At 40.4% G+C, this 144,179-nt stretch overlaps 3 protein-coding genes across 5 annotated transcripts; 2 read left to right on the top strand and 1 right to left on the bottom strand.

Moving 5' to 3' along the window:
- Window positions 1–365: 365 nt before the first annotated feature.
- On the bottom strand, window positions 366–27,949 carry LOC132828857 (thimet oligopeptidase-like). The gene is made up of 12 exons (XM_060846021.1): window positions 27,617–27,949; window positions 20,430–20,578; window positions 15,607–15,708; window positions 14,799–14,901; window positions 13,492–13,652; window positions 11,899–12,034; window positions 10,747–11,113; window positions 7,464–7,665; window positions 6,332–6,518; window positions 5,996–6,124; window positions 5,500–5,636; window positions 366–3,841 (listed from the first exon to the last, which is right to left on the bottom strand). The coding sequence occupies exons 1-12, from the start codon at window positions 27,840–27,842 to the stop codon at window positions 3,677–3,679; spliced, it is 2,064 nt and encodes a 687-aa protein (XP_060702004.1). The 5' UTR covers window positions 27,843–27,949; the 3' UTR covers window positions 366–3,676.
- An 8,076-nt stretch (window positions 27,950–36,025) lies between these two features.
- On the top strand, window positions 36,026–84,320 carry LOC132828980 (small glutamine-rich tetratricopeptide repeat-containing protein alpha-like). 3 transcript variants are annotated; one of them, XM_060846223.1, is made up of 13 exons: window positions 36,048–36,107; window positions 36,590–36,638; window positions 55,952–56,092; window positions 56,717–56,820; window positions 60,480–60,564; window positions 61,924–62,023; window positions 63,988–64,092; window positions 70,268–70,406; window positions 75,416–75,478; window positions 76,276–76,313; window positions 76,421–76,516; window positions 78,178–78,300; window positions 82,238–84,320. In XM_060846223.1, the coding sequence occupies exons 3-12, from the start codon at window positions 55,993–55,995 to the stop codon at window positions 78,287–78,289; spliced, it is 942 nt and encodes a 313-aa protein (XP_060702206.1). In that variant the 5' UTR covers window positions 36,048–36,107; window positions 36,590–36,638; window positions 55,952–55,992; the 3' UTR covers window positions 78,290–78,300; window positions 82,238–84,320. The 3 variants fall into 3 exon arrangements, with proteins under 3 accessions (XP_060702207.1, XP_060702206.1, XP_060702208.1); XM_060846225.1 differs by having other exon boundaries at window positions 78,178–78,318; XM_060846224.1 differs by lacking the exon at window positions 36,590–36,638 and having other exon boundaries at window positions 36,026–36,107.
- Window positions 84,321–105,310: 20,990 nt separating this feature from the next.
- On the top strand, window positions 105,311–124,594 carry LOC132829061 (zinc transporter ZIP3-like). Its single transcript, XM_060846352.1, has 3 exons — window positions 105,311–105,527; window positions 113,239–113,631; window positions 117,625–124,594. The coding sequence occupies exons 2-3, from the start codon at window positions 113,425–113,427 to the stop codon at window positions 118,363–118,365; spliced, it is 948 nt and encodes a 315-aa protein (XP_060702335.1). The 5' UTR covers window positions 105,311–105,527; window positions 113,239–113,424; the 3' UTR covers window positions 118,366–124,594.
- The last annotated feature ends 19,585 nt before the right edge of the window (window positions 124,595–144,179 follow it).

Raw genomic sequence — 144,179 nt, 5'->3', positions numbered from 1 at the left:
GGACTGGAGCAGGGAGAGAAATGTAATCACGGTTCCTTTTCCTAAGTACTAGTCAAAATGTCCTACTGGAAAGCTTGCATGTCATATATCAAAAAGAAGAAAGTTCAGCTGCGATGTTACCTGTAGATTCCATGCTGTCTATAACTCAGTGACAGTGGTCTGAATTCACAGGAGAGATGAATGGTTTATCGTGCAAAAGATGTTAAAGGGAAGAGAGCACCCATGGAAAGCAATGTGTTGAGAAAAAGAGAGAGAAAGGGAGAGAAGAAGAGAGAAATAGAAAAGGCTTCACTTAGCAGGTTAGGCAGCAGAAACCAATCTTAAACAGCTCCATCACATCTGAAGTAATTAAAAACACAATTAAATTAATCTCAAATTTAAGTTTTATTGCCAAGTTCTAAAAGTTTTATTTCTGGTAGGATTATCTATACATCAACATCTTAAAGTAACATTCATTTAAGGTGTAATCCAAAAAATAGCTTAATACAGCCCCACCTGAATCAGCAAGATTATAAATGCATTTATTGAATGGTGGTGTTCCAGTGATACACTGTTCCTGGTAGGAGGCAATATTGCTATTGTTCTTCAAACACAAACCATGCAAAAACTGTAGAGTACATAACTACATGGTTTGTGGAGCCTGAGTATGAGTGTGAGGTGCAGCAAAACATTGATGCTCCCATCAGGAGCAATTTTATGGTGAAAATAGGTAGACGTCGGCCTCTATGTGCACACCCAACTGGCAGTGTATTAAAGCATCCTTTGTATCAAACTTTGTATGATTAAAAAAACTTGCATCACATACTCCAGTTAAGTCTAGTGTAAATCGGAGGTTTTGAAAGCCAGGATCATCACTCGCTAAATATCCCTCATGACTACTACTCAGAGTGGTCTTCATTTTATATTTCGAATGTGCCTTATCTGTTAATATAATTATTTCTAGTAATGCTTTACTGTACTCCCAATTGTTTTCTTGCTATTAGTTAGGCAACCAAACAACTAGAAATACATCAAAAATGCCAACTTGTTATAGGATAATGTAATAATGGAAAGAGTTGAATAATGGATGAGAATGGTGTGTTCGGGTGTTGGGGGAAGGGCAGGCAGGATGGAATGGAAAAGACTGAAGCCACATCAGCAGTTTTGCCTTGTGATTAGAAAAAAATGTTTCTGACCTAATGTCCCACTGAAAATACAGATATCACATGGATATTGAGAGATTTTGACCTGTGACAAAGGATTAAGTAAGTCATTGTACCTTTGTTTTAGTTGTTTTTTATAGAGGAACAATTGAATGCCACATACAGTAAAATCTTGTCATTAATTTACTGCATTGATATTGTTCACTAGACAAGTTAAGCAGCATCTCCCTGACTAAAAGATGGCAAAGCGACAGTGATTACCAAAACAAATGTTTTTTTACTGACCATAGATTATAAATACTGTTTAAAACAGAAAACCTTTTCCACAATGATCACAGTTCTTCATAATGTAGTCTACACTCATTACACTGCAGAAGGCCATATACACCCCACTTCATTTGGGCTCCAGCTGCTCAGTTTATGCTCTACGGTTCAATGTGCAGTGCATTTAACTGTGCAACATGGTTACAGCTAACATTTAATGCTGCTCCCTTGAGAGAAAATATCAAGGAGGAAAAGGCTATTCCAATATGCACCTGCTTAGAGGAAATACGTTCAGCAACTGACCAATCTGCAATTAGGGACTCATCAGGTCTGGATGTATGGTCTCGAACATTTAACTCATCTTGTAACACAGTGGGAGATATTTTAATAGAAGTGATAGAGGTCCTGTCTGCCAACTGAAGGATGCCAAGAGACCTACATCACCTCTCTAAGGGAAAGTCTGTCAACTGACAGCCACCTGAGGGTTTAATTGGATAGTGGCAGGCTTTCTGTCAAAGCCTTTATCCCTGGGCAGATGTTACTCTCACAGAGTTGACAGGCAAAGATCCAGCAGTTCTTTTAAAGGGAAATAGTAGTCACTGTTGGTGGTACGACACCTTCCTGAGACCTAAGAGAGGGGCACATGGTTGGTTTTCAGCATTTCCCCAATCAACGCCTCCCAATGTTGAGTCCCTTGATCAGGCAGTGAATATCTTTGAATGTATCTAAGGAGTTGACAAGCACCGTGCTTGGTAAGCTCCCACATTCCCTACTGTGTTAACATCAGCTGCAGCAGAGATGAGGCCTTTAAGTCAGCATTAATTACTCAGTTAAGGATCTTAATTGGTGACGGGAAGACAGTTTACAGACCTTCACACCACATAATTAAATCGGAGTGGAGGAGGAAGTTGAAGGGGATCACCACCCACCACACGCCGGGCTGATTAAATGCCCCAACCAAAGTCACCCAAGAAGGTCATTTACAGCCAGTACACTGGAACAGATGCAAGTTATACTCCAAAAAATCCACTACTTAGGACTGCAAACTTAGGCAAAAAGTGAGGGAATATTCTCCCAAATAAAATACCATTACCTCTGATTATGCAAATAAACTTTCCTATGCTCAAAGTATAAATATTGCAAACCCATATCACATATAGTTAGCTAGACCACACCCATTTTGCCAACAACTGTTCTGGGACCAAAGTAATAAGAATATACCGCATTATTAAATTCAATTCCATTTCTTCACTATTTGTTGTCTTTATTTTTATGCTCAGATGCAATTCCACAGACAGCAGAAGCTTTCCTCCCATTACCAGGCATCAGATTTTCTAATAAGGTTATTGAATAACATTCAGGAGTTAGGATGCAAATAGATTTTCCTAAACTTCTCCAACTCCTTTTAAACCAGGTGTGAAAGCTAAACACAATGTTTCCAGTTGTGATCAACTATTTAGATAGCGACTGAGCATGTTCCTGGTTTTTGTGGCCATGTACTACATGGAACAAACCATTAGGAAACTTTATCCATAATTTCAAATCATCAGAGTCATATAATTAAATCACATTCCATGAACATTCACTGCATTTTTTAGAAAAGTTATGGAGCAACACTTAGAGAATAGTGTAGTAAGCAAAGAGTTTTGCCCTGTTTATTATTAGTAATGACAATGTTTACATTCTAATCTTAGCCTAATAATTTGTTCAAATTACAATTAATGCTCCTGTATTTTTTTTAAAGTTTTATAAAGGAAAATACTTATTACTAACACAGTGGGGAAATTCTTTCAGTTATCTCTTTTAAATTTTGCAGTTTCTCGTGAGAATGAATTTTGGTGCCTTTTGCTTAACAAGTGAAGCACAGCCATTTAGTTCAGATGTTACTATTCTGGAAGGCATCACAAACCTAAGATTGTCCACATGCAATTCTCTCTCACACAGATATCCAGCAGAAGGAAATACTTCCAACTCCAGTTGTTACAGTAAATGGTTGACTTGTGTGAAAAAGAATTCGGTTCTCACACCTTTGTTCCTCTACAATTACCCAAAGATTACAATTTTTAAAAATCTGAATTTATTTTTTTTTGTTTAAAGCAAGGTTTTTGCCACAGTATGGGAGCTCTGGTAACCTAGTAATCCCTTTCAGTTGTTGAGCAAATTACAATTTGGAAATAATCCTTTTGGAAAGCAGGTGATGAAAGGAGAGATTCCTGTGCCACAGTGGAAAGACAGCAGCTGTCAAATAGTGCACACTGAAATAAACTATCTCAACAGGCAGAAGGGGCGGAGTGTCTGTCCTGATCCACACTCAACCCTTTGCTCAGAAGGAAAGCTTCCTGCTTTGGTTCACGCCCCAAGAAACTTTTCAGCATATCTTCGGCATCCAAAGAACCACCTGGTTTAAGAATAAAGTTCCGGTAATCCAAGCCAACCTAGAGAAAAAGAAGCGCAAAATGAGCAGATTCTGTGGTTCTTTTCAAAGCGAACAGGATCTACTTTCATTTGAGTTACAGTAGATTATAATTATTAACAATGATTATATTATAGTTTTATTCCCAACGAGCAAGCTTATAACTGGAGTGAAATTAGGATAATTTTAATGTTGTATCAGGTAGCTGTAAATTGTGAGGAACACTAGCTAATTCCTGTTATGCCACTGCCTCAGGCTGCCAGTAGACCTCTGAGCGCAAAAGGGCTTAGTTGAGCAAAATAACAGATGCACTTAGGGGGAAGGTAGAAAAATATTTGGGAAAAATTATTGGGAGAATACGCTGATAAGGTTAGATGAATTAAAATGAGAGAAGGTGGTATGGAGCATAACCACCAGCAAGAACCTACTAGGACGAATATATATTTCCTTTGCTAAGCATTCTTTGTTGTGTATTAATTTATATTGTTAGGAATACCTTTCTCATAACATTAAAAATAATTATAGTGGTTTACAAGATCCGACAGGTTATAAGTACATAACAAGTAAGCACAGGCCAGTTAATAGCCGATTTTCTCCCTCACTAACACTTTCTTGTACCATCCCCAAACATTTGTGCCTTTTTAACATGTCTTGAAATACAACACAATTGTATCACCATGTGATGCAAACCACAATTGTGTAAAGCAACTTCCTGATAGGGGCGGGGTGGTGGAGGAAGGGTGGAGGAGGAGGAAAACCTTGCAACACTTTGGTTTCCTTGTGTTCAGATTGGAACCTGGCAGTATACTGTACGTTGGCATGGAAACCAAACTGATTGGCTTTGATATGTAGTTGTGCTCATGTACTGCTATCAGTCCAATGTAGGTCGCAACAGGACATAGGAAAGAGAAAATTAGAATAACGTTCAAATTTCTGAGCAGAGAAGAGTATCAGCCTTTTTCTAAACTTAGAAGTGTGCATAGGTAAACATTCCAACAGGGACTCAGTAATGAAAATAATCAATTTAACATGGTCACTAGAAGTAAGAAGAGAGATTGAGAAATATTTCTTCAGGTAGAGAACTGTTGAAACATGAACTGCTCCTTTATCACAGAAAGCAATTCCACTGGAATCCACTATATTTTTTCCAAGGGAAAGCTGTTAAAATATTTGAGGTAAAGAAAAATAGAGGGCTATGGGGAGAGATATGGTAGGGAGATTGTTTTGGATTGCTCCTGCAAGAGGCCAACACAATTAGGAGCGCCGAGTAATTTTCTTCTATGCTGCAAGCCTGTACAGTCCTACACCCTCCTTCCCAAAGTAAGTCACTTCAGACTCTCAGAATTCATACAGACCAGAAGGCGGCCATTTGGCCTGTCGTGCCTGCACCAAGCTATCTGGAGAATCTAGAGTGAGCACCAAACTCCTGCGTATTGAACAATTATTTACATAGAAACAAGATTCTCTTTCATGCTTCAAATGAACCCTGCCTCCACCACATTTCCAGACAGTGCATGGAATCAATCTAATCTGCCTGAAAAGAAACAACAAAAAAAAGGTTTATTGTTTCTGATCAGCATTTAGTAACCAATTTTGTAAATCTGGGAGGAACAATTCAGTTACAAGTTTAGATACCGGTAAATTTACAACCACGATTCCGAGTTAAAAATCCATCAGTACCTTTGAGCTCATGACCCCTTCTTGGCGAAATCGGGTGTAGAACATGTCCATTGAATAAACCTCACTCCAGAGATAACCATAATACTGGGCATCATATCCCCCTGCCAGATGCCCAAATGTGGCTGGCATATTAGTTCCTGAAAAATATACACAGTTACAATATTATTTCATATACCCAAATTCTTTTAAAAAAAAGTGTATTAACTGCCTTGTTTTTGTGTTATATTTCCATTAGATTTGAACAGATGTGCATTACGTTACAGAATGGGTACACCCAAGTATTGCTTCATGATGTTCTTTATTTCATTGAATCATAGTGACACTTTGTTAAATTAGGTGGTTCAATAATAAGAAGAAATAGCAGTTCACTTGATAGTTGGGCTAAAAATGCTAGCATCTACACAATAGAGATAAGCAGGATTCTGGTTTTGACAAGGTCTATGTCAAGGTACCGCATTTCAAAGCGGCAGCAGACAAAGTGAAAAGTTTTGGTTACCTGGTGATGCTGGAACTCCCATTATCTCTTTACATAACCTGGCATACTCTTCCTTAGCATCCACATTTGTGCTCATGTGCAGCGACTGGTCAACCTTTGCCAAAACTATCTGTCGCAAATTAAAGAGCCCTATTCAACAAGGATAGGGAGAAAAATTATTTGCTTTTTAACAACAGCATCATTACAAATATTGGTAAATCTGTTAGCCATATCTGCAAAGATTAAAAGTAACTTAATATGGATAAAAAGAAACAAAGTCTGTGAGCTCTTAAATTTTTCTCACATATTACTTTGCTGTAAGATTATACAGATGTGAAAAACAGTGTCGATATTTACCGGTATTAGCCAGCCTGGATTTAAGGAGTTTGTCCAGCAGATCTTCTGGAATCATCTTCCCATCTTTGTAGTGTTTGGACATTCGGAGTAATGGTTCCTTCTCCCAAACCCAGTTCTCCAACATCTGAGATGGAGCCTCCACAAAATCTCGCTCAACATGTGTTCCACTGAACATAGCAAACTCGGCCTGTCAGACAATAATACGATTACTGCCTGAACTCACTTCAAGGAACACAGGATGTTGCTTAAATTGTATAGAGAACAATTTATCATACAATTCACTAAATATAATCAAGGTGCTGAATTCAAACACAAGGCACAACCAAAGGCCGAACATCTCAACTAAGTCCTCCTCAGCTAAGATACAAAACGATGTAGAATATTAAAATGAGTATGTTCAAGTGGCACTCAACCACTGATTCTATCAACAAACACATCGATCTGGACCCAATATACTGCAGCGGACAGCAACTGACAACCGGAAGCGGCAGAGAGAAGCCACTATAAATGCCGAAGGAAACATGACAGAAGCGCTTCACAGGAGGCTCCCAAGCACTGAGGATGTCACCTAGAAAGGGGACGAAACGTTTGCAACAAAAACTCCCAGCTCGGCGAACAGAACCACAACAACGAGCACCCGAGCTACAAATCTTCTCCCAAACTTTGAATATGTTCAAGATCCACAAGAGCTACTTATTACTTGATCTTGTCTACAGCGAAGTCTGACAATTCAGGAAGCAAAATAAAAGGATACGTTATTTGCCCATTCAAGCTTTAAGAAGAACAATGAAGGCAAGTTGGTAAAACTGTATAAATGAAGAATATCAGTCAGCATTCCCAGTCCAAAATGGCCTACCACTGACCATTGCTAAAAAGTGAACTAATGATCATTGTTCAGGAGATCAGATTCAAATATGGCTGCGTGTTCCAAAATTAAATAGCCTGGTGATATTGTCTAGCTCACATGAGCAATGGCAACTTGTCCAATGGATTTGAGGACTGCAGCACACCAAGAAATGGAACTTTGAGAAGAAATGGCAGAGGTGGCAGGGAAAGAAAACCCTTAAGATTTCACATCATTGAGACCAACAATAGAAATGATAATGACAGAGTTAAGGCAGTAATTTCTTACTTGAGAGCAGATCTGATGCATCACATGACCAAACTCATGGAAATAGGTTTCAACCTCATCATGTTGAAGTAATGATGGAGCACTGGGAGTTGGCTTGGTGAAGTTTGCAACCATAGCAGCCACCGTGAACTGCCTGGTGTTATCAGGTAGTAAACATCCTGGCTGAAGCCCAAAACAAGCAGCATGTCCATACTTTCCCTCCCTGTAAAACAAAATATTTTGCAATGATCATACTTTAACTTTGTTTTCAAGAGTGGGTGTGAATTGAATTTTATTTTTGTATCACATTCACCTTTCTGTTGAACTAAAGCTTAAAAATTTACTGTCACATCTCAAACCTCTCCACTCTCTACTTTTTAAGAAAATGATAAAAGAGAAAGAGGAGATGTACATCTTTTCACAAACTCTTGCCTTTGAGCGCCATGAATATTTTCTCTTCCCCCGTCCCACCAATCTTCTACCTTGATACAATTATTTGGCCATGATATCACGGATCCCTCTTACTCCTTTTCAGCTCTCTTTCCACATTTTTCTTGTAATTCTTAATGTGTTCCAAGCTAAGCTTATGCACCATTTCCTATTCTGATTCATAATGATAAGTTTCTGGTTCTAAATAAAACTCTTCACTTTTCTTCATCTTGTAATTTTGGAACAGTTGATAAGGTGTAGGATATTAAGCATACAAGTTCCAATCTTATGATCTGCTCAGACATGTTTATCTCGAGATATCTTAATTCAAAAAACAAATTTACTTGTATTCTATGGTTTTAACAAACAAATTTTGTAAAGTGTCAATCTTATACCTTTCTGAATAATAGTGTTGCAGGTTTGGAAAGAAAAAGCTCAGCTCAATAGCACTGGAGTACAATATCCAGCTATTGAGGTTCAATTTACATTGCAAAAATCCTTGACGGTGCATAAAAATTGGACAGGATACCCTGAGATTACCATTTTATAAATAATTACTAGACAAGTTTATCAGTTACATAAAAAATACTTTCTCTTTCCTGTTACAACACAACTTAGCAAGCCACTGTCATCACAGCCATATATATCCATATGTACCCACACAGATTTATAGTTGAGTTTTTACTTTAGGGCTTATTCCACCCAAAATGTATTGTCGCTGAGTCTTGAGAAGATTTGTAGCTCAGGTTGAGGTATGTAGGTTTGCTCACTGCTGGAAGGTTCGTTTTCAGATGTTTCATCATCATACTGGGTAACATCATCAGTGAGCCTTCAGATGAAGCACTGGTGGTATGGCCCGCTTTCTATTTATGTGTTTAGGTTTCCTTGTGTTGGTGATGTCATTCCTGTGGTGATGTAATGTCCTGTTCTTTTTCTCAGGGGTGGTAAATGGGATCCAAGTCAATGTGTTTGTTGATACAGTTCCAGTTGGAATGCCATGCTTCTCGGAATTTTCATGTTTGTCTCTGTTTGGCATGTCCTAGGATGTATGTGTTGTCCCAGTTGAAGTGGTGTCTACATGAACATCAGCTATCCACAAAAAGACATGACCCACTCTCACGTGTATCCTTACATATAGATGAGGAAGGACACCACTTCGACTGAGACAACACATCCATCCTAGGTCAAGTCAAACAGAGACACATACGTGAATTCCTAGAAGCATGGCATTACAACTGGAACTGTATCAACAAACACATTGATTTGGATCCCATTTACCATCCCCTGAGAAAAAGAACAGGAAATGGCATTCCAACCTAAGGAAACCTAAGCACACAAATAGAAAGCGGACCATGCCACCAGTGCTTTATCCGGAGGTTCAGATGATGTTATCTAATATGGTGAGGAAATGTCTGAAAATGAATTTTCGAGCTCAGCGAGCAAACCTACATCAAGTATTGTCGCTAACTTAAAAAAAAATCATCTTAGAATCATAAACCTCAGAGAAAGCTATTCGGCCCAATAAACTCTACTTTTTTTTTGAAAGAGATATCTAATTAGTTCCACCTCCTGTTCTTTCTCTATAGCCAAGCAATTCTCTTATTTGTCACATGAAATCAGCAGCACACACACCCTACCCCCCTACTTTACTCAAGTGGCCATGTCTTTCATCCATAGAACTAGAGTGTGTTGCCTGCCCCTCTTCCACAGCTACATTTGAGCCAGTGTGTCTCTGGAAAATGAGCATGCGGTGTCTACCAACTCCCTAGAGTTGTTCAGGGACAGATGGATACTGAATGGAGTGGAGTGTTTTATTTCCTCCTCCAACTCTTAATTTAATCCCTGCCCTCCCCTTCTCTTTTTTGATCACACAACATTGCTCTTTGAGAAGGGTATTGCTAGTCACTGGCCACTCGGTGTTTCCTTTGTTCCTGGTAGTGGAAATTGAATAAAGATCTGTCCACCTGTTCACTGTCTCACTCTTGCACACACACACAACATGGGTGCTAAGAGAAAGAAAAAAAATATATATGTGGAATATAAGCACTACCACTCTTAAGCAGTAGTGTGGGGGAAAATTAAAAAAGAAAAAAAAAAGAACTCAAGTATGTAGATTAGATTAGATTACTTACAGTGTGGAAACAGGCCCTTTGGCCCTACAAGTCCACACTGACCCGCCGAAGCACAACCCACCCATACCCCTTACCTAACACTACGGGCAATTTAGCGTGGCCAATTCACCTGACCCGCACATCTTTGGACTGTGGGAGGAAACTGGAGCACCCGGAGGAAACCCACGCAGACACGGGGAGAACGTGCAAACTCCACACAGTCAGTCGCCTGAGTCAGGAAATGAACCTGGGTCTCAGGCGCTGTGAGGCAGCAGTGCTAACCACTGTGCCACCGTGCCGCCCATGTACTGGCTGGTTATTTCACAGTTTGTTCACAGCACAATCTGATCTATAGCTCACCTAATCCAGGCTGATATTTTAGCACTACCATTGCGAGAATGGTCTTTGTACAGACATGGCTTAAACATCCCTTCTGTTTCAGTCGTTCAGTTGAACGTTAGAGATCTCCAAGCACTACACAGAAGTTCTCCAGACTTCCACTGACATCTACATAAAAACATTCTAATAAAAATTACTGAATACTAGTCAGGAACCCAACTTCTTTTCTCTCCTCCCTAATCTAAGAGAGACACTAACTGTGCCATTTCACCTACTGACCTGGATGATATCAACCAGAACAGGAGCAGAGACCAAATTGTATCGATCAATTTCACAAAGGACAATGCCTTTCACCTGAGCAAGATATTTTAACATTGTAGAACTAGGTTTTGAACAATTCTATCCTTCGAAGATTAAGAAATCACCTTGGATATAAATCTAAATAAAATTGTCCCATCAACTCTCCAGTTGTACTGTCTTTCACTGAATACAGTTTTACATCCTCATGCCACACAGGCACATTCTCAATTAGTTGAAACGTTAATCCCAGTAGATCTTGGTAGATTCCCAGCAAGCCAGAAGTTACAACATCCATCGGAAAATATTCCTTCAGCAGATTCTGATCCACCGAGTACTTCAACTCCTCCACCTGGTTCATGTAGTAGCGCAGATCCCAGGCATTTATAATATTATCAAATTCCAGCCCTCGCTTCTCACACTCTTCCTTCTTCAGCTCTAATATCACTTCCCTCTCCTCGTCACCAAGTGGTTTCAACTTCTGTGCTAATTCATCTGTAAAATCAATTTGAAAATGTTTACATGTCATGATATTGTTCTCAACTAGGTGTAGATCTTCTCTGAATGAGGCTCCCTCATTCAGAGACTGTTACATTGGACACCAGTCAGGAATGTTGGTGTGGAGCAGATGGAGGTGATGCTTCAGAAGGACCTGCTGGAAAAGAAATGAAAAAGGAAACCAAATAAACTGAAGTTGAAAAACCACATCCTTTCAGACGCAGCTTGCAGTGGCCCCACGAAGGACAGCTGGAAAGCCAGTTAACTCAGATTATGATGGACTAAACTCTATTAAAATGGCAGCAAATGCAAAGGGGAAGTAAATAAATCCCTATGATTTTTTTGGGACTAACCCGTTTTTATCAGATAAATGGATACTTTTCTTTCCAAGTTCAAATTAGAATCTAAAAGAGTACAGATTATATGCACGTGATTTAATTTCAGGACAAAGCACAATCTAACAATTTGATCATTACCCAACATGTGCCTACACATAATCCTAATTTCTAAGAGCATCAATCTACATCCTTTTTTTGTTACAACATAGCAAGTTTGTTTTAAAAAGTATCAAGGCTGCTGATTTGTGGGCAGTTTTATGGCACTGTTTTGGATTAATTAAAAATGGAACCAGACTGTGCATGTTAATTTGTTGAAGACACCTAACAGAATGCAGAAGGTTTCGATACATTTGACATCAGTCCTGTCTGATGCTAAACATAAAGAATGGTGGTTTAACAAGCTTTACCTAAAATAAGCATATGTTTGCAAATGAAATTCATTACCTAGAAAGACATCGACACTTTTGCTATTCTTAGCCATGTTCATTTCAAGTACAAAATCCGAATGGGTCTTAAACTCCAGGATACCAGCCTTCTTTGTACGAAGTTCCACCAATTCTTTAAGGATTTTTGTATTCTCCTAGTCAAGCAAGAGAAAATTAGTTTAACTTTGTTTCCAACAATAAGAAATATTTCTAAACTGCCTAATAGTCTTCCACGGACTAACAGAGATATCTGCACACTTGAAGTACTACCTTATATATTGAAACCACTTGCAGAATTTCCAGTGAATAACTGCATCACATAATGTGAAGACAGTAAAATCCCACACTCAATCCCTCTCTCTCTCTCATTTGAAGCAATCAAGGTAACCTTAGTTGGAGCTATGAAGAGGACAAAACAAAATCAGCCCAGTTTTCTGCTTCTAATCACAGTCCAACGATTCATACTGGAAAAGTACACTATGTTGAGGAGCAGGCTTAGCTGTAATGTTCAAATGTGAGTTATAATGTTTATCTTATGAGGAGAAAGTCAATAAATGATCTGAACTAGTTCATAACATCCAGGAAAGAAGTTTGTCTAAATATGGAACATATTATTGCAATACAACACTTAATTATCGTAGTTGTGGGTATGTTCACCGAGCTGCAAAGTTGAATAGCAGACGTTTTGCCCCCTATTAAGTGCTTTGGAGCCTCCTGTGAAGCGTTGCTGTACTGTGTCTTGTGGAATTTATTTGGTTCCATTCCTGCTGCTCCCGGTTACCAATTCCGCTTGATCATTGTAGTGGCCAGTATATTGGATCTCGGTCTATATGCTTGTTGGTGGAGTCTGTATAGGAGAGCCATGCTTCTAGAAATTCTTCGGCTGCCCTCTGTTTGGCTTGTTCTACGATCATTTGTATTGTCCCTGTTGAATTTGTGGTTCTTGTCATCTAGAAGCATGACACTCATCCACAGAGTCCATCAACAAGCACAGAAACCTAGACCTAGTATACTGGCCACTACAGTGAATATCTGGAAGCAGCAGGACCGGAACCAAATAAATCCCAGAAGACAGTACAGGAGGACTTCACAGGAGGCTCCAAAGCATTGGAGATGTCACCTTGACAGGGGATGAAACATCTGAAAATCAACTTCCCAGATCGGCTAACATACTAACAACTAGAACAACCGGCATCTGAGCTACAAATCTTTAAGCAAACCTTGACCACTTAATTATTTAAAAGAAAGAGAGATGTGTATTTACTTGGTAAACAATGGATATAAAAGAATAATATGGAAATACAATGAATTTGAAGTAAAAAATACAGCAAAAAAAGACTAAAAGTAAATCTGGTCAACATCTTTATTAAAAGAATAGTGACAGTGACAGAGTGGAACTTGGTTGAGCAGACGAGCTCTGATGCATTTAAAAGGCGAGAGCTGGACAAGTTCAAGGTGGAGAAAGGATCAAAAAGATATACTGAGTGAAATTATTTAAATAGAATGGTAGGAGCCTTGTGTGGGTCATAAACACCACCAGAGACAGTTGGATCAAACAGAATTTACAGTAATATAAATGGCATGTAAAAGACAAATGACCAGCTTAACATACCTCCATACAGCGGGAATTAAAGGCATGCTCCATCTTCTTCCTGGTTTCTGGGACATAACATTTCTTCATCAAGGGAAAATAGTGGGGATACTTTAGAGTCACCTTTAGCTTCCCAGTGTCTGTTTTCTCCAGGCTATTGATAAAGTCATCAGGGAGACCGCCTAGTGGTGCAATATATTAACATAATCAACAGCAATTAACAGCAAACATTCAGATTACTCACATCACATTTACTTTCACCGAATACAAATTGGGGTGCATCTGTTTGCTAGCAAATGCAGCTAGTAATTCACTCAGAGAAGCTATAAATGTTTCTAGCTCAATTCCTGCATGCTCTGAGTTATCTGAACTCAATCATGCCTGCAATTGGTCTCAATATCCCCATAGGAAAACAATGGGATTAAAAACACCATGAAAATAACCAAAATCCATACAATTCTGCCTAGAAGAATGCTGTTGGCCAAATGAGGACAGAAGGGGTTCTGTTGTTATTCCCACATTAAGACAGTCTGCCAAAACGCTACCTTTCTCTCACCCATGCAGAGGTGGCTAAAACCTTCAAGAATCCAAAGTACCATAATTTCATTAAAGCACAATTCCTTCAAGCATGAAGGGAAAAAAAAATCAGAATAAAGAAATGGAATAACAAACAGTTTGGAAGTACAAATTGACATGCAGACCCAAGGATACTTTGGGTTTTTAAGGAAGATACAAACATACACATTTTTGATGCCTTTCTAGGCAATGATAAGATTTAAGTGTTTGAGAAAACCTTTGTTGTGAAATCTTTTCCAATGGTGAGAATCACCAGGGAGTGTAATTCGTTGTGTTCAAATTGTATTTGCAGAGTACATTGAACTATATGGTACCAGCATGTAATAAGCAATAAAAGAAAAGCTTGCATTTAGATAGCACCCTATCCATCCACAAAGTCCCAAACCACATCAATCAACTTAATACTTTTTATGGCTGAGGGATAAACGTTTAAATGAACACCTCAAAAACCTCAGTTCTTTGAATAATTCCATGCTTTTTTTTTAATATCTGCCATCTGGTCTTCAGATTAAAAGTTTATCCAAAAAGGAGTGTAATGGGACCTTGGAGTCACTACCAGGTTGGACTCCAAGCTAAGTCTGCCCAAGGGCCAATGAAACCTTTATGGTGATTGTTTATTTGCTGTGAAGTACAACCTAAGTAAAGGGCAATAATCCATACTTAAAACTATTTGATGGCACAAATGAACAGTTTCATTTCTATATGTGGGGCTCAAATCATACTTTTCATTGATAAAGTAACATATTTCTTACCCAATTCATCCTGTGTGAACTCCAGAAAGGTTGTATTCTCGTTCAGGTTCTTGCTGAAGTCGATACACAAAGTGCTGATTCTCTTCTTAATGGCTTTGATCTCCTAAAGCATAGAATAAATGAGTAGTGAGCCCCTCAATAACTCCTAATTTACTGAATGTACAAAGGGGATAATTATGTATTTCCAGTATAATGAGTTTCTTTGGACAGATTGTTAGATGCCATAGAAATATCAATAGCAACCTAACTAATCATTTATACATTAGGATAAAAAAATTGAAAAGTGTGGATTTCATAAAAGATATAGTGGATAAATCCGTCTGGTGATACTTGGGGCACATGATCCAGAAGGTCCCAAATCCCATATTTTCCATGTTTTGTACTCAGTCAAATTGTCTTGGCTGGTACTGGACATTATATTACTGTAATAAGGAGAATTGATTGATTGATTGATTGAGAGATACTCATCTGATCCTCCTTGCCCACAAGACATCCTCCAAAAAGCACTCAACTATCACAGCCACCTGCTCCCAAACCCATTTCACTGTCATTTTCCCAAGCCCTGAGAAACTCAGACAGCAGGTGCCCAGTTTAAATCAGGCTCTGAACTCCATTCATTTAATATTATAATGAGGAATCCAGTCATTTCAAGGCATGAGACACGCACACTATTGTGGATTGTGATGTTTTAAGTTTTAACATCCCACATGGTAGACATGAGGAGCTTAATATCAAATCCATTGTGTATTGCAAGCATTCTGCTTTGGTTGGGTCTCACCTACAAAATGTGGTTTTTATCATGACTTACATCTTGCTTTTCTCTCGGCAGGTGGAGTCCATTTCTTTTCCCTAGTTTCAGTAATCTTTCCATGTAGCGTATGGCCTCTGGCTGTAGACCTTCAACTTGACCCTGAAAGTACAAGCCCTCAGATTGAAGCAGAAGCAAGACTTCTCTCAAATAGATTTCCTTTCCTTCTAATTAAAATATAGAAGAAACATTCTTGTGTAAAAAAAATTCTTATGCCATGCAAAACATTTTTAGTTCCTAATTTTGATTTGTCAACAAGAAAAGTTGTTAAAAAGTTTAAATATTCGAGATCCAAGATGGTGGCGACTCAGCAAGTCTGAGTTTACAGTGCTCTTCCCAAAACCTGGGTAAAGTGAGTTACTCACCCCCACCACACTTACCAAACCACCCAAAAAAATTTTCTAACCTTAACTAGCTGCTTACTATTATATTTAAGCAGTTTAATATTAAGTGGATAATGAGTAAACCAAAGGGATCCCGCAGCTCTCAGAAAACAAAGACCCCTCCCCCACCCTCCTCTCCTCCTCCGGCTGCAGCTGATGTAAAAACAGGCCTTGAAGAGATGATTGCCAGGCTGGAAACGACACTCGTCAATTTCATCGCAGAATCCAGACAGAGATGGAACGCATTCGAAGAAAAGTTACAAAAGCACAGCCAGGCTCTCGAGGAATTACAGTGCCGAGTGGAGGGGGCGGAGCTAAAGGCCACGACCTCCGAGGCTGCAGCACAAACAGCTGCAGAACAGGTGCGAGCTCTGGAGCAGAGAGTCCGGGCCTTTGAAATCTACATGGATGACCTGGATAATAGAAATCGGAGAAAGAATATCCGTCTTCTGGGCCTCCCTGAACAAGAAGAGAAGGGACAGTTAGTAGTATTTCTGGAGCGATGGTTGCCCCAGCTTTTAAACCTGGGGGCTGAAACTGACCGGGTAAGGGTGGAGTGGGCCTACCGGGTCGCAGTACGCGGATCTGGCCCAAACCAGCGCCCACGCCCGGTCCTGTTCCGGCTGCAGAGTTATAGGGAGAGGCAGATACTCCTGGACGCCTCCAGAAAGCTTGGAAAGGATCCTAAAGCTATGATTCATGAAGGATCCAAGATTATGTTATTTCAGGACTTCTCCCCGGCTTTGGCACGAAGGAGGAAGGCGTTTGATGAGGTGAAGAAATGTCTACGGAACTTAAATATTCAATACACCTTACGCTACCCAGCGACGTTATGCTTTAACCACGAAGGATCCGAGTATAATTTTAGATCACCAGAAGAGGCTAAGGAACTTTTAGACTCGTTTAAATAAATCGTAAGAGACAATTTATGTTGGCTTGCCTCTTCCACACTCCGTGGGGAGAAATGGATACTTTACTCTACTTTACTTTTGCTTCTGGGAGCAGGGTTGTCTTCCCTTGCTATTTTATGTTATTATACTTAACTGTAATTTGTTGGAGTTGTAATTTTATAGTTATGGGTGTTTGTATGTGGCATTGATGCTATCAGATATACTCAGGTATGGGTGGGGAGGGGTGGGGGTGGGGCGCTCACTGTTAACTCTAGCTCGGTATTATATCTAAATCCTATTAAGGAGCGCCCGGGTCAAGGGTGGGACACTGTTTGGGAGAGGATATGGTGGACCTTTAGAAAGGAAGTAAGGCCCCCTGAGAATAAGGGGGAGGATCTCCATTCAAACATGTTTTTTTTTGTTCTTATTGTTTGGAAATAGTTTCCTTTTTATTATACTGTTATGAGTGTATTAGAGAACTTTTTTCTTGTTTGAAGGATGTAAGTGACTCAACTATACACTCTGGATAATTGTGGATTAGATTAGTAGTTAACTGAGTTTCATTGTTTTTCTTTCTTCTTTAGTATCATTCCTTTGAATTTTGATGATTATATATTTAAGATCTATTTTTATATTAATGTTTGTGCTTGAAAGTTCTGTTTATTTTTGTAAATTTGTCAAAATATTAAATTTCTAATAAAAATATCTTAAAAAAAAGGTTTAAATATTCAATTCAATTTGCAGACTGGATCTCCATTTATTGTCTTATCTAAAGATTTCCATCTCCAATATTCGACATTCCTGCTGTTCCACATAGAAATACCAGTTTAAAACTTAATGTTGCAGCAAATCCCAGAATCTGCTAATGTAAAAGCAAATTTTGTTTATAATTCTTTAAAGACAATAAGAACTAGGAGCAGGAGCAGGTAATTGAGCCCCTCAAGCCTGTTCTGCCAATTTCATCTCAGCCTCAATTCCATTTTCTTGACGGCTCTCCACAAACCTTCCACTTATCACTAATTCATAAGATTTTAATTTTGTGAAACAATCTCCTGGTTGGGGAGGTTGGTCCTTATCAAAAGTCTTCTGAAAATCCAAGTTAACTACATCCATTAGCTCCCCTTTATCAATTGAATTGAATTGAATTTATTGTCATGTGTACCGAGCACAATGAAAAGCTTTGTCTTGCGAGCTACACAGGCTGATTAGATTAGATTACTTAGTGTGGAAACAGGCCCTTCGACCCTACAAGTCCACACCGACCCGCCGAAGCGCACCCACCCATACCCCTACATTTACCCCTTACCTAACACTACGGGCAATTTAGCATAGCCAATTCACCCGACCCGCACATCTTTGGACTGTGGGAGGAAACCGGAGCACCCGGATCACATAGTTAAGTAGCATAGATAAGTAAATAATAGGTGAACAGCAGCAAAAACAAAAACACCAGGTAAGGCGAATGTTAAGAGTTTGTGAGTCCATTCAGTATTCCAACAACAGTAAGGTAGGAACTGTTTTGAAATTGGCTGGTCTGTGTTTTCAGGCTTCTGTAAAGATGTAGAAAAACCATTACCAGGGTGGGATGGATCCTTGAGAATGCTGGCGACCTTTCCTTGACAGCAGGCCTGGTAGATGGATTCTATAGATGGGAGATTGACCTTTGTGATTGTCCAGGCTGAGTTCACCATTCTCTGTAACCACCTCCAATCTTGAATGGTACAGTTGCCATACCAGGTAGTGATACACCCAGACAGAATGCTCTCGATGGTGCACGTATAAAAGTTGGCAAGAGTATTTGCTGTCATGCCAAATCTCCTCAGCTGCCTGAGGAAGAAGAGACGATGCTAGGCCTTTGTAACCAGTGTGTCCACATGAAGACTCTAAGAAACCTTATTGTAGATGACCACTCGTAGGAGCTCGACACTCTCCAGTCGTTCCACCTCTATACTGTTGATGTGTAAGGGGGAGCATGAGTAACGTCCCATCAAAAATCAATAATGAGTTCCTTGGGTTTGCCTGCATTGAGAGCTAGGTTGTTCTCAGTGCACCATTTTTCCCAGATCATCCACCTCCCGTCTGCAGTCTGTTTTAATCGCCATCTGAGATTTGACCAGCTATCATGGTGTCATCAGTGAACTTGTAAATGGCATTAATCTCATATTTGGTGACTCAGTAATGAGTACAGTAGGGGGCTGAGTACACACCCCTGTGGGGCTCCAGCGTTGAGTGTTAATGAAATATTGTCCCCATTCTTCACTGATTGTGGCCTGTGGGTAAGGAAACTGAGAATCCAGTTGCAGAGAGTGGGGCTTAGACCAAGATCACTAAGTTTAGTAATCAGTCTCAAGCGGAGTGTATGTCCATAAGTATGTATGTAAATTGCGTTCATAACTAACTCAAAAAGAAACTCTAACAGTTTTGTCAAACATTCACAAACTCATGCAAGACTGACTGATCTAAGCTTCCCTGGTTTCTCTTCCTAAACCACTGCAACGATGGTAGCCACCCGAAAGCTGTTAGGAAGAGAGTTCCAGGATTTTGACCCAGTAACACTGAAGGAATAGTGATATACAGGGGAACCTCAATTATCCTAATACCAATTAGCCGAAAATCGGATTATCCAAAGGAGATCTCGAGGTCCCAACAGAAAGATTATATCAAAGATGTATGTCTGACACTGATCGCATCTTTGTTTACAGTGATTAAACATGCTGCCAAGAACAATCCTGGACTGATGGGAGCGCAGGCAATGTCTCCAAATGACTGACCTCCCAACCTCTCTTCCCACACTTTCCCTGGAGTTCCACAAAGGAGTGTACTCTAAACTGCCCCCTTCCCCAGATAATTTCTCTAACAATGTCCTGTATAGGGCAAAGGTGGAACCTGTCAAAACACGCGTGTGCGCGCTACTTGGAGACTCACCCCCCAGAAGGCAGTAGCAGCAGCAGCAGTCTTGTTGGTGTCCAGTCCGGCTGCCCCAGCGAGGAGGCGGGGGCAGAAGGGGGTGGGGTGGGCAGTGTAGGACAGGTGGTGGGCGGTGTTGAGGGCTAGCGAGGGCCCACGCGCGCTGTGCTGCTGCTAATCTCCTGAATGGGGAGCACACTTAATAGAAAACTCTGAGCCCCAGAGGAAAGGCATTGAATCGATTAACCAAATAATCAATTATCCGAATGAAATAGTGCCCGCTCATCTCGTTCGGATAATCGAGGTTCCCCAGTAGTTCCAAGTTAGGGTTGTCTGTTGCTTGGTGTGAAACAAAAGTAGTGCTTATCCCCTATACCCCATGCCCTTTCCTTCGAAGGCAGAGATTCTGCGTTTGGTAGGTGCTTTTGAACACGCATCAGATATCCGGATTGTCTTTTTTCTCTTCAGCCGGAGAAGCTGAGATTAAATCAAAGCAATGCCATTGCAAGTGGTGTTCTGCCCATAAACTTTAAAACTAATACTCGAGACTGCATCAGAAGGAATCCTGAAAGATAAAAATAATGTAAAGAATGTTGCTGCTTCCCACAGCAGCTGTTTCCTCTTTGTTCAATTAAATTCTCACCTGAAGAGCAACAATCCTCTTGTAAACATCTTCTCTCATACTCATCTCTACATCAAATTCGGATAGCTGTTTGTCTGCCTCTGTGCTTGCAGCCCGAACTTCTTTGCAAGGAGAGACATGCTGAGGGAAATCTAGAATATTCCGTTGCACTGAAATATCAAAACAAGAAGTCTCAGTATCTAAAGTAACATGTTTAGCATATCAAGTCATGACGTTGATAAGGGTGATATGTTATTGGTAGTAGTTATAGATGAAAATGTGCTTTACTGATGAGAATCAAGAATGCTTAGTTGTGTATAAGAACAATTCTGATTATTAAAACAAAAGGGGCAATATAAGACTGGTACTGCACAGCATGAAGGACGCTTTGACTTTGCTTGCTCTTGTATTTCAGGTTTCTGCTGTGATTTGAAGTAGCCAATTAATATTGTGGTGAAAGCTTATCAATTTGTAACCATGCCCAACTTTGTTTGCTCAGGTTATCTTCTGAAAACCTCTTCTTTGCTTTTGCTGCCTTTCGAGGACGCCTCTCGGATTACTTCAATTCACTTTCAAAAGGTCTTCCACATTTAACCTCTGCAAGGTTGAGGTCAATTCAAAGCTCTCTATCCATCTCCTAAAGATCACCAAGTCCTGCTCCAACATCATTCCATGACTTTAACTCCTCCCGGTCTCTGTAATCTCCTTTATCGTCTATAATCCTCAGATTCTGGTCTCTTAAGCATTCCTGATTTAAAACATTCCACCATCGGCAGACATGCAATTCCTTCTCTCTACCTCTATTTCTTCCTTTACGATAATCCTTATAACATACCTCTTTAACCAACCTTTGCACATCTGACTTAATATCCTGTTATGCAGCTCTAAATGAAATTTTGTTGCTTTACACCCCTGCTAAAACCTTACTTTTTTATGATAAAGACACAATATAAATAATAATTGTTGTCATACATTCCATGGCTTACCTTGTTTTTATATGTTCTTCAACACCGTGAAAGGCATCATAATGTAATATACCATTAAAGTCAAACATCTTTGATGAATCTAATGGTTCCTACATCTTATGGTCTAATTCACATACACACCTTCCAGCAGGCCTTACTGAATGCCAACTGTAAATCTTTCTTACAAACATAGTTCATCACAATTTTATAAAAGAGGATAAACATTGAAAGGAATTTATGGTAAAAGAAATAGTATGTCAATTTACAGCACACATTGCTAATACATGAAATATTATTTCCTAAATAACTGTGCATGTTCACAAAATGTTCACAATGTATTTAGTTGACTAAACAGTTCATAATTTTTGTATGACCTCTAAGTTCCACTGTGCCATTGTGAAAAATAACATAGCCTCAGAATTATTAGTTGAACAAAGCCATGGAGAAAGCAAGGTAAAGCCTGCTGTCAGCAACTATCCCCACAGAATACTGCTGAATGTTTGGCTTATTGTTCACAAATGCTTTTCCACAATATGTAACTCTCCAGCCAGTGCTTTCTGGATACTATGTTGGTCAATTTGAAGGGACCACCATAGGAACTCCTTAATATCACATGACAATGAAACATAAAAGAGTTAATTTGCTCTGCTGACTTGCAAGAAATTGAATGCCCCGGGAATAGGGTGGTGTTGCCTTTTTCCTATAGGTGGAGTGTGGGAGGTTTATATTCCCATCCCTTGTCATTCAGAGATTACTTACATTTGATTTCTGAATAGGGGATGAGAAACAAAGGAACATTACAGCTGGAATTTGACTACTCCCCTATAGTTAGAAAAAAAATGATTTGCAATGGATTTCACCATTAGGGGATGATTCACATTACATTGTTTCTGGAGATGAGGTGATCACTGCATTGTATCCTGAGTGGCATGTGACTAGGAGTGAGTGACTGGGGGTTGTCTTGTTGGCATTACTAAATGTGATGTAAAGATTTTGTATAAAGGAAGGACTGTTTCCTTTGTTCAGACAGAGCTTTTGGCACAAACCCCGTAAGCCCTACGAGGTGTGTTAAAGGTTCCTCCAGAGAGACAGTGAGAGAGAGAAACCTGGATATGACTCACAACCATGGCGAAGAGTGTTCAGGGTTGTTCCAAAGCTTGTATTGTACCATGTTTAATAAAATTTGGTTGTTGCTCACAGACATTGGTGTTTGCAGTTGCATCAAGTGTGTAAAAACCTCAGGAAATAAAAAAACTTAACAGTCAGTTCAGAAAAAAATATGACAATTTCCTCATTCCTCCATTCAATGTTTTTGAATTTTATTCAGGCCTTCAGAAAAGTAAAGATTTCCATTCACAATATTCATGGATCAGTCTCTACAATTAGAACAAAAGGACAGGTTGAACATAAAGAGGGATTAACTGTGGTCAATTAACACTGGACAGACTGAACACCAATACCATTGCCCAAATGGTGTCACAGTGGTTGAATTCTTTTAACTGCCAGCAAGTGTGAGAAAGCTATGAAACATTAGGAACAATTGCAGATAGGCCTAATCCTATCAGAACAAAAGTCCTTAGTAGAGGGGCACTGACTTCAACTGCTGTTTCAATTCGATTATGCCTTTGTTCCTATTGACAACTATTCTAATAAACTCCAATACTGCCGCTTTTAATTTGGCCTCTATAAACTTGAGGTCATCCAAACTTCTGTTGCCCATGCCTTGAGGACTTTATGCTTTAAATTAGCAGTGGCTCTTAAATAAGCATTGCCTCAATTTTAAAATTCCCATCCTTGATTTAAAATCCCCCTATGGTGTTGCCATTCCCAATTTCAGCGAGTTCCTCAAACTGTACAATCCTCAGAGATCTCTGCATTCCTCTAGTTCCAGCCTCTTACACATTCTGGAGAAAACGAGGACTGCAGATGGTGGAGATCAGAGTTGAAGAGTGTGGTGCTGGAAAAGCATAGCCGGTAAGGCAGCATCCGAACAGCAGGAGAGTTGATGTTCCTTCATTAGGAATTCTGACAAAGAGTTTATGCTCGAAATGGTGATTCTCCTGCTCCTTGAATGCTGCCTGACCAGTTGTGCTTTTCTAGCACCACACTCATCGACTCTTACACATCTCCAAATTTAATAGCTGCATCATTAGTAGCCATATTTTCAGTTGCCATGGCTCTAAGATCTGGAATACCCGCCCTCAATTCCTCCACCTCTTACCCATTTTCAAGTGCTCCTTAAAAACTACCCGTGTGACAAAGTGTTTGGTCACCTGCCCTAATATCTCCTTATCTGGTTCGGTGTCAAATGTTGGTTTATGACTTGCATTTTGGATAGATTTTGTAAGTTAGAAATGCTGTAAAGATAGAAATAGTTGTCACTGGTTGTGATCAGAAACTACCAATTTATCCATTCAATAAGATTCCAGAGGACAGAGACTAACCTTTCAAAACAAGGGAGATGGGTATAAAGTATGACCTAGTTGACCTAAAGTGGGTGGTAGGATAATCAGGAAAAATATAACTGTCACTTGGAAAAGGAGGTTTTGAATATATTACAGTCATTGGAGATCAGAGTCAAGTGTGGCACTAGGAAAGCACAGCCAGTCAGGCAGCATCCAAGGAGCAGGACAGTTGACATTTCAAGCATAAGCTCTTCATCAGGAATGTGTGTATGCGTGAGTGTGGGGAAGGTAACTAGGAATATGATTGATAGATGAAGGTCAGGGGTGATTGTGATAGTTTGGAGCAAAGGGTGGAGCAGATGGGGGTGTGGGGAGGGTGGGGGGGGGGGGGAAAGATGGATAGGTAAGACAATTCAAGAGGGTGGTGCTGAATTGAGCGGTTGAATCTGTGATAAGGCAGGGAGATGAAGAAACTGTGAATTTGACATTGACTCCTTGTGGTTGGATGGTCCATACAGTACAATTTGTGCCTTACATATAGGATTGATTTATCAATGAAGACAGTTGAGGTACTAAAGTTGACACAGTGGAGATTTTTTTAAAAAAAAACAACCTGTTTAGACATGTTATGACACACCTCTGGAGCAGGTGGAAACAGAACCCAGGTGTTCTGACTCAGGCATAGGGACTCCAACCCCGAGCCACAAGAGTACTCAATGATATTGTGTACTGCATATGGACTTACCAAATGCATTTTAAACATTTCACATAATAGGCTTAAGTTTTGCTAGCCAGCTTATCAAATTTGAAGGGGCAGTTACAGACCGAATGCAAAAATTACCTAAAAAGCAGAAAATAATGAACAACTGTTTTTTTCTGATTTAATGGAATTATACTGTGGTAAATCCTACATATCTTAAATGCATCAGTTCTTTGTAAGATAATAATGATCTTTTTTGGGTATAAGTTGCACAATTTCAAAATGCGCAGGTGGTAAACAGTGAGGAACAGTAACAGACTTCAGGAGGACAAGCAAACTAGTGAAATGGGATAAAGGCTTATAAATCACTTGCTTAGACCCCAGCTGGACTACAGATCAACTCTGGACACAATGCAAATAGTAATGTGATCTGTAGTTGCAGCAGCAAGGATTTACTCAAGCAGCAAAAGGGATGAGACGCTTCAAGATTGGGAAACAGGATTTGTTCTCATCAGAGTAGCAATTCGGGGGAAATGTATAAGAAATGTTCAAAATGATAAAGGATTTTGATACAGTAGATATGGAGTTGTCTTTCTAGCTGCAGTTAAGGTTCCATATAACCAGGATTTAAAATAATTAGCATTACAATCAGGGGACAAAAGGAGAATTATTTTCATCTGTATGATGCTCTGTTTTGATGAATTCTGGAAGGGTGGTGGAAGCATATTCAACAGTAGTTTTCAAAAGAGAGAACTTATAAAAGAAAAATATTACAGTTCAGTTGGAGAAGAGCAGAAGGTTATACCCTTTTCCATGCAGTGAAATTCTATTAATTTAAACATTCAAATCGCTGTCCCAGCTGAATTTGTTAACTCAACAGGAAAGGTTTCTTTTTATTGACAATGGAATTTGATATCATTTTATGAGATGTATCAGTCATGGTTGACATCAATTACAAACTTACGAGTCTTTTGAGAATTGTTTTCCCCAAGCATTATCTGAAAAGGAAACTTCATTATCTGAGAAAAATATTCAAGATCACAGGGAAAAGGCAGAAGTGACACTAGATAGAACTGTACCTTTAGAGCCAGTACAAATATGACAATGTGAATGGATATCGCACAGAAGGAGGCCATTCTATATTTCAAGAGTATGAACTGGGATAAATTAAAAAATAACATCACCAATATATATTTAACTTTAATTTTTATCAAGAGAAACCAGTTCAATCTATTTTGAACTTTAACTCTGTAAAGTCCTTAGATGCTTTTCACAAAAGGGCAGACTTAGATGACCTTGTGAACCAAAGTACAATGCAGTAAGCTGGAAATGTGGGTAAACTTAATGAAGGCCTAGCCATCAGATTCTTAAAACTAGCGATATTTAAAGCACAGATCTAGGTCTGTACTGGTCTTCAACGAAACAATCTAAAACTAATCATAATTACTGGACTCATTATCTTGAAACCTCTGCATCTTTCTCAGCTTCAAATACTTAGAGTCAGAGATGTACAGCACAGAAACAGGCCCTTCAGTCCAACTGGTCCATGCAGACCAGGTATCCTAAATGAATCTAGTCCCATTTGCCAGCACTTGGCCCATATCCCCCTAAACCCTTCCTATTCATGTACCCACACATATGCCTTTTAAATGTTTTAAAATGTGCCAGCCTCCACCATTTCTTCTGGGAGCTCATTCCATAAATGCACCACCCTTTGCGTAAAAAAGTTGCCCCTTAGGTCCCTTTTAAATCTTTTTCCTCACACCCTAAACCTATGATGTCTATTTCTGGAAGAAGAAAGTGAGTACTGCAGATGTTGGAGATCAGAGCTTAAAAATGTGTTGCTGGAAAAACGCAGCACGTAAGGCAGCATCAAAGGAACAGGAGAATCGACATTTCGGGCATAAGCCCTTCTTCAGGCATAAACCCTTCCTGAAAAAGGGCTTATGTCTATTTCTGGACTCCACCAACCCAGGGAAAAGACCTCGTCCATTTACCCTATCCATGCCCCTCATGATTTTATAAAGCTCTATCAGTTCATCCCTTAGGAGAGAGTGTATAAAAGGACGCCATTTAGGACTTTCATGCATGCGCTAGCACTTGGGAAGAATTATCTACTCAGTTCCAATCCACTGCAATCTCCCATTTGTTTTGATTTGTTTCATTTTGAAAATTTATCACATTTCCAACAGGGACCACTCCATTCACCTCACAGTTCTCAAGGAGTTTAGACAGCATCCTCCCCAACCACGTTCTCCCTCTTCATACAACAAATTCCAGACAACACCTCACAGATCAGGGGAGGGATGGCTTATCCCTGGCCTCTTTCAGCCCATGGAGGCAAGATGGGTTCTAAATAATGCATGCCATGCAGCATCCATGGAGAGAAAGCAAACTAACGTTTCCAATCTAGATGGTTAAAAATCACATAACACCAGGTTATAGTCCAACAGGTTTAATTGGATTAAACCTGTTGGACTATAACCTGGCTTTGTGTAATTTTTAACTTTGTGCACCCCAGTCCAACACCGGCATCTCCAAACCAATCTAGATGACTCTTCAGAGCGGAAAATGTGTTGCTGGCTAAAGCACAGCCTAACCTGCTGTGCTTTAGCCAGCAACACATTTTCAGCTCTGATCTCCAGCATCTGCAGACCTCACTTTTTACTACTAGATGACTCTTCAGCTTTGATGAAAGAGTCACCTGGTCTCTACAAGTTAGCTTGCTTTCCCGCCATGGATACTGCCTAATCTCCAGCAACTTCTGTTTTCAGTACAGATTTCCGCATCTGCAGTAATTTACTTCTAACTAATGCCTAACTTTAGGAACGCCCTGCTTACAGCGATCTCCAATAATAGACTCTGCCCGTGGAGCAGGAGTCTCCCTGGACCTACTATGGTGATGGAAAGAGCATCCACACTGCCCGGTGGAGAACTGAATTGAATTGATGATCACATGTACGGAGAGGAGCCTTTGCTACTTTTATTCTGCCCATCGGAAGCGGTGTCCTCCATCCTTATAGGGATTGTTTGTCACTGTCCCCAGGGACGGGGGGGGGGGGGGGTGTTGCACACATGGCCATCTTCCACAAACACCAGGCTGCGCCCACAAGGTTCCCCGCCGGCCCCCATCATTACCCGTATATTCGACCTCGATGTCCGCCAGCTCCTTCAGCGTGTTCTGGTAGTTCACCTCGGCCGGATCCAGCGAGCCGACTCGGTCATACACTTGCTTGGTTCGTCGGATCAGGGCCTGGACCTCCTGCTCGATTTGCTCCTTGCTCAGGTCCCAGCGGAGCTGATTGGGGGCCGTGGGCTCCCCTTTGCCGGTGCCGCCGATCAGAGACGTGCCCGTAGGAGACATGGCGCGTTAGTTTCCGCGTGTTTGTGTGTCCGGGGCTCTGGAGCCGCTCGGTGAGTACCCTGAGGGTCGCCGTCTCCTCTCCCGCTCGACACTGACACGCCGCCGGCCTCCGCGATTCAAACTAACGTAAACTGTGACGTATCGCCTTCCCGGCGGTTTCATTGGGCCACGCGCCGCGCGCCCTCCATATCCTCCATTCCGATTGGCTGGAGCGGCGATCCATCAGCCAAAAGGGCGGGATCGATGCTGCCAGAGCTCCCGCCTCTTCTAGCTGCCTTAAACTTACATAGAGACCAAAAAAAAACCAGCAGATGCTGGAATCCAAAATAAACAGACATGAGACTGGAAGAACACAACAGGCCAAGCAGCATCAGGAGGTGGAGAAGTCAACGTTTCGGTGAAACCCTTCTTCAGGAACCTTTTGATTGACTTAGCCTACTTTTCACCCATTGGCTATCTCGGCTGTTCGTCACACGTGATTGACATGTCGTGACAGGCGCCGAAGAGGCCTTTTGGCCCATCAAGTCAGTACCAGCAAGTTTGTAGGGGTAAAAAATGAGGTCTGAAGATGCTGGAGATCACAGCTGAAAATGTGTTGCTGGTTAAAGCACAGCAGGTTAGGCAGCATCCAAGGAACAGGAAATTCGACGTTTCGGGCCAGAGCCCTTCATCAGGAATGAGGAGAGGGTGCCAGGCAGGCTAAGATAAAAGGTAGGGAGGAGGGACTTGGGGGAGGGGCGATGGAGATGTGATAGGTGGAAGGAGGTCAAGGTGAGGGTGATAGGCCGGAGTGAGGTGGGGGGGGAGAGGTCAGGAAGAAGATTGCAGGTTAGGAAGGCGGTGCTGAGTTCGAGGGAATCGACTGAGACAAGGTGGGGGGAGGGGAAATGAGGAAACTGGAGAAATCTGAGTTCATTCCTTGTGGTTGGAGGGTTCCCAGGCGGAAGATGAGGCGCTCCTCCTCCAACCGTCGTGTTGTTATGTTCTGGCGATGGAGGAGTCCAAGGACCTGCATGTCCTCGGTGGAGTGGGAGGGAGAGTTAAAGTGTTGAGCCACGAGGTGGTTGGGTGGTTGGTCCAGGCGTCCCAGAGGTGTTCTCTGAAGCGTTCCGCAAGTAAGCGGCCCGTCTCCCCGATATAGAGGAGGCCACATCGGGTGCAGCGGATGCAATAGATGATGTGTGTGGAGGTACAGGTGAACTTGTGGCGGATATGGAAGGATCCCTTGGGGCCTTGGAGGGAAGTGAGGGAGGAGGTGTGGGCGCAAGTTTTACATTTCCTGCGGTTGCAGGGGAAGGTGCAGGGAGTGGAGGTTGGGTTGGTGGGGTGTGTGGATCTGACGAGGGAGTCACGAAGGGAGTGGTCTTTGCGGAACGCTGATAGGGGAGGGGAGGGAAATATATCCCTGGTGGTGGGGTCCATTTGGAGGTGGCGGAAATGACAGCGGATGATACGTTGTATACGGAGGTTGGTGGGGTGGTAGGTGAGAACCAGTGGGGTTCTGTCTTGGTGGCGGTTGGAGGAGCGGCGGAGACGAAGGAATTGGAAATATGGGATGGAGTTTTTACAGGGGGCAGGGTGGGAGGAGGTGTAGTCCAGGTAGCTGTGGGAGTCAGTCGGTTTATAGTAGATGTCTGTGTTGAGTCGGTCGCCCGAGATAGAAATGGAAAGGTCTAGGAAGGGGAGGGAGGAGTCTGAGACAGTCCAGGTGAATTTGAAGTCGGGATTGAAGATATTAGTAAAGTTGATGAACTGTTCAACCTCCTCGTGGGAGCACGAGGCAGCGCCGATACAGTCATCGATGTAGCGGAGGAAAAGGTGGGGGGTGGTGCCAGTGTAGTTGCGGAAGATGGACTGTTCCACATATCCTACTGCGGAAGATGGACTGTTCCGCAACTACACTGGCACCACCCCCCACCTTTTCCTCCGCTACATCGATGACTGTATCGGCGCTGCCTCGTGCTCCCACGAGGAGGTTGAACAGTTCATCAACTTTACTAACACCTTTCATCCCGACCTCAAATTCACCTGGACCGTCTCAGACTCCTCCCTCCCCTTCCTAGACCTTTCCATTTCTATCTCGGGCGACCGACTCAACACAGACATCTACTATAAACCGACTGACTCCCACAGCTACCTGGACTACACCTCCTCCCACCCTGCCCCCTGTAAAAACTCCATCCCATATTCCCAATTCCTTCGTCTCCGCCGCATCTGCTCCCAGGAGGACCAGTTCCAACACCGCACAGCCCAGATGGCCTCCTTCTTCAAGGACCGCAGATTCCCCCCAGACGTGATCGACGATGCCCTCCACCACATCTCCTCCACTTCCCGCTCCTCCGCCCTTGAGCCCCGCTCCTCCAACCGCCACCAAGACAGAACTCCACTGGTTCTCACCTACCACCCCACCAACCTCCGTATACAACGTATCATCCGCCGTCATTTCCGCCACCTCCAAACGGACCCCACCACCAGGGATATATTTCCCTCCCCTCCCCTATCAGCGTTCCGCAAAGACCACTTCCTTCGTGACTCCCTCGTCAGATCCACACACCCCACCAACCCAACCTCCACTCCCGGCACCTTCCCCTGCAACCGCAGGAAATGTAAAACTTGCGCCCACACCTCCTCCCTCACTTCCCTCCAAGGCCCCAAGGGATCCTTCCATATCCGCCACAAGTTCACCTGTACCTCCACACACATCATCTATTGCATCCGCTGCACCCGATGTGGCCTCCTCTATATTGGGGAGACGGGCCGCTTACTTGCGGAATGCTTCAGAGAACACCTCTGGGACGCCCGGACCAACCAACCCAACCACCTCGTGACTCAACACTTTAACTCTCCCTCCCACTCCACCGAGGACATGCAGGTCTTGGACTCCTCCACCGGCAGAACATAACAACACGACGGCTGGAGGAGGGGCGCCTCATCTTCCGCCTGGGAACCCTCCAACCACAAGGAATGAACTCAGATTTCTCCAGTTTCCTCATTTCCCCTCCCCCCACCTTGTCTCAGTCGGTTCCCTCAACTCAGCACCGCCCTCCTAACCTGCAATCTTCTTCCTGACCTCTCCGCCCCCACCTCACTCCGGCCTATCACCCTCACCTTGACCTCCTTCCACCTATCACATCTCCATCGCCCCTCCCCCAAGTCCCTCCTCCCTACCTTTTACCTTAGCCTGCTTGGCACTCTCCTCATTCCTGATGAAGGGCTCATTCCCGAAACGTCGAATTTCCTATTCCTTGGATGCTGCCTAACCTGCTGTGCTTTAACCAGCAACACATTTTCACCAGCAAGTTTGTACTAAATCTACACTCGTCCCACTTTCCAGCATTAGGTGTGACCTGACCCAAGATTGAATTTTTTTTCTATATCGAGGAGTGATTTTACACGCAACTGAATTTTTTTCCCCATCACCAAATCATCAGTGGTTTTTTTTTTACTTCTTCAGCACCACAAGTAAACCATTCCCTGGGGTGGGGTAGTCCAGAACTAGAAGGCATAGGCTTAGGGGAAGAGGGGAAATATTTAAAACGGATCTAGGGGGAAACTTTTTCAAACAAAGGGTAGTGCGTGAATAGAATGAACTGCCAGAGGAAACATTTTCATGCAAAGGTTAGTATGTTTATGGAATGAGCTACCAGAGGAAGTGATGGAGGCTGGTACAATTACAACATTTAAAAGGCATCTGGATGGGTACATGAAGAGGAAGGGGATAGAGGGATATTGGCCAAATTCTGGCAAATTAGAGTAGATTAATTTAGGATATCTAGTTGGCATGGAAGAGTTGATCTGAAAGATCTGTTTCTGTGCTGTACGTCTCTATGATTTTATGACTATATGTTTCAGGATTCAAGTTTCTAAATAAAAACAAGTGGCCTTTTCCTTCTCCTATTTCTTATCTGGAAATAACTTGCACTTATTCAGTTCCTTTGTTTCTCCCAGACAATTCCTCAGATGGCAGAACTTACTTATGAAGAGAGACTGGATCAATCACGATGACAAACTCTGGCATTCAGAAGAACAAAAGAGGAATCTCATAGAAACCTGTGAAATTCTAAATTCTAAGTAGCCATGCCAGGAGACTGGAAGAACACAGCAAGCCAGGCAGCATCAGGAGCTGTAGAAGTCGACGTTTCAGGACAGGATTCCAGCATCTGCAGTTTTTTTTTGTCTCTATTCAAATTCTAAATTTTAGACAGAGTAAATGCAGGAAGAGTGTCCCCAATGGATAGGGAGTTCAGAACCAAGGTTCAGAGTATAAGGATATTGGATATTCCATTTAAATCTGAGGTGAGGAGAAATTTCTTCACCCAAGAGAGTGCTGAGCCTATCCAATTCTTTATCACAGAAAGTGGTTGAGGCCAAAATATTGAATGTTTTCAAGAACATATAGAAGATATAGTTCTTGAGGCTAAAGAATTCAATTGCTATGGGGAGAATGTGGGAACAGGGTATTGAGTGGGATAATTAGCTATGATTATATTAAATGTCAGAACAGAAGCGCTAAATGGCCTATCCCTGCTCCTAGTTTCTATGTTTTTAATGCAGTAAAATGTTCCAAGACAATCCAGGCAAAGGAAAAGCAAGACCTAGCCACATATTGGGTATAGAACTAAAGGTTTGGGCAGAGAGGTATATTTTAACAAGAATAGTCAACATTAAATCCAGGAGAAACTTCTTCACACAGAATATGTTTTGAAGGTGGAACCCAGAAGAGGGAGGCAACACATAAAGAACAAAACAAATAATATATTATGTTGATGGGGTTAGATAGAGGTGAAAGGAATAAAATAGTTTATTGATAAAGTTAGATGAAGGACACAAGGTGGCTCCTGTGGTTCATAAACATTGCATCAGTCTGTTATACTGAATGAGTTGAGAGTGTGGTACTGGAAAATCACAGCTGGTCAAGCAGCATCCAAGGAGCAGGATAATCAACATTTCAAGCATCAGCCCTTCATCAGGAATGGGGCTTGTGGGCTGAGAGATAAATGAGAGGGGTTGTGGAACAGGGGGCCAGGAGACATAGATAGCTGGGAACGTGATAGGGAGATGAGATTCGGGTGGGAGTGATAGGTTGGAGGGGAGTGGATGTGTGGGAGGGAAGGAAGATGGACAAGTAGGACCAGTCAAGGGAGCGGTGCCGAGTTGGAGGCTGAGGACTGGGAAAAGGTGGGGGAAGGGGAAATGAGAAAACTGGTGAAATCCACATTCATACCATGTGGTTGCAAGGTCCCAAGGCGGAAGATGACTGGCTTGTTTCTGTGCCTTAATTCTGATTTCACAAGTTGACTCCTATACAGAATTACAAAACCTAACAATGTTTACTTATCCTTAAAAATACATCTTTGTGCCTTAGTAAATTTTACTATTTAATATATTTACGATTTAATATAAACAAGAAAATATCAAATATACCAATATCTATATTATTATCCATGATTTAGAGATGCCGGTGTTGGACTGGGGTGTATAAAGTTAAAAATCACACAACACCAGGTTATAGTCCAACAGGTTTAATTGGAAGCACACTAGCTTTCGGAGTGACGCTCCTTCATCAGGTGATAGTGGAGGGCTCGATCGTAACACGGAATTTATAGCAAAAATTTGCAGTGTGATGTAACTGAAATTATACATTGAAAAATTGAATGTCTGTTAAGCCTTTCATCTGTTAGAGTACAGTGATAGTTTCATTTCTTTCATGTGTAAATCACAAAACCTTTTTTTTAAAGTTGCATTCTCGGGTTCGCTGTTAACAATGTTGATAGCTAGACAATATGTTGAAGGTGTTAGCCCCCTGTGCTCTCTGTCTATGACCTGATGTTTTGATTGATTCTCATCTAAAAAGTCAGATAATAGAGTTTTACATAAATTCATGCAGTTTTTGAGCTCAGAGTTCTACATGAATGTGTGTAGGTTTTGAGCAAAGTGCAATGTAACTCTGCAAGTACAAATTCACCCCACAAAATATATGTGTGCATGGTCTTTGTCTGTGTTGTGTGTCTGTTTGAGATGGGGGTTGTGAGTGTGAGAAAGTGTGTGTGTGTGTATGTGTGTAGTGAGTGCAGAGTGTCTGTGAGGGGGTGCATGTGGGAGTGTGTGTGTCTATAAGGGTGTGTGTGGGTGTCAGTGTGTGCGTCTGTATACCTGTGTCCATGTGTATGTGAGAGTGTGTGTGTGTAGTGCAATGGTGATCACCTGTAATGTGACCCAAGGTCCCAGTTGAGGCCCTCCCTATGGGTACCGAACTAAGCTATCAGCCTCTGCTTGGCCACTTTCCTCTGCTTCTGGATTAGTGGTGCTGGAAGAGCACAGCAGTTCAGGCAGCATCCAAGGAGCAGCAAAAGCCCTTCATCAGGAATAAAGGCAAAGAGCCTGAAGCGTGGAGAGATAAGCTAGAGGAGGGTGGGGATGGGGAGAAAGTAGCATAGAGTACAATAGGTGAGTGGGGGAGGGGATGAAGGGATATGTCAGGGAGGAGAGGGTGGAGTGGATGGGTGGAAAAGGACAAGTTATGAGGACAGTGCTGAGCTGGAAGTTTGGAACTAGGGTGAGGTGGGGGAAGGGGAAATGAGGAAACTATTTAAGTCCACATTGATGCCCTGGGGTTGAAGTGTTCTGAGGCGGAAGATGAGGCATTCTTCCTCCAGGCGTCTGGTGGTGAGGGAGCGGCGGTGAAGGAGGCCCAGGACCTCCATGTACTCGGTAGAGTGGGAGGAGGAGTTGAAATGTTGGGCCACAGGGTGGTGTGGTTAATTGGTGCGGGTGTCCCGGAGATGTTCCGTAAAGTGCTCTGCTAGGAGGCGCCCAGTCTCCTCAATGTAGAGGAGACCGCATCGGGAGCAACGGATACAGTAAGTGATATTAGTGGATGTGTAGTTAAAACTTTGATGGATGTGGAAGGCTCTTTTAGGGCCTTGGATAGAGGTGATGGAGGAGGTGTGGGTGCAGGTTTTACAGTTCCTGCGGTGGCAGGGGAAGGTGCCAGGATGGGAGGGTGAGTTGTCCCAAAGTCCACCTTGGAGGATGGTCATCCGAAGGTCCGAGGCTGAATGTCCTGGACCACTGAAGTGTTCCCCAACTGGGAGGGAACCCTCCTGTCTGTTGATTGTTGTGCGGTGCCCATTCATCCGTTTAAGGGACAGGCAGCAGAGGAAAGTGGCCGAGCAGAGGCTGATAACTAAGTTCGGTACCCGTAGGGAGGGCCTCAATCGGGATCTTGGGTTCATGTCACATTATAGGTGATCACCATTGCACTACACACACACACTCTCACATATACACGGACACAGGTACACACAGATGCGCACACAGACACCTACACACACCCTTATAGACACACACACACACTCCCACACTCACACATGCACCCCCTTACAGACTTAAGACACTCTGCACTCACTATACACACACACACACTTTCTCACACTCACAACCCCCATCCCAGACAGACACACGATATAGACAGACAAAGACCCACATGCACACATATATTTTGTGGGGTGAATTTGTACTTGCAGAGTTACATTGCACTTTGCTCAAAAACTGCATGAATTTATGTAAAACTCTGTTATCTGACTTTTTAGATTAGAATCAATCTAAATATCAGGTCATAGACAGAGAATACAGGGGGCTAACACCTTCAACATATTGTCTAGCTATCAACATTGTTAACAGCGAACCCGAGAATGCAACTTTTTAAAAAAGTTTTGTGATTTACACATGAAGGAAGTGAAACTATCACTGTATTCTAACAGATGAACGGCTTAACAGACAATCAATTTTTCAATGTATAATTTCAGTTACATCACACTGCAAATTTTTGCTATCAATTCTGTGTTACATTCGAGCTCTCCACTATCACCTGATGAAGGAGCGTCGCTCCAAAAGCTAGTGTGCTTCCAATTAAACCTGTTGGACTATAACCTGGTGTTGTGTGATTTTTAACTTTATGTTATTATCAACAGCATATCAATCATCAGCCCTGCAGCCACCACGTGGTGCAAGAGCAGAGTTAGTCTCAGCTCCAACGCAGGAGCATGCGCAAAGTGATCGTCATTTGACAGCTGAAGGCAACACGAGGTGGTAGCACATGCCCTCCAGTCTCCGGCTGCCGAGTGGGGATGACGCATGCGTTCTGCGAGTTGACCGTCAACCCGAACAGCATATGCGCTCTGGGGGTCTGACCGTCACATTGGACGGAGCATGTGCAGAGAGTGCTGTGCTGGTGCTGGTGTCTGTATTTAGTATCAGAAAACGGTGAGTTTGAAGGAAATATTTCTCAGTGGCTTTTGTGTTAGTGATGTCTAAACGTTAGCGTGCAATTCCAGGTTTTGTTTTTTTAATTATTGCGGGGAGTTGGTACAATAAGTTGGGTTGTTTTTCTGAAGGCTGTGTAAGTAAGTGAATGGGGAGGCCTCTGGGATATTAGGCCCAAGCTGGAATGTTCTGTCCTTGTGTCACTCTGACTTGGGTTTTGAATGTGACCATTCCGTGTCGTGATCGTTGGCATATTGCTTGCACAGGTCAATGTACACGTCTTCTTCAGCATTGATGCTCCACCCAGGATTTGGGGGAAAATTTTGGTTCAGTAGGTACTAATATAGTAAAAGAACACTTAATTTTCAATTATATATTTAAGTGCTTGTTTGCAGTTTTGCTATTCTCAAATTACATTTGCTGTCTAGAATAGACCATCAATGCTTCAGCATGTAATGTTCCCTTCATGTACAATCCAACAGAGAAAGGACTGAACTGGGCTGTTAAACCTTTCTAATTCAAGTGGATAAGGTATGAGTATTTTGCAAGCTCACTTACAAACAGCACTGCATCTTGTGTATTCTCCTCCCATGTTTTGGAATTATAATTTGGTATAATTTTATAGATTCAATTGTAATGGATAAAGTCTCTTTCCTTTTTAACTAACTTGTTTGTATTCTGCACTGTAGGGGTTCTGTGATAACAAAATTTATTCCTGCTTTGGTGCAGGATTTTAATGTATTGGGTACAAATCCATTGTACATGCATATTTGTTTTGTTTTGTGATTTTTTTTTTCCATATTGGCTTTTCCAAGCCCCCCTTGCAGCATTCCAGACTGGTTTTCTATTCTCTACTTTGTCACATTTATTTTCCACTTTATTATTTAAATGATTACTGGTTTTCCAATCAAGTTATGCCATTAGCCTTACTGAATAGCAGCTGATTTATGTCTTTCTCACTTTACTGTTTTCTTCCCAATGCTCCTGTTCCTCCCACAGTCCAAAGATGTGTAGGTCAGGTGAATTGCCCATAGTGTTAGGTGCATTAGTCAGAGGGAAATGAGTCTGGTGTTTGCTGTTTGGAGGGTTGGTGTGGACTGGTTGGGCCGAAGGGCCTGTTTCCACAGTGTAGGGTATCTAAGCTAATCTATCCTGGGATGCAGTTATAAAGAATTTCATAGAAAATCCTTTCATTGTGGAAACAGGTCCTTCAGCCCAACAAGTCTACACCAGCCTTCTGAAGAGTATCTCACCCAGACCCATTCCTCCAATTTACTCTATATTTACTCCTGACTAATGCACCTAACCTACACATCCCTGAACACTATGGGCAATTTAACACGGCCATTTCACCTAACCTACACCTTTGGACTGTAGGAAGAAACTGGAGCACCTGGAGGAAGCCCATGCAGACATGGAGAATGTCCAAACTCCACACAGTCGCCCAATGCTGGAATCTAACCTGGGTCCCAGGCACTGTGAGGCAACAGTGCTAACCATTGAGCCACTGTGCTTCCCCATGGCTCATTTGAATTAGCCTTTGTTAGGTGCACTCTAATAAATCCAGTGAAATGTTTGTAATGTTGCTGTTTTGGTGCCATCTTAGGTACAGGATGCCTAGGTACAGAATACTTAAATAATTGTTACAGGCTTGAAAGACATAAATAAAAGTTCAACATAAGAATAAAGATGCTTTCTTTTTAAAAAGTACTCTAATTTTAGTCTTTTCACCAAGTCCACGATAGCACTGAGTCCTCAAACTGTCTGGGCAAAGTCTCTAGGCCTTGCTTCTGGCCCTCGAAGGTCTTGCTGCCCCCATGCCAGCCTGTCCTGGGACTTGTCCTGGGATTCACCACTGGGACTTACTGCCCTCATGCCAGTCTGGTCTGGGACTTGCCTCCAGGACTCAATTGAGTTATTATCTTGGAATGGAGAAAGGATTAACCTGATCTCTCAGAATCGTGTCCTGATTCTTCAGTTCAGGAAGAAGAAGAAAAAATAATAGGTGATCATCGCTACTTCATGCAGTTGTATGGTCTCAGTGCAAGCTAGATTTTTTTTCATTTTAGAACTCAACAGATACACAGATTTTAGTAGCTGTGTTTGCACCTGCACTTGAAAGGCTGGTGTAGCTGCTATAATTATTCAAGCTTTGTTTTTGTTTTTCTGTTTGTGTAACAACGTATTCAGAATTGGAAGTGTATTATAGTGCAGAAGGAGGCCATTCAGCTTATTGTGACTGCACCAGCTAGTCACTGAGCTTTATGACTTAGTGCCGTTCTTCTGCTTTTCTCTTGTATGTTTGCGCAGTTTTTTTCAAATAATCATCTAATTTAATCTTAAATGCCTCAATGAATCTGCTTCAACCACATTTCCAGGGAGCCCAAAATACTGTGTAAAAGATTTTCTTCTCCTCACATTTGCCATATTTGTAAGTTATCTTTAAATCTCTGCATTCTTGTTTTGGATTATTTTGAGTAGGGACAGCTTCTTCCTGTATATTCTATCCAGATCCCCTTGTGATCTTTGGATCTACTCTTGGTTGCCTTCAGTCCCAATTTTTTTGAAATCGATGTTCTTAATTGAAGTTTCTTGTCTTTGGAAGCATTTTTGCAAATCTCTTCTAGGCTCCTGCCAATGCATTCACACGCTTCCAATACCGTGATGCCCAGAACTACACAATAGTCCAGCTGAGGTCTAACAGGTGTGTTGAATAAGTTCAGCTTTCCCTCCTTGCTCTTGTATTCTACGTCCCTATTAAAAAATGCACAAGAAACCGTTTAACTGCTCCCATAATTATTTCTATTGCCTTCAGTGATCTAGTCACCTACACATCCAGATTCCTCTGCTCCTGCACCGTTTGTTTTATAATGTCAGTCCATGTTCTTCCTGCAAAAATGCATCAGCTCTCATCTCTCTCTCTGGATTGTACCACATCTACCATCAATCTCCTCACTCTCCAACTTGCCTTTGGCCTTTTGGGAATTCTGCACTGTCCTCTTACAAAATTTAAAAGCTGTAAACTGTATCGTCTGCAAACTTTGGATTAACCCCTGCATGTCAAGCTATAGACCACTAATGCATATCAGGAAAAGCAAGAATCCCAATACCAACCCATTCCACTCGAGACCTTCCTGTGGCCCAAAAAGTATCTATTGTCTAAACTGTTTCCAACTTTCAGCCAACTTTGTATATACATTGTCCCTTTTATTCTATGACCCTTAACTTTCTTCACAACTCAGTAGAACTGTATTAAATATTATTTGAATGTCATGTACATCACAACCCAGCATTACCCTAATCAGCCTTTTCTGTTTCATCTTTCAAAACAACTCCATGTTAGTTAAACATAACTTTTCTCTTAAGAAATCAATGTTGTCATTTCCTATTCAACCTACCATTTTTCATGTGACTTAATTCTATCCCAAATAATTTTCTCAAAGCTTCCTTGCCACCGAAGTTAAACTGACTGGTGATTACTTGGAGAAAGTGAGGACTGCAGATGCTGAAGAGTCAGAGACAAAAAGTGTGGCACTAGAAAAGTGTGTAACAGGTCAGGCAGCTTCCAAGGAGCAGGAGAGTCGACGTTACAGGCACGTTCCTGATAAAGGGCTTATGCCCAAAACATCAACTCCACTGCTCCTCAGACACTGCCTGACCTGCTGTGCTTTTCCAGCACCACACTTTTCGACTCTGGTAATTGTTTGGCCTTTATATCAGGCCACATTGTTCAAGAAAGGTTGTAATGTCTGCAATTTGCCAGTTCTCTGGCTCCTCCCCGGAGTCTCAGGAAGGCTGAAAGGTTATGGCCAGTACCCTTTTATTTTCATTTCCATTTTCTTCAATATCTGTGGATGTGTTTTATCTGGTTCTCATGCCTTGTCAATTTAATATCAATAATTTAATTGACAATTTCTCTTTTTTATCAATTTTGATTTCTGCTAGTGACCGCTTACTCTTGCCACCATAGCTTAAATAATGCTGACCACTTTGGTATGAAAACTCATCGCAATGTTTATGCCTCTTTGATTAACTAAGTTCCACCTGCTATTGTTTTAATGAAGCATTTTTGGATTTGACATTGGCAATTTGACTCCAAGTACAGTTAGCATTATTGATAAACCTAGAATAGTAAACAATTGATCATATATTTTTGCTATATGATTTCCAACTTAATTTAAATTTAAGTACACTTGTCAAACAAAAAAAAGCTGGAAACTTTTTAAGCGGTAAACTAGCAAATACATTGCAGCTTGTCAAGTTCCCTAATTAGACAGCAATGATATTTGCCTCTGGTTTTGTTGACCTGTAGAAATTAGGCTTCATGATATGTAAAAAGCCATACTGGCCTAACCATGGCTCCAGCTAAGAAGAGGTAGTGCACCATGTATTGCATGGTATGCTGCTGTAATTATGAAATCAGACTTTTCAGCTGGGGTGTCTGTATATGGAGGTGCAGAAGCCATTTCCGCTAATGAAATAAGTAATGCCAAAAATAAGTTTGATTGCCATTGTGTTAACTAGTCTTTGTTCGATTAGGAGTGTTCCAGTTTACCTGTGTGAAACATGAGGGAAATCAGTTAAGGCCTCTTGATACCTATTGACCTACTGAACAAAGTGAATGGGTCAGGATAGGATCTGTTAATAGAACTGTACAGCATATTTGAGTTTCTATGCCAGATAGCCTGCCAGTATTCAGTTCCTAAGTGTGAATGTGATGAATGAAGATGTGTGCAGGATGTGCACAGATCATAAGAAATCGCAGGAGTTAGGCCATTCAATCCATTGAGCTGTGCCATTCAATAAGAATTCTTCATGATCTGGTTGAGGCCTTCATTCCACTTTGCAGCATACGTCCACTTGTTCCCCCATAATAATCCCCAAGTCCATTCTTGATTTTTAAAAACCCATCTAACATGATCTTTTGAATGTGTTTGACAATTCTGCAGTAGATCAAGAAAGTACTTCACCACGACCCCTTTCAGGGTAGTTAGAGGTATGTAAAAAGTGCTGGTTCAAACAGCACAGCCCACATCCCTGAATGAATTTTTTCGTTTTGCTCACTTGGGGAAAAGAATTCCAAAAACTTATGGTCCTCAGCAAGTAAATTACTTATTTCCATCTTAAATGGGCTACTCACTTATGTTTAAAACTGTCCCTTCACATCCCTCGCTCGTTCTGCCCACAAGGAAGGTCAAGCCTCGTCAGATTCTTATGTTTCAATATGATCATCCTTCTTTCTTCTAACCTCCACGGAGTAAAAGCCTGACCTACTCATCCTCTGCATTAAGTGATGAGAAACTTACTTTTTGTTTATGGCCATTAACTAATACATTTTCTGAGTACAACCTTCCATTGCAGGTGTTGACCATGGCTTAATGGGTGACAGACTTGCCTTTTGAATCAGGAGCCTATCTGGTCTAACACCCCACTCTCCACTATCGCACACTCGGCTACCTTCCCTGTTTTCCTCCCGCCGCCGCCCCACCATTTATCCTACCACCCCATTAGCTCACAAGCCTCATTTCTGATGAAGGACTCTTAGCCGAAACATCAATTCTCCTGCTCCTCAGATGCTGCCTGACCTCCTGTGCTTTCCAGCATCCCACTCTCGATTCACCTTCCTCTGCCACCACAGGAATTGCAAAACCTGTGCCAACACCTCACCCCTCACCTCCGTCCAAGGCCCCAAAAGGAGCCTTCCACATCCATCAGAGTTTTACATGCACTTCCATACAGATCATTTACTGTATCTGTTGCTCCCTCTACATTGGGGAGACAGGGCACCTACTTGCAGAGTGTTTCAGAGAACATATCCAGGACACCCACAACAATCACTCCACAGCCCTATGGCTGAACACTTCAACTCCCCCTCCCACTCTGCCAAGGACATGCAGGTCGTGGGCTGCCTCCATTGCCACACCCTCACTACCCAACACCTGGAGGAAGAGCGCCTCCTCTTCTGCCTTGGAACCCTCCAACTACACTGCATCAATATGGATTTCACCAGTTTTCTCACTTCCCCTCCCTCCACTTTATCCTAATTCCAACCTTACAACTTAGCACCACCCTAATGAACTGCCCTAACTGTCCATCTTCCTTCCCACCAATCTGCTCCACCCTCCTCTCTAACTATCATCATTACTCCATCTCCTTCTACCTGTCACACTCTCAGCCACCTTCTCCCTCCTCCCATTTATCTCACCACCCCCTCGGCTTACAAGCCTCGTTCCTGATGAAGGGCTTTTGCCTGAAACGTCGATTCTCCTGCTCTTTGGATGCTGCCTGACCTACTGTACTTTTCCAGCACCCCACTCTCAACGCCTGTCTGGTCCAGTGCAGAACAAAAAATCAAAGCAGACATTTTTAGTATCATGCTAGGTTCTGCACTTTTGAAAGTTCCAACTTTTGTTTGAGAGCTGAACTGAGCCCCTGTCTGCCTCGGGTAACTAAATGTAAAATATTCCATGTCACTATTTGAAAGGGAATTGGCATTTATCTGTGGGGGCCATCAACATCACAAACAATCATCTGGTCATTATCACAGTTGTTGTGGAATCCTGCTGTATGCAGATTGGCTACTGCATTTCCTACAATACAAAATTGATACTTCCAATTATTTAATGGAACTGGGGAATCAGATTAGGCTATTCAGCCCTTAGTCTGTTCTGTCATTCAGTGAGATCATGGCTGATTTGTGACCTGACACCACATATCTACCATTGGCCCATAACTCTTAATACCTTTGCTTAACAAAAAAGATATCAGATTTAAAATTAAGTGATCCAGTATCTGTGTCCCCTATTATTTGTGGAAAAGAGTTCTACTGTCCAACATATGGAGAAATGCTTCCTACCATCTCTATTAAATGGTCTGGTCATACATTTTAGACTTTGCTCCTATAGTTCTAAAATGCCCAACCAGTGCAAATTGCTTATCTTTATCTACCTGGTGTTTTCCTGTTAACTTCTTGAAGACTCCCAACCAGATCACCCCAACCTTGTAAATTCTAGAGAAAAGGTCTCACTTGTATAATTTTGCTCATAACTAGTTCCTGAAGCCCAGGTATTCATACTTGTAAACCAATGTTGTACTCCTTCCAAAGCTAATATATTCTTCCTAACGTGTTGTAAGTACTTTTGAGCAGTGTTGTGGTTGTGAACTGCGTGATATAAATGCAAATTTTTCTCTTCTTTTTTTCAATAATATAGAAAACTATTCTTACCCCAAGTTTGTAGTTTGCCACCAGAGATTTTCAGCAGTTAACCATTGTTAATTGCATCATGTTCTTTCCTGACAAGAATTTGGATTGTTTTGTTTTGTTCAGAAAAGTATATTCTTGGGGTATGTTTGATTTAAAATAGCAGGAAAGCTTGAGTATCTTGACATGAAATTGCACTCATGGGTCATTTAAGAATTAATTGTAAGTGTAACATACAAATCTAAAGATATCTTGTTACCTAAATATCAATAAGTGTGACAATTGCTACAGAACTGTACTGTGCTTCAAAAGATCTTTTGTTTGGCTTGATAGAAAGGATAAAGTAGGAGAAAGTGAGGACTGGAGATCAGAGCTTAAAAATGTGTTGCTGGAAAAGCACAGCAGGTCAGGCAGCATCAGAGGAACAGGAGAATCAACATTAGAAGGTCTTATGCCCGAAACGTCGATTCTCCTGTTCTTTGATAAAAAGGATTCCAGATTATTATTCACATTTTGTTATCACCTCCTGTCTTTTTGTTACTTTATCCCAATATGTTTTGTTAATTTATCCCAGTATTTATTACATTCCCTCTTCATTTTGCTTTCTAGCTCAGTAGAAATGGTGGTGGGGGGGGGTGTGGGGGTGTGGAACAAGTTATGATGCAATGAGAAGTGGAGCACTTGACATTCCTTATATTGGGTTTAGTTGCAAAACGTCTGCTTTTAATGTTATTTTTTCCCGATTTTGACAGGGCAACCTTTCAAACCAAAGACTGGGCAATTAATCTCTTCCCAGACATTTGCCCATGTTAGAATAACTAATTGCTAGGAAGTTGCAAAATCTAGTTGATCTGTGTTCTTTTTTTGCCTGAGCTTTCGTAGAGTAAAAACATTTATTGCGCACTCTTCCTGGCCTTTGCTCCATGCCCCATACAGTTTGTGTTTCAATGTTTTGACTGATCTTTCTCCTCAAATGATTTTTTAACACTGTATTTGTTCAGTGATTTTAAAATGATCATTGTCACAATGAATAGTGATTGCAAACTAAAAAAAAGCCTTTCATAACTCACTCATATTGTTGGATTGTTGTTCCATTTCCACCTCAGTTGAAGCAAAACGCTCAGACACAGGCACTATATACTTTTACCTCCTTCAGCTTTATTCCAGGCCCTAGGGGGGAGAGAGAAAGATTGCCTATATGCACAGAGACATGAGTTCTGTCTTTTCTCAAACAGCAGTTTCTTAATGAAATATAGAGTCACTTACAGGGAGGGGCATTCAGATAAGGCAAAATACATATTGATTGGGTGACAGTTACTCTCAGCAAGTGCCAATAGTAGAGATTAAATCATCTGGCATTATACAACAAATAACTAGCTTCACATAATGAATGCTTTTCACTCTGTTAACTGACTTTATATAGTGAATGCTTCTTCATCTTGTTAAATAGCTTTACATAATGAATGCTTTTCCACCTTATTAACTCACAACCCTTGCCTCCAGTGCCTTGTTGCTTACTGCAAGTTCTTGTCTGATCTGAGTCATGCGTAGCTGAACCTTTTGTTTCACAAAACCCAAAACTTATCTCTTTTCCTAACTGTTCATACCTTTTTATAAACATTCTCTGGATAACAAGTAATGGAAGCAAATTGAGCGATGTCCACTTGACAGATCCTGGACAGGACACAAGGACATGAAACTGTTGTCTAAATCTCCGGTCAAATATTTAATTGGAAAAGTGAGACTGCTCAGGTTTCAAAATCCTTTAGTTCACTATTAAAATTCCTTTTCATCTAATAATCTTACTCAATGTGTGTCTCCTTACATCTGTCACAAATTGTAAGTAGTTGAAGCAAACTCTTTTTTTTTCAAAATTCTTAATGGAGAAAAGAGGAAATAAAGCGTTTGTTAGGCCTGTAGATATTCTTAGACTTTCTCCTCTTCCTCTTTCTCCATCTCAACCCATTACTCTTTTCACATGAGTATTTAATACAGCGTGAAGAAAACTAATTAAAAACAGAAAATATGACTGTTTATCTAAATCACAAATCTGACAATTTTTCTTTTGGTGGGAAGGGGTTAGAAAGTTTTAAGGTTGGGATATATGCCCTTAAGCCATAGCAAGATTGCAGATCTCGCAGCTTATTTTTCCTTGGGTCATATGGGATGGATGTTTACAATATACAGCATTAGTGTTAGTACAGGGCCAACCTGTGCTTCAAGCTTTAATTGTCAATACCCATATTTTTAAGGAAAAGTTTTATTGAAATGAGTGCTTCAGTCTCTTGATGTAGCTGATTCAGAATAGGCATTTAAGAATTTTGAATTCTGATGAAGTGATTCTGGATTATCTAGACATTTTGTATGTCAGCCAAGTTTCATGCCAACTGTTCAACTAAGGGGGAATGCTGAAATTGTTATCAATCAGAGTAGTTGAGGCAAATAACAATGCATTCAAGTGGAAGGTATAGAACATGTGAGGGTGAAAAGTATGAGAGGAAAGGCTTAAATGAAGAAAGACATGAAAAAACTTAGGCAGCATAAGCACCAACTTAAACTGGATTGGCAATATGCCCTGTTTCTGTATCCTCTGTATAACCATCTGAACCTCTTGATTTTAAATTACAATATAAAGTCTTTTTTTAATGGTTGAGAATTTTTGGCATTCCCTTCCTCAAAAGGATTTTGAACTCTATTTTTAAGACCGAGTTCGGTAGATTATTGACTACTGTGACAATAAAAGATTATCTGGGATATTGCAGGAATGTAGAGTTGAGGTTGAAGTTAGATCAGCTATGATTTTGTTGAATGGCAGAGAAGGCTTGAAGGACTGAGCAACCTACTTTTACATTATTATTGTTTAAAATAAAAAGAAAATGGGAAAGTTGAGACCCCTTGACACCCTTTCCAACAGCACTCCTGGATAGGGACAATACTGGATTAAATACAGAATAAAGCCTACTCTGCTCTTTTTAAACAAAAGTAAAGTTTCTTCAACTGTTTGGCACTGGAAGGTCCCTCGATTCTGTTGAACTCAATAAAGTTCCTTCAACTCTTTTTTTTGAAAGTGATGTTCCCTCAACTCCATCCCCATCTAACGTTCCTGGGATGGAGACAACAATGAGTCAAAGTACAGAATAAAGTCTTCGCTACCAGTTTGAATTGAAAATAAAATTCCTTTGACACGTCCCCATCAGAAATTCTTTGAATAGAAGTAGCAAAATTAAAATAGAGGAAGCTTTACTCATTTGAACTTAAAGTTCCCTCCACATCAAACACTCCTGTGACAGGGACAGCATCAGGTTTGAAATGCATTTTTGACATACATTTTAAGGTATATACTGGTGGCGGAGTAGGATGCTCCACTCGGCCCATTCTTTCTCTTCTATTCGTTTTCTTTTGTCTGTTCTTGACTCCTGGCGATGACATCTGGCCTCCAACGACTGGTGATCTCATGGCCTAGCACAAAGGCCACCTGGTGTAGTGGGGTGACCTCCTGACATGGCATGGTGCAGTGGCCTCCTGGCCTGGCATGGCGACCTACTGACCTAGTGTGGCAGCCTCCTGGTGTAGTGTCCTCAGCCCAGTTTGGCAGTCTGAAGCAATCTGCCAGCTTCACGATCCTCCAGATGAAACCTGGCATGGTCAGGAGCCAGGGCCTGGTATGGACTGGAGGCTAGGTACCACCATGGTATGGTTTGAAAGATTGTGGTTCTGAACGTTTATTTCTGCAACACTGGACATTTTATTTTTCTCTTTTTCGATGATCTTGTAACTAAAGAAGCTGTACCTAGGTATCTTTTGTACCTAAGATGGTGCTATAAGTAGCAACATATAAACTCTCCACTATACTCATTTGAGTATATGAGGCAATAAAGGCTAATTCACATTGAGGAAAATTTCTTCTATTCATTTGAACTGAAAATAAAATTCCCCTCACACCAATCTCTCCAAATGCTTTTGGCACAGGAACAACAGAGCATTAACAGAAAAGCTTCTTTGGTTGTTTTTGGAGTCCAAAATGATAGGGAAGAAAACAACTCCTGCTGGTGCACCATACTGAAATCAAATATAAATTCAAAAAAATCAAATGGAAACTTATACAACGGAATAGAAATTTACTGAATATCATTTTCTAAGCTGTTCCTTGTTCTCACATTCTTAAGTATTTGCTAATCTCACTTTATAGTATTCATCAATGTCTTAGGTAAGGTGTTACAGAAGCAGAAAATGCTGGAATTGCTCAGCAGGTTAGGTGGTATATATGTGGACAGAGAAATGGTTAACATTGCACCAACCTAAAACATTAACTCCCTCTCCACAGATGCAATCCAGCCTGCTGAGAGTTTATAGCACTTTATATTTAAATTTCCAGCATATGCGTCACTTTGCTTTTATTCTTGTTGAACTCTGATGAAAATTTGGATGTGATCTTCATTACATTGGTAAATGGATATTTTGGTAGCTCAAAACAAAATGCAGTGGATTTCAAGAATATATCTTTAATCTGAGTTGTGAGCAGGGAAAAGAAAGTATTATTTAGGATAAACCTATAATGACAAATGCAGTTATTGGCATGTTTTGGATTCTGGCCCTTGTTTCTGAAGTAGAGAGGCACAAGTGCCCAACTGGACTCTTAAGTTGGTTCTTAAATTAGTCTTTTCTCAGTGTCAGCTGCTCTTGATCACCACTAGAGCTTGCACAACTATACACTGAATTAACACAATGCTTGCATGTGTAAGTGTATTTTTATTCATTTTATAAATTTTAAAGCATACAAATTGAAGTCTGTTGGCAAATATTGTTGTAATTTTGCAAGTTAAAAATGTATTCCTGCACAAACATGATGGGTAACTGAAAGATGCAGCAGTTTCATTTTCCAAGGAGAGACCTGATCAGGTACAAGTAGTATTTAAATAGTATTTTTCATCCTTCTGAATTTCCCCCTACCAAACCACCACCACCACCACCAATTACCAAGACTCCTAGGTTACAGCCCTTGGCTGATAATTTAATTTGATAATTCCGCAAGATGTTATTCTCATGGCATATGTTCACGAAAATCATTGCACAAAAATGTGATGATGCTGGTGGTACAATGCCACTTAAGTATAAGGATGAAGATCTGTGAGCTTTCTGTAGTTATTTGACTAATTGGTAATTTTCAGCCCTTTTTTTTAATATTTTGTGATTCTGTATAAAAAATTGTTACTGTGTGAAAGGCTGCTGTCTGGCCCATCAGATTTCTTGAAAATGCTGGGGGGTTTTTCCATGCTGTCCTGCATCATTCTGTTTTTTGCAAATACATTTGAATGTTATTACTCAACCTCTTTCCAGAATCCTTTTAGGTATCCGTACCAGATCCAAACGAACTCGTGTCTACTTGAAGTCTGAGATTGAAATAGTAAATTGAAAGATCTACTTTTCCATTGTTGCTGACAAATCTTTGTATTTCCAACTTTAACTTTTTGTAGTTGAAAAGTTGTATGATAGCTCAATTTCTGGTTTTAATGCATTTTGTGTGATGGATTTTAGGGTAGGTTCTCAGATTTGTTTATCTTTTGGTTAAGCTTGAGAAAGGGAATAAAAGGATTTATGTCCCTTTTTATTCCTTTTAAATGTGTCAAAATGTTTCATATATAAAGTACATTCAAATGGAGTTATTTTTAAATTATAAATGCCTTGGGTAACAGTATGCCTTTTTTCCATCATTTTGAGCTGACTTGGAACTTGCAACATGTGAATTTGAAGTAAGCTATTTGACATGATTGTAACTGATTTTGCTTAAGACTTTTATTTTCCTGCATACCCACTATGCCATAAGAAATAGAATCAGAAGTAGGCCATTTGGCCCCTTGAGTCTCTTCTGCCATTCAATAGGATCATGGCTGATTCAACAGTCCTCTCTTGCCTGCCCTTTCCACATAACCCTTGGTTTCTCCTACTGATCAAGAATCTATTTATCTCAGCCTTAACAGTACACAAAGACTCTACCTCACAACTTTCTATGGCAACGAGTTCCAAAGATGAAAACCCTCTGAAAAAGAAAATTCTACTTATCTCTGTGTTAAATTGGTCCCTTACTTCTGAGCCAATGCCCTTGTGTCCTAGACTTACCCATGAGTGGAAACATTCTCACTTTACCCTTTCAAGTCCCTTAAGAATTTTTTTATTTCAAATGATTTTTTTTTGGTTTCGTTCACTTATGGGATGTAGGCATCTCTGGACAAGTCTGCAGTTATTGTCCATCCCTAATTCCCAGAGCAGTTAAGTCAGCCGTATTGCTGTGGGTCTAGAGTCACATGTAGGCTAGACCAAGTAAGGATGGCAGTTTCCTTCCTTAAAGGACAGTACTAAACCAGATAGTTAGGTTTTTTTGACAATCGGCAATAGTTTCACAGTCATCGTCAGACCCTTTAATTTCAGATTCTTTTTATTGAATTCAAATTCCATCATCTGCCATGGTGAGATTTGAATTTGGGTCCCCAGAATATGAGCTGAGTTTCTGGCTTAATTGTCTAGCAATAATCCACTAAGCCATTGCCGCCTCCAATCACATCATTCTTCAAAATTTAAGTAACTAGAATCCCAGCCTCTTTAGCCGTTGCTCATTTAGACAATCTTTTGATGCCAAGAGTCAGCTTAGTGAACCTTCTTTGAACTACCTCCGTTGGAATAATACCTTTTTCTTAAATAAGGGAACCAAAGCTGCTCTCAGTTCTCCGGGTATGGTCTTACCAACACCTTGTACAGTTGCATTAAGACTTCCCTAATCTTTCACTCCACAACCACCTTGAAATAAGAGCGAACGTTTGACCAGCCGTCCTAATTATCTGATGCACCTGTGTGCTAGATATTTATGTTTTATGTGCAAACCACAAAGCACCTTTTATGTTGCAGCTTTATGCAGTTTTTTCCCATTTGAATAAAACTCTTTTGTTCTCCTTTACTAAATGAACAGTTTCATATGTTCCTATATTTTACTCCATTTGGCAACTTTTTGGCCACTTACCTGCCTTTCAATACTTCTGTAAACTCTTATCCTTCTCGCAACCTGCTTTTCCACCACTCATTTTTTGTCATCTGCAAATTTAGCTACAATGCATTTTGTTTTCTTTCTCCAAGTCATTAATGAATATTGTAAACAGTTGCAGTCCCAACTATATATCTCTGTGGACCTGCACTAGCTGTAGGTCACCAACCTGAAAAAGACCTCATCCTCACTCGCTGTTCCCTGCCCATTAGCCAATTCTCCATCCATGCCAACACTCTACCTTCAACACCAGAGACTCTTTTCTTATGATTTCTCATAATTTATTTTTTGTCTTGTCTTTTTAGTCCTCCTTTTTGGATTCTGAATTTATCTCAGTATGTCACTGACTTTGCCTCTGTACATGCTTTTTCGTTCAACTCAATGTTCTCCTTAACTTCCATAGTTAATCATGGTCTAATAATGTTTCAATTTTATTGGACTAAGTAGCTAACTCATTGAATATTATATTCTAATGGCAGAAATAATTGGGAGACTTGTTGATGGAGTCTTAGAAAGATGGAACTTGGGAGCAGAACTAGGATGTTTAGCCTTTCAAGGCATTCCAGAGTTTGGCTGATTTGATTGTCAGACTTAGCTGTCTGGCCCCAAAAGCCTTAATTCCCGTGTCTGTCTAATGTACTTATTCAAGATTAACTTATATAGACAATGGCCAGTTTCATTGCTATCTAAGGAAGATAGCTCTACAGACCAAACCTCTGAGGCAAAAAAAAACACTTCTCCTTGTCTCTGTCTTTAACGATACCAGTAAGATCATCTCATTCTTCTAAACTCCAATGAGTGTAACCTGTTCAGCCTTTCATCACTAGGTGAGCTCTTCATCTCCGAATGAGTGGAAACTTGTGATTTATATGATAAATGTTATTGACCAAATGTTGTTTGTTATATGTAATTTTTTTGGTAAAATTCTTTGTCAAGCTACATAACAACTGTCTATGGCACTGCAAAGATGCAATGGTTAATACATTCTTTTGTTCCAAATCAGATGACATAAGAGTAATTAGTGGCAATAATAAAATAATTTTCTTTCTACCTAAAAGCTTGTCAAGTAGCTATCCCCAAAATACAGCTATTGAGTTTTCTCTAATCTTCCCAATATGAATGAATGTTTAAATATATAATGTACATAATAAGCCAGCACTTTTAATCTGCCCTTGTAAACTCATTATACTCCTACAGGATCTTGTGCACATCAGATATACTTTTCTTGGGTTATTGTTTGCTTATTTTAAGAGGATAACAGCAAGGAGAGATTTAGTGGGCAGTAACTTCTCATTTCAATGACGTTGAGAAACTTGTGTTGCTATTTTAATGCATCACTACAGCCTCCTGAGTTATTGTCACAAAGCACATTTCAAAATGTGTATTCTAACTTTTTAAATTTTATTATTTAACTGATGAAATTTGGCAAAATGTAATTATGCAACCAGGAAACACTGATTTATCCTTTGTGTTCCAAGCACATCCTAAAAAAAACAATGCAGAAATTGAGAAGGCATTCTGCATTTGGGCTTGCTTTTATTGGGTTTGGCCTCCTTTCTATCTGGTACTGGTACTGGTATATACCCACAGGTGTTACAAATGATAAGCTCATCTGTTTACCTGGAGAAAGTGAGGACTGCAGATGCTGGAGATCAGGGCTAAAAATGTGTTGCTGGAAAAGCGCAGCAGGTCAGGCAGCATCCAAGAAGCAGGAGAAGGGATTCCTGAAGAAGGGCTCATGCCCGAAATGTCGATTCTCCTGCTCCTTGGATGCTGCCCGACCTGCTGCGCTTTTCCAGCAACACATTTTCAGCTCATCTATTTACCTAACAAAGAAACATTAATTTATTAGACAGCAAAGTAAATTATTGTTTCTCTGGATAATGAGAAAGACAGCTCCTTGAAATCCAGTGTCAACAATGGAGGAAAAGCTGAATTAATTTGAATGAAATGTAGCCCTGGCTCAAACCAATCTAGTAATATACTTCAGTTCTTCTCCTGCCAAGACATACTTTATTGTCTGAGTTGTGTCACTTAATAGACCATTTTTGGAAAGTTGAATGTTTGGAATTGAATTTGCTGGTATATTTATCATGCGCAGATGTGGTGAAGACATTTTTAACAAGTACTTTTGATGTTGCATCTATCATATCAACATTTCAAAAAGATGTTTTTACATTGCTCATTTAATTAGGGTCATTGGGTACTAATACAGAAGCTTGTTTTCATGTTCTGACAGTAGAATCTGGACCCACACTTGTGGGTATTGACTCCTCTATAGAGTGTAATGGTGCAAGGAAGTACCTAGTGTAGTCCTGAGTTATGCAGACCAAAGATTCTCCGGTTCTATTTCATCAAAGAACGGATGAGTGTTACTGTAAACCCTTGTTCTCTATCTTTATATTTCTCCCTACCAATCTTTACACATCCTATCAACTACATAGCATCTTTTCCCTTTGCCTTCAGGGCTTAGTAACTTTATCTGTAATCACTGTGTCATCCACAGCTGCAGATGTGGCATGAATACATTTGTCGTGGGGTGATAGTTGATTTTTGTGAATCCTTCTTATGGGAACAAGTCTGATAGAGAATCCTGCTTCTGATTGACATCTAGCTCTCATCCTTCACATGCTACTCCTCTGTTTTGTTGAACTACTTGTCTGACATCTAGATGAACCATCTTGAGAAAACTAAAGAGATGTCTTCAGCACCCACTGTAAGTCTTTGCCTGTTTTAAAATCTACTTTCCTCCCTTATACTTTAAGCCCTATTTGCCCTTCACTTGAGCTGAATGTACCTCAATTACACAGGCAGCCACTTCCAATTCTGTAAAATCTGCCATCTCTGCCTGTATGCAGTTATTAAACCCACTCACATGTCTATGCTGCCCTGAAATTAAAATATTTTGGTATTCTCTTGTACTTTCTGTCATCTTCCATACAGTAGCTGACAAAGCATAACAAAATTGTTACAGCACAGGAGGAAGGCATTCAACCCACTGTCTGCATTGGCTAGCTGAGCATTTGGAGAATGGACTTGCTTCCATTCTCTTGCCTTTTCCACCTCACCCTGTATATTGTCATTTCAAATAATTGTCAAATTCCCTTTCAAATACCTGCACTGAAATGGACCCTAACACACGCTTGGATAATACATTCCAGATTTTAACCACTTACTATGTCAAAAAGTATTTTTCATATCCATTTCGCCAGTTACTTTAAATCTATCCCTCTTTGTTCTCAATCCTTTTGTAAGTGGGAATAGTTTCTCCTTACATAGTTCAGACCCTTTTTTCCTTTTCTGAATAGCTCTATTGAATCTTTCCTGGCCTTTCTTTTCTCTAAAGGAGTACAATCCTAACTTCTCAAGTCTATATGGTCAAATTTGCCAGTGACACAAAACTAGGTGGTGAGGATGGCAATTTGAAGAGGGATATAAGCAAATTAGTGGACAAAAACATATCAGAATATAATGTGGGAAATGTGAAGTTGTGTATTTTATCAGGAAGAATAGAGGAGCTTAAATGGGCTAAGAATGCTACAGACCATGGCAACCTGAAAGTTTTCATCTGAGGCACAAAAAAGCTAACATCAGGTTTAACAGGTAATATGAAAGGCAAATGGAATGTTGACCTTTTTATTTCAAAGAGAATGGACTATAAAAATAGGGAGGTTTTGCCAAAACTATACAAAGCAATAACCAGAACACAACTGAAATATGTGAAGTGTATTGTGCTCCTTAGCTAAGGAAAGATACATTGGCCGTTGGAGGCAGTCCAGGGAAGGTTCACTAGACGGACGGTAAATTTTGTGTGTGTGTGTGTGTGTGTGTGGTCTCTTTTTTTACTCTTCTGAGTAGGTTGACTCTATATGCACTGGATGTTAGAATGAGAGATGGTTTTATTGACTCATGAAAGATTCTTACAAGACTTGACAGGGTAGATCCAGAAAAGTGATTCCCTTTATGAGAGTCTTAGGACTTCAAAGCGGTCACAAAAGTTTGCCCATTTAAGACAGATGAGGATGTAATTCTTCAGGTGTAATGAATGTTGAAGCTGGATCATTAGTATATTTAAAGGTGAGCGAGTTTTCAAACAGTAAGGGAATCCAGGATTATGGGGAAAAGGTGGGAAAGTGGTGTTGAGGGTTATCAAATCAGCCATTGTTTCATTGAATAGCAGAACAGATTTAATGGACTGAATGACCTATTTCTGTTCCTTCATCTTATTGTCTTATCTTTCACATTTTAAGTTTCTCATCCCAGGAACCATTACTGTAACTTTTTTTGTTGCAGCACACCCTCCACTGTTTTCACATCTTTCCTAAAGTAAAGTCTGTAAATCATTCAGTATGTCCAGATGTAAGTTATTCCATGTAGTTACAAACCTTTTATTTGTGTTCTTGAATTCCATCTCTCAACCCTCCCTAACCAATTTCTTTTAAGCCCAATTATTCTTTCTAGCTTTTGGTTGCTCCTCCTAACTAATCACTTTTGCATAGCTGCTACTTTCGAGCTTACATCTGTATTGGCTCATTTAGGACATTTTTCTACATGAGTTAGAGAAGTGTAGGTTGTTGGACCTTTTTTGAGTTGATGGCCTTATCATGTATTTCTAGCGCTGTGTTTTCATTTCAGATATCATGCCTTTCTTGTGCTTTTCATAATAACGACTGCTATCTGTCATTTTAATTTTTTTTAGCTTGTAATATGGGCACTGCTGGCTGGCACAACATTTATTGCCCATCTCTAGTTGTCCTTTGAGGTGATGGTGAGCTGCTTTCTTCAACTATCATAGTCTGTTTGCTGTAAATAGATCCACAATATCATGAGGGGAAGTTCTCAGACCTTGACCCAGTGACCTGGGAGGATACTTGTCCTTTGCAGCGTGGCAAAGATGAAATTAACAATGTTTTAAATAATTTGGCCAACTTGCAGGTCATTCAGTCTGTTAACCTATTGGTACTTATTTGAAATGCACAAGATTAGATTAGATTAGATTACTTACAGTGTGGAAACAGGCCCTTTGGCCCAACAAGTCCACACCGACCCGCCGAAGCGCAACCCACCCCTACCCCTACATATACCCCTTACCTAACACTACGGGCAATTTAGCATGGCCAATTCACCTGACCCGCACATCTTTGGACTGTGGGAGGAAACCGGAGCACCCGGAGGAAACCCACGCAGACACGGGGAGAACGTGCAAGCTCCACACTGTCAGTCGCCTGAGTCGGGAATTGAACCCAGGTCCCTGGTGCTGTGAGGCAGCAGTGCTAACCACTGTGCCACCGTGCCGCCCCTAATATTCCAGTTAATTTCTGCTTTTTAATTTCAAGTTTCTATCATTTGATTTTTTTTAAAATCTTTTTCGAGTTTGGTTCAGAATCCTTGAATCAAGTACTTCACGCAATAAAGTGAGTTGCAAATTAGAGATTGCTTTTTACTTAATCAAGACTGACTGTGGATCGTGTTCCAGAAAGGTGTTTGTTTCCCTTTCTTTTGAGGATGTTTCCAGTAACAATTATGCAAATTAATTCAGCAACTTAAAGTATGGTTTTGAAACTGTTGGGGATTACTTGAGTAATTGTTGCTTTTGTGTTTTTATTTCAGTGCTCTGCCCTGCCCTTTAAATTTAGCCTATACGTCCAATTATGACAGACAATAAACGCCTTGCATACTCCATCATTCAGTTTTTACGTGATCAGCTGCAGTCTGGAGATTTGACTTCAGATGCTCAGGAAAGCTTAGAGGGTAAGTGACAAATATTTTATGATGAAAGGATAGTGAAAATAATAAACTATAGAGTTAAAGTTGAACACTAACTCGACACCAGAGAAGTGGTTTATGTATTCTTAAAGTTCTTTGTGAGATTGATTGAGATCAGTGAAAGCCCACTCCATTTTGGATTCCTTGATGGTGAAAAATGCTTTGTGGGTATCTAGTGCTTCCATACAATGTCTCTCACCAAGAGCAGCAGCGATTAATGGAGTCTTTCCTCATAGGGAGTTAGCAAGAAAATAAGCTGATGTGTGCAAGTTTCTCTCCAAGACATGCACCATCTTGATTTGGAACTGTAACCTAGTTACAATTCCTTCAGTGTCACAAGGACACAGTCCAGGAACTCCCTTCCTAACAGCACTGTGAATGTCCCTACACTAAAATGGAATGTAGCATGCAAGAGAGAGGCGCATCACTACCTTGAGATTAATTCTGGTTGCGCAGTAAGTGCTGATCTAGCCAGTAACATACTCATTCTGTGAATCTTTTTTTAAAATTATCAACTTTTAAAAAGTTCAAGAATTAAAAAATGAAGGCTAAGCTATTCAGTTAATCTGTGATCATATTTTAAATAGTGGTCTGTGATCTTGTTCCCAGTTGCCATCCAGTGTTTGGAGACAGCATTTGGCATCTCCACGGACAGCGAGGATCTTGCTGTGTCTCGGACGCTCCCAGAGATTTTTGCAGATGCTGTTAAAGAGGTAGGAGAGAAAATATACCCACAAGTACACAGCTTTTCCAAATTGATATTTTAATTATATTATTTGACTATATGAGCTTTCATTTTAAAAAAAAGTTGTTCCCATTCTTTCTGTCAAAGCATGCCTTTAAGGAAAGTGTCTTTGGTCAGTACTCTTTATCACTCATTCGATAACGAGGTATCGAAAGACATGGAGCAACTGTTTGTAACATGGAACCAGGCAATGGGGTTAGAAATCCCTTCAGATATGTGGGAGGACATCTGGGAAAATACCAGAAAGACCTCTATTTGTAATAGAACTCCAGCTATTCAATTGAAAATACTCCATTGGGCTCATATAGCACCAGAAAGATTGGGGATGTTCCTACCCTACATTTTGCCAATGTGTCCTAAATGTAAAATAGAAGTGGACACTCTCACACACACTCTATGGACATGTCACAAGATCTGCAAATACTGGGACAGAGTAGTGAATGCTCTGACAGAAATCTTAGGAACGGAGATTGGATTGGATCCAGTGTCTCTTCTCCTGGGCTTTTCAAATCTGCCCTCCCTGGATGTGCACGGGAGGAAAGTATTCTCTATTCTCCATTCTTTTTCTGTGCAAGAAAAAAATATCTTAGTCAATTGGGTAGCTGAGGGCCCTCCAGGACATTTGAATTGGCGCAGGTTATCATGGAATATATCCCCCTTGACTTCCTCACAAATATGGTGCACCAAAAAACTGAATTATTCTATAAAATATGGCAGTCCTTTCTGAACAATATAAACACAGATATTTTGGCCATAAGATCAAGGGCTTTTGTCTAGCTGTGGTAGTGGTTCTGGCTGGTCCAGGGGCCCCGGGGGGAGGAATCCCGTATAAATACGGGTTTTATTATGACTTGAGATTAATCCACTTTGAATATGTACTTAATTATTTAATTATTAGGTTATTTCTTACTAGTAATGTCAGATATCTTATTTTATGTTTTGGTTGTTTGTAGGATAGATTAGTAGTTAGCTGAGTTTTTTTGTTTTGGTTTTTTAATATATAAGGCGGCACAGTGGTTAGCACTGCTGCCTCACAGTGCCTGTAGACCCGAGTTCAATTCCCGACTCAGGCGACTGACTCTGTGGAGTTTGCACGTTCTCCCCGTGTCTGCGTGGGTTTCCTCCGGGTGCTCCGGTTTCCTCCCACAGTCACAAAGATGTGCGGGTCAGGTGAATTGGCTAAGCTAAATTGCCCGTAGTGTTAGGTAAGGGGTAAATGTAGGGGTATGGGTGGGTTGTGCTTCGGCGGGTCGGTGTGGACTTGTTGGGCCGAAGGGCCTGTTTCCACACTAAGTCTAATCTAAGTCTAATCTAATCTAAATTTTAATTGTATATTAGTGTTTATGCTTGTTTGTATTACTTTGTAATTTTGTAAAAAATGTTAAATTCCCTACTTTGAAAAGAAAGGTGTCTATCCATGTCTGTGCTCAGCACATCTTGGCAGGGGACCTGACCGCTGCTTCCAGATGTATAAGTTGATTCCTCTCTGCACAATAGCATCATCTAAAATGAAAAACTGCGTATTCAACCCTGTGCTCCCTAATGCACTGGCTGAGGAATAAACGTGCTGTATGACCAGAAGACTGAGGAGCGGTAGACCACTCTGCTCATTGAATAGTAGAGCAGATTCAATGAGACCATGACTGGTCTGATAATCTACAACACCCTTTTACTGTCTTTAGCTCATAACCTTTTGAATCCTTCACTGATTGAATATTCCACTTACCTTTCTCATTATCCACTGAACTGGGATGCTAGCTTTTTGTGATTCGTGCATGACTTCCAAACCCCTGCGGTCTGTCGCTTTCTGCAGGATATTTAACCCCTCTAATCTTCCTGCCAAAGTTCATAACCTCATTTACCTACGTTATGTTTCATCTGCCAAGGCTTTGACCATTTACTTAACCTATCTATACTCGAGGCCGACATCATCACTCCCAAGTCCGTAATCTATATGGCAAACAATGGTGGTCCAGCACTGATCCCTATGGCACATAATTAGCTGCAAGTTGCATTCCTTAAATTTCTGACATTATTTGAACTATGGCTAACTGACAGAAGACCATCTTCTATCCATGCTACTGTCCTATCCATGCTATGGGTTTTCATCGACACTGATTATTTGACACTGGCGGAATCTGACTGAGACTAGTAGATGGGAAAGCACAAATTATACTCTTGGGAGGCTAGGAGTACGTTAACTATAAGCATGTCATCTGTGCCGCTAACTTGGAGATAGTTAGACATAATTAGTTAATACTTTCCTGTTTTGATACATCAGGGAGCAGGGATTGTTCAGTGACTTTGTTTTCATTCACTCACGGGATGAGAACATTACTGGCTAAGCCAGCATTTATTGCCCATTCTGATTGCCCAGAGACCAGTCAAGAGTCAACCATATTTCTGTGGTTCTGGAGTCACATGTAGGTTAGACCAGTTAAGGATGGCAGATTTCCTTTCCTTCAGGATATTAGTGAACCAGATGGGTTTTTTCAACAATTGACAATGGTTTCATAATGATCATTAGACTCTTAATTGAAGGTTCTTTTTTTCTTTTGCTTATTGAATGAAAATTCTACCATCTGCCATGGTGGGATTTGAACCTTGGTCTCCAGACATAAGCTGAGTTTCTCGATTAATAGTCTAGCAACATTACTAGTGGCTGTTACCCCCACTTTTATGTCCACAATAATGTCCAGTTATTAAACTATTTGAATGATGCAAAGCCTTTGCATCTAGGGACCTTTGCTGCCATGAAATAATCGCCAAGCCAAAATCGGAGAGAGAGAGAGGCAAAAACTGGAAAATAAAATGTTCTTTCAAAGATAGCTTTAGTCACTTAACAAATCTATTTCATTGGTGATCTTGACCTTTTTAGAATTAGTAGCTGTGTATCATACTTTGTGTTAGTCATTTAATTAACATGCTCTCTCTTAAACACTAATTATTGCAATTGGATGACCTTTTTAGTAAAAACAATATTCTAAATTTGTACATCTCCCTCCATTTCACCTCTCCTACATGCCCAAGCATAAGCCTTTCTTTGTTTTATTCATACTACTTCTTTGACTGTTGTGACTTCCAAGTGGTTGCATAGCTGGTGTGATCCATCAGGTAAGTGCATCAGTGAAATGGAAGTTACTCAGAACTAAATAAGACATTTCTGTTTATTTCCTAACTGGATGCCCTTCTGCTTATATGCATTACATTGAAAGTGCAATGATGCTTCAATAAAATTGTATTTTCTCCCAGCATTTTAGCCATTCCAACATCAAAGTACAGAGGAACCTTGATTATCTGAATGTCAATTATCTGAATTTCAGATTATCTGAACAAGATCGTGAGGTCCTGATGCTCGGCTAACTGTTATCTGGGCAATTATATGAATAAAATAATCCCCAGCATGTAATTTGGATAATTGGGGTTCCTATGTACATTATGCTAGGCTAAAATTTGACTGAATGCTTGTTTTTCATTTACCATTTGTGAAATCCTATCTGAATTTCTTTGCTCGAGAAGAACTTGGTTAAAATTTATTCGATGTCTCATATTGAGGTTGAAACTGAGATATAAACACTCCTTCTCTCCCCACCACTACCACCCACCCCCTCCATGTTTTGTTTATAGGAGATACCTAATGTGATTGTGGACTCTGTGCCTAATTCTCCAACTGTTGAAGATATTGCAAAAGCTGAGCAGTTGAAAACTGAAGGTAAAAAATCATTGCTTGCAGTGAATATTTGTCATAATGTGTGTTCACTACATGACGACATATCTAATTTATTTACTGGATTAAACATGGCTTCTGGCCATGAACCTCTGCCACCTTTTTGTTGAGTCAGTGTTTGGGGAGTGAATTATCTAGATCCACAACTTTAAAACTTCTACTCTATGTTCACAAGAGTCAGAATAGTTCACCTACCACTGTTTGTAATCTTTCTTGTAAATCTCTTTTTGGTTAACAAAAGTTACTGCAAATGTTGCATTCTGAAAAATCAATCAAAAAAAGACAAGGGTATTGGAATCAATTGAATATCCCAAAAACTGGCATAGACAGAACAGGTCAAATAGAGTCCTAGAGATGTACAACACAGACGCAGACTCTTCGGTCCAACTCATCCATGCTGACAGATATCCTAAAGTAATCTAGTCCCATTTGCCAGCATTTGGGCCATAACAGTCAACCCTTCCTATGCATATACTCATCCAGATGCCTTTTAAATGTTGTAATTGTACCAGCCTCCACCACTTCCTCTGGCAGCTCTATCCACACACACCACCCTCTGCATGCCCCTTATGTCCCTTTAAATCTTTCTGCTCTCACCTTAAACCTATCCATGACCCTCATGATTTTATAATAAGGTCACCCCTCAGCCTCCGACTCTCCAGGGAAAATAACCCCAGTCTATTCAGCCTTTCCCTTTGGCTCAAACCCTCCAAACCTGGCAACATCCTTGTAAATAGTTTTTTGAATCCTTTCAAGTTTCACAACATTCTTCCGATAGGAGGGATACCAGAATTGCGCACAATATTCCAAAAGTGGCCTAAGCAGCATTCAGTACAGTCATAACATGACCACCCAACTCTGCCATTTGTATTATAGTGGTATATGATTCTGTGATAAGTTGGATGTTTCCATTTCGAGAGTGGGACTACAGCGGTACCTCCTGTGAGACCTGGTATCAGTTCAATTGTGGAAATATTTAAAGCTTTTTCATTTTGTCCTAAGGTTTATGACCATTTGATATTTAATTTTAATCATACTCAATTGTTTTTCTTGTCCCCATTTTTAGCTTTTAAGTAACATCTATATACTGGCACCTTGCAAAATTTATGTTGGAGCCATTTTCAGTTACTCAAAATGTTTTGAAGCTTCGACTAACTAAAAGTTGGGAATTACAGGCTATAAAAAGGAAGAACATGTAAACGGTTTGGAAAAGGAAGTGGACTCATTATTATAAATGTGCTCAAACCTTAAAAGTTGTTGTTTGATTTCAAGTTGGGTTACAAATGATAGCCAGGCTTCCTTCAGAAACATGTAATCAATTCTAATTTTCTTTTTGTTGTTTAGGAAATGAACAAATGAAAGTCGAAAATTACCAATGTGCTGTGGATTACTACACAAAAGCTATTGAATTGAATCCAAGCAATGCAGTTTATTATTGCAATAGGTATGATGGATACAATTTCTGTTTTCTTCTATTGTTCAAAGTTTGTGCAAAGATTTGTAGCTCGGGTGCTCGTTATGGTTCTGTTCGCCGAGCTGGGAATGTGTATTGCAGACGTTTCATCCCCTGTCTCGGTGACATCCTCAGTGGAGGCTCCCAAGCACTGAGGATGTCAACTAGACGGGACGAAACGTCTGCAACACACATTCCCAGCTCAGCGAACCTAACCACAACCAAGGTATTTATCAATGAGCACATTCATATTCAGTGGTACTTTACTTTTTATTTTACCCCTCAACTTTTTATCTATAATTGCCAAGTCTCTCACTTCACTCGGGTGGTGTGAAAAACCTGGAATGAGGCAATTCGCAAAAATCCAAACTTACCCTGTCAAAATGTTGGTATTGTAACAGACTGCTGAGATTTTCTACAACCTACTTATAAATGTGTGCTACTTGTATTTTGCACATTGTTAGTTATGGTATGTTCAATTTAATAGTCAGTTTAAAAAATGTATACATGTGTGCAGTCACTCCTCCGTAACCATGAGAGTTCAATTTCTCGAACCTCCACGAATGGTGGAATTCCTGATTGCAGAGCCTGTTAAAAGTACATGTTAAATATCATGAATATGTGAGTTTTGCTTCAGATGCTGAATTTTGTCGCTATTTTTTGATGCGGATAGGTGAATTTGCAAGTCGTGAACTCCTGGGCACTGAAGGATATGTGACCGTACCTGTCAGCTTTATGAATTGCTCCAATTCTGCCCGATACCCATAAGATAAAGGAGCAGAATTATGTCATTCAGTTCATTGAGTCTGCTCCACCATTCCATCAAGGCTGATGTGTTTCTCAAATCCATTGTTCTGCCTCCTTCCGATAACCTTTGATCCTCTTACTAATCAAGAACCCCTCTCAATGTTGATCTCTCTCTGTACCTTTTCAGCAGCTATAACATTGTATTCTGCACTCTGTTCTGTTAACCTAATGTACTTGTACAGAATGGTCTACCTGTCAAGCATGTAAGATACTTTTCATTGTACTTCCGCCAGGACTGAATTATGAACCCGTTTAATCTCCTAACAAAGTTACTTAATAGGGTCTTTGAGGAGGTGCTGGTGGAAGATGAGTACCAAAAGCTGTCTCAATGACTAGGCAGCTTCAACCCATTCATAGTTCTTGTTTTTTGTGGTTTGCCCGCTTTAAATTTTGAGTATGCAAAGGTTTAGAATTGATTCCCTATTAAAGCTGTGTTTCATTATTGGACAAATCATAAAACAAAAGCACTAAGTTCCTGTTAACACTTGACCGAATTTTAAAATAGGTTTGCCAGCTGCTGTTTTGGAAGCATTTAAAATTGGAAATTTGGCGCATAGTGCTCATTTTTTTTTAATGAATGACTTAATATATAGAATATTAAGACATTGCAACATTATTTTTAAGAATGTGTTTTGAGCATCTAGAACAGTTAATGCTGCGCAAGGGAGTAGCTCAGGCTGATTCTCTGTTTCTCTAACCTAGTTATTTTATGGCATGGTTCATAGATGCTAATTTGCTTTCTTGCCAACAAAATCGAATATATTAAAATTAGATTACTTACACTGTGGAAAGAGGCCCTTCGGCCCAACAAGTCCACACCGACCCGCAGAAGCGAAACCCACCCATACCCCGATCCCTACATTTGCCCCTTACCTAACACTACGGGCAATTTAGCGTGGCCAATTCACCAGACCTGCACATCTTTGGACTGTGGGAGGAAACCGGAGCACCCGGAGGAAACCCACGCAGACATGGGGAGAACGTGCAAACTCCACACAGTCAGTCGCCTGAGGTGGGAACTGAACCCGGGTCTCTGGTGCTGTGAGGCAGCAGTGCTAACCACTGTGCCGCCAGTGTTATTGTTCCCAGTTTTATTGGATAGAATGTTAACCTAGTTTTGCTGGTCACCATTTTGTTTTCTCTTGTAGGGCAGCAGCTTTGAGTAAATTGGGAAACTACACTGGAGCAGTACAAGACTGTGAAAAGGCGATAGCTTTCGACCCGAGCTACAGCAAAGCTTATGGCAGAATGGGGTAAGTAGAACCTTTCCTTAAGACATATTTATCTCTGATCCAATTCCGAAAGTATTGATTTCAATAGAAAAGGGTTCTGGGCACTCTCTACTCAAGTTGACACTCTTCATTTACAGATATAGGCTATTCAAACATGGGAGGATGTCATCAATACTGGATGTCTACATCTTTGCTAGAGTTTACTAGCAAGGATATAACAATGGAAATCCTGTTTTTTTTTCCTCCCACTAACCCAGAAAGCTGAGAGTAGTTGTGCATCTTCAGAATAATTTGGTGTATGCTGATTTGTCATAAACCATGAATGAAGCATGGTCTGTATATTCATTATTCGCTGCCTGAACCAGTTGACCCTTTACTATTTTAGCCACAGATGCCACACACTGTATTCTATCAAGCTAACACCTGTTCAATCTGTGCTGACATCTCAACAATTTATTTTTGTTGAATAGTCCTAAATTTTTTGACCTAAGCTACAAGGCTAAATAAAGAAGTCTCCTTGATATTTTGGATGGTGATTGTTTGTGAGCAGATATTTCCCAAAGGACAGTAGTTATGATACCAAGCGGTGGCAGTAGCAATAAAATAGTAATGCCACCAGAGGATCCAGAGTTTCCCCTTCTGCTTAAATTGACAGTGGCCAGTTGGCTTTATCTGTTCCTTTTTTTTTTCTCATTTTCTGACCCATTTACGTCATTCCATACTTGGGATTTGTGTCCAACCTAGTGAAAGACTGAGTACAATCTAATTTAGGCTGTGGCTTTCTGCAAAGATAGTATCTAAATTTAACCTTTTTAACTAGATAAATTGTGGGACTATGGGAGAGGCAGGCAGACAGGTTGGTAATAAAATATTTAATGTATGCTAATTCTCCCACCCACCAGTTCACCACATGTATGTCAAACAACTGACCTCTTTTCAACTTTAATAATCAGAATTGAAGTTATTGGGTTGCTGATTGTCCTTTGATATTTTACAGCTGCAGCCCAGTTATTATGCAACTGACCTAGCTAGGTATCCAGCTACTATTGGTATGACACTTGTGTTTCCAGAGATATTGGATCAGTGGTGCTGGAAGAGCACAGTTCAGGCAGCGTCCAACGAGCAGCGAAATCGACGTTTCGGGCAAAAGCCCTTTTACCTTTTTTCCAGAGATACGTCAATACCAAATTTTTGATCCTTGCCTTTCATCTTTGATTTACAGATGAAATTAATTTCTTCCAAGCTGAGTATTGGAAGATAAAAGCTATCATTCTATAACCTTGTACTAACTTTATCCCCCTTAGTTGTTATTTTCTTGGATTGAAGAAGACTTTTTTTTTGTAATCTGAGCATCTTACTGCACTCAAACTTGAGATTCTGATTTCAGTTCCTCGCTGTTTTGTTGACCGGGGATTTCCACCCCCATTATCACTTTTTCACTTAAACTAATTAGTGGGAGGAAGGTTTGGGAGGGGCAAGTAAAAGGATATAGTGGCATTGCAGGGCAGCTATTTAGATAAGGGTACCCAGACTGGCACATGAAGGAACAGAGTACAAGCATTTTATTTTTTAAATGCAGCAATAGGATTAAGGGGAGAAAAATGGTAAAAGCAAGATTAATGGTACTTAAATGTTCATAGTATTTGGAACAAAGAAAATGAAGTAACAGTACAAATAGAAATTTAATGGGGTTTATATAATATCCATTAGTGGGTTTTGAGAAGATTTGTGGCTCAGGTTGAGGTTTTGGATGTAGGTTGGCTCGCTGAGCTACAAGGTTCATTTCCAGACGTTTCATTACCCTATTGAGTAACATCTTCAGTAGGCCTCAGGCGAAGCAATGCTGAGAATTCCTGCTTTCTATTTATATGTTTGGGTTTCTTTGGGTTAATGTCATTTTCTGTGGTGAAGTAACTTCCTGGTCCTCCAAAAAGAATGTGTACCCAATGAACATAGCCAGCCGATTTCTCAGCAACAAACCTAAACAAGCAAACAAAACACGTCCAGAAATCCTAGCCTCTCTCCCCTACATGAAAGACATCTCGGAAATGGCGGCCAGACTACTCAGACCCTTTGGCATCATGGTAACCCACAAACCCACCAACACACGAAAACAGCAGCTAATGAACTTGAAAGACCTTATACAGACAATGAGCAAAACTAACGTCATTTACAAAATACTGTAACAAACACTACATTGGACAAACAGGCAGAAGACTAGCCACCAGGATACATGAACATAACTAGCCACAAAAAGATGTGACCCTCTCTCACTAGTATCCTCATACGGATGAGGAAGGACACCACTTTGACTGGGACAACACATCCATCCTAGGACAAGCCAAACAGAGACACGCGCGAGAATTCCTAGAAGCATGGCATTCCAACCAGAACTCTATCAACAAACGCATTGAGTTAGACCCCATCTACCACACCCTGAGAAAAGGAACAGGAAGTGACTTCGCCAGAAATGACATCACCAACCCAAAGAATCCCAAACCTATAAATAGAATGCAGGAATTCTCAGCATTGCTTCGCCTGAGGCCCACTGAAAATGTTACCTAGTAGGGTAACGAAATGTCTGGAAATGAACCTTGCAGCTCATAGTTTCAAGAACATAAAAGCTGAGTATTCAAGCAGGGAGGAAAAAGTGGTAGGGTAGCTTTGTTAGTACATAGTAGAATAAGTGCAACAGCAAGAAATGATCTTGAATCAGATGTAGAATTGATTTTGGTTGAGGTAGGAAATAACAATGGGAAAAGACAGGTGGGAGTAGCATAGAAGCTCCCTAACAGTATCATAGGACAGAAAATAATTCAGGAAGTAATGAGGGCATATAAAAAGAGTACATTAGTCAGGGGTGACTTTAATCATCATGTAGACTGGGGAGAATCAAATTGGTAGAGGTAGCAATGAGGTTAAAAATAAGTGTATTTGGGGTAGTGTCTTAGAAAAATATATTGTGGATACTAGGGATTTGCTGTTTTGGACATTAAGCCTGTCTCATTACCCATTATAATGAATGATCGCTAGAAAATATGATCTTAAAGTAGAATTTAGCATTTGGATTGAGTGAGAAACTTGGGTCAGAAGCAACTGTGTTAAACTTAAATGAAATTACACAAGGATGAGAACACCTAGTTAGCTGGAGTGGACTAGGACAGTTTAGCAGAAAATAGATTGAGGACTAATGACAGATATTAGGAAAATAGTTCATCATACTCAGTATTCCAGGAAGAAGGATTCTAAGAAGGGCATGAACCAACCATAGTTGGTTATTGAGAACAGTATTAAATTGAAAAAATAACCTACAATGTGGCAAAGATTAGTGGTAAATGAGAGGATTGGGAAAGATGCCCAACCAGCAAAAGATAATCAAAGACATAAACAAAGAATATAAACTGAGGGTAAAGTAACAGGTAATCTGAAAATGGACAAGAGCTGCTACTTTCAGTATATAAAAAAGTGAAAAGAGGCTAAAGTAACATCAGCCCCGAAGAGAATGAGGCTGGAGAAATAATAGGGAAACCAGAAAATGACAGCAGAAATGAATAAGCTTTTTTTTATATAACGAGTTCCTAGTCGAGGGCATTCCAAAAAATACTAAATCAAGTGGAAAAATGGGGCAAGATAGAAATACAATAATTATCATTTAGAGAAAGTACTAATGAAACGAAAGCTCTGGGATCAAATGAAATTTACAAAGCTCAGCTTCCCTGGACTTGATGAAATGCTTCCTACAAAAACAAAGGAAGTAGCTACTCAAAAAATGGGGATGCTAGTAGTAATCTTCTAAGAATCCTTAGATTCTGGAAAAGTCCCAGAGAATTGGAAAACTACTAGTTTTCGTTATGCAAAAAGAGAAGGAGCCAAATTAACAGGTAACCACAGACCAGTTGGCTTAATTAGGAAAATGTTAAAGTCTATTATAAAGGATATAATAGCAGAGCATTTCAAGATGCATAATATAATCAAGCAGAGTCATAAGGGGGAAGCCATGACTGACAATATTTATTAGAATTTTGAGGAGATAACACAAATGATTGATAGAGAGTCCATTTAAGACAATGAGGATTTTTTTCGAAGGGTATTAAATCTATAGAATACCACTTCAGACTCAATTTTTTTTATGCCCTTCTCAGCTGTCTTTTTTTTCTCAAACCTCTATATATTTCTGCTGCCTATATACTCACCCATGACCTATATGACCCTATGTTCTATAATCTCAAGATTTTTTTTGTTGTTTATGTTTTTGAGACTCTCCTATCCCCATAAATCACCACCTCAAACTACAGCCTCTTAAGTCTTTGTTATTCCTAGTGACTTTCTGCAGTACCAAGGGATATTTTTCCACATACAAGAGTTGTGTACAAAGGATGGTGCAGCTTCTTTTCCATTCTCATTCTATTGAGTAATGGAATTTTTATTTTCCTTGATATTTAATAGGCATCTATACAATTCTTCCCAAATAATTTCAACAATGAGCAGTTGAAAACTGTTGCTTTAATTCCCAATGCTTAAAGAGTTTCAATGTCATTGGAAAAGGAATAAAGAAGGCTTTCTAAGATCAGGATTTATATATGCAATCAAATAAAGCCACCAGTTAGTTTTGGATTGTTGGTGTGGCATAACATTTTTTGTAATGTTCAGGAATAGCCAAGTTAGAATCTTTCTCTCATCTAGCATTGACTCTCTGGCTTCCCATGGTCACAGTTGCTCACTTCAGTAGAGATGTTAGACTCTGCAAGGTCTCGAGCAGAGAATAAGAGCTTTTTATTTCAATTGCTGTCATGTAAACTGTAAAATCGTTGTAGTCAATTGATCTCAGTTGGCAGTCTGTAGGTGATAAAAGTATAATTGAATGTTTGTAGCATGTTTAAATGCATTTTGTCATTGTTGTGGTTCTGTTCACCGAGCTGGGAATTTGTGTTGCAGACGTTTCGTCTCCTGTCTAGGTGACATCCTCAGTGCTTGGGAGCCTCCTGTGAAGCGCTTCTGTGTTGTTTCCTCCAGCATTTATAGTGGTTTGTCTCTGCCGCTTCTGGCTGTCAGTTCCAGTTGTCCACTGCAGTGGCCGGTATATTGGGTCCAGGTTGATGTGTTGTTGATAAAAACTGTGGATGAGTGCCATGCCTCTAGGAATTCCCTGGCTGTTCTGTTTGGCTTGTCCTATAATAGTGTTGTTATCCCAGTCGAACTCGTGTTGCTTGTCATTTGCGTGTGTGGCTACTAAGGATAGTTGGTCCTGTCATTTCGTGGCTAGTTGGTGTTCATGGATACGGATTGTTAGCTGTCTTCCTGTTTGTCCTATGTAGTGTTTTTGTGCAGGCCTTGCATGGGATTTTGTACACTAGTACACAAGGCCTGCACATAAGGACTTGTGCTTGAATCATTGACTTGAACACGTTAAAGTAATTTATTGTTGAACTAAGAGCATCTGAACTCTGCCATCATTAGTATCTTAAACTTAGGCCTTGCTGCTTGCTCAGATGGTAACAAAAGATTCCATAGTATGATTCAAAACTGTTGCTAGATGTTCTTCAAAATCATGTCAAAAGTTCTTCCCTCAACTCTTATCACTTTTAAAAACAAAATAATTATTTATTGTTGCTACTGTTTGTAGTGATTGGCCTTCAAAAATAATTAGCTAGCTATGAAGGGTTTTGGGTGTGATAAAGGGAAATGGCATTATCGAGGTAATGTCATTGAACGATTAATCATAATGCCCACATTGATTTTCTGGGAATTTGGGCTTGAATCACACCATGGCAACTGGGGGAGTTTAAATTCTGTTAGGTCTGGAATTGGAAGCTAGTCTCAGTATTGTTGACTGTGACAATTTATCATTTATTGTCATAAAAACATTTCTGGTTCACTGACATCACTGAGGGAAGGAAATCTGTCCTTACTCGGTCTGGCCTGCATGCAATGTGATTAGCTCTTAAATGCCCTCTAACGATCTAACAAGCCACTCAGTACAAGAACAGTTAGGAACTGGCAACAAATGCTGGCCTCACTAACAATGCCCACATCCAGTGGAAGATTTATAGAAGAAATTATTTAAATTGCTGTTTGTGAAATCCTGGCATACTTATCATGAAATTTTAACATTTCATATTTACACTATTTGTGTGGAAATCTAAAATGTGTTTTTACCTAGACAAAGACTGTTAATTGACTTTTGATTTCATTTCAGCTTGGCCCTGGCTAGTCTAAATAAATACAGTGATGCAGTAAATTACTATAAAAAGGCTCTGGAGCTGGATCCTGAAAATGAATCGTACAAAGCAAACCTCAGTGTAGCAGAACAGAAGGTCAAGGATGCACCGAGTCCAGTAAGTGCTGAAATGAAATAAGGCTCTGCACATCCTGTGAGGATGCAAGATTTTAAGTTTACATAAAAGCAAAACAATGTCTGAAATCAATTTGTTTTCTAGTAACATGAATGCAGGAAAACTAGGTCCAGAATTTTATTCCAGCAATTCTGTGAAATGAGGGAAGTAAATAGTATATTTTCAAATCAAGTATTCCTCCTTGTTCTCAATGTTTTGACTGTTATTAAACCATTGACCTTTTTTTAAAAAATGTTTCCAATCTTTTTACCAAATAGGGGTACTGGGGTGCAGGGGTGGGGAGGGGGGCTTGAATGATCATGTTACAGGATTTTGAATCTGTAAAGGAATTTTAGAAGATTGACTGACTACTTTAGTTGTCATGCTTTCATTGTAGAAGAAACGTGAGGAAAAAAAAGTAGAGCTGGTCTTCATGACCACGTTTACAATAAGGTAATCCAGAGTGCCTCAGCAGAAAATACCTTCAGTCAGTTGTTGAGTAATCAGCACATTACCAGGATTGATTCCTAATCCGTGCTATGTGGCCAATTTTAGCAAGGGCATTTTAAGGGACACAAGAATTCATTGTTTGAAGAAAGAAGGTCAGTACTTGTATTGTATTCCATTACATGTGAACTTATTTATTCTGCAAGCAGGTTCATTTTGATTACAAGCGTAAAAGACTCTTGTCACTAAAAGAAACTAAATGAGACCGAGGAAAGAAATATGTAAATATTGCAACACCAAGATAAAAGCAGCAATGAAAAGCAAAACTGTAACAAGTGCATATAATTTTACGTGGATTAATTTGTAGAAGAATAGACTAAAAAAGCCAACAGGTTAGAAATGTTTAAAATCCTAGTTAAACCATATTAGAAATGTGTCCATACCAGCAAAAATAATTTTGAAGGGCCAGAGAGAACACAGAAGATGTATAGGGGTGTTTCTAGAAAGAAAATACAAACAAAAGAAAAGATTATGCAGATCACTCTCTCCTGGATAAGAGGTCTGGTGGTGATTTCTAAATATAAAGATGATTAGTGAGGTGGATTTGAGAACTTGTTTCTACTCAAGCGTGAGTTCATCACAAGGCAGCATAAATGTAATATAGTCATTAGCAGATTGAATAAAGTATCTAGAAAGAATTTCTTTTCACCAACTGGTAAGAATGAACTTGGTACAATATGGAGTATTGAAACAGAGAACATGAATACTTTTATGGGAGGATTGATGTTTACACAAGGAACAAAGAAATATTAGATATGTGCACAGAGTAAGAAGTAATTAGAGTGGGAGGCAGTTCCTCTGGAGTATAAACACTGGCATAGACTAATTGAGCTAAACGGCCTGCGTCCTGTTTTGTGAATTCCTAAGTTTTAAATTACAAATCTTCAAATGATTTCATTTTGTGGCTGTCATTTGGGGATCATACCAACCTTGACTAACCTGCATCATGTTGAAGATAGATTATTTTAAATTGATCACTATTACCTGCCCTTTCTGGCAAAGTTATGGCATGGTTGAATTTAAAATACAGCTGGATAGTGTGAAGATAAAATCCAATACCAGGGTCTTGTGCTTGAATAAGAGGGACAAAATTTGCTGGATTCAGGGGCATCCCAGCAGATTGGAAAATAGCAAATATGCTACCATTTGAAAAGGGTAGTAGACAAAAGATAGGTAATTATAGACTAGTGAGATTAACGTCTGTAGTGGGGAAGATGCTTGAATCTATTATCAAGGAAGGTATAGCAGGGCATCTAGAAACAAATTGACCCATTGTACAGATGCAGCATGGGTTCATGAAGGGCAGGTTATGCTTCACAAATCTTTTGGAATTCTCTGAAGACCTTTCAAACAAGGTGGACAACCGGGACCTAGTAGATATGGTGTACCTAGATTTCCAAAAGACCTTTGACCAGATGCCACACGTAAGGCTGCTGCATAAGATAAGGATGCGTGGTCTTAGGGGTAGAGTATTAGCATGGATAGAATCATTAGAGATGTACAGCTCAGAAACGGATCCTTCGGTCCAACTTATCCACACCAACCAGATATCCAACCCAATCTCGTCCCACCTGCCAGCAACCGGCCCATATCCCTCCAAACCCTTCCTATTCATGTACCCGTCCAGACGCCTTTTAAATGTTACAGTTGTACTAGCCTCTACTACTTCCTCTGGCAGCTCATTCTATACATGTACCACCTCTGTTTTTAAAAAAAAAAGTTGCCTCTTAGGTTTTTTTTTACATCTTTCCCCTCTCCCCCGAAACCTATGCCCTCCGGTTCTGGACTCTCTCTCACCCCCAGGGAAAAGACTGTCTACTTACCCTATCCACGCCCCTCATCATTTTGTAAACCTCTATAAGGTCACCCCTCAACCTCCTTTCCAGGGAAAACAGCCCCAGCCTTTTTAACCTCTCCCTATAGCTCAAATCCTCTAACCCTAGCAACATCCTTACAAATCTTTTCTGAACCCATTCCAGTTTCACAACATCTTTCCAAGAGGAAGGAGATCAGAATTGCACGCAATATTCCAAAAGTGGCCTAAACAATGTCCTGTGTAGCACAACATGACCTCCCAACTCCTGTACTCAATACTCTGACCAATAAAGGAAAACATACCAAACGCCACCGACACTATCCTATCTATCTGCAACTCCACTTTCGAGGTGCTATAAACCTACACTCTAAGGTCTCTTTGGTGATTGGTTGACTGACAGGAAGGAAAGAGTGGGGATAAATGAGTGGTATACTGGCTGACGATCAGTGATGGGACCACAATTCTTTACAATTTATATAGATGATTTGGAGTTGGGGACTATAGGTATGGTGTCAATTTGCCAATGACATTAAGAGCACAGTGCAGAGAACTGTGAAACTTTGCAGAGGAACAGAGACGCATTGAGTGAATGGGCAAAGGTCTGGTAGTTGGAATACAATGTTAGTAAATGTGAAGTCATACATTTTGGTAGGAGTAACAGCAAAATAGATTATTACTTGAATGGTTAAAAAGTTGTAGCATAATGATTTGCAGAGGGACCTGGGTGTCCATGTGCATGAATTGCAGAATGTTGGTCTGCAGGAACAAGTAATTAGGAAGGCAAATGGAATTTAGTCCTTCATTACTAAAGGGATTGAGTTTAAAAGCAGAGAGGTAATGTTGCAGCTGTACAAGGTGCTGGTGAGACCACCCTCGATTATTGTGTGCAGATTTGGTCTCCTTATTTAAGAACAGATGTACTGGCACTGGAGGAGGCGCAGAGGAGGTTCGCTGGATTGATTCTGGAGTTGAGGGGGTTTGGTTTGAGGAGAGGCTGCGTAGATTGGGATTATATTCCTTGGAATTCAAAAGAATCAGGGGGGATCTTATAGAAACATAAAATTAGGATGGGAATCAATAAACTAGAAATAGCTAGGATGGTTCCACTGGTAGGTGAGATTAGATCAAGAGGGTATGGCTTCAAGATTAGAGGAAGCAGGTTTCGAACTGAACTGAAGGGAACATCTTACCCCGGAGGGTTGTTAACATATGGAATTCCTTGTCCAGGGAAGTAGTTGACACTACTTCAGTGATCATTTTTAAAGCTAAGGTACATTTGTTTTTTGGACAAAGGAATTAGGGGATGTGATAAAAACACTAAGTGGAGCTGAGTCCACAAAAAGATCAGCCATGATCTTATTGAATGGTGGAGCAGGCGTGAAGGGCTGGACAGCCGCCTCCTGCTCCTAGTTCTTATGTACACTCTTATGCTACTCTCTGCAACATTCTGCATGAATGGTATCCACTTGTCTTTGAGCCAAAAATAATTTTGTCATTTGAAGTATTTAATCGAAGACCATGATCATTTATCACATTTTAAGTATTTTGTTGTCTTTTTTCCCTCATGTTCCCAAATGTAGTGTTCTAGCAATTCAATCCGTCGTTCCATGTTGGAATAAATCCTGAAATCTGTACAAGTGTAGTGGAAGAGCAGTCCACTGTTTCCAGCTGTCCCAACATGCACATAACCACAGTCTCATTTTGTCTGCTACTTTGCAACCAGCATGTCCTCTTAATTTCCTTTTGTCATCTGCAGCCTATTTATTTAAGCATGATGGGCCATCAAATTATTTTCTGTAAATCAGTGTAATAATTTAACTTAATGGGGTCAACTTGTATTTCATTGTTGTGTAGTGGTACAAACTTGAGGGCTGCAAACAATATTTTTTTTGAATGAAAGGACAAATTCTGTATGTGACATTCTTTTAACTGGGAGTTATAATCAATTAGTAGAAAGGATGGAAATTTATGTTTGGGCAGGTACAATTCAAAAATCTTGTGACTCTTTGAACAAGAATTGGGAAGTTTTCTTTTTGTTATTCAGCATGAGATTATTTTCTTTGTGAGCAGAGACTAGTTGAATTATTTACTTCAAATTTAGCAGCTGACCAAGTCCTGAACTGGAAGAAGTTTCATCAGACAGTTCAATGGACTTGTTCTCCAGATGTGTACCCTTGATTATTAAGGTGGAGCGGGTTCAGAAAAGATTTTCTGGGATGTTGCCAGGAATGAAGAGTTTGTGTTATAAGGAGAGACTGAATTGGCTGGGACAATTTTCACAAGTGTAGAAGGTTGACAAGTGACCTTATGTTTATAAAATCATGAGGGGTATAGATGAGGTGAGAGATTTCATGACTAGAAGGCATATTTTTAAGGTCAGAGGGGAAAGATGTTTTTAAAAAAAGGAGCGACAATTTTTTTTGTGGAATGAACAGTAGGTGGTGTTTGCGGATCCGTTTTATAGAGTTTGAGACATTTGAATAAGTATATGAATAAGAAATGTTTGGAGTGATGTGGGGCCAGCACAGGCAGGTGGGACTAGTTTAGTTTGGGATTATGGGCGGCATGGACTGGTTGAACAAAAGGGCTGGTTTCCGTGCTCGATGACTCTGATATTGGTCCTTCCCATTTCACGCAACAAGAATCCTCTGGATTTTAGCTTACAGAGAATTTGTTCTTTTTCACCCAGACAGGAGGCAGCGGTGGGTTCGATCTGGCAAGTTTATTGAATAACCCAGGCTTCATGAATATGGTAATTCTGCTTGCTGTCTCTCTTTTTACTTGCTCCTTTTTTTTGTTTTTGTTTTTATTTTCCTAATTGGCTGTCCCTTCAAGATCACTTACCCCCAATAACCTCCATTGGGTGAAAGTACTCCATGTCCTGATTATATTCCACGATGATTCTGCAGCCACACTTTGGTTGTTTTCCCTTCAGCTAAGATTACCTGTCAGTCTCTCAGACTGATTATTCCATTAATGATACTCCTGCAAGATGCCTCAGTGGGAGCCATTTGAAAATGTTGCCTTCAGGACTTCTGTCCAGTACAAACACACAAATGTTGTACTGCGTCCATATGTACTTGTGATGTCACAGTTTGATTCAAGTTCTTCCTTTCCAAACTTGAGTTTTGTCTGGGTTGGAATATTTTGTCATTCTACAATAACGTGATGTACACAAGTTATTGGTGATGGAAGCAAAATATGATGATGAATTAAACACAATCCCAGCATTGTTTGACTTGTACACTTAACACAGTAACAATAGATCATTTCTCCATTGTAACAGCAAGGTAGATTCAACACTCTAAACTTCTCCAAATTTAGTTGGAAGCCCACGCTACAACTAGGAAAATTTCAAAGGTAGTGGCATTTTACTTGAATGTCATTTGCATCTTGTAATGTGCAATGCTATTTCTTTGTGCTTGAATGCTTAAGGGAAACTTGAAGATAAAAGTACCCTGCAAATGTGGTTGTTTTTGTGTAAAAACAAAACGCAAAAATGATTTTAGTTGACCAAACTCTGATTTTGTTTTTCAATTTTTTTTTCAGGCATCAAGTCTAATGCAGAATTCACAAGTACAACAATTGTAAGTCCCTTTCCTACAAAAGCTTTTCTTTTACCTCTTGTTAATTCTGATGTGTCTATTAGTTTAGTGATTTTTTTTTTCTTCTTCTTTCCAATTGTGTTGGACAGAATGTCTGGAATGATGTCTGGGTCTTATGGTCCAGTAAGTGGTGGTGGAGCAGGACCTGGGGCAGGAGCCAATGATATTGCAGGCCTCATCCAGGCGTGAGTTTACTTTTCATTCTTTCCCTGACTACTTCCGTTAGAAGTCAAAATCTTTTATAATCTTAGAAGCAAAGGTCAACTGTCCATGCTAGTCAGTTAATCCATTTGATTCCTGTATTTCAGTTCTCGAAGGATTTCCTGTAGTTTTCTGATTGCCTTTTCATTTCCTTCCATTACAGCCTTGCTCTTTGAAAAAATGATACATACTGCCCCATTCTCCCTGTTTCTGATTTTAAGCACATGGTTGCACCTAACATCTGATACCCGATGTGAAAGCAAAACCTGAGCAGTGAATACTTAATCCAGTAGAACAGCAAGTGTTTTGATGATCATGGCAATGAGAACAAATGTTAGTTAGTTCAACTTGAAAAGTATTTCTGTGAAACCAAAGATGAGAAATCTATCTTTGATTACTGCTTATCTTGTAGATATTTCTAATCAACCTCTTCAGACATATTAATACACCTGCAGCAGGTGAGACTTGAACGCATGCCTTCTGTCTCAGAAATTACACTACCATTGCATCACAAGAGCCCTTCAAATAATCCTATGTACTAAGGATCAAAAGTAGGTTAATCAACTCATCAAACTTGTTTCACCTTCAATTAGATCATAGCTTTTTGAATCAGTTAAGATTCAGATAATCCATCTCTTTTTCATTTGGTTAAATTCATTAAAATTATCTCCCCATCCAGGTTTCATAATCCATAATAAAGATAGCATTTTACTCCAATCTGTTAGAAATATTCTATTTGGGAGCAGAAGTAGGCCGTTTAGCCCATCAAGCCTGCCTAGCCATTGAATAAGATCCTGACTGATCTATTCCAAATTCCACATTTTTATCTGCTTATGGTAGATTTTTGTTAGGTCGGGGGAAAAATGATATCTGCTTCCACCTTCAAATATTCAATGATTTATAGTTTGGATGGTTTGTCTTTAGCCACAGTGATTGATTGTATTAGCCTCCACTCAGTGAATGCATACTTGTCTCTGAGTCAGTATTGAACCAAAACTTCATCTGCTTAACTGTATATTAATGATGCCTTGACGTTCTTTTGAAAAGCAATAAAAGATGGTGTCCTACCTGGCAAATCTCCAATATCACTGCAGCTTTATTTGTATCACTGATGTTTATGGGATGTTGTGCCCACACCAACGTCTGTATTGTTCTACTTTTACAGCAATACCAATACTAAATCTGTGTCACTAAATGTGAAGTATTATGGACCTGACTGAGGGCAGGAAAGATCCAATATAAATGAGAACGGTTTCTTTGCTTGAAGGCTCCCCAATGTCATTAATTTAAAAATTCCTTGAATTGTAAAATGGAGTAGATGGCTATCACTACTCAATTTTACAATTCAAGAGTCTCATGGGCTGCCTTGAAAGATTATTGGCTCACAGATTTTATTACAACAGATGTTGTACAAGTTGATAACCTGGAATTTTCACTACCTCTGACTTGTCCACAAAATTGTAGTACAATACAATGACAGATTTTGATGAGATCTTGACCTGCATCTAATTCTTGGCCCCCATTGCTGCTAGCATTGCTCTTAGATGTCTGGGAAGTGTTTTGATGACAAGAGATTGTCACAAGCATGGAATCTGTACAAATGTCAAATTTCTAATGGTGCCTTTACCTTTTCTTTTAAACACAGAGGTCAACAATTTGCACAGCAGATGCAGCAGCAAAATCCAGAGCTAATTGAACAGTTACGGAGCCAAATCCGGAGCCGAACCCCCAGTGCCAGCAATGAGGAACAGTCCTAACTACATACAAAGCAAGTGCTATTTTTATAGTGAGTTGGAGATGTACACAAATGCAGAAGCTAATTTTAGATATAAGACAACGTCATCAGTCAGAAAGCCTGACTTAAATTTTAGTTGTATTTTACGCTTAATTAAATTGATTACTTGTTAAAGAGTTTTGCCTTGCAGTTAGCAACAAAATTTCCATGAATGTAAAGCCACCTGCTGCTTTATGGACAGTAGCGAGACAAATGTACAGAATAGTTAGAGCTTTATCAATAGGACGATCCTTAAGATGATATGAAAACATTAAAATAAGGCAGAAGCTTCTTAATTCCTAAAACTCTCTCTAACCCTGGAGCTCCTCTATTTCACTCTGAGACTGCCAGTACACCCTTCAAAAACCAATGTCCAAGTACTCTGTTGCCTCTTAACCCCTCCATGCTCCTATATGTTTCTCTACAAAGCAGCTGAGGATTTTTTAAACTATTAAGAACGTTGCGTAAATATAAGTTGTTGACAAATAAATTTACACAAAACATTTATTTAACTGAGAGATGATAGAGAAATGCCTCATCGGTTTTGGGGAATCTGCTGTCATCTTTAACTTCATCCCACATACTAGATTAAAGTTTAATCACTAAACAGTACAAGACCAGCAGATCTAATCTTTGAACACTGGATGAGCAGAAGAGAAAGGGGAACAACTCCTGAATTTCAGGGGCAATTAAATTAAGAATCCTGAGAATTCACAAGGTATTCAGTATCTGAAAATTGAAACTTGAGGTTTTCAGATTTTGCTGACTTGTTCATTTCAACATTTTCTGACTTTACTGACCAGACACTCTCTTTTTCGATTTCCACACTTGGACTGCTGGTCACAGTCAGGATAATGAGAAATATTCTACTTTTCCCATATTACATAAGAGGAGGTGCTGGATGCCTTAAATTGAATAAAGTTGAATAAATCCCCAAGACATGATCAGGTGTACCCTAGAACTCTGAGAAGCTAAGTGAGTGATCGATTCGCCCCTTGCTGAGATAGTTATATCATTGATAGCTACAGACAAGGTGCTGGAATACTGGCGGTGACTAATGATGCCACTATTTAAGAAAGGTGGTAAGGAAAAGCTGGGAACTATATAGACTGGTGAGCCTGATGTCACTGGTGGACAAGTTGTTGGAGGAATCCTGAGGGACAGGATTTACATGTATTTGGACGGTAAGGATTGATTAGGGATAATCAACATGGCTTTCTGCATGAGAAATTGTGTCTCGCTAACTTGATTGAGTATTTTCAAAAAGTAACAGAGAATTGATGAAGACAGAGCAGTGGACATGATCTTTATGGACTTTAGTGAGGCGTTTGACAAGGTTCCTCATGGTAGACTGGTTAGCAAGCTTAGATCACATGGAATTGAGGGAGAACTAGCTATTTGGATACAGACAGACTGGAGGCCTGTGACCAGCAGTGTGCTACAAGGATCACTGCTGGGTCCACTGCTTTTCATCATTTATGTAAATGATTGGATGTGAACATGCGAGGTGTGGTTAGTAAGTTTACTGATGACGCCAAAATTGGAGGTGTAGTGCACAGCGAAGAAGGTTACCTCAGTGTACAACAGGATCTTGATCAGATGGGCTGAAGAGTGGCAGATGGAGTTTAATTTAGATAAATGCATTTTGGAAAGGTAAATCAGGGCAGGACTTATGCACCTAATTGTAAGGTGCTGGGGAGTGCTGATGAACAAAGAGACCTTGGAGTGCAAGTTTGTAGTTCCTTGCAAGTAGAGTCACAGGTAGTTAAGATAGTGAAGAAAGCCTTTTTTGGTCAGTCCATTAGATATAGGAGTCGGGAGGTCATGTGACTGTATAGGACATTGGTTAGGCCACTGTTGGAATATTGTATGCAATTCTAGTCTCCCTGCTATAGGAAAGATGTTGAAAAACTCGAAAGGATTCACAAATATTTACAAGAATGTTGCCAGGCTTGGAGAGTTTGAGCTATATGGAGAGGCTAAATAAACTGGGGCTATTTTCCCTGGAGCATCAGAGGCTGAGGGGTGACCTTGGAGGTTTATAAAATGATGAGGGCATGGACAGGGTCTTTTCCTGGGGTGGGGAAGTGCAAAAGTAGAGGAATAATCTTTGGGTGGTAGGGGGTTCAAGATTTAAAAGGGACCTAAGGGTCAACATTTTCATGCAGAGGGTAGTGTGTGTATGGAACGAGCTGCCAGAAAAAGTAGTGGGGGCTGGTACAGTTGCAACATATAAAAGGCATCTGGATGGGTATATGGATAGGAAGGGCTGAGAGGGATGTGGGCTGAGTGCTGGCAAATGGGACAAAATTAATAGGATATTTGTTCAGCACGGATGAGTTGGCCCGAAAAGTGTGTTTCTGTGTTATATATTTCTGTGATTCTTGTCCAAGTTTCCTGCTTCTGCTGAATCCTACCCAATGTTGGAAAGAACATCGGTTGGCTTTTTTGTGATGCCCTTTGGAGGTGTATGGCCTAAACACTCTGCTAATGAAGGACAGTTCTTTATGGGACAGAAGAGAGTGATTTGTTAGTTGGACCCCACCCTTGCTTGACTAATCTTCTGGAATTTTTTGAGGATGTAACTCTGAAGATGGATGAGGGAGATCCAGTAGATGTAGTGTACCTGGACTTTCAGAAAGCTTTTGATAAAGTCCCACACAGGAGCAAAATTAGTGAGCAAAATTAGGGCGCATGGTATTGGGGGCAAAGTACTAACTTAGATTTGAAAGTTGGTTGGCTGATAGGAAACAAAGAGTAGTGATAAACGGCTCCATTTCGCAATGGCAGGCAGTGACCAGTGGGGTACCGCAGGGATCCGTACTGGGACTGCAGCTTTTTACAATATATATTAATGATATAGAAGATGGTATTAGCAATAACATTAGCAAATTTGCTGATAATACTAAGCTGGGTGGCAGAGTGAAATGTGATGAGGATGTTAGGAGATTACAGGGTGACTTGGACAAATTAGGTGAGTGGTCAGATACATGGCAGATGCAGTTTAATGTGGATAAATGTATGATTGTCCACTTTGGTGGCAAGAACAGGAAGGCAGATTACTACCTCAATGGAATCAATTTAGGTAAAGGGGCAGTAGAGAGATCTGGGTGTTCTTGTACACCAATCAATGAAGGTAATCATGCAGGTACAGCAGGTAGTGAAGAAGGCTAATAGCATGCTGGCCTTCATAACAAGGGGGGTTGAGTATTGAAGCAAAGAGGTTCTTCTGCAGCTGTACAGGGACCTGGTGAGACCACACCTGGAGTACTGTGTGCAGTTCTGGTCTCCAAATTTGAGGAAAGACATTCTGGCTATTGAGGGAGTGCAGCGTAGATTCACGAGGCCAATTCCTGGAATGGCGGGATTACCTTAAGCAGAAAGACTGGAGTGACTGGGCTTGTATACCCTTGAGTTTTGAAGACTGAGAGGGGATCTGATTGAGACATATAAGATTATGAAAGGATTGGACACTCTGGAGGCAGAAAACATGTTTCCGCTGATGGGTGAGTGCCGAACCAGAGGACACAGCTTAAAAATACGGGGTAGACCATTTAGGACAAAGATGAGGAGAAACTTCTTCACCCAGAGAGTGGTGGCTGTGTGGAATGCTCTGCCCCAGAGAGCAGTGGAGGCCCAGTCTCTGGATTCATTTAAGAAAGAGTTGGATAGAGCTCTCCAGGATTGTGGAATCAAGGGTTATGCAGATAAGGCAGGAACAGGATACTGATTAAGGATGATCAGCCATGATCCTATTGAATGGTGGTGCAGGCTCGAAGGGCAGAATGGCCTACTTCTGCACCTATTGTCTATTCCATTTTCAGTATAACGAGGGGGAAGGAAATGTTTATTTTAATAATTATTAATATTGTTTTTGAATGAAACTTGAAATTCTTCTGTTTCATGTGAATTAATTTTGTTAATTTTACAGGTATACAGCAACAGATGGAGATTGTTCGTTCTTTGCTTTGACATCAGGAATTTGACATAATTTGTACTGTCACTTGCATGTTCAGGAGGATCCTCAAAGTGGAGAGCTGACCACTTGTAAATACGGAATTTAAAAAAGGAACTGGGTGTAAAGCTTGCAAAAACCACTAATTGACCTTTTTGTGGAAGTTATGTATTGAGCTTCTGTGATTCTCCTCTAAGTTTTTTAAAAATCAGAATATTCACAGGAACATCTAGCTGCTTTTTATCGCTTCTCCAGAATGTCTGTCATCATGTGTGAGAATCCACTGTCTGTTCTTAGAAACAACAGAGGCTAACAACAATGGCTCCCCGCCTCACCACCTCAATACTGACATTTCCATAAGAATTTGTTTTGCCTGTAACAGTTTTTATTTCCCAGCACTTCATCTATTCATGGGAATGGAACAGCAGAAGCCATATGTATAAATTCAAACAAATTCAGCTCACAGTGAATAGCATCTTTTATTTTTCATTCACGTAGGCTTTTTTAATGTTGCAGAACATTTTATAAAAATAACAGCAGAAAAATTTATGTATAACCTTTTTAAAGTTAATGGTTCGAACCAGAGGCAAATATGAGTATTAATTAGCAGTGAAGTGGTGAAATTTTTTGCTTGGTGGCAATTAACTTTGTTTGTACTTGATGTATTTTAGGGAATGCACTTATCAGAATAGACTCCAGAAGCTGCATTCAGGAAGAAGAAAAGGCATCCATGTATTATAATCTAATTGACCACTTGAGATTGATGAAGCGTTCTAGTATGGCAGTCACCCTGTCTGCAACAGCAACAACTACTCCTGACTTTACCAAAGCCCCACATTTTGAGGATTGAGCATGTAGTATGCCTTGTTCTAGCTGTAGGAATGAAATGTCTTCATTAGCAGCCAGTGTTTCTAGCCAATATTTGCTCGTAAAGCAAAGACAAATAAACAAATTGTGAGAACCTCCACTTTAATTACTTGATGTTGAGCTGGAATCCATGTATAACTATGGTATCTGTTTTTAAATATGCATAAAATATTCATAGAAGTATTTTGATGTCCTTTTTTGTGCACATCGGCTGAACATTTGCCATGTGGCCAAGACCGCTGGTTTGCAGTTTTTGTAGAAAAGCAAGCCAATGCCACTCCAAAATGTTGCTGATCGTCCCTGTAATAAACTTGAGTTATCCAGTCAACAGTAAATTAGTGACTGTACTTAACTCATTTTAAACTTACTGGATCACAGCAATGAGAAGTACACTGCTTTCAAAACAAAAATCAAAATTCCATTTCATAAAAATTGAACTTGATTCATTCGATTGCTGTAAACTACTGTTCTGCAAGCAGACTCGGTTCCGGGGAAAGGTATCCTAACTATGTGTAACAAAACATGGAAACAAAGTCTCATGGAATAAAGTGCAAGGTCCTGTTCATTTATGCCTCCATAAGTTTCTCATATTAATGGATCTTGATGTTCTGTCCCAGGATTTATCTAATAACCATGATAAGAACAATCCTTTTACAAAGTGCCTGGCTCTTAAAATATAAACAGGTCAAACCAGTACAGTAGGAATGAGAAATATAATTAAGATTGAGTCACCTGGGAGTTTTGAGTGCCAGGCCAGCCCTGTTCTTGATTCACTGTTTCGGTGTTCTAAGAATGAATTCACTGTAAACATTTTTGTTATTTCTTTGTACAAAAACATAATTATTCCTTGGAATTGTATCCACATAAGGTTCAACTTGTCGAGTTCCTTGATCCCATTTAACATAATTAGCATTAAGCAAAGTGTAAACAAAGTGGCTATTTTAAGCAGCGTATCAGCCCACCAGATGCTACGTACTCTTTCCATTTGTAATTATGAAAGTTAATACTTTGTAAACATACTGCTACCCCCAAGTTATCTGTCTTTGTACATTTATATTGTTTTTAAAGAAAAAAACGTTGGGTGGAGAGGTGCAATGTTTGTTTAAACCACATACAAAGTCCAAAACTTTATCAGAATTTTGTCGTCAAATCAGAATCTCATTACAGAAAACAGTAAAAGTTCTGTACCACAGTTCCAATTTGTTGTGCCGTTTGTTTAGATTTCTGTTCAGTGTTTTTTGTTGTGGGTGTGACTTTTGAATTTGAGTTGCCATCTCCCTCCGGGTTTTTCCTTCCAACCTTCTTGCACTTTCTAAAGTTAAAATGCAGTTAACTGATAGATAGATAAATATGGGGCTGTCCTCCAGAGTGCAAATTATTCTTCAAACCACGCTCCTGTCTTATTTAGAATCTTCATGCAGATGTTTCAGTATGGTACATTAGATCCTGAACAAGAATTTTTGGATGCTGTTTCATCCTTACTTTTATGATATTATCGAGAAGACTGTAATTCAAACATTGGTAGATGTTACAGTGGTAATGTCACTGGACTAATCATGCAGATCTCCAAACTAATGACTTTCGATTGTGGGTGCAAATTCCACCATGGCTGATGTTGAAATTTGAATTATCAACTAGTGTAACGGCAATCATGTGCCCATTATCGGTTGGTGTAAATATCCATCTGGTTCACTAATGTTCTTTTTTGAGGAAGGAAATCTGCTGTCCTTATCTGATATGGCCTACATATGATTTGACTTTTAACTGGTCTTGAGACAGCTTAGCAAACAACTTGGTTCAAGGACAGTTACTAATGGATATAAATGCTCAACCAGTCAGTAATACCCTTGCCCACTGAAATTTTGAGAGAATGTCAGAACCTTGATCAGCTTTGGTCACTTAATCCCAAATTTAGACATCTCCAATGAAAGAACAAGAGTGCTCATTCATATTAATTGTAAAGTGCTATATAGAACATCTAAAAGGTATAGAAATAGATTAGCTGGTCCAACTTAAGTTGTGCCACATGGTGTCAATTATTTTCATCACTGGCAGAAATAATCAGGCATTTAAAATTACCTCATAGTTCAGAAACAAATAATTTCCTCCAGTTGAGGAGTCCAGAGCAAAGGGACATTATATCAATTTAGCTTAATTCTAATTTTACACTAAAGTCAGGAAGCACTCCACCCTTCCATGCAAATAGGTGGGCCTTAACCCTGCAAAACTTGTGAATTCTGGATCAATAAATATTCTTAACCTCGAGTTCATATTTCTATTAAATACTTAGATCTGGAACAGATGAGTAAATGAGGGTAAGGCATTGGTTGACCAAGGCTTAATTGAAACCAGTTTGAGGGTCTAAATCGCCTCGTCCTGTTCTCTGCCTAACAACTTTTATATCTCAGCTGCCGTCCACACCTGTTAAATAAGCAGAGTTGGCAGTAAGTACTTCACTGCTCTGTGTAACTTAGTATCATTTTTGGAGAATGCATCTATTCAATGACCAGGGGACAGGGCTATTCTAATGGCTTTTAGCCATTACTCCATGAATTAATCAATTGACAGAAATCCCACAACATTGAATGTAAGCTGCATTACATTTCATTCTGCACTATTGTAACATTGAGCGGTTTACATTTTTGAGTGATTTATTAAATGAGTCACTTGAGAAAATCAACCATTTTAATAGTGGATCTTTCATCTGATACTCCACCTACCACAACTGCAATATACATATTTGCTAATTGCAAATATGCAAAACACTACTTTTAGCATGGTTAAATATATTTGAAAGTATAACACTGAAATGTTTTATCTGAGTCTTGAAGTTTGTTAAATCGGTCTGTTTTTAATTAAAGGAGAAATAGCTGTATCAGGTATGTTAAATTTAGAATTTTAATGCCTGCATTAAAATGCAAACTTGTGAAAAAACATCTCGTATTTTAAAAGTGTGCACATAGGAATTCAAATGCTGGAAAAGGTAATTATCAGCTGAATTGAATCTGATTACTGGGTCCACTGCTCTTAATTATACCTTTGCAGTGTACATATATCTGAATATTTGAGCAGTGTGACCTTTTGATAGCTGAAAATTCCCTTTCCTCTACAAAATTAAAAGATATTGGAAATGATCAACAAGTCAAGTAGCAACATTCGTAAAGCAAGAAACAAGATAAATGTTCCAGACTGATGTCTTTCAGAATTGGAAATTTTGGGCATTTGTAGTGGAAGAGGAGGAAGGAACAAAAAGGAAGTTGCATGATAAGGCAGACAACAGGAGAGATTTAAAAATATGTTATCAACTAGTGTGTCCACACTCCTTTGGTGATCAAATTGTGAAGTGAGACTTGAACCGAAACCTTCTGCCCAGGGATGGGGACACTGACTGCACCACAAGACCTGTAAACTATTTCTATTAATTGTGCAATTATATTTTACACATCAGGGCAACTGGGACTTATCTCTGCACCAGATGGTCTAGATTTGGGGGTACTACCGTAGTACAAGAAGGCCTGAAATGTAACATCATGTACCATAGGGAAATGGAATCCCATTTTCTTTATACGACAGACAAGGGTATAACCTGCTTTGGATGAATAGCTAGTGAAAGACATAAACTATCATCAGTTTATTTGGACAGGTTATTACATTCCTCAGTAACCATCACATCCTGAGACAAGAATTCAACATTCCTATTCTGTTTAAATGAAGTGTATCATGTGGGAGACAGGGGTCAGGTATTGGAATGGAATAGCGAATTAAAATGCATAACAACACTAAACCCAATACTGTGCATAAATTCTCAAAACAGTATTCAGCAAATCACTCACCCAGTCTGGTTTGTTTCTCCAAATGAAGGAAATTTTTTTTTAGCAATTTTCATTTGTGATATCCATTTGCCATTTCTTGTAATGGGGATGGGTTTGGTTTTTATATGGGATTAGTAACTTGGGGTCATCCTGTTGATTATTCCAGGCTCTGACTTTTGAAGTGGTGCAAACAAAACCCTCCTAGCCTCTTAAGGCTGTTTATGTTGGCCCCCTGATAACAAAACACTTTCACGACCTCCTTACTCCATACTGTACCTGTCTGAATATGTTACCTCCTACCCAGGAACCAAGTTCTCTGGTGGTCTCTGGGTCACAGTAAGCTAAGAGGGGAAGTTGATAGGTGACTGGGAGCTATTGTTAACTGCTGAATAATTTCTTAGATTAAGTACCATTAACGAAAGGGTTCAGGCATAGTTTTGACGTATTCCTGAACCACCTTCATAAGACTAACCTCCAGTTGGTATTTCTGGTTTCTGAATGAGCTGCTTCCGCTGTCATTGGAGTCACTCCTGAGCCTGTCCTAAGTTCAGATATATACTATAGAACAGATTGATCCATGACGTCAAGCGGCATCTGCTGGGAAATGTGGAATACATCAACTTGGGCACCTGATCACAAGCAGAAATTATAATCGAGGATCTGAGACAAAGTATGGACTGGATCAATACACCACACAATCAGTTGAATACAGATGCTGGTTAAGATTATCATTTGCACGTAGCTTTGCACCTAACTGACATAAGGGCAAAATGAATGAAATCTCATTTTAACTTTAACTCTTTCTAAATACAGTTGCTATATTATCGTTGCAGTGGTAATATAACAGTCATGTTACTAATTAATTACCAGAAACATGAGTTCAGATCCCACCACAGTAGTTAGAGGTTAGTATCAGTAATGCACAGTGTAAAAATAAGGGATCTCCCAGTTAAGACTGACTTTTTCTCTGAGGGTCATGAATCTTTGGAAATGCCTTCCCTGGAGAGTGCTGAAGGTAGGAGTCTTTAATTAATGTTAAGGCAGACATAGATTCTTCACTAATAAGGACACTGATTATTTTTGGAGTGATGGCAAGGGTGTGGTGTTAAGGTCAGATCAGCCATGCTCTTATTGAATGGTAGAGCTGACTAACGACTAGCTCTGAAGGCTGAGGACAGTTAGGAGTCAATCAAATTGCTGTGGATCTGGAAGTCACACGTAAGCCAAACCAGGTAAGAATGGAAGATTTCCTTCCCTAAAAGGCACACGTGAATTAGATGGATCTTAGAATTAGAATTCTGACTGTGGAAACAGGCCCATTAGCCCAACAAGTCCACACCACCCCTCTGAGGAGTATCCCACCCAGACCCATTTCCCCTGACTAGTCACCTAACCTCTACATCCCTGAACACAATGGGGCAATTTAGCTTGGCCAGTTCACCTAACCTGCACATCTTTGGATTGTGGGAGGAAACCAGAGCAAACCCATACAGAAATAGGGAGAATGTGCAAATTCCACACATACAGTCACCCAAGGCTAGAATTGAACCCAGGTCCCTGGCACTGTGAGGCAGTAGTGCTAACCACTGAGCCACTATGCCACCCTAAATGGTGACACCATAACTGCTGTTGAATTTCTTCCAAAAATCAACAGCAGTTACAAGGTCAACATTAAGATAGCTTCTTTAGAGTCATAGAGATGTATAGCATGGAAACAGACCCTTCGGTCCAACTTGTCCATGCTGACCAGATATCCTAAATTAATCTAGTTCTGTTTGCCAGCACTTGGTCCATACCCCTCTAAACCCTTCTTATTCACATACCCATCCAGCTGCCTTTTAAATGTTGTAACTATACCAGACTCCTCCACTTCCTCTGGCAGCTCATTCCATACATGCATCACCCTCTGCATGAAGAAGTTGCCCCTTAGGTCCCCAATATATCTTTTCCATCTCACCCTAAGAAGATGGCATTTCTTTCTCAATGGGATTTAAGATTTAAATACTGGCTTTAAACTGGGAACAGGTGTGTTGGACTTGTTGTTGCCATATACAAGTTTATCAAAAAATACTCCATATGAACAATATATTTATTTAAATTGTAAAATAGTTGACAGGTGCTATTTAAGGATACATTTTTTTATAGAACTTTAAAGCAGCCAAATGACCCAGAGCAATTATTAAACATAATTTAACAACTAGTCAAAAAGATATTAGGACAATATGGACAACATTTCTCATAAATGTTTATGTAACATTAGAAAAGGAGGTTGCGGGTTTTGAGAAAAACGAGGTTGAGAACTTAGATCGGGCACTCTCTAGCTTTTACTGCAAAGCAATAAATATTGGAGATGGACAGTGATCCCGGAGTGTAATACGTTTGAGGGGCTATAGAGTTAGGTGAGGTAATGGAAGGATTCAAAAATGAGAATTTTAAAATGACTTTTTAAAGTTAGTACTTCTGAGAAAATTTGTAGCTCAGGTGCTCGTTGTTGTGGATCTGTTCGCCGAGCTGGGAATTTGTGTTGCAGACGTTTCATTTCTTGTCTAGGTGATGTCCTCAGTGCTTGGAAGTCTCCTGGGAAGCGTTTCTGTGTTGTTTCCTCCGGCACTTATAGTGGTTTGTCTCTGCCACTTCCGGTTGTCAATTCCAGCTGTTCATTGCAGTGGTCGGTATATTGGGTCCAGGTCGATGTGCTTACTGATTGAATCTGTGGATGAATGCCATGCCTCTAGGAATTCCCTGGCTGTTCTCTGTTTGGCTTGTCCTATAATAGTAGTGTTGTCCAAGTCGAACTCATGTTGCTTGTCATCTGCGTGTGTGGCTACTAAGGATAGCTGGTCGTGTTGTTTCGTGGCTAGTTGGTGTTCATGGATGCAGATCGTTAGCTGTCTTCCTGTTTGTCCTATGTTATGTTTTGTGCAGTCCTTGCATGGGATTTTGTACACTACATTGGTTTTGCTTATGCTGGGTATCGGGTCCTTCGTTCTGGTGAGTTGTTGTCTGAGAGTGGCTGTTGGTTTGTGTGCTGATATGAGTCCTAGTGGTCGCAGTAGTCTGGCTGTCAGTTCGGAAATGCTCTTGATGTATGGTAGTGTGGCCAGTCCTTTGGGTTTGAGTATGCCGTCTTTGTTGATAGGTTCACCGTCCTTTTGTCTGTTCTGTTTATGTCCAACAGGTTGGCTATTGTTTCTCTGGCTAGGATTTTGTCGATAGAGGTGAACAGTGCCGTTATATCAAATGAGACCATAGTTTCTTCCTTGTCTATGTGTATATTTCTGATGATGTCCAAGAATTCCTGTGTTGACTGTATAGAGTATCTGGATCCACTGATCAGGTGTTTCAGTTTCTGCTGTAGTTCTTTAGCCAGTTTGTGTGATGGTGTCCCTGGTAGTGATACTATTGGTCTGAGTGGGATGTCTAAGGGAAAGACAATGGAACGAGGACATGCTGCAACCCAAAGGACTAGCACACATAACAGCACACAAACCAACAGCCACTATCAGACAACAACTCACCAGAACGAAGGACCCGATACCCAGCAAGAGCAAAACCAATGTTGTGTACAAAATCCCATGCAAGGACTGCACAAAACACTACATGGGACAAACAGGAAGATAGCTAACGATCCGCATTCATGAACACCAACTAGCCATGAAACGACATGACCAGTTATCCTTAGTAGCCACACACGCAGATGACAAGCAATGTGAGTTCGACTGGGACAACACTACTATTATAGGACAAGCCAAACAGAGAACAGCCAGGGAATTCTTAGAGGCATGGCACTCATCCATAGATTCAATCAATAAGCACATCGACCTGGACCCAATATACCGACTACTGCAACAAACAGCTAGAACTGACAACCGGAAGCGGCAGAGACAAAACACTATAAATGCCGGAGGAAACATCACAGAAGCACTTCACAGGAGGCTCCCAAGCACTGAGAATGTCACCTAGACAGGGGACAAAATGTCTGCAACAGAAATTCCCAGCTCGGCGAACAGAACCACAACAGTTAGTCCTTCTGCGTGAGGACAAGTCATTGATTTTTCCAAGCAGCAGCAGCAGTGTTCATGTGGACAGCTAACTCTATATCTAACCACAGGATGGAGCAATTGCTTGACTTCACATTAGAGAGGAATATTTTCAAATGATTAAGCAGGTTATAAATCATCTTTTAGTTGTGCACCTCCTGATACATTGCAATTTAATTTTCAATACCATGGTGTGGCTTTACTTAAGACTGAGTGTCAACTCTGCACCCTAAGGGAATCAGAAAACAGAAACCATAGTAAAACCACAAAGTTATTGCCCTGCTTTTACGAGTATTACTTTATAACTTTGGTGATGTTTCAATGGCTAAAGTCTCAAACAAATAAACATGGGATTTAAGTTTAAATTGTAACTTAAAATTTACAGGGCTAATGAGTAGCAACTGATATTTATGCCCCTCAAGTGACAAGCAATTAGTTCTTCCAATATGAGAGAATCTAACCATTTCCCCTTGACATTCAGCATGAAAAATCCAGGAGATTATCATTGAACAGAAGCTGAAGTGGATCATTGATGTAAATACTGACAAAAGAGCAGTACAGAGAGTGGAAATTCTAGGATGACTAACTCATTCCTGACTCCCCAAATCTTGTCCACCTACAAGGTACAAGGTGATGGTATACTCCCCACTTGCCTGATGAATTCAGCTCCAACAACTATCAAGAAGGTTAACACCAGAAAACAAAAGCCAGTTTTTTATTATAATATATTTTTATTAAGAAAAAATAGATTTTTAAATATTACAACAAATACAAAACAATGCAATTCAAAACAGTACAAAAATAGGACAAAACTAAATCCAAATAATAAAAAAAACCTCAACCCACCCTCCTATACAAATGTATAAACATACATAGAGGAGTATAAAATTTTTAAAAAACCTAAACTAGCTATTTAACTAACTAAATAAATACTAACAACAAACAAATAAATAGTAATAACTCAGCCCAGCCAAACAAAACACTCATACATTCACAGTTCCTCCTCCCTGGATATTGGACTCATGAAACACAATCGTTATGGCTATATAAAAGCCCTTGTTAGTGTGGCAGATAAATCTGTGTCCAGGTATTTCAAAAAGGGTTGCCATGTCTTGTAAAAATTCTCGGTTTTGTGGTGTACCATAGCTGTGAGAAAATCCATAACAATCTTCTACCAACGCGACAAGCCTGGGGGGGATTTCTGACATCCAACCTAGCAAGATATTCTTCCTTGCACAGAATGTAAGAATATTGAAAAGTTTTTCCTTATGCGAGTCTGCAGGAAATATAATGGGTAGGCCCAAAAGGAGCGAAATAGGGTCCTTCTCCACCCCTACACCTAAAATCCTCTCCACTGCACCCACCACAGCGCTCCAATATGTTTGAAGCCTGTCACAAGACCAAAGACAATGGGTAAGAGTACCCGTACAGATCTTGCACTTGGGACATGCTGAAGATACCCCTGGTTTAAATTTTGACAAATGGTCTGGGGCTAAGTGGACCCTGTGGAGAATCTTCAACTGTAAAGCATGGGTCCTATTGCAAATTGATATCTTCCTTGCATTCTCCAATGCCTCTGAAGAAACTTCAACACCCAGTTCTCTTTCCCACATCTTGCAGAGTCGATCACACTCATCTGAGGTGACACCCCCCAATTGGGGATATAGAGTACTGACAGAGGGAGCAAACGAGGGAGAATATTCATCTTAATAAGCGCTATCCGACCCAACCATGAGACTGGAAGTGCCTCCCATCTTTGGTGATCTTGTTTAATTTTTTTCAAATAATTGAGTAAAATTGGCTTTGAACAGCCAATCCAGAACTGGACTAATGAATATGCCCAAATACACAAAACCCCCCTGTGACCACCTAAATGGGAATCGATAGCCACTCTCAAGAGCCAACTCTTTTGTAAGAGCACCCATAGGCATAGCCTCCGATCTAGCAAAATTAATCTTATACCCTGAAAAAGCGCCAAACACGTGAATGCATTCTATCAGACACTGAGACTGCTGGATTTGTCAAGAAAATTAGAACATCATCTGCGTACAGCGAGATCTTATGTAATTTTGACCCCACTTCTGGAGCTGATATATTGAGATCCCTGCGAATGGCCTCTGCCAGCGGTTCAATCACCAACATAAAAAGTAATGGTGAAAGGGGACAGCCCTGCCGGCTGCCCCTAGAAATATTAAAATTGCTTGATCGTGCCCCGTTGGTAATGACTGCAGCGAGAGATACACTGTAGAGAACCTTTACCCATCTTATGAAAACTTCACCCAGACTAAACCGGTCTAGAGTATAGAAAAGGTACGGCCACTCAACTCAGTCACATGCCTTCTCTGCATCTAAAGAAATCACCAATCCCTCTATTGACTGCTATTGGCATGCTTGAATTACGTTAAACTGCCTCCTAACGTTATTGGAGAATCTGCGACCCTTTATAAAGCCCGTCTGATTCTCTTTAATCATAGAGGGTAACACAGTCTTCAGCCTTAAGGCAAGAACCTGAGAAAGGATCTTAAAGTCCACATTTAAGAGTGAGATGGGGCTGTATGAAGCACAGTTTTCCGGATCCTTCCCTTTTTTAAGGATAAGTGAAATATTGGCCTCTCTCAGAGATGGTGGGAGACAAACATGACTGTATGAATCATTAAACATATTCAGCATCGGACCTGACAGTATACTTATAAATTCCTTATAGAATTCACTGGGAAGTCCATCAGGACCAGGCGCCTTTCCACTCTGAAGCTGCCTCACAGCTTCCTGCACTTCTTGCTCTGATAATGGGGCATTGAGAAAGGACTGTTGTTGGGGAGTCACACCCGGAAGCTTCAGATCTCTAAAAAAGGATTCAATTTTGGCTTGCCCCTCCTCACAATTCTCAGACTGATATAACTTAGAGTAGAATCTCTGGAACACCATATTAATCTTTTTTAGAATCACATGTTAGGTTCCCAGACCCTTCCCTAATCGCCGTAATGGTTTGTGGGGCACTTCTCTTTCTGGCAAAGTATGCTAAGTATTTGCCTGGCTTGTCACTATGCTCGTATAACCTTTGCTTTGCAAAAGCCAGCTCCTTCTTTGCCATCTGTGTGAGCACGGAATTTAGTGCAGACCGCAGTGCCGTAATCCTCTGTAGTTTGACCAATGAGGGTCTGTCAAAATAGGCCTTCTCGGCTGCCTTCAACCATGCTTCAAGGAGACGTTGCTGCTCACCCTTCTGCCGCTTCCTACTTGTGGAATATGAAATAACTAACCCTCTGGCATAAGCTTTGGCAGTTTCCCAGAGAACAGATGAGCTATCAACTGAGCCTATGTTGATGTCTAGGAAAGCCCGAAATTCCCTAGAGAAATACTCCACGAACTTGCTGTCCACGAGAATAAAGGGGTCCACTCGCCAGTACCTTGAATCCACTGTAACATCCTTTATTTTAACCATGAGGTACACTGGAGCATGATCAGAGATGGCAATATTACCAATCGTACAGGATGCTACCAGATCCAGGGTTACCGCAGGGGTCAGAAAAAAAATCAATCCTCATGTGACATCTGTGTGGATTGGAGAAAAACATGAAATCCCTACCTATACGGTGGAGACACCTCCAGACGTCCACCAATCCTAATTCCCCACACAAACCCAATAACTGTTTAGTTTGTGCAGAGGGTATTGAGGGACCTTTAGGCAACCTGTCTACTGTGGGGTCCATGAGGCAGTTAAAATCTCCCCCTATAATGATGTGCCGAGACTTGAGACTTAACAGTTTAGAAAAAAACATCTACCAAGAATTTAAGAGGATGAGCTGGGGGACAATAAACATTTAAATTGCCATATTCTTCCCCATTTATCAAGGCTTTAAGAATTACAAACCTCCCATATGTGTCTTTAACACATTCCAACAACTTAAATGAGAGATTTTTCCTTACTAATATAGCTACTCCCCTACTTCTGGTATTAAATGATGAAAAATAAACTTGGTCAAAGCCATTCTGCTGTAATTTCAGATGCTCCTTGTCATCCAAATGTGTCTCCTGTAACGAAGCAATATCCACCTTCTCCTTTCTAAGACTCAAGAGTACCTTCTGGAGATCCAAGATGGCGGCGACTCAGCAAGTCTGAGTTTACAGAGCTCTTCCCAAAACCTGGGTAAAGTGAGTTACTCACCCCCACCACACTTACCAAACCACCCAAAAAAATTTTCTAACCTTAATTAGCTGCTTACTATTATATTTAAGCAGTTTAATATTAAGTGGATAATGAGTAAACCAAAGGGATCCCGCAGCTCTCAGAAAACAAAGACCCCTCCCCCACCCTCCTCTCCTCCTCCGGCTGCAGCTGATGTAAAAACAGGCCTTGAAGAGATGATTGCCAGGCTGGAAACGACACTCGTCAATTTCATTGCAGAATCCAGACAGAGATGGAATGCATTCGAAGAAAAGCTGCAGAAACACAGCCAGGCTCTCGATGAATTACAGTGCCGAGTGGAGGGGGCAGAACTAAAGGCCACGACCTCCGAGGCTGCAGCACAAACAGCTGCAGAACAGGTGCGAGCTCTGGAGCAGAGAGTCCGGGCCTTTGAAATCTACATGGATGACCTGGATAATAGAAATCGGAGAAAGAATATCCGTCTTCTGGGCCTCCCTGAACAAGAAGAGAAAGGACAGTTAGCAGTATTTCTGGAGCGATGGCTGCCCCAGCTTTTAAACCTGGGGGCTGAAACTGACCGGGTAAGGGTGGAGTGGGCCTACCGGGTCGCAGTACGCGGATCTGGCCCAAACCAGCGCCCACGCCCGGTCCTGTTCCGGCTGCAGAGTTATAGGGAGAGGCAGATACTCCTGGATGCCTCCAGAAATCTTGGAAAGGATCCTAAAGCCATGATCCATGAAGGATCCAAGATTATGTTATTTCAGGACTTCTCCCCGGCTTTGGCACGAAGGAGGAAGGCGTTTGATGAGGTGAAGAAATGTCTAAGGAACTTAAATATTCAATACACCTTACGCTACCCAGCGACGTTACGCTTTAACCACGAAGGATCCGAGTATAATTTTAGATCACCAGAAGAGGCTAAGGAACTTTTAGACTCATTTAAATAAATCGTAAGAGACAATTTATGTTGGCTTGCCTCTTCCACACTCCGTGGGGAGAAGTGGATACTTTACTCTACTTTACTTTTGCTTCTGGGAGCAGGGTTGTCTTCCCTTGCTATTTTATGTTATTATACTTAACTGTAATCTGTTGGAGTTGTAATTTTATAGTTATGTGTGTTTGTACGTGGCATTGATGCTATCAGATATACTCAGGTATGGGTGGGGAGGGGTGGGGGTGGGGCGCTCACTGTTAACTCTAGCTCGGTATTATATCTAAATCCTATTAAGGAGCGCCCGGGTCAAGGGTGGGACACTGTTTGGGAGAGGATATGGTGGACCTTTAGAAAGGAAGTAAGGCCCCCTGAGAACAAGGGGGAGGATCTCCATTCAAACATGTTTTATTTTTTTTTGTTCTTATTGTTTGGAAATAGTTTCCTTTTTATTATACTGTTATGAGTGTATTAGAGAACATTTTCTCTTGTTTGAAGGATGTAAGTGACTCAACTATACACTCTGGATAATTGTGGATTAGATTAGTAGTTAACTGAGTTTCATTGTTTTTCTTTCTTCTTTAGTATCATTCCTTTGAATTTTGATGATTATATATTTAAGATCTATTTTTATATTAATGTTTGTGCTTGAAAGTTCTGTTTATTTTTGTAAATCTGTCAAAATATTAAATTTCTAATAAAAATATCTTTAAAAAAAAGTACCTTCTTCCTCTTAATTGGTGAGTGACTTCCCTTGATATTCCAGGTACACCATTTAATCAAATCATTAGCCATAATCTTCTGCACTTACATTTAAATTCCAGAGAGGAGGAACCCGAACCACAAATTGCTAAGCCTTAGTGTCGCATGGTCCACCAAATATAAAAACGACATAAACTAAAACCACTACATTTAACAAACATGCAAAATTATTAAAGATAAAAAAACAACAAAAACCAGAAAACAAACCAAGATATAAAGCGCCAATAGCGCTGAGTAGAGGAACTCACCCCCTGCCCGGAGGGGGCAACTACCCATCCCGAACTGCCCATAAATAGGCATCTAAACATCTCAACCACCTTCACTTCTCCCAGCTAGAGCCGCATCACAAGCACAAGCTAAAAAGAATAAACACCCCATAGAATATCAATATGAATAAAAAAAACATTCTTTTATAAAAAAAAGGGGAATAAATACTCCACCCATCCTTTGGTATGTCCTAACTTAGAAATTTAAAATGTACATCTTAAGCACCGCCAGCCATAGTTTGAACCAAATTATTATCAATAGAGGAAAGAAAAAGAGGAAAAACAAAGCTCCAACCGGATTTCCTCCATTTCTTTTACAGAATGATAAACGCATACCCAAGCAACAATATTTATACATACTACAATTGTTTAAATTAGGTTAGTTTGTCCACAAAGTCTCTTGCCGTCTCCGATGTGTCAAAGAGATGCATGGATCCATCTAAGGTGATCCAAAGCACTGCTGGATATCTCAGGGAGTACTGAATCCCAAGCTCCTTCAATCTTCTCTTGACACCATCGTACGATTTTCGTTTCTAGATCACTGCTGCTGAAAAGTCCTTAAAAAACATGATCCTAGACCCCTCATAAATTAGGGCCTTTGGATCCTTCCCATGGAGTCTGGAAGCCTCCATGACTCCCTCCTTATCCCGGTAATGATGGCACCGCACCAGGAAAGGACAAGAGCATTGACTCAGACCCGACCTCCGTGCTGCAATCCAGTGAGCCCTCTCTATCTTCAATCCTCTCATACCAGTCTCCAACTCAAGGAATTTTGGAAGCCAATCTTCAACAAATTCCGCAGGCCGCTCACCTTCCTTACCCTCAGACAGACTGATGATCCGAATGTTTTTTCTCCTGCCCCTGTTTTCAAGATCGTCCACTTGGCCATGCAAGTTATGAACCTGCATCTTTGGGGTTTGGATCTCTTCCTTGAATGAATTGGCATCAGCTTCCACCGCTGTGACCCTGTGCTCCACCTCATCCGTCCTTTTCTCCAGGTCTCCCAGCTGCTGCTCATGCTTCTGTAGCATGAGAGAGACTGGAGCCAGCTTCTCTTCAATCTGTTTCCCCAACATCTCATGAGATTTCGAGAGCTGGTTCACCAGGTCCTGGAGAGTAATCGGCTCCGAGGCTGCTGCAGGCTGAGCTGCAGGCCCAGCCTCAGATGCTCCTCCTCCCTTTTTAGGCATTTCTGGACAGCTGAAAATACAGGTAAGTCAATTTTTAAATGTTTCTTGGGGCTCCACAATCTTTCCAACGCCCCAAGAAATCCTGATGACCTGGGTTGGGTGGGTTAAAGAACTGCTGCGATGCGAAGCTCTGCAGTGTGATCTTCTTAGATCGCCGCCATCTTAGATCCCCGTCCAAAAGCCAGTTTGATGGGCACCCAATCCACCATTTTAAATTTTTACCCCCTCACCACCATCATACAGTAGCAGCAGTAACTTACATAGTAACACTGCTGCAACTGATGAAAACTGCTTTGACAGCACTTGCCAAATCCACAACCACTACTGTCTAGAAGAACAAGGACAACAGATACATGAAAACACCACCACCTGCAAGATAGCCTTCAAGCTAAACATCAGGTTAGATTGAAATATATCACTGTTCCTTCATTGTCACTGGGTCAAAATGCCTCCCTAACAGCGTGATGGGTATATATACACAAGACACACTGCAGTGGTTCAAGAAGATAGATCAACATCATTCTTCTCGAATGCAATTAGAAATGGTTATTACTAGGGAGGAATGCCCACACCCTATCAAGAATTCAAAAAACTGGTTGTAAAAGATATTTTGGTAGATTTTGAAGAAAGATAGGAAGCTCTGGTGTCTTTGATTAATATAACTAAATATGGATTACCTGATGATGTTTCGTTGTTGTTTATGAAACCTTACTCTGTATTGTTTTTGCCTCTTGTTTTATGATTGCTGTTGAGTAAAGATCCAGGTGTTAATAATGTTTAACAATTATTCAGAATTATAGTAAATGGAAAGGTGTTAGATTGGCTCATTTGATTTCACTTTGCCTCTGAGTCAGAATGATTTTGGGGTTCCAATCCATGCACAAATCTTCAATCTATGTCAACTGGTAGTTCAGTTCCATACTGAGGTAGTGCTGAATTGACTGGAGACACTGCTTCGGATGAGACGTTAAATTTCTGCCTGTCCACATGTAACTTTTTGAAGAAAAGCACAGAGTTTTCCCATAATTCTGGCCCATATTCATCTCTCATCTATAGCCCTGGAAAACAGGTTAATGAGTCACTTGCTGAAAATGTGTTGCTGGTTAAAGCACAGCAGGTTAGGCAGCATCCAAGGAACAGGAAATTCAACGTTTCAGGCCAGAGCCCTTCATCAGGAATGAGGAGAGTGTGCCAGGCAGGCTAAGATAAAAGGTGGGGAGGAGGGACTTGGGGGAGGGGCGATGGAGATGTGATAGGTGGAAGGAGGTCAAGGTGAGGGTAATAGGCCGGGGTGGGGTGGGGGCGGAGAGGTCAGGAAGAAGATTGCAGGTTAGGAGGGCGGTGCTGAGTTCGAGGGAATTGACTGAGACAAGGTGGGGGGAGGGGAAATGAGGAAACTGGAGAAATCTGAGTTCATCCCTTGTGGTTGGAGGGTTCCCAGGCGGAAGATGAGGCACTCTTCCTCCAACTGTCATGTTGTTATGTTCAAAATAACCTAGGAAGGTCAAAATAATCTAGGAAATGGATTGGTGTGACTCAAGCAATAAAGAGGTATGTGATTTACCATTTCTCAAATTTCATTCACATTACTTATCAAAGTAGTGTAGATCATTACGTAAATGGAGCAATAGATTTGGCTGAGAACTGCTTCATTGCGCATGCTTTTCTTTGCTCTCTCTCATGCTCCCCACCAAATAGGCACACAAAATATAAAATCTGCTCTCTGGAGAGCAGAGAAACACTAAAAATACAGATTGCAATGAAAATAAGCAAGCAATGCAATTATGTAAGGAATCAGAAGTGTCATGGATATTGGGAAGAATTAAAATTAAATTATTGGAGATGCAATTACTAACAAAATGTTGCGGTCAGCTCAATTGAGTAAATAGCTTTCTGCAATTTAATAGCAGATATAAAAGATTGTCTAATTTTGAAAACATGATGTGCAATCATATCTTGTTTTGAATTGCTTAATACTTAGATGTTCTTATATCCTCTTATAATTCACTATAGCACAGAAGAAGACATTATTCAGCCCTTTGAGGCCCTGCCATACTTAGTACAGATAATATCTTATATATCCCTCTGAACACCACTTGGATGTTTTGTGTCTATTTTTTGTGCGGAATATGAGATAGAAAAGACATGCATGCTCAATTAAGCAGTTCTCAGCCAAATCTATTGTTCTATTTACATACTGATCTATACCACTTAAATGAGTTATGTGAATGGAATTTAACAAATGGTAAACAACATACCTCTTTGTTACTTGAATAATGCCACCCACTTCATGGATTATTTTAACCTGCACTCAGGTTTTGGAGTTGACTCAAAACAACAAATGTTTATTTTATCTTTCTTCTTTGAAGTAGAAGAAAGCTAAAATAAACATTTTTTTTCTGAATTGCTTCTACAATGTGTTCCAAATCTACAAGAATATATTCATTTAAAAAATTGTAAAAACAAAACACTGCATTAAAAAAAAACTCTAATGCCCATATAGAGATTCCAATTTAGTCAGTATTGGAAGTGTTGTCTGAATTTGGTTGAGTAAGCTCACTGGTGCAGCAGGTAATCAGGGAGGCTAATAGAATGCCGGCCCTTATTCCAAGGGGGTTGGAGTATTAGAGTAGGGATATCTCACTACAACGTTCCATATGGTAGGCTATTGCACACATGATAAGGAGTTTCAGGATCGAAGGTGATTTAGTGGTTTGGATCAGAAATTGACTAGTTGTAGGAAAACAGAGGGTGGTGGTTGATGAGAAATGTTCATCCTGGAACTCAGTTACCTGTAGTGTGCCACAAGGATCTCTTTTCAGGCCACTGCTGTTTGTCATTTTTATAAACGATCTGGAAGTGGGCGTAGAAGGATGGGTTAGTAAATTTGCTGCTGACACTAAGGTGGGCAGAGTTGTGGATAGTGTTGTTGTGGGTTACAGAGGGATGCAGATAAGATGCAGAGTTGGGCTGAGAAGTGGCAAATGGAGTTTAATGCAGAAAGGTGTGAGGTAGTTTACTTTGGAAAAAGTAACATGAATGCAGAGTCCTGGGCTAATGGTAAAATTCTTGGCAGTGTAGATAAACAGAAAACTTTCAGTGTCCTGGTGCACAAATCCCAGAAAGTTGCCACCCAGGTTGATAGGGTTGTTAAGAAGACATATGGTGTGTTGTTGTTTATTCGTAGGGGGATTGAGTTTTGGAGCCACGAGGTCATGCTTCAGCTGTACAAGACACTGGTAAGGTCGCACCTAGATTATCGCGTGCAGTTCTGGTCAATGCAGTATAGGAAGGATGTGGAAGCTATGGAAAGGGTTCAGAGGAGATTTACTAGATGTTGCCTGGTATAGGAGGAAGGTCTTTTCAGGAAGGGCTGAAGGAACTGAGGCTGTTTTCATGGGAGAGAAGAAGGTTGAGAGGTGACTTAATCAAGACGTTTAAGATAAGCAGAGGGTTAGATAGGGTGGACAGTGAAGACCCTTTTTCCTCAGGTGATGAAGGCTAACACAACAGGACATAGCTTTAAATTGAGGGGTGATAGATTTAGGACAGATATTAGGGGTATCTTCTTTATTCAGAGAGTAGTAGGAGCATGGAATGGCCTGTCTGCAACAGTAGTAGACTCGCCGATGTTAATAGTATTTAAATGGTCATTAAGCATACATATGGATAATAATGGAATGGTGTAGGTTAGATGGGCGTCAGATTAATTTCGTAGTTCGGCACAACATCGAGGGCTGAAAGGCCTGTACTGCGCTGTAAAGTTCTATGTTCTAACTGTACAAGGTGCTGATGAGACCACATCTGGAGGACTGTGAACAGTTTTGGTCCCTTTATTGAAGAAAAGGTATCATTTCATTGGAGGCAGTTCAGAGAAGGTTTGCTAGGATGATCCCCATTCTAGAGGGATTGTCTTATGAGCAAAGGCTAAACAGTTGGGACTCTACTCACTGGAGTTCAGAAGAATGAGAGGTAATCTCACTGAAACTATCAGCTCTTAAAGGGGTTGATAGGCCAAATATTAAGAGAATGTTTCCTGTCATCGTAGATTCTAGGACCAGAGGGCGTAGTCAGAGAATAAAGGAGCCCAATTTAAGACTGAGATGAGGAAGAATTTCTTTTCTTAGAGTGGTGAGTGTCTTTGGAACTCTTTGCCACAGAATATTGCGAGGGCAGAGTCCTTGTGTATATTTAAGGCTGAGACAGATTGATTTTTGATCAGTCGGGGAATCCAGGGTTACACAGGAAAGCAATTGTGAGGAATGTCGTCCAGACATAGAGTCATAGAGATGTACGTATGGAAATAGATCCTTTTGGCCAGCTCGTCCATGCCGACCAGATATCCTTACTTTATCTAATCCCATTTGCCAGTAATTGGCCCATATCCCTCTTAAACCCTTCCTATTCATATACCCATCCACAGGATTTTAAATGCTGCAATTGTACCAGCCTCCACCACTTAAGTCCCTTTTATATCTTTCCCCTCTCATCCTAAACCTATGCCCTCTAGTTCTGGACTCTCCCACTCCAGGGAAAAGACTTTGTCTATTTATTCTATCTATACCTCTCATGATTTTATAAACCTCTATAAGGTCATCCCTCACCCTTCGACGCTCCAGGGAAAAGAGCCCCAGCCTATTCAGCCTCTCCCTATAGCTCAAACCCTCCAACCACCACCCCCCCACCAATCCCAATCCAGCCACATGATCCAACTGAAGGTGGAACAAGCTTGAGGGGCCTCTTTTTGTTCCTATTTCTTAGGGCTAAGGTTGAGATAGTGCTTCAATATTCAGTAGTTGATCTAAATATTAAAAAATGTGGGCAACAGATTGCATTTTACTTTATTACTCTGAATTGATAAAGCATCTGTAATTAAAATCTTTGTTCTGGAGAAGTGCAGGACTCTACCACAATACTGTAATTAATAAGTATTACATTTTATATTTGTATATGTTTCCAAACATAATGGCTTCTTGTTTAGACATGGGAAGGCAGTGTACTGCAATTATGAATATTTTGGGCAACCAGTCAGAGGAACATTGGGATAAAAGCAAAATACTCCTTTGCCTGGAATGGAACATTTCAGCGATGAAGACAGACTGAATAAATTTAGGTTGATAAAACAAAAAAACTGCCCATGCTGGAAATCTGAAACAAACACAGGAAATGTGGAGAAACTCTGCAGATCTGACAGCAGAGAGAAACACAGTTAATGTTTTACATCCAGTATGAATCTTCTTTAATTGTTGGAATTTTAAAAATGTTTTTGACAGAAGCAGCAGAACAGATGATGTAGGGGGCCAGTACAGAGGACATGTGGTTGTGAAAAAGAAAGAGAAATGTATATGATTTAAGATGTAAAAAGGAGAAAATGGGTCCTCACCAGAATCATATAAGCACACAGTACAGAAGAGGCCCTTTAGTTCATTGAGTCTGTACTGCCAAAAATATACTGTTACCGACACAAGTCCCACTATTCCACACTAGATCAATAGCCTAGTAACACTTCAAGTGTTCATCCAAGTACTTTTTAAAGGTTTTGAAATTATCTGCCTCAACAACCCTCCAAAGGAACTGCATTCCAGATCCCTATACGATCCTCTGGGTGAAAAAGCTTTTCCCAAATCCCCTCTAACCGCCCTGCCTTTCAGTCTTGTTACTGACCCTTCTACAAAGGGGAATAATTCTTTCTGTCCACCCATTCTGTGCCCGTCATAACCGTATACACTCAAAAAGGTACCAAAGAAAAGATTCTGAGCGTTCTTAACTCTGCTTTCACTCCTTAGAAGCTGCCAGACCTGCTGAGTTTCTTTTTAGTTCATTTTTAGTTTCAGATTTCCAGCATGGGCAGTTTTTATTAACCTAAGCTTGCTCAGTATCTCTTCATCGCTGAAATGTTCCATTCCAGTGTCCAGTTTTCTGTTGTAGAAGGATATTATTAAGCTGTAGAGGGTTTGGAAAAGATTTACCAGGATGCTGCCAGGAATGGAGGGTTTGAATTAAGGAGAGGCTAGATAGTTTGGGACTTTTTTTACTGGAACATCGCAGGTTGAAGGTGACCTTACAGAGGTTTATAAAATAAAGAAGGATCTGGATAAAGTTAATGGCAGGTGTCTTTTTCCTAGGGTGGGGGATTTCATGATTGGGGCTATATTTTTAAGTTGAGAAGAGAAAGATTTAAAAAAGACATGAGGACAACATTTTTCACGCAGAGAGTGGTTAATGTGTGGAATGACCTTCCAGAGGAAGTGGTGGATGTGGATAGTTACAATGTTTAAAAGTCATTTGGAAAAGTACATGAATAAGAATTGTTTGGAGGGATATGAGCCAAGCACAGGCAGGTGGGACTAGTTTAGTTTGGGATTACAGTAGGCATGGCCTGGTTGGACCAAAGAGTCTGTTTCTATGTTGTATGACTCTATCTTATAATTTTCACAGAGGTGTAAAAGGAGTGAGGTGCAGATGGTGTAGAGACCCAGTGCAAAAGACAAAGAGGTATTGGTATAGCTTCTATTAATGTGCCAGTATTATTTCAAGATACAGAATACAGCTGCTCCCCTGGGTATTCATGCAGAACGGAACCATCTTCAATCAAAGTCTGAGTGGCATCATCAGGTTGGGTGGAGCACAGTCTACAGGAGCACCAACTCCTTCAGAAACATTACCTTATACAGTGGGTGGGTGGTATGGGGAATGTGGGGGAGACATGAAGAAGGATGTCAAGTGATGACACATCTGGCTTGATTTGACAACCAATAAAACAGTAGAAGTAGGCCATTCAGCCCAATGAGTCTCCTCTGCCATTCACAGTGAGGTTATTGGCGAGTTTTGCAGAAATTTGGCCAGTGTTTGTTTGGTGCCCAAAAGAAAAATCCCAACCATAACCAGCACTTTAGTGAGATTCCAAGTGGATAACTAATGGGAGATCCCAGGAAACCTCCTCAGGCCAATGGGACACAGTATCCAGAGCGGAACCATTCTTCACTCCCTCCGCCCCTTCGGTCGGAAACATTTGACAGTCACACGGCGCTGGGGAAGGCGAGTGAAAGCCGCGGGGCGGGCAGCGATGTTGTGAATTATTTCGCAGCTGGAACCTTTAAATTCGAGTTTAAACCGATTTTGCCAACTAGTTTATAAAAGGAGGGAGCGAGTGCCTTTAATTGCCGGCGGCTGTTTGACTGTGGAAGGCATCACCTGGGGGTTACAGTGAGAGAGCGCGAGCGCGCGCTTCCTGAATAAAAGGTTTTGAAGGTGGGTGGCTGAGTCACACATTTAGTTATCGTCAGTTTTGTCGGGAGTTGGTGGTGTAGTGTTTCATTTCTTTTCTGGGATGTTTAGGGTGGAAGCTCTGACATTTGTTGTCTGTCCCTAATTTCTGTTCAACTGAATTAATGGTCATTTCTAGGTCACTTCAGAGCATCAACTCCATTGCTGTGTCTTAGGAGTCAGAGGTAGAGCTAGACCAGGAAAGGGTGGCAGATTTCCTTCTCTAAAGGAAGGCATGCCATTACCTTCTGTTAAACAGTGGTAATGTCACTGGAATAAAACTGAAGAAGATGAGGCTAATGTTTTGAAGACATGGGATTTAATTCCCACCATTACAGTTGGTGGAATTTAAATTCCAATCAGTAAATCTGAAATAATTTAGCCAAACCTAGTAACAGTGTCCTTGACAACCATAATTGGTTGTAGTAAAAGCTCATCTGGTTCACTCATCTTCGGAGAAGGAAATCTACCATTCTTACCTGCTCCATCCTACGTAAAAGCAAATTACTGCGGATGCTGGAATCTGAAACCAAAACAGAAAATGCTGGAAAATCTCAGTAGGTCTGGCAGCATCAGTAAGTAGAGAAAAGAGTTGACGTTTCAAGTCTAACTGACCATTTGTCAGAGCTTTGACAAGGGGTCAGTTAGACTCGAAACGTCAGCTCTTTTCTCTCCTTACAGACACTGCCAGACCTGCTGAGATTTTCCAGCATTTTCTGTTTTGGTGCTCTATCTCACATGTGACTCCAGGTCACACAGCAATGTGATTGAATCTTAACTGTCCACTGAAATAGTGAGGCTTGACACTCAGATTGTGTTAATGGATGGGCAACAAAGTGCTGGCCTTGCCAGTTGTGCCCACATTGCATGAGAGGAAGAAGAAGGAAAAATGTAAGATTGAACAGGCAGGTACAACAAGCAGTTAGGAAAGACTTTGGTATGTTTGCATTCATTAAAGCATTGGAATGTGAGTGAGGAAGCCTTGTTGCAGTTAAATAGGCCCTGGGTGATACCAGAATTGGAGTTGTTTTAAAAAACAGTTCTTTTAAAGACAGACAGTCAAAGGTTATTACTCTGTGGAATTTCTTTCCCACTACAGATTGCATTATAGTAGATGTCCAAGACTGAGTTGCACAAAGCTTTGATTGACAAGGGAGTCAAGGGTTATGGGATGGGGTTTGGCTGGGAGGACATGAAAGTGAATTTGAGGCCACAATCAGACCAGATTCAGAAAGTAGTGAATCTGTGGAATTCTTCACTGCAGCGGGCTGTTGAGGCTGGTTTATTGAATATTTCTAAGACTGACATAACACCTATACAAGGTATTCGCCAAAAACGGATACCCGCGCAACTTTATCAACAGATGCCTAAGAGACAGACCACGGAACGAGGACATGCCACAACCAAAAGGACTAGCCACACTACCATACATCAGGAGCGTTTCAGAACTGACAGCCAGACTACTGCGACCCTTAGGACTCATAACGGCACACAAACCAACAGCCACGCTCAGACAACAACTCACTAGAACAAAGGACCCGATACCCAACATGAGCAAAACTAATGTAGTTTACAAAATACCATGCAAGGACTGCACAAAACACTATATAGGACAAACAGGAAGACAGCTAACAATCCGCATACATGAACATCAACTAGCCACGAAACAACACGACCAGCTATCCCTAGTAGCCACACACACAGACAACAAGCAACATGAATTCGACTGGGAAAACACTACTATCATAGGGCAAGCCAGACAGAGAACAGCCAGGGAATTCCTAGAGGCATGGCATTCATCCACAAACTCCATCAACAAACACATCGACCTGGACCCAGTATACCAACCACTACAGCGGACAACTGAAACTGACACCCGGAAGCGGCAAGGACAGACCACTATAAATACCGGAAGAAACATCAAAGAAGCGCTTCGCAGGAGGCTCCAGAGCACTGATGATGTCGCCTAGCCAGGGGACGAAACGTTTGCAACAAAAGCTTCCAGCTCGGCGAACAGAACCACAACAATGAGCACCCGAGCTACAAATCTTCGCAGAAACCTTGAACTGACATAAATATTTTTATTCAGTAAAGGAATTCGAGAAAAGACAGAAAAGTGGAACTGTATTCTCATGAATGTCAGAACAGACTCTATAATGCTAAATGGCCTGTTTATGCTCCTGTGCCTTATACTGTAAGGGGTGTTGACATATTAATAAGCAGGGGAAAGAGGGCTTCCTGAAGTTATGCAAGTGTATTTTAGGGAAATGGCAATTGTTTCCGATGTGTTTTTTTTTAAAAACAAAAAAACTGCAGATGCTGTAAATCAGAAACAAAAATAGAAATTGCTGGAAAAGCTCAGCAGATTTGGCAGCATCTGTGGAGAGAAATCAGTTAACATTTCTGGTTGAGTTATCCTTCCTTGAACCCCATGAAGTGTAATAACAATCTGTTTTCTATGCCATCGGTATTTTAAAAAATATTCCCCTGCCCCCCCCCCACCTCACTTACATTTGTGGTGACACATGATGTGATTTCAACCCATGCCTATTGTTTAACCTTCAGTGGTTGTGCTTAGTATGTGAATGTAGATAGTAAATATTGTGTAACTGTGAGCGGACCAGAATAGAGTCATAGAGATGTACAGCATGGAAACAGACCTTTTTGTCCAACTCGCCCATGCTGATCAGATATCCCAACTCAATCTAGGTCCACCTGCCAGTACCCGGCCCATATCCCTCCAAACCCTTCCTGTTGATATACCCATCCATATGCCTTTTAAATGTTGCAATCATACCAGCCTCCATCACTTCCTCTGGCAGCTCATTCCATACACGTACCACCCTCTGCAGGAAAAGGTTGCCCCTTAGGTCTCTTGTATATTTTTCCCCTCTCACCCTAAACCTATGCTCTCTAATTCTGGAATCCCCACCCCAGGGAAAAGACTTTGTCTATTTATCCTATCTGTGTCCCTCATCATTTTACAAACCTCTATGAGATCACCCTCAGCCTTCGACACTCCAGGAAAACAGCCCCAGCCTATTCAGTCTCTCCCTGTAGCTCAAATCCTCTAACCCTGGCAACATTCTTGTAAATCTTTTCTGAACCCTTTCAAGTTTCACAACATCCTTCTGATTGGAAGGAGATCAGATTTGCACGCAATACTCCACAAGTGGCCAAACCAATGTCTTGCACATGGAACAGGAAATTCGACATTTCGGGACAGAGCCCTCATTCCTGATGAAGGGCTCTGGCCCGAAAAGTCGAATTTCCTGTTCCTTGGATGCTGCCTAACCTGCTGTGCTTTAACCAGCAACACATTTTCAGCTCTGATCTCCAGCATCTGCAGACCTCACTTTTTACTCAATGTCTTGCACAGCCACAACATGACCTCCCAACTCCTGTATGCAATACTCTGACCAATAAAGGAAAGCATACCAAATGTCATCTTCACTTTCTAGGAGCTATGAACCTGCACTCCAAGGTCTCTTTGTTCAGCAACACTATCCAGGACCTTGCCATTAATGTGCTTTCAATAATTTTTAATCAACCTGTGGCACACTTCCACAGAAAGTAAGTGCTAAAACTTGACCTTCTGGCCCAGAGATTGGGACACTGTCAATGCACCACGAGCCCTCATATAATATACATATATACTCAATATCTAAGAAAGGTCCATGATACCAATTAGCAACTCAACCCCGGCAGTTTGTTCCTTAGCTCTTAGTGTTAAGTTCGGGCATCAAAATTAGGATCTTACTAAATTCTGCACTGAGCAATGCACTGGTCTAACCTAACTATCATAGAGATCCCTGCAATTGCTTTATTTGCAAAAAAAAAAATTTTCCTCATTACAGGAACACTTAAGGTGTGAATAAATCACATTGTAATGTTGAATTGACTGTGTGAAAATTACAAGCAGTATTGTACCATAGTTTCAAAGAAGAGTGATGTTGAATTTGAAACATTAACTCTATTGCTTGCCACAGATGCTACCAGATCTGTTAAGTTTTTGTTTCCTTCATTTTGTTTTTATTATTCTCATCTCGAGACCTGGATAAACGATCTAATGTCACAGGTTCAACTTATTCTGTAGCAGCTGAGGAATTTAATTTCATTTATTTTTTTAAAAAGTGCATATTAGTGAGCATGAAACTATTATTCTGTTATGTTTCAAAAAAATATTTATCAGTGTTCATCGGGGGAAGGAAGTTTGTCCTCCTTACCCAACCTGGCCAAAAGGTGTGTCCAGATCAGCCTTATTTAATCCCTCATCAGCTACTCAGTTGTCAATGGGTCAGCTCACCAGTTTCTTATCAAGTCCATTATAAGATGGAAAATAATGTTGATCTTGCTTTTTTTGTCTTGCTTATAAGTGTAGTAATGGCCACACTAGCAACCAGCTTACAATAATCAGCTAAGCTTTTAATGCAGCTCGTTTATACATTCTTGATTTTTGGATCCAGTTTGCCAAAATTAGCTCAGTGACAGGAGACAAAAGGTGGTTATAGAAGGCTGTTTGTGTGATTGGAGCATTGTGTGCGGTGGCATACCACGGATCCCTTATTGTTTGTGATATTCATAACTGATGTAGGTGAGAATGTGAGGGGGAGATGATAGAATTGTGGATGACACAAAGGTGACAGTAATTAACAGTGAGACGGAAGGTGTTAGGTTATAGAACATAGAAAAATACAGCGCAGTACAGGCCCTTCAGCCCTCGATGTTGCGCCGATCCAAGCCCACCTAACCTACACTAGCCCACTTTCCTCCATATGCCTATCCAATGCTGTTTAAATGCCCATAAAGAGGGAGAGCCCACCACTGTTACTGGCAGAGCATTCCATGAACTCTCAACTCGCTGAGTAAAGAATCTACTCCTAACATCAGTCCTATACCTACCACCCTTTTAATTTAAAGCTATGCCCCCTCGTAATATCTGACTCCATACGTGGAAAAAGGTTCTCATGGTCAACCCTATCTAAACCCCTAATCAGCTTGTACACCTCTATCAAGTCACCCCTAAACCTTCTTTTCTCCAATGAAAACAGCCCCAAGTGCCTCAGCCTTTCCTCATACGATCTTCCTACCATACCAGGCAACATCCTGGTAAACCTCCTCTGCACCCGTTCCAGTGCCTCCACATCCTTCCTATAGTATGGCAACCAAAACTGCACACAATACTCCAGATGCGGCCGCACCAGAGTGTTCTACAACTGCAACATGACCTCAGGACTCCGGAACTCAATTCCTGTAACAAGAAAACCCAGTACGCCATATGCCTTCTTTACAGAACTATTTACCTGGGTGGCAACTTTCAGAGATCTGTGTACATGGACACCAAGATCCCTCTGCTCATCCACACTACCAAGTATCCGACCATTAGCCCAGTACTCCAGTTATGGGGGCTGTAAGTGAATTGGTCAGATGTACAGAACAGTAGCAGGTGGAATTTAACCTTGATAAATATGAGATGATGCCCTTTAGAAGAAGGAACAAGACAAGAGAGTGCTCAGTGATTTGACTTTATTTATTGTTATCATGTACCGAAGTACAGTGGAAAGTTTTGTTTTGCACATGATATATAACATACAAAGACATACAGATCATAGTGATTGAACAGAGTGAGGCATGCAAGGTTATCGCTGCACAGGAGATGTACAAAATCAAGATCAACATTGGTTTGCAATTTGAGAGGCCCATTCAACAGTCTAATAACAGTGGGGAAGAAGCTGTTCTTAAACCTGTTGGTAAGTCTGTTTAAGCTTTTGTATAATCTGCCTGACAGGCGAGGTTGGAAGAGATTATAACTGGGATGGGAGGGATCTTTGATATTGTTGGCTGTTTTTCTGTGGCAGTGAGAAGTATAGATAGGAGATTGGCTTGAATGATATCTGGGCTGTGTTCACAACATCCTGTCATTCTCATGGTCCTGGGGATAGAGTCTCCATACGAAGCCATGATGCATCTAGAGAGAATGCTTTCTATGCTGCATCTGTAAACATTGGTGAGGGTCCTTATGGACGTGCTGAATGTCCTTCGCCTCTGAAGGAAGATGAGGCGTACTTTCTTGACGGATGCATCTACATGGGTGGTCCAGGGCAGGTTGTTCGTTATCATCACTTCCAGGAACTTGACACACTCAAACCTCTCCACCTCACTGCATTGGTGTAGATGGGGCATGTCATACTACTTTCTACCTGAAGTTGATGATCAGCTCTTTAGTTTTACTGAATGGAAAGACACTAGAAAGCTCAGAGAAACAGAGGGATCTTGGGATGCTTGTCCATCAATAGGTTGGACAGGTTAATAGGATAGCTAAGAAGGCATATGTGATATTTGCATTTTTCTGTCATGGCTTAAATTATAAGAGTAGGGATGTCATGTTGGAACTGTACAGAGTTTATTTTAGGCCACAGCTGAAATACTGTGTGCAGTTATAGTCACCACACTACAGGAAGGATGTGATTGCACTGGAGGGGATGCACAGCAGGATGACCCAGGATGTTGCCTGGGAAGGAGAATTTCAGCTATGACGAGAGGGTGGATAAACTTGGGTTGTTTTCTTTGGAGCAGAGAAGGTTGAGGGGGTCTTGATAGATGTGCAAACATTGAGATGCATAGACTGGGTGAATAGAAGAAAGCAGCTGTTCCCCTTAGTCGAAGGGGCAATAACTTGGCATAATTTTAAAGTGAAAGGCAAGAGGTTTTGGGGGTTTTAGGGCAAAAACTTTTTCACTCAGAAGGTGATGAGGTCTGGATTGCATTACCTGGAAGGGTAGTTGAGATGTGAAACCTCACAACCTTCTAAAATGTATTTGAATGACCAATACCTCATTAGTTAGCACTGCTGCCTCATGCATTAGGGACCCAAATTTGATTCCAACCTTGGGCGACTATGTGGAATGTGCACATTCTCCGTGTCTGCGTGGATTTCCTCCGGGTCCTCTGGTTTCCTCCCACATTCCAAAGATGTGCAGAGAAGGTGAATTTGCTATGCTAAAACTGCCCATAATGTTCAAGGATGTGTAGGTTAGTTGCATTAGTCAGGAGTAAATATAGTGTAATAAGGTAGGGGAATGGATCTGGATGGGTTATTGTTTGGAAGGTTGGTGTGGATTTGTTGGGCCACATAGCCTGTTTTCACCCTGTCGGGATTCTGTGATTCATTTAAAGTATCATAACATTCAAGGCTACCAGCCTAGTGTGAAAATGGGACTAGTTTGCTAATAGCCTATTTTTGGCAGTGCAAAAGAAGAACCTCTTCTATATGATACTATGCTTGAAGCAACACACATTTGGACACTCAATCCTGTTTTGATCAAGCATGTGCCTTTTTTTTGAATTACCTGCGAGCTTGGGTAGCCTACAGGTCTCTGCTTACTCCAAGGCAATACTTCAGCCAGTGAGTGTCAATTTGCCAACCAATCTGGATGCTTTCCTCTGTTGTATAAATTGTCATTATTGTTTGAAATTTTGGCATTCTTGTGTTTGTCTTGAGTTTTGCAAGATAAAAAGATTTGGCAACATTCTCTATTATTCAAAATCAGTTGAGTCATCTCATTGTGCCACACTCCTCCTCGTTCCCACCATAAGTCATTAACTGATGTGTTAAAACAAATTTTTGTTACTTTCGCAGCATAAGTTGAAAAATTGAAGTGAAAAAACAATTAATTTTGTTTTTCTTCCTCTTCAGTTACAATGAATTTGGAGTCATTCACAAATCATTCGAAAATTGGTTAAGTGAGATAAGTCTTCCCTCTCTTTGGAATGGAAAGATGAGCGAGAACAGAAAGTCAACTGTAAATTGAATTCAAGCACCCTTCATCTGTGTCTTCAGTCCATCCCCTGAAAACAGATACAACGTAACTTGGATTTGAAGATGAATATTCTGGTGATAAAGGTCTTCTGCATGGCTGGGGTTTTCATCCTAATGATGTTGGGCTCACTATTGCCCGTTCGAATGATCCAAATTGACTATGAAAAGTCGCACAAGTCCAAGAAAGTGCTGTCACTTTGCAGTTCGTTTGGTGGTGGAGTGTTTCTGGCAACCTGCTTCAATGCTCTGTTGCCAGTTGTAAGGGAAAAGGTGAGGACTGTCTGCCTGTTAATTGTCTTTGATGGCAAGAGTAATCTGGAGGGGGAGGAGACAGATGAGGGTTCATCAGTGAAACAGAACTCTTTTTGTTGTCAAATGTTTGGTGTTTTTCTTTGAATAAGTTTGGTGATGTGAAATTCCTTTTTGAATATAGATAAGGAATAGGTGGATTGCTTTGTTTAGAATCGTTGCATGGTTATGGTAAAGAAGCAGACCATTCAGCCCTTCGTGTCTGTGCTCACTCGATAAAAGAGTCCCACTCTCCTGCAATTGTACCACTGCATTTCTTTTTTTCTTCAGCTAGTTATCCAGTTTTTTACCTCACTGCAGTTTACAAGCACTTGCTATGTTTCAAAAAAAATCCTGTTGTTGCCACTGTATTTTGTTTTGCTGTTCTCTTCAATTCCTTCACCTTTCTTCAAGTGGGAATGGTTTCTCCCTGTTTATCCTGTCCATACCCCCAAATGATTTTTGAACGCCTCTTTCAAATCTACTCAACCTCTTGTCTCTAATGAAAGCAGCCGTAACTTCTCCAATCTATCCCACATCTATGGAATGCTTCTTTTGACCTTAGTATACTGCCTTTAAAGCTTTCATAACCTGCCTATAGAATGGTTTCCTAAATTGGCACAACTCTCTGTTGGAGTCAACCTAGTGTTTTGGAAAGTTTTTGGGCTCGAGAATTCCTTAATTTATAAAGTTCAGGATCCTTAATGCCTTCCTAATCATTTTCTTAACGTGCCCTACTGCTGGATGTAAGTTTGCTCACTGAGCTGGAAGGTTCATTTTCAGACGTTTCATCAGTGAGCCTCCGGTGAAGCACTGGTGTTCATGATCCGCTTTCTATTTGTGTTTAGGTTTCCTTGGGTAGATGATGTCATTTCCTATGGTGATGCCATTTGTCACCTACCTACAACAATTTGTGCATATGCACTGACAGGTTCCTCTGTTCCTGCACTCTCTTTAGAGTTGCATTCTTTTTATTTTATATTTTCAGCTTTGATCTTCCGTCTAAACCTTGCCCTTCTCTGCATTAAATTTAATTTGCAATGTCTACACTTAATTCTAAGGAACAAGAGAGTAGACATTTCAAATGTATAACCCTGCATCAGAGCCCAGCATCTGCAGTCCTCACTGTCTCCTATACTTGAAAATTCGAAGTCATTTTGAAAGGCAGTGGACCTAGTACCAACCTTGCGGGAACTCCACTACATACCACTCTCCAGGTCAAAAAAACAACCATTCACCGCCTGTCTGCTTCCTATCACTCAGCAAACTTTGCATCTAAGCATCCACTGTCTCTTTTATCCCATGGTCTTCAACTTTGCTGGCAAACCTATTATGTGACATTTTATCAAATGCCTTGTTGAAATCCATATGCTGCCCATCAACATTCACATCCACCTCTCTCATTATCCTCATCAAGCCTGCTCGTTATTTCACTTAAAAATTCACAAATTAATTAAACATGTTTTTAATTTAATGAATCTGTACTTGCCATTCTTAATGTATGCTTTTGCAAATGACTTTTAATTTTGTCTTGATTGCCATTTCTAAAAGATTTCTTATCCCAGAGCTGAAACTGAGTGGCCTGCAGTTGTTGGATGAATCCCTTTCTTTTTGCATTGGGTGCAAAGATTGCTGTTTTTGAGTTCTGGAACACCACCCTCTCTTTTAAGGAAGTTTGGAAGATTATAGCCAGTACCTTCACATACTCCTCCCAACTTCCCTCAAATGGAGTTCAATGTAAGCTCGTGTAGGTTATACATACTTTTACTGAGAAAGAAGAGATCAAGATATTTTCTAGATGGCATGAAGTTATATACAGTGTTCCACTATTTATCTTTCAATCAACATCACAGATATTGATGATCTGACCCTACATTATAATAGTGACAGCTCCTCAAACAAAGCACTTCATTGGCTGTAAAGCATTCAAAATTGTCCTGTAGTTGTGCATGATTGTATTTAAATGAAAATATTATTTTTTCTACTTTATTATCATATTGCTATTTGTGAGAGTTTGCTGTACAGAAATGTATTCCTTCTTGTCTCACATTCTAATAATAGCGTATCATTGTTCCCTCGAAGTTTTTCTTCCTGATGTGTAAGTAGGTGGTCCGTTCAATTTCTTCTGCATGTCCATACATGTGGTAATTTAATGATACAGTTTTATTCATGGATGACATTGGATCATTCATATGAACACACAACACTGTGAGAAAGTTGATATTCATCAAAGAGCACTTCATTAGCTATGAAATGCTTTAGGGATTTCAGTAATCATGAAAAAGGTTGCATAAAATAGACAATGCAACTCTGAGGGAGTGCAGACCTTGTATTGACTTCACCTTCTATAAATGTACATTGCATCACTTTAGGCAGTTGCCACAAAGCTCCAGCTCCAGAAAGCTGGAGGAAAACACCAGCATCATTGATACCACACTGTTATGCAAAGAGGCATGAAGTGACTTGCCTTGAAAAACTAACAAAACCTTTGAGATCTGTTGTTGAATGCCCTCACTTCGTCATCCTTCCTTTCACAGGATACGAAAAGAATTGACACTAAGGACAGAAGTCAGTGCAGTCCAAATTATTCAGTATTCCCCACATCTATTTTTTCCTTTTCAAAAATATTTTCTATTCATAAAGTTTGTTTAAAAAGTTACAAAACATTTGACTGTCCAGAATTTGCAAGAAAACTGAACATGTCCCATTACAGCAAGTTCCATTTCAGCAATTGTTTACAAAATTATTCTGTATCAAATATACGATTTGAGGGCAATTTGAAGATTACAGAAATAGCGATAAAAGTAACATTTTCCTTAACGTACCATGTTCCACTTTGATGTGCCTCAATACATTTTTCAACATTCTTGGTTAACAGCATGCATTCCTTGTAAGGCACACAGCCTGAGGTGTACTACAGAGTCCAGCCTCTTGGTGGCTGAGATCCTAGGAATGACCATTCCCCTTTGTGCCTTAGCTGTGCCAAGTTTTAGTGTGTGCCACAGCATGTAATCCTACACCATGATAGTTGCCAGCCTGCAACACTTGGTTAAAGAAAATTCCTTGCAATGGACGAGAAGTCCTAGGCAGACCAAATTCTATCTTTTGATGAGTTAATGGTGCTCCAGGTGAAGTTAATTTTTGGCTCTGTTTGAATCCCTGAGCACAGCCTGTAGAGCACAGAGTTCTCCGTAACAGCGTCAATTAAAACTCCCTATCCTGACCTCCTTTGCAAAGGCAACAGGTGGGGTAATAGTCTCTTCACCACCTCCAGAGCAGTGTGGAGTGGGTGAGACTTCAGTTGCGTAGAAAGGATCTGACTGGGAGGTTCTCTAACAAAGAACCATAGGTGGACTCACAAACTGTCTGACAGAATTCCTCAACCTGACCTACTTTAAGCCTGAATGAGCTGACTCTTGTTGAGTTATAGTTAACTTGTCCTAGCTGCTGTCCAATATAATGTGTATAGTGGTTGCTGTTGCTGTGTTTGCCCAGAGAGTGATAGCTGTCACCAGATACTCTGGCAGTGTTCCCCTACTTCATTCCTCCCACCTTCCCCTGTATATTGTAATTGTCAACTGGGGAACTCAAATTACTATACAGAACCATGAACACTGATTAACTTTTAATTCCCTTCTTCCATGTCAAGGGACACAGACAGTAAGCATATCAACTTTACTGTCACTAGCTGGCTCCAAAGACTTGGTGTCAAACCTGAAACTGTCTGGTTAAACTATGATCTGAATTTACCAACAAGCTCACTAGGGGAATCTTGATTCCCTGTTTTTAAACAGAAATTAAGGCATTCCAACTGGATATTTTTTCTGAAAAACTTATTGTAAGCATTAATGTCAGGTGTGAAATTAACTAGCAGACATTTCAGGATTTCTTAAGGAACAAATGTCACCAATCTTGTTAATCATTTTTTGCTCCGTTTCAAACATTGTTCTATAGATTGTTAAATTCCTGTTGCAGGTTCAAGAGGTTCTTAAAAGTGGAAACATCTCAAGTGACTATCCACTGGGCGAGACAACGATGATGGTGGGGTTTTTTCTGACGCTATTTGTTGAGCAATTGATTCTGACATTTCGAAAGGAGAGAACATCCTTCATCGACTTGGAAACGTTCAATGCAGGGTCAGAAGGGGGTAGTGATTCTGAGTATGAGAGCCCCTTCATTTCACCAGGACGAGGTCAAAGCAATCTGTACAGCCGCAGTTATCACTCTCATAGCCATTCTCTCAACTTGTCTGACCTGCCACATTCCAGCCCATTGCGATTATTCAGCCTCGTGTTTGCCCTGTCTGCCCACTCTGTGTTCGAAGGTTTGGCCCTGGGCTTGCAGGAGAAAGGAGGAAAGATTATCAATTTGTTCATTGGAGTAGCAGTCCACGAGACACTGGCTGCTGTGGCACTGGGAGTGAGCATGGCAAAAGGAGGCATGCTGATGAAAGATGCACTGAAGTTAGCACTAATGGTCAGCGTGATGATACCAGCTGGGATAGGCATTGGGATGGGTATTCAGAGTGCTGACAGTCTCGGCAGTCACATCGCATCAGTCGTGCTGCAGGGTTTTGCGGCTGGTACATTTCTGTTTGTCACTTTCTTTGAAATTCTGGTGAAAGAATTTGAAGACAAACATGATCGCCTTCTGAAAGTACTTTCTCTGATCGTAGGTTACACACTACTGGCTGGGTTTGTCTTTCTAAAGTGGTAACATTTTGCCTTGGTTCAGCTTGCACTTCAACTAAAGCACGTAACCTTCTCAGACAGTTTGATTAGTATCTCTGATCGCAGTTTTGTTATTTTCTAATCTATCATTACATCTGTGGGTACTATATCCAATGTTGTCATAAACCTGTAATTGGTTTTATGATTGCTGCAAGTATATTCGTACAGGGTTGGTACTGGATTACTTAGTTTATTAAGTTACAGTAAGCAAAAAGTTTTTATTTAAAAAATACTAACTTAAAGCTTTCACTGTAATAATATGCCGGTGTATCTCATGTGGCATGCTTAATTCATCTGAAATTATTTTCATCAGAGCGTCAACTTCATGTAATACAAGGGAGTATCTGCCTGTTACAATAATTCAGTTCACAAGTCCATAAAGTTTTATTGAGATCCTAGTGACAACATTGCTGAATATGTTTACATATGTATATGTCTGCTGTATGATGTTTAAATTATTGTCAGGGATTTTAATGTTTGTGCGCTGAATTCTTTCCAGACTGTATAAAATTTATTTGTAAGCATTTAACAAATTTCAAGTTTGTGTTTTTGATAGAATGTGGTTTTACAGTTGAATATGTTAATGTATATTTCCTTAATACCAAAGGGGGTGCCAGTCTCAAAGGTGAAAATGGACAGGGATTATTTATTTTCCTTATTGTGATCTATTCCCACAGCAAGAGGGTTGCATCATTTAGTTCAAACTTGTGTTAAGCTCGCAGATGTCAGTCAGGCTGATGGTAAAGAACTAACAAGGGGCCTGAACTAAGGCGTGGAGAATTCGTCTCCTTTCTAACTCCTGATCCCCACGCCTATTGGAAAGCATGTCTTTTTTTGGAAGTCATGCAAGGACAGAATTGGGTTGGATTGTGAATTTCCTGCAATTTGTAGCCTGCTGATACACAATAAGCTTTGAGCATAAAAAAAGATGAGGTACCGATTTGGTGACTGCAAAATTGTGCCTTGGTATTAGGATGGTAAAAGGTTAGGTTGGACTGAGTGCATGCAAGGAGAGCAGAACCTCCTACTTTTATCCTAATTGAACACTTGCTCATTTAAGCAGCCAGTGTTAATTACTTCACTAAGAAAAGCTGAGTGAAATAATGTACTGAATTTAAATGAAATAATGCGCTCCAGCCCTGGATTAATACACTGCTGTTAAATGTGATGTAGTGAACAAACCTTGCTTAACATCAAATTCAGTTCTGCTTGATAATGGTGCTTGATGGTACAGTTGAACTATTTATCTACATTGCATTAATTAATCTCCCCTAGTTAAGGGACTGTAATCAAATTTGTTGCCACAGCACTGGAGACGGAGAACAGTCCACTTAAATCTGATAAGAAAATCTTGCTGGTGACATTATAGAAACCTCTATTCCCTTGAGGTCAGAATCAAATTCTGTTGAATTGTGATGTCTCCAGCGCTAGCAAAGGATAGCCTGATGAACTGTGTCAGAACATATGCAAAGCAGTCTTTTCGAGGTGAAGTACTGGAGATTCCCAGTGTCTTTGCAAAGCATGTATCAACAGCCAGCAAAATAAATTGTTGCTTGTGACTCTTTCTTACTTGATAACTGCTGATGACTTTTCTTTCTATAAACAAAAGGAGTTGAGCAGGAAATAGTCATGTCACGGCCGCCAGGAATTCACAAAGCTCAGGAAGAACGGTTTCCTGTAGATGGGATTGGTAGAAGGTATGTGAAGGATAATTGTCCTCTTGGGCTAAAAGCTATTGTCTAAATAACTCGTCATTTGGTGAGTTTTGTTGTCTGTGAATTCCTTAGACACCTTGGTTAATGATTTAGCAATGGCTCCATTTTCTACATAGTGAGCCCAAGAAACTCTCACCTTACTGAATTTCACTTCCTCCTCTATCTCGCCTGAAGGCGTTGCGACTGGACCCCAGCCAGAGTCACTAGCCATGCCAACTTGTACCTCACTCGAGAACTTCCTTCTTCTGAGAGTGTAGACAGTATGTGATGGTGGGCTAATCTTCGTGAGCGACAGAAAGAAAGATAAATGTATATCACTTCCAAGTTTGAGTATTGCATAAAGTAAATACAATGCTGTTTGTCACAGATGGTGTGAGGAACTATATCACTGTAAATATATAATGTATTTTGCTCAAGTGTTTGTTTTGGTAGAACATCTTTTAAAATGATGGGAACCCAGTCTCCTTTTAAGTGGAATGAGTATGGAAGAGGTAGAAGTGTGGAGCAGCAAGTTGCTTCATTAATAATGTTTTGCATCAACTAAATTTTAAGCTGCTGGAGAAATGTTAACCTATCATTCAAACAATATTGAAATATACTTACAAGACAGTCTTGCAATTTAAAGTCAATCAAATGTATGAAGCACTTCAGGATTTTGAGACCTAAATAATGTGTGTCAACGCAAGATTTCTTTGTTATTATCTGGGAAACTTTTATTTGTTTTTGACAGATTTCATATATGTATCTTTTTCTTTTAATATTGGTTTAACAGCATCTTCATGCCTCAAGTTGAATTATGTTTATTTGTGATTTGGAGATGCCGGTGTTGGACTGGGGTGTACAAAGTTAAAAATCACACAACACCAGGTTATAGTCCAACAGGTTTATTGGAAGCACACTAGCTTTCGGAGCGACGCTCCTTCATCAGGTGATAGTGGAGGGCTCGATCGTAACACAGAATTTATAGCAAAAATTTGCAGTGTGATGTAACTGAAATTATACATTGAAAAATTGATTGTCTGTTAAGCCTTTCATCTGTTAGAATACAGTGATAGTTTCACTTCTTTCATGTGTAAATCACAAAACTTTTTTTTAAAAGTTGCATTCTTGAGTTAGCTGTTAATGATGGTGATAGCTAGACAATATTTTGAAGGTGTTAGCTCCCTGTTTTCTCTGTCTATGACCTAATGTTTAGATTGATTCTAATCTAAAAAGTGGGATAACAGAGTTTTACATAAATTCATGCAGTTTTTGAGCTCAGAGTTCTACATGAATGTATGCAGTTTTTGAGCAAAGTGCGATGTAACTCTGCAAGTACAAATTCACCCCACACAAAATATATGTGTGCATGTGGGTCTTTGTCTGTTTGTGTGTGTGTGTCTGGGGTGGGAGTTGTGTGTGTGCAGTGAGTACACAGTGTCTTAAGTCTGTGAGTGGTGTGTGTGTGTGTGTGTGTGTGTGTGTGTGTGTGTGTAGTGCAATGGTGATCACCTGTAATGTGACATGAACCCAAGGTCTTGGTTGAGGCCCTCCGTATGGGTACCAAACATTGTCACCTGATGAAGGAGCAGCGCTCCGAAAGCTAGTGCTTCCAAACACACCTGTTGGACTATAACCTGCTGTTGATTTTTTTTAACTTTATAGGTGTTGACACCTATTTTGTTTAGTATCAACTCTGCCTTTGTCTGTGCAACCATCAGTCTGCTTTGTTTTGAAGTTTGTATCCCAATGTGGGTTGAAGATTCTATCTGGGCATCAAGGTCCAGCGATGTTTAAATGCAGCGTTGTAGCAATAATAAAGGAATGGCTGTGCCACCAGTGCACTGGGTATGGAGTAATTTTGCCTTTTTTTACTGGATCATTTAACCTCCAAAAACTGGCAGCTAAGTTTGGATGGAATGCTAACATGTAAAATATTTGAAGCACCAGCACCCCATACCCCCAACTTCCTGTTTTTAATGGAATTGAGTGAGTTGCGGGTTATGGCAGATTTTGATGAGGGTTGGGAAGGAAACAGGCAACTAGCCAACTTCAGGTGACCGGTTGACAACTTAAATATGATAATGAAATTATGTACCTCATTTTTGGCAGCACCTCCACCAACCAATTGGCACCCATGTCTCAAGGATAAATTATTGTTCCCTTTAATATGTTGTATTCTTGCAATTCTGTCCTATTGAATGGAAGATGAAGAGTTTCAACAGCATATTTATTTTTGCAGTTGTACGCCATTTTAAACTTAACTTGGGCCATGCATCAGGAAAACCAGCAACTCCAGACTCTTCTGATTTCAGATCATCCCATTCCTTATTGCAGCTGGGAATAGAAACAAAAACTGCTAGTCTGGTTCTGCCATTAAGTTCAGCAGACCTAATCAAGCTATGTTCTTCCAAGGTTTTTTTGGTCTTAAAACTGCATCTCTGCCCCCATTGATTAAAGAAAGGCATTAAGAAAGTTCTATCTGTGGCCAATATTTCCCATGTTAAAGGTGAGGTTGGTGGGGATAGTGGTTTAAGTGTAATGTTACTGGCTTGGTAAACTAGAGACTTAGGCTGATGCTCTGGAGGGATATGTTCATACCTTACCAGCTGATGGAATTTAAAAATTCAATTAATAAAGCTTGAATTGAAAACTATTCTTACAAGGTTATCATCAATTGTTATTTTAAAAATGCAGTTTGCTTGCTAATGCCCTTAAGGAACGGTGTCCTTAAGGAAAGGTGTCCTTACTTGATCTGGCTGTGACTCAAAACCCACAACACTCCGTTTGACTTTTAAATGCTCCATGAAATTGCCCAGTAAGGCATTCAGTTCAATGGCAATTAGGGGTGAACATTAAATCCTGGCTGTTCCAACCATACCTATATCTCATGAAAGTAAAACATAAAAACTTCAAACCCTTGATCTCTTCAAACTGAACTTATAATTTTAAACAGTGTTTATTTTGCTCTTTCTCTCCATGTTAACTTTTTGCCATTTGTCCTGCTCTTGTCCCAGAATGTTACTGATGCCAGCACTGCACTTGACGATCCTCTGTTGGGAGTCACACGTGAAGTCTGTTATTCATAATGTTGTCAGTTTTGTCTGGTTGCAGTTAGCTTTTCAGACTGTAATATAAAAAGATATAAAACTGTTTGAAATAATAATTAGCAGTCCTGTGATCTTTCATTTGAACTGGTTTTGACTGGTGGTATTACCTCTTTTTCTCCATGAATAGTGCTGTGTATTTCCAATACTTCCTTCATTCTTATTTCAGTTTCCAGCATCCACAGCATTTGCTTTCAATGCAGATGGCCGTGTCACAGTCCTTCCCAAGTGTCATTCACTGGGTTTAATTTGATGCCAATAATCTGAAGGAAAAATCACAGTATTTTCAAATTACACACCAATAGGCTTCTCAAGGGATATTCTTAATCAATGTCTTTACCTTGCTCCAGCATCATCAGTTACTGACATGCTACCATCAACCCCTGTTTAATATCCTGTATCACTGAGTTGCACAGTTTAGAAGGACAGTATCTATAATTTCACAGTTTAGGTGGACAGGATTTGAAAATTTTATGCATCCAATTTTACACTTTACTAAAATTCTAGTCACTGTAAAGCCTGTTACTTTTCAACTTCATGCAACCTGAATTGCTTATTTACAGCTGACAAAGTGCAACATCAGTCTGTCAAACCAACAAAACAGAAATTGCTGGAGAACGAAAATTTCAGGTTTTCAGATTCCCAGTTCTTCGTTGTATATCAGTCTAACATTAATCACTCCCAGTTTTTGGATGTAGGCAGCTGAGTGTGGGTATTTTATATGAAGCCAAATTAAGGGAACAAGATTATAAATTGAAAATAACGCAAACTAAACATTAACTTAAAAATAAGCAGCTTCACTTCTTTTTTCAGTTGACTTAAGCCACTGACTAATACAGTGAATAAATTGCAAAAGTTATGTAGGTGTAATTTGGAATGTGGAACAATGTAGATTTAGTGAGTTAGGCAAGTGGGCATCCAGAAGATCATATTACAACGTGAGGATGACAGGTGACCCTTTGTGGATGCCTTTTCAGTGGACCTCCTATTGAGCACCATTTCCTGGGGATTGATTGAGCAGAGAAACAAGTGTAGCGTAGGGGTATAAACTTGTAAGAAAAAGGAAGAATCTGGTTTCATGATGAAATTACTAATAGCCTTTGTGCAAACTGCTGCCTTAGGAATGGGAGTTTTGGATAACCAGACAAGACCTTATCTCCGATATGGGGTAAACGCTGATTGTAAGTTTTTTTAAAAAATTGTCTTGGGAACTGGACTAGGGAAGTACGAAGAAGTCTGCCTCCCACTTGGATCCGATTGCCAAACCAGGAATTTTTCCTGAAATATGTTCAAAAGCACTTGAAAATGGAGCTAAACAGATCTGTCAATGCAACACGTTTGTGTGTGAGGAAGTATGCACTTTGTGTTTTGTACTGTCAATATATTGGCTAACAATGTATTCCTTTGTAGAAATACTGACTTTTTTTATTAAAAATTGTGGTATATGTTACAATTAAATAAACTTCTAGCTAATATTCTGTTCGAGACTTCAAGTTTGTTTTACTCCTGTCTCTCTAAACCCAACCATCTTTAGCTACTTTATACATGACCTTTCCTCCATTATAAGGTCAGAAAGTTCACTGATGATTGCACAATGCTTAGTACCATTCACGATGACTCATACTGAAGCAGTCCATTTTAAAATGCAACAAGATCTGGATAATATCCAGGTTTGGGCTGTCAAGTGGCAAGTAACATTTGTGCCACACAAATGCCAGGCTGTGACCATCACCAATAACACAATGGTGTTAGCATTATTGAATCCCCCAATATCAATATCTTGGGGGGTTATCAATGACCAGAAACTGAACTGAACTCACCACATAAACACTGGCTACAAGAGCAGGTCAGAGGATAGGAATACAGTGGTGTGAAACTCACATTCTGACTCCCCAAAGCCTGACCACCATCTACAATGCATGAGTCAGGTATGTGATGGAATGCTGCCCACTTCCTTGGATGAGTGCAGCTCCAACAATACTCAAGAAGCTTGACACTATCCAGAACAAAGCTGCCCATTTGATTGATACTAAGTCGACGAACATCTACTTCCTCCACCACTGATGTTCAGTCATGACAATGTGCACTATCTATAAAGTGTACTGCAGAAATTCACTAAAGATCCGCAGATAGCACTTTCCACCTCACGACCACGTCCACCTAGAATGACTAGGGCAATAGTGAAATGGGAACACCAACACCTTCAAGTTTTTCAAGCCACTCGTCAGCCGTTTTTGAAAATGTATTGCTGTTCCTTCACTGTTGCTGGGTCAAAATCCTAGAGTTCTATCCCTAAGTGCATTGTGGGCCAACCAATTGCAGGTGAACTGCAGAAGCTCTAAAAAGCAGCTCACCACCACTTTCTCAAGGGCAACTGGGGACAGACAATAAATGCTGGCCCAGCCAGTGATGCCCACTTCCACAAATGACATTTTTTTAAAAAGTGAGCTTCCACTAAGCTTCAAACACATTTGGTATTTATGTCTATCACATAAAATTAATGCAAGAGTGATGTGTCTCTATCCTATACGTTCAATTCTATTTTGTCCTTTTTTTGTAATTCTTCTGTGAAATTGGATGTTACTGGGAAAGCAGCACATTTTGCCGGTTGCCCTTGAGAAGTTCACAGTGTGCCACGTTCCTGATCCACTGAACTCCATGTGGTTTAGGTATGTCCACTGTCCTGTCATAATGGGAGATCCAGAATTTTAATCCAGCAGCAGTGAATGAACAGCCATATATTTAGATGTCAGGATGGTATACGATGTGCAGGTATGACGTTCTCATGCATCCCCTGCCTTTGTTTTTCTATGTGGTAGAGGTCAAGGGTTTGGAAGGTACTTTTGAAGAAATGTTGGTGAGTTGTATATCAATGTTGGAAGGAGTAAATGTTAGGACAGTGAATGGGGTGCTGTTATAACCCTCCTGCTTAATTTAAACCAGCAACAGAGAAAAGATTTATCCTGTGCAGTAATCTGAAAATTTGAGAGGCCAAAAACTATTTAAAGTAAAAATGAACCACTTTATTTCTTAAGGTTTAACAGAGAATAATTAACGAACAACTATTTACAACTTCCTCTAAGCTATATTTTACTTTCCTTTCTATAATATTAGTCCAATAAAACTCCTCAATTAGGATTTGCCAAAAATTCAAGTTTTCAAAACCAGCCAGGTATCGAATCTTCTATTTAGATCTTCCTGCATCTTCTTCTTCTTAGGGATTATGCTTCATAATCAGGTCACAGATCGATGAAGATACATTTAAGAGAGCTATTCTCCGGGGAGTTTGCAGATATCATTGGCCTGGCAGTCCTCCACTCAACTATTCAATTTCCCTGGTCTTATACCCCCAAAGCATCAGATTGTGTTATTGGCTTTTAATACACATAATTCAAACCTGGATGAAGTTTGGTTTGTTTCAGGTATAATTTAAACTGATTGGCCTAATTCAAATCTGTTTTGTTGTTTCCAGGCAACCTAGATAATCTAGTTTTGACCAAGTTTACATTGTTACCTTATTCAGAACACTTGGTGCTGTCAGGTCATTCTGCTAGCTTTTAACTTTCTTAAAAGTACAATACACCACATTTTCATAACAGTGCCAATGGGCTGCATTGTCCTGGATAGTGATGAGGAGTTATTCATCACAGGTGTCCCAACTTCTGACCTGAGTCTCATCACCTGATTCAGCTGACTTGTAGCAGGCTTCAGTTCTGTAGGTGCTTGTCCATCCTCTGATTCCCATGTGGTTCTCTTGTCTTAGCTTGAAGTAGTACGCGTTGACAAACAATTCAGCCATGCCATCAATTCCAGCCGCATTCATTGCTACCCTTAGCTGATTACAGGCTGGATATAGAGGGAAGACTAATAGATTATACTGCCCACTGCTGGTATATCTGTTGTAAAAACAATCATATTTCCTAGTGTGAATCACGAATAGTAAGCTGAAGTTGGAATTCTGCCTTGTTCTCTTGTTGCATTTTGTGAGGTAGGGGCGCCACCTGTAATGCAATTCTTGCTGAGGTCAGGTAACTCAGCTCCAAACCAATGGATCAAATGAATTTTTTTGATTGGAGGACTTGGCTTACTCTACAAAGAGTAAGGTACTGTACAAGGTACTGTACAATATCTGGGCAAAAAAGCTGTTTTCTAGCTGATGAATCTTTGAAGGACACTATCTGAATTGATATTTCTAAGCTGATAGTCAAAGCCCAAATTATGCCGTATCCTCTTCAATAGAATCTTCACTCCCTCTAAGATTGTTAAATACGACATGATAGTCCAAGAGGAAAGGACTTTGCTCATATAATTGTCTGAAAGATGCTGCAAAGTGAGTATTTCATGATCTCATTTGCTGATTGTTTCCCTTTCATTGCTTTGAAGACCCAAGTTTTAAATGTCTGGATGACAGACGTTGGATAGAATGTACTACAAAGAAATGAAAACTCAGTTTTTTCTGAGTGCCCGACTATTATTGGAACTGCATAGCAGGTTGCTTGCAATCTCGCCCTAGATTAACCAAGTTATCCTCCAATTAAATACTAGAAAGAGTAACACCATTGGATTTTTGACCTACCATAAAATTCTTAATTTAGTTCTCCTCCCTGCATACTGCCATTGGCTTTTATGACCAATTTGACCCTAAACTGAATTTATGACTCCCTTAATCAGACGAGAGTTCCAAACGAGATTTTAAAGCTGTGCACTTGGTAACATAAAAAAATCCATTGGCACTTTTGAAGGAAGAGGAAAGGAATTATTGCTTGTGTCCTGGCTGATATTTACCCTTTAATCGGCATCACTAACACAGATTTCAAAGTAGGTGTTGTGAATGTTGGCAATCTGTAATAAAGTTAAAAATTACTGGAGTTACTCAGCAGGTCAGGAAGTATTTGTGTTAAGTGTAAAAGCATTAACATTTCAGGTTAATGATCTTTCCTATTTCATGTCCACCTGAGTATGCAGGTGAAGCTTCAGTATATCATCCAAGACATCTCTAACACTGCAGCTCCCCGTCATACTGCACTAGATTTTCAATTCAGATTTTATACTCCAGTTTCTTGAGTGATTCTTGAACCCACAATCTGTTAATTTGAGGTGAGAGAGTTACCCACTGAGTCAAGGCTGCCACACTGTTAAAACATTCAGTCAGTTTCTTAAACCTTTTTCCTAATGGTTGCCAGCAGAACACACCGCTAGTTATGAGAAAGAAGGTGGTGATCTGAGAATTTACAGCCACCAGGTTGCCAATGATGTCATTATCAAAGCCATGAGCCAAAATATGATGTATTAATTTAACGCAGTCCTTCAAAACTAAAAATAAATAATTACTGGTTTTTTTTGTAACTGCTGAGCTTCTGCCTCCTGTTTGAATTGTTTTGAAATGATGTACAGTCTCTGATTAAATCATGGGGATTCATGAGTTTTTAGCTTTAATAAGCGATTGCAAATGTTAATTGCTGTGTTTAAGTAAGAATGAGTCAGTGATTCTGCTCCTGGTGACCTGCAGGAATCTCCAGGGAAGCTATTCTCTTCTTTCCTCAACTGCGCCATAGTATTTGATGATGCTGTTCATAATCGCAGATTGCTCATCATCGTACACAAGGTAATATCACAGGAATTGTAGGAAGTGAGCATACTCTCTCTCCTATCATGTTGAGTCCACAGGTTTCCTTCTGTCACAACAAGTAAATGTCAAACACACACCTGGTGCCTTGCTCATAGTGAGAATAATAACAATGAGAAGTGGTGATCACCTTGCTATAGAAGCCACTTTATGCAGTGAAACAATAAGATATGCTAAGCACTGGACTGCACTAAGAATAATTGTCTTATCTGAAACTGCCATGGGGCACCAGTGAACAAGGATTCATAAATTCTGAATTTTTATCTTCTATTTTGACAGAATTGCCAAATAGAGTTGCCAACTTTCCAAAATTAACCTTAAGTCTTAAAATGAAACATGGACAGTGCTGCAGGCAACTCAGAAAAAATCATAGTGGCAGTTAGGAAGCTACTTATTCCTTCTTTTGGAAAAAAAAACTGTTTAGGCTTGTCCTAAAAGTACTGGAGATTTGTTAGTGGAAATAGCTGTTTGACTGGCATTCAACAATTGAGTATGGCAGAATCAGTTCACTTTGGTGTGGGAAGGCAGGCCTTTGTGAGAGGAAGCATTTGGTAACCACTGGCATGAGTTGAGGCAAAGCACTCGAAGCTGTAAATCATGATAGGAAACTTCCAACTGAGTTGGCAACCCAAGTAGGAGGTGGCTTAATGTGAAAGGGTTGGAAAAACTGCCATCTGGACATATAATTTCAATATTTGAACGTACGTTGACCTCAAAATTAGTAGCAGTTCATTCATAATAGAGACTGACTATCACCTGAAATTTTAAATGCTTGTTCATCTTCTAGCAAAACCTATGAGTCTAGCTTAAGATTAGATTCCCAACCAGTCCACACCGACCCTCCAAAGAGTAACCTACCCAGACCCATTTTGCTCTGACTAATGCACCTACCACCAAGGGCAATTTAGCATGTCCAATTCACTTGACCTACACATCTTTGGACAGTGGGAGGAAACCAGAGCACCTGGAGGAAACCCACGCAGACACAGGGAGAATGTGCAAACTCCACACAGACAGTTACCTGAGGCTGGAATCAAACCTGGAACCCTGGTGCTGTGAGGCAGCAGTGCTAACCACTGTGCCACCCCAAACTTAAAAAGAAAAAGTAACAGCTCTGTCTGTTATCTCTTCCTCACCTTAGGAAGTGTGAGAGAATACATTGTCTAATATTTAGTGCGTTGTGTGCCCATACCTTACAACCTGATCAATCCTGTTGAATATTAAATCTGAACTAGAAACCTGATATACTTGTAGTTCCAACAGAACTGTGGATGCTGTAAATCAGATCGAAAAACAGAAATTGTTGGAAAAGTTCAGCAGGTCTCGCAGCCTCTATGGAGAGAAATCAAAGTTAACCTTTCAGGTCAAGTCAACCCAAAACATTAACTCTAATTTCTCTCCACAGATGCTGTCAGACCTACTGAGCTTTTCCAATAATTTCTGTTTTTGATACTTCTAGTCCCTTAAGAAGCCAAGACCTATAAACAGAGAGGCGGGACATACCACCAGCGCTTCATCAGACACTCTCACTAATGATGTTAACTAGTATGGTGGTGAAATATCTGGAAACAAACCTTCAAGCTCAGCGAGCGAGCAAACATACATTTATCATCAACCTGAAGTACAAATCTTCTCAAAAATTGCTAACTTCTAGTCCCTCCTATCAAAAGACTCATCAGCCTGTTAGGATTTACATGTTTTTTGCCTTCACAAATGGTTCAGATTGAACAGATTTTGACAACCAAAACCTAGTCTTTCAGATGAAGAAATTACACATTGCGCACGCTTATAATCCACACCATCCATCCCAAACTTTCATTATTCCTTAGGACTTCAAAACTGTAGAACTCATTCTTCCATTCCTCACTTTGTCCTATAATTGAGCATTTTAAAAAAACCCACTACTTCACAAACTGTAAGATTCAATTTACTGTAATATCCATTTGCTGTTTTTAAAAAGAATGCTAGATTCCAATTACCCAGTTCTTTCTATTCTCTGTTTCTCATTTATGTTGTTCACACCAACTCAACAATTGCCACCTTAGCTATCCAGGCCTCAAACTCACAAATTCCCTCTCCAAACCTTTATTCCTCCCTTTCTCCCCTTTAATCTCTCTTAAAATCATACCTCCTGGTCCAGGTTTTAGGTCACCTATTTTTATATCTCTCTGTGAGGCTCTAATGTCCACATTTTCATTGGTGGCGCTTCTGTGAATCACTGCAGAGTTTTTTAAAAAATCATGTTAAAAGTACCACAACATTCTACAGAAATGTTATATAGTGTTTCCAGGAACCTTTAGGGTGGATGGTGCTAAAGGTGAAGGGCCAAACTGGCAGAGACAACAACTGTGACTGTATTGTGTTAAGTGTGGAGCAAGCTCTTAAACAGCACTTTAATCATTTGTATAAATGATTTGCATGTTAACATTGGAGTTATGGTTAGTAAGTTTGCAAATAACACCAAAAATAAAGAAGGTTACCGCAGCTTACAACGGGATCTTGATCAGATGAGCCAATGGGCTGAGGAGTGGCAGATGGAGTTTAATTTGGATAAATGTGAGGTGCTGCATTTTGGAAGGACAAATCAGGGCAGAACTTGTACATTTAATTGTAAGGTCCTGGGGAATGCAGCTAATCAAAGAGACCTCGGAGTGCAGGTTCATAATTCCTTGAAAGTGGAGTGGCAGGTAGATAGAATAGTGAAGAAGGCATTTGGTATGCTTTCTTTTATTGGTCAGAGCATCGAGTACAGGAGTTGGAAGGTCATGTTGTGGCTGTACAGGTTAGGCCACTTTTGGAAAATTGTGTGCAATTCTGATATCTCTCCTATTGGAAAGTTGTGAAACTTGAAAGGGTTCAGAAAAGATTTACAAGGATGTTGCCAGGCTTGGAGGTTTTAGAGCTACAGGGGGAGGCTGACTAGGCTGGGGCTGTTCTCCCTGGAGCGTCAGAGGCTGAGGGGTGACCTTATAGAGGTTTATAAAATCATGAGGGGCATGGATAGGGTAAATAGTGAAGGTTTTATCCTGGGTTGAGGGATCCCAGCACTCAAGGGCATAGGTTCAGGTGGGAGGGGAAAAATTTAAAAGGGTCCTAAGGGGGCAACTTTTTCATGCAGAGCGTGGTGCAGGTATGGAATGAAATGCCAGGGCAAATGGTGGAGGCTGTTAAAATTGCAACATTTAAAAGGCATCTGGGTGCATATATGAATAGGAAGGGTTTAGAGGGATATGGGCCAAGTGCTGACAAATGGGACTAGATTAGGTTAGGATATCTGGTCAGCATGGATGAGTTAGACCGAAAGGTCTGTTTCTATGCTGTACGTCTCTATGACCTGCCAATCCCTCAACCTCTACCACCTCAAAGGACAAGGAGAGCTGACGCATAGGAGAGACCCTGCAAATTCCCCTTCAGATCAAACACCATCCTGAGCTGGAACTCTTTCACCATTCCTTTACTGTGACTGGGTCAAAAACGTGGAACTCTTTCCCTAACAGCACTGTGCCTCACTACATGGACTAAGTCATTCAAGATGTCAGCACATCAGCACTTTCTTGAAGGGCATTAAAGAGAGCAACAAACTCTGACCTTGTGATTATAGAGTCATGGAGTCATAGAGATGCACAGCATGGAAACAGACCCTTCAATCCAACTCATCCATGCTGACCATGTTGACCTAATACAGTCCCATTTGCCCGCACTTGGCCCATATCCCTCTAAACCATTCCTATTCTAATACCCATCCGGATGCCTTTTAAATGTTGTAATCATACCAACCTCCACAACTTCTGCTGGCGGCTCATTCCGTACATGCATCACCCTCTGCATGAAAAGATTGTCCCTTATGTCTCTTTTAAATCTTTCCCCTCTCACCCTAAAACCTATGTCCCTCTAGTTCTGGACTCTCCCACCCCAGGGAAAAGACCTTCTTTATTTACCCAATCCATGCCCCTCATAATTTTATAAACCTCTGTAAGGTCACCCCATAGCCTGCGACATTCTGGGGAAAACAGCCCCAGCTATTAAGCCTCTCCCTGCAGCTTAAATCTTTCAACCCTGGCAACAGCCTTGTAAATCTTTTCTGAACCCTTTCAAGTTTCACAACGTCCTTCTGATAGGAGGGAGACCAGAATTGCACACAATATTCCAAAAGTGGCCTAACCAATGTCCTGTACAGCTGCAACATGACCTCCCACCTCCTATACTCAATGCTCTGACCAATAAAGGAAAGCATACCCAACATTAATGAACAAAGAAAAAGTATCAAGCATCAAGCCTTTAAAAACTTCAGTTCTGGAAGAAAGGGAAGGCAATACATGTGTGGAATTCTCCAATTTGGCAAATCTGGGAAAGTTTCGCAGAGGAATGTCAGCAATACTGGCACAGTCATGCTTACTTCTGATATATAGTTAGTTAATTAGAACGGCCACATTTTTTTAAGTTCCTTGAACCATTACAATCTTTTTGATGATAGTGCACTCATGACAGTGTTAAATAGTGAATGTCAGGATTTTGATCCAGTAACAATGGGGAAATATAGAACAGCATAACACATGAAGAAGTTCATTCAGCCCGTTAAGCTCATTCTTTTGAACAAGACTCTTCATTTGGGCACACCTACCTGTTGATATCCAAGTCAGGAGGCCAACTGTTCCCATAATATTCCTGCTCCTATTTTTGAAACCAGTCGGAGTTTGCAAATAGTCTGGAAGATTGTTTGAATAATCATTACAGCGACCATGGACAGAATGAACAGCACATTAGGTTTAGTGGCAGAACTACCAATCGAATGGATTGATTCTGGGTGTTAAGACTACTTATGGTTCCAGCTAGTTTTATGCTGTGTGCTCCACCATGCTTCCAAATTTAGTTTTGTCAAAAGTGTATGGGCTTGGGGAGTTGAGAGTATAAACAGGATGGACTACAGGTACACAATCCTTTATCCAAAATCCTTAGGGCCAGTTGTTTTTTGGATATTTCAGATTTCAGAATAAATGACACTTTCACAGTGAAATGTAAAGCATCTTACTGAACAGCAGACCCATGTGTGAATAGTATGAGCGTTGAGACACAATTAACTTACTAGAACGAAGGACCCGATACCCAACATGAGCAAAACTAATGTAGTGTACAAAATACCATGCAAGGACTGCACAAAACACTATATAGGACAAACAGGAAGACAGCTAACAATCCGCATACATGAACATCAACTAGCCACGAAACGACACGACCAGCTATCCCTAGTAGCCACACACGCAGACAACAAGCAACATGAATTCGACTGGGACAACACTACTATCATAGGGCAAGCCAGACAGAAAACAGCCAGGGAATTCCTAGAGGCATGGCACTCACCCACAAACTCCATCAACAAACACATCGACCTGGACCCAATATACCAACCACTACAGCGGACAGCTGAAACTGACAACCGGAAGCGGCAAGGACAGACCACTATAAATACCGGAAGAAACATCAAAGAAGCGCTTCGCAGGAGGCTCCAAAGCACTGATGATGTCGCCTAGCCAGGGGACGAAACGTTTGCAACAAAAACTTCCAGCTCGGCGAACAGAACCACAACAACACAATTAACGCCTGCCAGTGCTTGGCCATGCCACCACGTCACATCTGAGTGACATGGGTCAAGTGGGTGTGGTGTTGGATCACATGGTAAACAACCTTGTTATACAGAAAAAACCTCACCAAAAAACTTTGGATTTCAGAATTTCAGATAAAGGATTGTATACCTGTATTTGGTAGGGTATTCAACCTCATTACTCATCATTAGTGATGTACAGAATGTTGGGGTAACTGATACAGCAATAGTGATTTTTTAAAATTCACCCACATGATGTTGATTGGGCCAGCATTTATTGCCCATCTCATTGCCCTAGACAAGGACATGGGGTGAGCTGCCTTCTTGAGCTGCTGCAATCCTCTAGGTGTAGGTACAGCCATAATGCCATTCGGGCTGGAGTTCCATGATTTTGACATAGTGACACTGAAGGAATAACAGTACATTTCCAAGTCTGAATGGTGAGTGGCTTGGAGAGAAACTTGCAGGTTTTGGTGTTGTTCTGCTATATCTTCTTCCTTGTCCTTCTAGATGATAGAGATCATGGTTTTGGAAGGTGCTGTCTAAGGAGGTACAGTGAATTTCTTGTAGATGGTAGACACTGCTGCTACTCAGCTTTGGTGATGGAGGGACTGAATGTTTGTGGATGTGCTGCCATTCAAGCAGGTTACTTTCTTCTGGATGATGTCAAGCATCTTGAGTGTTGTTGGAGCTGCACACATAACAGACACTCCAATACACTCTTAACTTGTGTGTTGTGGATGGTAGGCAGCTTTGGGCAATTAGAAGCTTAATTATTCACTGCAGGATTCTTAGTCTCTGACCAAAGGTAATCCCCAGGATGTTGATAGGGGGGATTCGGTGATGATGATACTATTGAATGTCTAGGAGTAATGGTTACATTTCCTTTCTTGGAAATGATTATTGCTTGCATTTGTTGGCATAAATATTACTTGCCATTTTTCAGCCCAAGTCTGGATATTATCCAGATTTTGTTGCATGGACTGCTTCAGTATCTGAAAAGTTGTAAACGGTACTGAACATTGTTCAGTCATCAGCAAATATCCCCACTTCTCATCTTACAATAGTACAGAGGTCAATGATGAAGCAGCTGAAGATGGTTGGGCCAAAAACAATACCATGAAGTACTGTTGCAGTGATGCCCTGCAGCTGAAAAGACTGACCTCCAGCCACAACGCAATCTTCCTTTGTGCTCAGTATGACTATGGCCAGTGAAGAGTTTTCCCCCACTCTCATTGACTCCAATCATGCACTCAGTAAAATGCAGCTTTGGCATCAAGGAGAATGGCAGCACATCCACAAAGGAGAGTCACTCTCACCTCAGCTCTGGAATTCTGATTACTTTTGTCCATGTTTGGACCAAGGCTGTAATAATGTCAGGATTTGAATGGTCCTGGTGAAATGTGAACTAAGCATTCGTGACCAGTTTATTACTAAGCAATTGCTGTTTGACAGCACCATTGATTAAACCTGCTGACATGCAGCTCAACATCAAGCTTTGAATTTTTTCTTCTTAAAAATGGCCATTGTTTGATACTTTGAGGGCAGTAATATTAACTATTACTTGTTTTCTCAAGCCTGGATTCTGTGCACCTTCTGCTCCAAACTGGCATGGTTTCTTCATTATACTAGGAATTTACAATGTATTTGAAAATGAGACAAATAAGCAAGTGGGTAAACGATCATTTTTACTCATTCATAGGATGTGGATATTGCAAGCAAGACTAGCATTTGCTGTCCATTCCTCTACAATCTACTGTCTATTTCACAGTCAATAACATTGTTTTGGAGAGTTCATATATATCAGACCAGCTACGGACAGCAGCTTCCCTTTCCTAAAAGATATTAGTGAGCGGGTTTTTTATGATAAAATGCTAACTTTTGTGATCAGTATTACTGTTGCTAGTTTTTGTTTTAATACCCCGGTCTTAATGATGATTGATTTTGGGGATGGTCATAGAGCCCTTTCTGCCATTAGTTATAGCCTTAAGTCCTGAAGTCAACTCTTTGAGGATATGCGGAGGAGTGCGTACATTGGTTTACTGAGAACGTAGGAGGGAATGAATGAAAGGCTACTCGTAAATTTACCTTATTTGGCAAGTGCTTATTTGTAGAACTTGTTGCCTCTTTAGATAATTCACATGATAATAAATGACATCCACGTTGTCTGTCCAGTGCTTATATTGTTCCTTTATTGGCCTTGTCAAATTGTGCTTTTAAAAACTAGTTTAATTTCTAATGACATTGAGCACTAATCTGCTGTCCCTAATTAAACACAAAAAATAAACTGCAGTTGAAATTTAAACTAATCTTTATGCTGCGTGTGCCCTCTGCATAAAAAGGATAACACTAGAATTAACAGCTATTACCCTAAGCACGATCTAATTTATCAACCTCAACTCCATCTAGGTCAAAATATGCAGCTAATTTAATCGTCACATCAAAGGCTTTCATCTTATTTCTTCTGTAGCGCTCACTGAGATCCAGGGTCACCCTCTGCTCTCTCTCTCGAGGTTTCCCCCTGCTGTTTGAAGCAAGTTGGAATACATTAACTTTCTTTGAAATTCAGTCCTCAAATGCCTGAGCTGAAAATTAAGTTGTTATGAATGTTATTTTCTTTCCTTTCTCAGTTTCCACTGAACATCACCCTCCTAGACTCATACAATGCTGTAAGGTTGCTCACATTTGTTTTTAAAATTAAAATTATGTTCCTCTTTATAAATTTCAGTCCCACTGTTCTGGGCTCCAACAGCTGTGTGCTCCTTTGTCTTTGAACGTGTTGATAATTATGGCAACCAAATCTACAAATTCATCGATGTTTCCAAGATAGTGGGTGGCGAATCTTTTTGAGCTTTCCTAAGCAGATCATCCCCTCACATCTTTTATGATCCTCTTACTCTTCCTCTCCTTACTACAATGTGAAGTTCCCACTTGCTTCAGGAAGACCACTATCATCAAGTGTCAAAGCAAAAGTGTGCACTGTGTCTTAATAACTATTGCCTGGTGGCTCTGATATCCATCATTAGGAAGTGCTTCAAGAGGTTAGTAATGGCATACATCAACTCCAGCTACCCAGCTACAGTTTGCCTTCTGTCACAATAGGCCTATGGCAGACATCATCTCCTTAGCCCTACACTCATCCCCAGAACATCTGGATAACTAGAACACCTACGTCACACCCCTTTTTATTAACTTTAGCTCTGCCTTCAACATCATATTTCCAACAAAACTCATCTCCAAACTCCAAGACTTAGGCTTCTGCTCCACCTTTGCAACTGACTTCCTGACCTGCAGATCACAATCAGTGAAGTTAGGCAACAACACCTCCTCCCCAATAATCCTCAACACTGGTGCCCCACAAGGCTGCATACTCAGCTCCTTACTGTACTCCGTATACACTCGCAACTGTGTGGCCTAAAATAGCTGTAATGCCATTTACAAATTTGCTGATGATAGTGGGGCAAATCTCAAACAACAAAAAGACAAAGTACAGTAATGAGATAGATAGTTTAGTGGCATGGTTTAAAGACAACAATCTCTTGCTCAATGTCAGCAAAATGAAGGAGCTGGTCATCGACTTCAGGAAGCAGAGTGGAGGATATACCCCTCTCTGTACCAATGGTGCTGAGGTGAATGTGATCAGGAGCATCAGGTTCCTCTGAGTAAGTTTCACAATGATCTATCCTGGTCCATCCATGTCGATACTACAGTCAAGAAAGCACATCAACTTCTCTACTTCCTCAGGAGGCTAAGGAAATTCGGCATGTCCACAATGGCTCTTACCAATTTTTATAGATGCACCATAGAAAGTATCCTACCCAAATGCATCACAGCTTGGCATGGCAACTGATCTGTCCAAGACCACAAGGAATTACAAAGAGTTGTGAATGCACCCCAGTCCATCACAAAAACCAGCCTTCCTTCCTTTGACTTCATCTACACTTCCTGCTGCCTTGGGAAAGCAGCCAATATAATCAAAAACCCCTTCCACCCTGATTATACTCTCTTCCATCCTCTTCCATTGGGCAGAAGATGCATAGGTTTGACCAACAGGTTTAAGAACAGCTTCTTCCCCATTTTAACCAGGCTTATGAATGGACCTCTCATATATTAGAGTTGATCTTTCTCTACACCTTTTCTGTAGCTGTAACACTATATTCTGCATTCTGTTCTATTACCCTGATGTACTTATGCAAGGTATGGTTAGCATACAAACAAATACAATAGGGAGTTCTTCCTGGTGTCCTGAGCAATATTTATCTTGCAACAATACCTTAGAAACAGATTATTAGGTCACAATCACATTACTGTTTGTGGGATTGTGATGATGCTGTCCTCTATAAAGTTTATGTTATCCTTAGCCTTTTTTTTAGGGAGATTGTAAAAGCAGAAATTCCACAAAGTCTGGCTTTTGATGGGTTTTAGGGCCAAGTTGATTATAGCTAAATGAGTAACATGGTAGTTGATATGGGGGATTTTAAACTTCCAAACGTTGACTGGAAATGCTATAGTTCGAGTCCTTTCGATGGATCAATTTTTGTCCAATGTGTGCAGGAGGGTTTCCTGACACAGGATGCAGTTAGGCCAACAAGAGACGAGGTCACTTTGGATTTGGTACTGGGTAATGGACCAGGCCAGGTGTGAGATTTGGATGTAGGTGAGCACTTTGGTGATAGTGACCACAATTCGGTTACGTTTACTTTAGTGATGGAAAGGGATAGGTATAAACCACAGGGCAAGAGTTATAGCTAGTGGAAAGACAATTATGATGCAATTAGGCAAGATTTAGGATGCATAGGATGGTGAAGATAACTGTAGGGGATGGTCACAATTGAAATATGGAGCTCGTTCAAGGAACAGTTACTGCGTGTCCTTGATAAGTATGTACCTGTCAGGCAGGGAGGGAGTGCTCGAGAGAGGGAACCGTGGATTACTAAAGAATGTCTTGTCAAGAGGAAGAAGGAGATTTACGTAAAGATGAGACATGAAGGCTCAGTTAGGGTGCTTGAGAGCTACATGTTAGCCAGGAAGGACGTAGCGAGAAATCTAAGAAGAGCCAGGGGGGGTCATGAGAAGTCTTTGGCAGGTAGGATCAAGGAAAACCCAAAAGCTTTCTATAAGTATGTCAGGAATAAAAGAATGACTAGAGTAAGATTAGGTCCAGTCAAGGACAGATAGTGGGAAGTTGTGCATGGAGTCCAAGGAGATCGGAGAAGCGCTAAATGAATATTTTTTGTCAGTATTCACACAGGAAAAAGACAATGTTGTTGAGGAGAAAACTGTGGTACAGGCTACGAGACTAGATAGGATTGAGATTCATAAGGAGGAGGAGTTAGCAATTCTGGAAAGTGTGAAAATAGATAAGTCCTCTGGGCCAGATGGATTTATCCAGATGGAAGCTAGGGAGGAGATTGCAGAGCCTTTGGCTTTAATCTTAATGTCATCATTGTCTACAGGAATAATGCCAGAGACTGGAGGATAGCAAATGTTGCCTCCTTTTCAAGAAGAGGAGTAGAGACCACCCTGGTATTTATAAACCAGTGAACCTTACTTTGGTTGTGAGTAAAGTGTTGGGAAAGATTATAAGAGATACGATTTATAATCATCGAGAAAGGAATATTTTGATTAGGGATGGTCAACACGGGTTTTGTGAAGGGTATGTCATGCCTCACAAACCTTTGAGAAGGTGACCAAACGGTAGATGAGAGTAAAGCGGTTGATGTGATGTATATAGATTTCAGTAAAGCGTTTGATAAGGTTCCCCATGGTCAGCGATTGTAGAAAATACGGAGGCATGGGATTGAGGGTGATTTAGCAGTTTGGATCAGAAATTGGCTAGCTGTAAGAAGACAGAGGGTGGTGTTTGATGGGATCCGGTTAGTAGTGAGGTACCACAAGGATCTATTTTGGGGCCCTTGTTGTTTGACATTTATATAAATAATCTGGATGAGGGTATAGAAGGATGGGTTAGTAAATTTGTGGATGTGACTAAAGTCATTGGAATTGTGGACAGTACTGAAGAATGTTGCAGGTTACAGTGGAATATAGATAAAATGCAAAGCTGGGCTGAAAGGTGATTTACTTTGGAAGGAGCAACAGGAATACAGAGTACTGGGCTAATGGTAAGTTTGTAGTAGTGTGGATGAGCAGAAGGATCTCGGTGTCCATGTGCATAGATCCCTGAAAGTTCCCACCCAGGTTGATAGGGTTGTTAAGAAAGTGTACAGTGTGTTAGCTTTTATTGATGGACGGATTGAGTTTCAGAACCATGAAGTCATGTTGCAGCTGTACAAAACTCTGGTGCGGTGCACTTGGAATATTGCGTACAATTCTGGTCACCGCATTACAGGAAGGATGTGGAAGCATTGGAAAGGGTGCAGAGGAGATTTACCAGGATGTTGTCTGGTATGGAGGGAAGGTCTTATGAGGAAAGGCTGAGGGACTTAAGGCTGTTTTCATTAGAAAAAGGAAGTTTGAGAACGGACTTAATAGAGACATACAAGATGATCAGAGGATTAGATAGGGTGGACAGTGAGAGCCTTTTTCCTCAGATGGTAATGGCTAGCATGAGGGGACATAGCTTCAAATTGAGGATAGATATAGGACAGATATCAGAGGTAGTTTCTTTACTCAAAGTGTAGTAAGGGTGTGGAACACTATGCCTGCAACAGTAGTACACTCGCCAACTTTAAGGGCATTTAAATGGTCATTGGATAAACATATGAATGAGAATAGAATAGTGTAGGTTAGGTGGGCTTTAGATTGGTTTCACAGGTCAGCATGACATTGAGGGCCGAAGGGCCTGTACTGCGCAGTAATGTTCCATGTTCTACGTTCTCAGGGGAAAAGTTTTTTTAAAACTTGTACAATGAAAGGGGAGTGGCCATCTCTCCCAGCTCAGTTTTTCTCTGGTTTGATTTTTTTTGGCAGTCTGGCTATTCACTGAAAGCAGTCAGGCAGCTGTACAAGCTGCAGGACCCAAGAAGGAGGTCCATGCTGATCCTCCTCTCTCTCTCTCTCTGACTTCTCTCCTGTAAGCCCTTGCATTTGTTTTTACCTTTTGTGCCATGGGGTGTTTATGAGGATTGTTGGAATTATTTAGAACAGCATTATTAAGTTGGTATAATCTGTTGGGTTTTCAGATAAGTTATAGGTTAAGTTATTCTGTATTCTGTTCTCTTTTGTTTGTGTTTCATTTGGTAATCTGTTTTGTTTAAAACTAAGTGGTTTGACCAGCTGCATCACTCCTGGAATATCCGCATTACACCTGCTTAAAATAAGTAGCAAAGTTAGGGTCTGGGCTACTTTCTTCAAATGTTTTGAGGGGAATCTGACCTGGTCCATAACAGGCACCTGGTACACAACTTGACTGTTGCTTTCCCTTCATTGTAGCAGTGCCTTCACTTCAGAAGAACTCAGTTGACTTTCAGGAGATGACAATGTAGTTGAATGTCATTCGAATAGTAATTCAGAAGCCCAGGCTAATACTGTTGGGACATTGGTTGAAATGGTACCAAGGCATCTGATGAGATCCGCCTACTTTACCTGGTCTGGTCCATATGTTGGCTGCAGGTCACAGCTATGGAATTAGCATTTTAACTTGACAGCTTAGTCCAGCAAACTATTCAATTCAAAAGAGCTGGGCAATAAAAGCTCACATCCATGTCTTTTTTTAAATGTGCTTTGGAGAATCCTTAGGTTTGAAAGGTGCTATCTAAATGCACATTTGTCTTGTGGAAACATATGATAATACAGATTAAATGTAACTTTTGTTTATATATTAAAAGCCAAGGCAATGTTTGATCCTGCAGACCAAATTATGTCTCAGATTGTCTACCTATTTGGTGAAATTTGTTAAATACTTGATCTTAGCGAAACATGAGTCATACGTCAAAAACCTGGAAACTGTAGAGACAGCAGCTACCAAACTGATCTTCAGCCTTGAAGCACTGAGTTATGAGAAAGAATGTGCAAAAACTTTTAAGACTTGAAAGAAGGGATCAATAGCTCAATAAGATAGTAAAAAATATTCTAAAAGTAAATCCGGAATGTTGTTTCAGATTAAATTGTTTCAGATTAAACTAAGAAAATGCAAGATTTAGATCCATGTCTGAGAATTCTTCACACAAAAAGTGAATATCAGCTTTCCAATGCCAGCTTCATTCAGCCTGTCTGAGATCTTGAACAATGAACTACACTGACAGCTCCATGAAGTGCAAAGGAATTCTGCGAGACAAGAGGTACACCCCTCAAAACGAAATGTTAAATGAAGTTCCATCTGCCTCTTGTGAAAATTTCAATTACTCTGTTGAAAGAGGAGAGGATTCAGAAGAGATTTACCATGATGTTGCTGGGTATAGAAGGTTTAAGTAGTAAAGAAGGCTGGATAGGCTGGGACTTTTTTCACTGGAGCATAGGAGGTTGAGTAATGATGAGAGGTATCGATAGAGTTACGGGTAGTTGTCTTTTTCCAAGGATGGGGGAGTTTCTAGATTAGGGGGCACATTTTTAAGGTGAGAGGAGAGAGATTTAAAAAGGACACGTGGGGCAAATCTTTATACAGTGGATGGTTCATGTGTGAATGAACTTCTAGAGGAAGTTGTGGATGCAGGTACAGTTACAACATTTAAAAGACATTTGGATAAGTACATAAACAGCAAAGGTTTGGAGGGATATGTGCCAGGGGGAGGCAGGTCAGATTAATTTAGTTTGGAATTATGATCGGCATGGACTGGTTGGACCAAAGGGTCTGTTTCTGTGCTGTATGATTCTATGATTCCAAGAGCATGAAATTTTCCTAGTTTCCTGATGATCATAGAATCAAGGAAATTATGTAGCTCAGAAGATGGCTACTTGGTTTATCATCCTATGTTATCTCTTTGAAAGAGTAAGCAAATTCCTCCCGCTCTTTCCCCTTGGCTCAACAGTTTTCCCTTTTATTTGTTCAATTCCCTTTAGATGATTATTATTGAATCTGATTCTGCCCCTCATTCTGACTATGACAACTTACTGGATTCAAAATCAACCTTTTTCACTACTGTTTTGGTGCCCTGTTGTTTTAAAGTTGTGGCCTCTAGTAACTGACCATTCACGGAAACACATTTTCTTTGCTCTGACAAAAAGATTTGGAATACATCATTAATGTGGAACTTGCCCTGCACAAATTTGATACAATGTACCAGGAGGCTGATCGTCATATAAGCCCATCACTTTGAGGTATCTTAAGGATGTGAAGAATTCTTATTAAACAGAACTTCTTTCTTTTACCTTGTGCTCTTGGGAAATTGCTGCTATTTGCAATCTGAGATGGCTAGGGAAGGGTGGACTCCTTTTCCAACTCTACACTTTACTTCACTTTGTTCATGTTATCTGCCAGTTTGCAGCTTTCACTATTCATTACTCTGCCTCTTGTTTATACCTCTTTACTTTTCATTTTGCCTGGAGACGTCAGCTCTATTTACAACAATCTTCTTTAAGCTTGGGGATTTAGGTTAAAATCCAATGCAGACTGCGGGACTGAAAGTCTCCTATCACTTATATGCTAAATTAAATGAATATGACCATCTTAATTAAGTCTCAGATGGGTACAGCTTCATTGTATAATAATAACTGCATACATTTTAGTTCTAATTGCCACTAAATTGTCGATCTCACTGAAAGAAGGCTTAATGGAAAGAACAGTGTCTTCTTTCTAATTTCCTTTTAGTTACTTATCTGTTCCAATATTGAATTTGGACCAGTTCCCAAGTATGCACCATTAGCCCAAATGAGCCA

Source organism: Hemiscyllium ocellatum, chromosome 28 (genome assembly GCF_020745735.1).
Source record: "Hemiscyllium ocellatum isolate sHemOce1 chromosome 28, sHemOce1.pat.X.cur, whole genome shotgun sequence".
NCBI lineage: Eukaryota > Metazoa > Chordata > Chondrichthyes > Orectolobiformes > Hemiscylliidae > Hemiscyllium > Hemiscyllium ocellatum.
The sequence above is the reverse complement of the archived record's forward strand: the minus strand, read 5'-3'. Positions and strand labels throughout refer to the sequence as shown.

Bases quoted from the DNA above. Each gene is read 5' to 3' on its own strand.
- LOC132828857 (XM_060846021.1), bottom strand. From the start codon at position 27,842: ATGTCTCCTACGGGCACGTCTCTGATCGGCGGCACCGGCAAAGGGGAG. The intron at 12,035-13,491 runs GTATGTTAAGCT...TTGCTTGACTAG, and splicing joins TTAATTCCCGCTGTATGGAG to GAGAATACAAAAATCCTTAA. The intron at 3,842-5,499 runs GTACTGATGGAT...CTTTTTCTCTAG, and splicing joins AAGGGGTCATGAGCTCAAAG to GTTGGCTTGGATTACCGGAA.
- LOC132828980 (XM_060846224.1), top strand. From the start codon at position 55,993: ATGACAGACAATAAACGCCTTGCATACTCCATCATTCAGTTTTTACGT. The intron at 70,407-75,415 runs GTAAGTGCTGAA...TTTTTCACCCAG, and splicing joins TCAAGGATGCACCGAGTCCA to ACAGGAGGCAGCGGTGGGTT. The intron at 76,314-76,420 runs GTAAGTCCCTTT...TGTGTTGGACAG, and splicing joins AATTCACAAGTACAACAATT to AATGTCTGGAATGATGTCTG.
- LOC132829061 (XM_060846352.1), top strand. From the start codon at position 113,425: ATGAATATTCTGGTGATAAAGGTCTTCTGCATGGCTGGGGTTTTCATC. The intron at 113,632-117,624 runs GTGAGGACTGTC...TTCCTGTTGCAG, and splicing joins TGCCAGTTGTAAGGGAAAAG to GTTCAAGAGGTTCTTAAAAG.